Source organism: Elaeis guineensis, chromosome 11, assembly GCF_000442705.2.
Source record: "Elaeis guineensis isolate ETL-2024a chromosome 11, EG11, whole genome shotgun sequence".
Lineage (NCBI taxonomy): Eukaryota > Viridiplantae > Streptophyta > Magnoliopsida > Arecales > Arecaceae > Elaeis > Elaeis guineensis.
In genome coordinates, this window is record NC_026003.2 from 6,162,132 (window position 1) to 6,299,782 (window position 137,651).

The 137,651-nt window shown below is 37.4% G+C and overlaps 2 protein-coding genes and 1 pseudogene across 3 annotated transcripts; 2 read left to right on the forward strand and 1 right to left on the reverse strand.

Moving 5' to 3' along the window:
* The first annotated feature begins 52,823 nt into the window (after window positions 1–52,823).
* On the forward strand, window positions 52,824–63,291 carry LOC105053516 (syntaxin-22). 2 transcript variants are annotated; one of them, XM_073245576.1, is made up of 8 exons: window positions 52,824–53,260; window positions 57,139–57,142; window positions 58,594–58,687; window positions 61,432–61,571; window positions 61,919–61,993; window positions 62,492–62,649; window positions 62,730–62,830; window positions 62,913–63,291. In XM_073245576.1, the coding sequence occupies exons 1-8, from the start codon at window positions 53,077–53,079 to the stop codon at window positions 62,976–62,978; spliced, it is 822 nt and encodes a 273-aa protein (XP_073101677.1). In that variant the 5' UTR covers window positions 52,824–53,076; the 3' UTR covers window positions 62,979–63,291. The 2 variants fall into 2 exon arrangements, with proteins under 2 accessions (XP_073101677.1, XP_073101676.1); XM_073245575.1 differs by lacking the exons at window positions 52,824–53,260; window positions 57,139–57,142 and adding an exon at window positions 58,175–58,224.
* A 9,858-nt stretch (window positions 63,292–73,149) lies between these two features.
* Window positions 73,150–99,600, forward strand: LOC105053551 (fasciclin-like arabinogalactan protein 17; annotated as a pseudogene).
* An 18,592-nt stretch (window positions 99,601–118,192) lies between these two features.
* On the reverse strand, window positions 118,193–121,217 carry LOC140852463 (benzyl alcohol O-benzoyltransferase-like). The gene is made up of 2 exons (XM_073245592.1): window positions 120,660–121,217; window positions 118,193–119,342 (listed from the first exon to the last, which is right to left on the reverse strand). The coding sequence occupies exons 1-2, from the start codon at window positions 121,095–121,097 to the stop codon at window positions 118,401–118,403; spliced, it is 1,380 nt and encodes a 459-aa protein (XP_073101693.1). The 5' UTR covers window positions 121,098–121,217; the 3' UTR covers window positions 118,193–118,400.
* Between the last annotated feature and the right edge of the window lie 16,434 nt (window positions 121,218–137,651).

Consider the following 137,651-nt stretch of genomic DNA (forward strand, 5'->3'; position numbering starts at 1 on the left):
TGTTGTGATGAAGTCTTTAGAACTATATGACATTCGATAAAAGAGAATTTATCGAATAGTTCTTAAATATATTCGTGATCAAATAATACGTCATTTAAAGATGATGACGTTCATCGAATATAGGTCGTTGTGTGCCATATAGGTTGATTGTCTTTATAACCAAGGAGTATGGAGATACTGATATGGTATATAGATGAAATATAGGGGTACATCGTCACTGAATAAATGACTCACCTGCAGAGTACTCTGCTATTAAAAGCAGCTCGTGAAGTATATTGGTATAAGTATCTCTCAGATTTGAGATCACCATAGTGACTTGCAAGTAACTCACTGTGCCTTGATACTAAACTATCTGTATGTTTAATGTAGTAACAGAAGGTTACTAGGTACAATCAAGTACTTGCGAAGTCTGTGTGTAGATTAAGATGAGATTGACCCCTTCATTATATAGAAGACCCCTTCATTATATAGAAGATATTACATCATTGTATTTCAATTTAGTAGATCCGGGCCTGGATAATCTATGTGATGGATGTGAAAGGTTGAAATATAATGTGGATGATTCTTTTCAAGAGTTAAATCTTAGATCGTCCTTGAGCATTTAGGATCAAAGAGATGAATTATACAATAATCATATATATTAATTTTTGAATATTATCTTGTATATATTCGATCTATCTGGACATCGAAAATTATTTCTAGATGATAACTTTGATTAGTACAGAAAATGATTTCTGTGCTACCGACTTAGTGTTTGAACATATGGAGGCAACGTAGGAAAAATTGATCTAAATCTATGAGTTCAATTTGAAAGTACGTGACTTGATTGAATGAATAGATTAGCTTAATTAAGAATTAAGTTAAAGATCATATGGGATTAAACAAGTTGACTATGTCTAGCTAGCACTAGACATGAGGTTCAGATTTAATTCCAAGGATGATGTTAATATGATCAATAATTCAAGGAATTTATAAGAGAGTCAATTTATGCTTTAATTAATTTTAGACTAAATTTGATTTAGTTAAAAATTAATTAGGTTAAAAATTTAAGTTAGACTTGGATCAGAATCCTAATTACATTAGGATTGATAGGCTCTTTGAATCTGGTTCGAATCGAGTTCGAATCGAATCCAAAATGAGTCAAATTTGAGTTCATTTGGTTAAGAACCAAAGAGTTCCTAAAATCTGAGACTCTCTCTCATAAGGAGGCCAACCAAGAGGAGAAGGGGTGGTGATTTTTTTGCCTAAAAGCATGTGCACATGAAGGTCTCGGATGAAAGGTTATTAGGTGCTCTCCTTTCTCATGTAGGATTCCTATTTAATTAAGAATCTTTTTCACTTGGGTCTCCTAATTTAGTTAGGACATTGAATTAGATTATGGTGCCTCAATTATAAAAAGGCAGGACCTCTTTCAACCGATAATATGCAAGAAAGAAAGTTTTGTGCGATAAAATAACAAACCACCGTGCGACAAGGAAGTGTGGGTGTCTTCCCTTCTTGGTGTCATCTCTCTTAGAGTCTTCTTCTTGACATGAAAGGTCTCATCCAAAAAGATCTCAAGATACAAGGTTAGATCTCCTCCCTCCTCTTTTGCTGCCTTGTTGAAGGATTGGTGTAAAAGGAATCATCCTTCTTCCCTCAGAGCTTGGCATGCGCATGAAGTAGAGAGCCTATGCTTTTAAGCCTCGCAAGGCATCAGATTCAAGCTACCTTTGAGGATTTGATCCCTATTCTATTATGATCAAGATAATCCATAATTATTATATATACTTTTGAATAGAAAAATTTTTTAAAACACACCCTGGCATTCGATCAGATCGAATATTTTTTCTTCAATTGGCATCAGAGCAGGATTGATACATGGTATGCATAGTTAAATTTTTTAATATTTTATATGAGATATATGATTAGAGTTTTATGTAAAATATTATATCTGATTTAGACCTATTAATTAAAAATTATTTGATCTGATTTTGGCCAGATTTGAAGAACAAAATCAATAGTTGATTGAAGTTAGTTATAAATCTGTTATAACAAAATTTTCTTGATATAAATTTTTGCTAAAATAATAATCAAATTAAAATATATTATAAATATATTTTAATAAAATTTTTATAATATTATTTTGGATTAGAAGTTAGACTTAATCAAGATCTGAATTGAATCTATTTTGATAGATTTTCAGATATGATTTTAAGTAAAATTCTGTACAACATCAAATCAGGTCTAACCAGAATTTTAATTTCTATGCATTCATGTATATATTTGAATTATTTCTCTATGAGATTTCAGATTTGATTTAAGTATTTTAGATATTGTATAAAAATAGGTTTAGATCTAAAACTTATATGAAATTTATCTAAAATTAATCTGATGCATTGATCTAATTAGATTAGATACATAACATACATGATATGATCATATTTAGTGCATGCCTGAATTTTTGATTATTGCATATGTAGATGTAATTAATTATTGAAATTAGATTTTAGATCTTAGTAGCCCAGTATTTGAATTGAGATGATCACCAGGCCATTCGATCATAAGAGGAAGTAGAGATTGAGTCCTTTTCTTGCCCATTCGGTGGATTCTTTTATGACATGTAAGGGTGCTGCTGTGATCAAACCTCATGAAAAAGAACAGCAAAAAAAATTTTAAAATTATTTTGATCATAAATTTATTTATATTAGATCTAAAGTGATTTATGATTTGTTACAATTTTAATAAAATTAATTCAGATATGAAAATTATTTTAAGATCTGAATTATAAGTTACATATGATGTAGTTGGTAGATATCTAAATTATGCTATGATGCATATGATGTACATAAATAATTTAGATCAAATTTTTGCATATTTAATTATTAAATATAGATCTAAAAATTAAATTTTAGAATCTAAAAAATTATATGACATATGATGTATGCTTCACTTAAAATCCTAGTAGAATAGTTTTACAGACTGAAACACACGCTTCACATACTTAATTTGAAATTAAGAAATCAAGATTTGAGAATTGAAAGATGATTAAGATACCTCATAAATTGATGGACCATGGGTTAGCATGAATTAGATCTTCTAATTGGGATAGACCTAGGGTTAGCAATAAATATGGATCAATTAGAGAAATTGATTAAATCTAATCAAGAGTTGAGTTAGATTAGATTAGAATTTCTCTAAGATCTATCTCAATAGTTATAGCTTGATCAAGTTCATATTTTTTACCATACCAAATGGACTTGATTGTGGCTTAATGGTTTAGTCTGAGTCTTTTGATGGATCAAATCGAAATAAATGGATCAATTGGTGTCTAAGTTTGACAATATTGCTTGGCAATATGATTGATGATTTTTAATTGATAGTCTGTTTACCTAGCCATTTCGATAATGTCTAAGGCAAGCCGAGACAGACCCTCCCATCGATCTCATTTACCTGGTTAATATGATAGATTATATTTTGATTAGGTCATTAATTGATTTGAGCTAACCCATGCCATTAAGGTAAATCAATGTGACTGATTGAGATATCTCTAGACCAGGCTTGTCTTTAGTCTTCTTCAAGATTTGGTGAAGTTAGTGGAAGGATTTATGACTTACCGATTAATCTCTTCTCTTATTCTCAAATCATGAAATCAGTTTGACTAAATTAGGTGCCCTTTCAATCAGCTTGTCTTTAGTCCAATTCAATGACTTGGTGAAATCAGTTAGAGAATTTAAGCCTTGTCGGTCAATTGCTTGTCAAAATAATCTTCTAAATTATTAAATCTATAAAATGAGCTAGTTATGGGGATAACTAGATCATAGTCTCCCATTAAAGTAGATGATAATGGGTCCAATAGTCTAGATAAGCATTGCAGACCCATAGGCCTGATGTTTACTTGGATATTGAAATTATTATTTATTATATGATGGCTCAGTCGTATCTCTCTGATGGATGGTCAGGTTGACCGACCATAGTCAGGCTTAATTATTTGTTGGTTAGATGGGCTGAGTATAGTCATGTTAATGGTTGGACCTAACCAAGACTTTTAGTGGAGGCCCGAGCCTACTGAAATGAAATCTGAGGCAAAATTAATTACTAAAAATATTTAGAGAAATAATTGATTAAAAATCTATCCATAGATGCATATAGGTTGGTCGGTCATAGTCAAATATGTATACAGTCTGTGTGGATTCTAGTATCCGGTAAGGAATTAAAGTAATTCTTTGAATTGAAGGTAGAGGCTGTCAATTTGTATAAAATAGTGGAAGAATCTTTAGACTAAAGTTCAAATCTTTAAGATTAAATAATTCATATACTAATAGGTCTTTTATTTTTCTTTTAGTGATGCCTAATAGTTTATCGCTCCACTCACTATTGGACAGTGACAAGATTATGAAACCCAATTTCGATAATTGATATCGAAAATTGAGAATAGTTCTCAAGCATGAGAGGATCCTATATGTGATTATAGATCCAGCACCTGAAGTACCAGCTCCTAATGTTGATGCAATGATTAGAGACACTTATCAAAAGTGGCTCAATGACTGTATGATAGTACGTTATATAATGAAGGCTGCTATGAGTAATGAATATAGTTATAAATTCGTAGATGCTCGATCAAAGGAGATACTTCAAATGTTGAACAAGTCCTTTGGCATACTTGAGGACTTATCCTTAATAGGGCATCGGTCCTCTAAAAAAGGAAGAAAATGCAAGGTGCAAAATTATCGTGCTAATCTTAAGCAGTCTAAGGCAGAAAAGGACAGGTCTAGGAAGAGAAATCAGCAAAGCGTTGCTAGACAAGATACTTATATAATAACACTTTGTAACTTCTCTATCTGTGATACTACTACTTGGGTATTGGATATCGAAAGTCCAATTCATATCTATAATTCATCGTAAGGACTTTAGATTAGTAGAAAATTTGAGAAGAGCGAACGATTCTTGAATATTGGAGATGGAAGAGTTATTCCAGTTCTAGCTATAGAAAAAGTTTGATTTCCTTATAAATATTATTTTCATATGCTTTTTGGCCAATGATGGTTATAATTTTTTTTAAAAAAAAATTACTATGATATTATTATGAATGGTGTCATAATTATGTGTAGATAATTGAAATATAGTATTTACATATTATCACAATCTGTTAGTATAATGTATATATCGATTAAACATCCTAGATTAGATAATGTCACAGATACCTACCATTGGTATTGTAGGTTTGATCATATAAATTAGAATAGGATAAATAGGTTAACTAAAGAGAAAATTCTTAATATCAATGATTGTGAATCATTGTCGATCTATGAGTCCTATCTTCTTAAAAAGATGATCAAATCATCCTTTACTAGAAAGGACGAACGAGCCAGTGATGTTCTAGGTCTAATATATAGTGATGTATGTAGACCTATAAACATAGATGCCAGAGGAGGGTATTACTACTTTATTATATTTACTGATGATCTATCGAGATATAGATATATTTATCTTATGAAATACCAGTCTGAATCATTTGAAATATTTAAATGATTCCGTAATGAGGTAGAAAAATAAACTAGAAAGAGTATTAAATTTTTTGGTCATACTAAGAAGGTGAATATCTTTCCAATGAGTTTTTGACATATTTAGGAGAGAATGTGATTCTCTCACAATAGACCTCTCCTGGGATATCATAGCATAATAGCGTTTCAGAAAGAAGGAATCGAACCCTGTTGGATATGGTTTGATCCATGATGGGCTTTGCAAATCTGCTAATCTCTTTTTGAGATTATACACTTGAGACTACATATTATGTTCTGAACAACATTCCGAGCAAATCGATCACAAAAACTCCATATGAGATATGGACTGAAAGTAGGCCGACACTCTCTCACTTTAGGATTTGGGGTTGTCCGACTTATGTAAAATATTTACAGACTGACAAGTTTGGACCTAGATCCGATAAATATTATTTTATCGATATCCAAAAAAAACTAAAAGATATTATTTCTATCTTGCTAAAGAACAAAAGTTGCTCATCAGCAATGAGGCAGTCTTTTTAGAAAAAGAATTCTTTAATGAAGGAACTGATGCCTCTAAGATTGAACTTGATGAAGTTCAATCAGTAGAAGATCTGGTATAAATAAATAAAAATATAGAACCAGATTTGATTAGATCAAATCCAGAGTCCATTATTGAGGCACCTTTAAAGAGATCCGATAAAGTACAACATCAGTCGGATAGATACTATGATTTCTTGATCCAAGATGGTGATCCTGTTGAACTCGATAAGAACGATAAGGATCTGATCACATACATAGATGTCATATAAAGGCTCGACTCTGAGAAATGGCTTGAGGTCATGAAATCCGAGATGGAGTCCATGGAGATCAATAGTGTATAGACACTTATTGATCCACTCGAAGAGATTAAATCCATATGGTGTAAATGGATATTCAAAAGAAAAGAGGACGCAGACGAAAAGGTGGAGACCTATAAAGCCTGTTTGGTTGTCAAGAAATATCGTTAACATTATGGTATTGACTATAATGAGATATTTTTTTTCGTGACAATGCTCAAGTCCATCCGGATTATGCTTGCGATAGTGGCACCCTTTGATTATGAAATCTGATAAATGGATGTCAAAACTATTTTTCTTAATGAAAAATTAAAAAAAGAGGTGTATATAATACAACTAGAAGGGTCCACATCTATAAATGAATCAAAGGTGTGCAAGCTTCAGAGATTCATTTATGGATTGAAGCAGGTATCTCGAAGTTGAAATACATATTTTGATAAGGTTATCAAAATGTATGACTTCATTAGGAATGGAGAAGAATCCTGCATTTATAAATGGGCTAATAGTTTTATAGTCATCTTTCTTGTACTGTATGTGGATGACAAACTGTTAACAGAAAATAATGTTTCTACTTTACAAAGTGTAAAGCTTTGGTTGTCTTCATAGTTCTCTATGAAGGATTTGGGAGAAGCATCCTTCATCTTAGAGATGAAGATCGATAAAGATAGATCTAAGAGACTGCTTGAATTATCCCAATCCATGTATATCGATACTATACTGAAATTGTTCAGCATAAAAAATTTTAAGAAATGCTATATTCCGATAGGCCATAAAATTACTCTCTTTAAGAAGGATTGTCTGACAACTCTATAAGAAAGAGAGTGAATGAGTAGAATCTTATATGCTTTGACAGTGGCATCTATCATGTACGTCATGACATATACAAGACTGGATGGCACACTCACTAAGGATAGTAAGTAGGTACTAGTTTGATTCAAGTGAGAACCATTGGAAGGCTGTAAAGATAATCCTTAAGTATTTAAAAAATACTAAGGACCAATGGCTTATCTATGGAGATACTAACTTAAAACTTGTGGGATATACTGATTCTAACTTTTAGTCAGATCATGATGGCAGTAAGAATATATCGGGTTATGTGTTTATCCTAAATGGAGGAGCAATCTGCTAAAAAAGTTTCAAGCAATACATCGTAGCTGACTGAACTTGTGAGACGGAATATATCGTGACATCCGATGCTGTGAAAGAAGCTGTCTGATTGTGAATGTTCATCAGCGAGCTTGGAGTGAAACTCTCTCTGGATGCTCCTGTTCTGCTGTATTGCGATAGCATTGGAGCCATAACTTAAGTGAAAGAACAGATGTCCCATCAGTGCACTAAGTATATTCTGTGCTGCTACCACCTGGTCTGGAAGATCATTGATCGAGGTGATGTCGAGCTTCGAAAGATTGACGGAAAGGAGAACTTGAACAACCTATTTACTAAAGCTCTTGAAATAAAAAAGTTCAACGAACACAAATGGAAGATGGGTATTAGATACTGTACCAATTGGTTTTAGTTCAAATGAAAGTTGTTAGAAAATATGTCCTAAAGTCAATCATTTGGATGATTATACTCTTTGTAATTGAATATGAACTATGAATTAATAAAAATTATTTAGCATTTTTCATCACAAGATGTACATCTTTCTTATATGAACTCATATGTTGTGATGAAGTCTTTAGAACTATATGACATACGATAAAAGAAGATTTATCGAATAGTTCTTAAACATGTTTGTGACCAAATGATACGTCATTTAGGGATGATGACATTTATCGAGTATAGATCATTGTGTATCATACAGGTTGGTTGTCCTCGTAACCAAGGAGTGTGGAGACATTGGTATGACATACAGATGAGATGTAAGGATACATCATCACTGAACAAGTAACTCACCTGCGGAGCACTCTACTGTCAAGAGCAGCTCGCGAAGCATATGGACATAAGTATCCCTCAGACCTGAGATCATCATAATGACTTGCAAGCAATTCATTATACTTTTATACCGGACTATCTGTATTTCTAATGTAGTGATGGAAGGCTACTAGATACAGTCAAGTACTTACGAAGTCTGTGTGTGGATTAAGATGGGATTGACTGCTTCATTATATAGGAGATATTGTATCATTATATTTCAATTAGTAAATCTTGGGCCTGAATAATCTATGTGATGGATGTGAAAGATTGAATAATAATGTGGATGACTCTTTCAGGGTTGACAGTTAAATCCTAGATTATCCTTGAGCATTCAAGATCAAAAGAATAAATTATGTGGTAATTATATGTATTGGTTCTTGAATATTATCTTGCATATATTCTACCTATTTGAACATCGAAAATCATTACTAGATGGTAACTTCAATTAGTACAGAAAATGATTCTTGTGCTACCGACTTAGTGTTCGAACCTATGGAGCGATGCACAAAATCAGACAACATAGAAAATAATTGATCTAGGTCTATGAGTTCAATTTGAAAGTAAATGACTTGATTGAATAAATAGATTAGTTTAATTAAAAATTAAGTTAAGGATCATACGAGATTAAATAAGTTGACTATATCTAGCTAGCACTAGACATGAGGTTCAGATTTAATTTTTGGGATGATGTTAATCTGATCAATAATCCAAGAGATTTATGAGAGAGTCAAGTTATGTCCTAATTAATTTCAGATTAGATTTGATTTAATTAAAAATTAATTAGGTTAAAAATTCAAGTTAGACTTGGATCAGAATCCTAATTAGATTAGGATTGATAGGCTTTTCGAATTTGGTTTGAATCGGGTTTGAATTTGATCCAAAACGAGTCAAATTTGAGTCCATTTGGTTAAGAACCAAAGAGTCCCTAAAATCTGGGCTCGCTCTCATAAAGAGACCGACCAAGAGGAGAAGAGGCAGTGATTTTTTCCACCCAGAAGCATGCATGCATAAAGGTCTCACTTGAAAGGTTGTTGGGCGCTCTCCTTTCTCATGTAGGATTCCTATTTAATTAGGAATCCTTCTCACTTGGATCTCCTAATTTTGTTAAGACATTGAATCAGATTGTGGTACCTCAACTATAAAAAGGCAGGACCTCTTTTGACCGGTGATATGCAAGAAAGAAAGTTTTGTGCGATAAAATAACAAACCACCATGTGACAAGGAAGTGTGGGCGTCTTCCCTTCTCGGTGTCATCTCTCTTGGAGTCTTCTTCTTGGTGTGAAAGGTCTCATCCAAGAAAAGCTCAAGGCATAAGATTAGATCTCGTCCTCTTTTGCTGCCTTTTTGAAGGATTGATGTAAAAAAAATCATCCCATTTTCCTACAGAGCCTGGCGTGCGTGCAAAGTAAAGGGCATGTGCTTTCAGATCTCGCAAGGTATCGGATTGAAGCGACCTCTGGGGATTTGATCTCTATTTTGCTGTAATCAAGGTAATCTATAATTGTTATGTATGCTTTTGAATAGAAAAATTTTTTTAAAACACACCCTGGCAATCTGATCAGATCGGATACTTTTTCTTCACTAAATTCTCCAAGAGGATTATTAGGAAAGTACATGGGAGCTAAGCTCTTCTCTAAAGCACTGCCTAACGAATCTTCTATCCCACTTCCTTTCTTTAGCTACCATTAGATCCTAAACCATATTATCCTCTAAAGTCCCATAATCAATAGTGTAGGAACACTTTGCTGGTGGAATAGTACAGATCCATAGGTTATTAAACATTGATAGTTCTCTTGTCACCAACCATCCATCTACTTCTAAAAGCAAGCATCGGTGCATGTGTACATATTGTTTTTCCAATGAATGAAGATTTTCGATATTGATTATCTATGACAATCAATCTACCCTTCCCATACGTACTTAGCTTTCATTAATATATTCTAAATATCTGAGGCTTTAATAAAAAACTAAACAGTCTATCTCATTATCAATGCATCCTACCTCATAGATAATAGATAGATACCAAGAGGTTGGCATACCATATCCCATGAAAAAAGGTGCACTATAAATATGTTTAGGATAGTCCATTGGGAAGGAGAAATAACTCAATATGGAGGCCAATCACTCAAGAACGATGAAGCTTCTTCGTTAGACCTTTGTAAGCATCTAGATTGATGAGGAAGGGGAACCAACAGAGCTCCATATGCAGTCGAGCCTTGACCTTCGATGGGAAAAAATGCCAGATGCCACCTGTTCCTTATTTCACATGGTCCAAAGACCGCCACTTCAGGTGGGATACTTCAAGAGCCACCGAGAAAGAAGTAACAGCTCTAAAACAGAGATTTACCAAGGTAATCACTTAATCTGATAATGAAATAGATAGATTTAGTATCCGATGGCAAAGGACATTTGCTGGGAAGTTTTTGGGGAAGGGATTTTTTGTTGATTTTGTTCAAAAAAAAATGAAGCAGAGATGGAACTTAGAAGGAGAACTTCAAGTATCCTCTCTATCTGATGGTCTTTTAGTGTTCCACTACCCATCTATACAAGCCAAAGTCAGGATTTTGGAGTGACGACCATGTTCTCTTGCATGTGAACTTCTTGCTCTTGAGAGTTGGCAGCCAAAGTTTCAACCCAACAGAGATTCAATCAAACAAGCTAGCATTTGGTTTCACCTATCGGATCTCTCTCTTGAGCTATGGGATAAAGAGAGCATCCTAAAAATAGCCTCTACAGCTGATACCCTTCTGTTTCTAGATGATTAGATAAATGCTTCATCTCGAATAAACTTTGCAAGATTTTGTATCCTTTTAGATATCTTGAAGAATATCTACCCCAAAGTCAAGGTTAGAGTGAAGTAGTCCATCCTTTGATAGAAATTCGCCTATAAAGAGTTGTCGGATATCTATTATTCTTATGGAAAGATAGATCTCAACATGGAATCCTGTAATTGTGGAGATAATAGAAAGCTAAATGCCAAACCATTGTTTGGGCCCTGGATCTGAGCTACTAGGATGTTGATGGGGTCATCCCTTACTCAAAAGAGCAACAAGACTTAATCTCTTCTCGTTGGTGGATCTTCTTTCTCATCCTTCATGCAACCAAAGAAGATGGCAAGAAAATCAACTCTAAAGTCTCAAGCTGCAAGAGAAATGGCTCTTGCAATGGCATCACCTTCTAAATCTAGCCCATTGTCAGAACAATTAGCCGGTAGTGAGGAATTACAGATGATGAAAATTATAGAGATTTCTACTAATCAAGGCTAGTCTTCAGCTATAGGACAAGATGAGGATAAAAGGAAAAGATCTTTGCCAAAAAACCAAGAATTACGTTATCACTTTGGTTCTAACTCTCCTTCATAGGCCAATGACTAAGATATTGAGGAGCAGCCTTTGATTGACCATAATAATAAGAACAAATAATTAGTAATAGGTACTAAATAAAAAAGTCAAGTAATCAAGGTCTATAAAGAGGTTTGGTAGCCTACTTCTAATCAGCCAAAAATACAGCAAGTTGAAGACAACATGCAATGACAAATTCAGAATTCTGATAAAATTGACTTTGGTAATCCGAACCCTTCTTCTCCTTCTGCAGCCTCCTTATTTCAGCAGCAGAAGTAGAAATTGGGAGGTGCAAATGGTTCTTTGGATCAATCCACCTCTTCTCATAGAGAACAAGAGCAGATTGTTGAAGCTTCTTCTAAAGTTGAAGCTAAAGCTGGCCAATTATCTGAATGTGAAGATATGGATAAGAGGGTTGGGTACTCTCAATCGAAATTTCAATGAAGATATTAGCCTGAAATTGTAGGAGAGGTACAATGTGCCCCTTTATAAACTATATAAAATCTATTCTTTGTCAATTTTGTCCTGATATATGTTGCTTCTCGAAAACCAGGTTGTCTCTTGATGCCCTAAGTTATATCAATAAAATTTTGGATCCTTTTTGAGAGGTTTATCTGATACGGGCTAATGGCCAATCAGAAGGTATTGTTGTCTGCTTAAAGTTCGCTTATGTAGATAACAAGTTGCTTTTGATATCATCTCCCAGTCGAAGCATCCCTCCTAGATCTTGGGTGCTGTATATATAAGTACTTATAGTCTATAAAGAATGAAGCTTTGGACTCAGGTACACTCTATGTTATTTTTTAATCAACCATTGTTATTAATAGAGGATTTCAATTATATCATTAACACAAATGAAAAGAAAGGGGTCAAAGATTTTTGCATAGATAGAGATATAAAAGAATTTTGACATTTTATCCAAAGGGCTGGTCTTGTTGATTTGGGATTTCAAGGACCTCAATATACCTGATATAATAATAGGTTAGTTGTAGCCAAAGTATGAGAATGTATTGATAGAGCCCTTACCTATGATCTTTGGTTAGATCTCTTCTTAAAATCTATATTGCTCATCTTGCTCGATTTGCTTTGGACTCCCTTCTCCTATCATCAACAAATGAATTTAAAAGGGGTCCTATTCCCTTTAGGTTTGAAAAAGTTTGGTTCTATAGTGATAACATCCTGAATACTATCTCTCAAGCTTAGTCTTTCTCTGATAATCATTTCTCTCTAGTCAAGCTCTCCAAATTTTTCTACATGGTACCAGAATTGCTCTTAAAACCTAAAAATACAGAGAGAAAAATTTTTAAGTAGGGCCAATCTCTTAATGACTAAATTTACAATTTGTAAATCCTTATATCCCAATTTGGTGGCCTTACCATGCAGGATCATATGAGCCTTCTCTTAGTTATAAGAGCTTATCATAAAAATCTACTTCTCCAAGAAACTCCTTAGAGGCAAAAGGCCTAGACTTTGTGGATCAAGGAGAGAGACTTGAATGCAAAATATTTCTATAGATCTATTTTGTTAAGAAGGAGATATAACAAAATCCATTCTTTTGTCAATGATGATAGTAAAAATGCCGTAGAATATTTCTTCTTTATTCTTTCAGCATTTTCACAATAGATGGAAGGCTAATCCAATCTTAAATTTATGGATCTTATTATTTTTCTTGGGTTAATCTCATATGAGCAAAACAATCAACTTTGTAGGGAGGTGATGAAGGAAGAAATTGTGGAGACTGTTCTAAGTTTGCATCTAGATAGAACTCTGGATCTGGATGGCTTCTCGACTTTTTTCTTCTAGTGCTTTAGGCCCATAATCAAAAGAGATGTTATTCAAGCTGTCAAATATTTTTTCAAAACTCTTTATTGCTAGATGCTTGGAAACGAACATACATCACTTTAGTTCCCAAGGTTCCTCATCTTACTACTATCACGGATTATTGACCCATTAGTCTATGCAGCATTGTTTACAAAATCATTGTAAAAATACTAGTGAATTGAATGAAGCCCATTCTTCCTTGTCTTGTTGCTTTTGAGCAAGGGGTTTTGTTTTAGGGAGGCATATTTTGGATAATATTCATCTTACTTAAGAAATCATGCACTCTCTTGCTAGGGCCACTTAGTCAAAAAGCTAGATGGTGCTCAAAATTGATATGGAGAAAGTCTTTGATAAGGTGCATTGGTCTTTAATGATTTAAGTCATGAAGCAATTTGGGTTCCATGCCAACTTAATCCAACGGATCCAAGCCTATGTGACTAGTCCCAGTTTTGCTGTTCTTATTAGTGGATCTTCTCAAGGGCTGATTTTCCTCATCAAAGGTGCCATCTTTCATCTTTTTTGTTCATTCTTTACTCAGAGATTTTCTCAAGATTGCTACAATATGCTGAAACATACCCATATACTGAAAGCTTATAAGATTATTCAAAGGTGGCCCTTCGATATCTTATATTTTCTTTGCTGATGATTGTATCATGGTTTCTAGAGCTACTATCAAAGATGTTACCTCTTTGTGAGCCATTATTAATTCTTATTGCATGTTATCGGGTCAATCGGTTAACTTCTCTAAATTTCACATCATATTTTGTCTCCCAACTTTCCAAAGCATTAAAAGTCAAATTTTAAGCCTGTTTTAGATTACTCTCATGGAGGATACTTGGCATCATCTTGAAGTACCTATTGCTGATTCCACCCTCCAACCTTCTTCATTCAATCTCCTATTGGATAAGGTGCATCGAAAAGTGGATGATTGGAAATGGAGGGTGCTACCCTTTGCTGGTATAGTCACTCTCCTCCAATCCATCTTTTCATCAATATCTTTCTATTATATATCTTCAGTGCATATTCCTATATCTATTCTCAACAGTTTGCAGAGAGAGTTTAATGCTTTTCTTTGGGTCATTCTCTTGATAAGAGGGGGGTTCACATAATCTCTTGGGACATTATTTGTATGCCCAAAAATCTTGGAGGTCTTGGGCTGATTTCTCTTGGTGTTAAAAAGCAAGCCTATCTTTACAAACTAGCAGCTAAGTTGGTCCTTCATCCTAATTCTCTTTGGGCCAAAGTAGTGATAGTAAAATATCATTTCAATGGTCCTTCGATTGATTATAAAAAGTCCAGACATTGTTCTGTAATTTGGAACAAAATTAATTCTATGGGGATCGAAATTTAATATGCTTTCTAATGGCAAATTGGATCGGTTCAATCTATTCATATCATGGTAGATTCTTAGCTCTCTAATATTTCTCTGGTCGTTTGGCCTACATTTCTTAATTTGGATCATATTAAGGAGTTCCAAAATATCTCCAAGCTCGTTGACCCAGACCAGACCTAGAATGAAAATCTTTTAAGTAATCTCTTCTCGATTGAGATGATGAGCCATGTTAAAAGCATTTCTATAGTGCAAGAATCATGCTCTGATCAACTAACATGGGCCCATAGTAATTCTAATATTCCTACTTTAAAAGACTTCTTCCTTTGGATCTCTCATGTTCTGGATTCTGATGCTCACATTAACTTCTCCTGGATTTGGAAGCTACAAAACCTATTGAGGGTGAAAACTTTTTGGTGGAAATTTTTTGGGAGAATCTTCCTACCAAAAGTTATTGGTCAGAAAATATATCATTCCCTCTTCTTGGTTAAGTTGTCATCGTTGTCAATTAGAGAAAAATTGTGAGCATGTCACTATATCTTGCCCATATGCGGTGGCTTGCTAGAGACTGATGAGCAACAAAAGTGGGCTGGGATACCATCCTGATGCATTACCAGCATTGACTAAATTTTTGTCTAAAACTAAAATGGAAGGCTCTTTAAAAATGCTGATTGCTTATATTTCTTGACTCTTATAGAGGTGATAAGATCTTTCCAAATTATGTTATTCCACCTTCCCACATCATCAACAGAGCATATGCTATGTGCTTAGAAGTTATTGAATCCAATCTCCACTCATCTTCAGATACTCAACTAAGGCATTAGGGTAGTTATTTTTTAGTTTCTTCTAATCACACAAATGATACCATTTTGTCTTGGCTGCCCTCTCCCTTAGGAGTCTTGAAGGTGAACTTTGATGCTTTAGTTTTTGGTACCAAGGCAGCTATTGGTTTCATTATCAAAAACCACAATGGGGTGTTGTTAGGAGCTGAGGGCAAACTTTTGCTACCATCTTCACTGCTTGGTTTGGCCTTCGCTCTGCTATAAATGATTTTTAAGGACAAAACATTTGATTGGAGGGTGATTCCTCCATTGTTGTCAACTGGTTATTTAAATCAGATCATGGTATGAGGATTCAATCCCCTATCCTGGATGATATTAAATAGGAAAAGAAGAGTAGATTGATTTATGTTTCCTATATCTTCCGTAAAGCAAACCAAGCAGCTGATTACTTGACTAACTGTGCCCTAAATGGAGATGCCATTGATATGCATCAATTTGTCTCTAGTCCTTAATTTGCAGGTATTATACAGGCTGACAGCAGGTCAATTCCCTTTATAAGGTATAGAAGAAGATGAAGCTCATGATTTTAGTAGTTATACATCATCCTATTTCTCAAATGTTTCAGCCTGCTAGTTTGAGTGATATGGTCAACTTGAGCCTCCTTGACATTCTCTGTCTTTGTTTGGCCTTGCCCCCTTACTGCTATTGCAATATGCTTTCTCTTTCAAATTCATCTGATTCTAGTTCAATCCCTCAACGGTTGCATGCTTAGGTTATGGATCTTAATCTAAATCATTTTTTTGTTTGGTATAGACAAAGATCACCTATCAAATTTTGGACTACTTACTGCGGTTCTCCAAGATATCTTCTATTATTTGATGTTATTTCTCTTCTTACCTCTCAAAGGCATTATATTATCTTCTTGTTACAGAAGCTTTTTCAAGGTGCCAGCATTCAAATATTAGGAATTATTTAAATAGCATTTCTTATGCTAATGCTTTTGTTTCAATACATAGGGTATTGGGCTGTTGCAAGACCAAAGTATTTCAATTCTCTTCATCCCAATCTGATTACACTTGAAGAGAGGATCCCAACTGTGGTTGCTTATTTAAAGCATCATACCATTCCTTATAAAACAGGGTACTCTTATTCCCAAACCAGGCGCTGGAAGTTTTGGCTCTATCACTTACTTTACAATGCTTTGAAGGCAATGTGCTGTAGGTTGATTCTCCTTGGTATATATTTGAATCTCTTTATTTTGACGGACATAGATCTTGTTAATCTTCTCTGAAATTATCTCTAGGATTATCAAGTATCTCTGCATGGTCCTGAGGAATGGAATCCACTCGGCCAGCTCCCTCCCCTGTTAGGACTACCAGAATGGTATTTTTTTTTAAAAGGCCACATCCTACTTGTTATGCTACTCCTCACTTATTTTGGGTTATACTTGTAGAATAATTTCTAATTATTATGATTTGGTTTCTAGGCCACTATTTGTTTTCCAATGCTGTTGCTCCCAGGTTCTGTTATCTTGGGTGGTCATCTCACATTTCTGCAAGCATATCTTAGACTCTTACTCATCCACACTTTGCTTCTAGCTATCAATTCTCATTTCTATTAATCCTTATCAGTCACCAATATTTAGATGTGTCTGATAGGTCCTTAATAGTTATTGTTCTTCTGATGTATCTAACCTTTAATATTTTGGTTTGTATAGCCTCCATTTTGTTCTTAGCAAGTTGTTGCTTTTGTTATCTTTTGAACTAACTTTATATTTACTGCTAATGAAGAGCCCCCTTTTCTATCAAAAAAAAATAAATTTAAAAATAGCTCTCCTAGAAATAATTATATTTGCCATAAGATAGGCCTATATAGTATTCAACCCTAATAAAATTGGTACAACTCTTCCCATCATCAATAAGGTATTCCATTTCCACCCGCCCAATTTGTCTGGAATTCTCTGGATCAATGTGTTGAAGGGAAGGAAATAGCTTTCCTCCAGAATGTCCAAATTGTATCTAAAAATTTTCTATAATGTTCTACTTGTTTATGGATCAAATCCTTATCTGAATCACAGCGGAACCAGGGATCAAATCCCAAATTATCTGATATAAACCTTTGTAGAGGCCTGGATATGCAGACCCTCTACTTCGCATGCACGTCAGATGCCACAGGAAAGCAAGATAAACTCCAATCTAATTGACTTCACAACTCAATCAATCGAACAATGAGATGTGATGATGTGACCCCTCACACCAGCAGGTGGGATGCCCAGGAAGGATCCACGCCCAAGGAGAGGAGGCGGCAATAAAGGAAGAGATGTAGAAGATGAAGGACCTCTCTCTTCACACGCCTGTCTCTCTATCTTTTTTTCTTCTCTCAATTTTATTAGTTTGCTATTCTATTTTCTTCTCTTATCCATAGGTAGAGACCCTCTCTATTTATAGATGATTCTTATGATCCAATAAGAGGAGGACTCTTTATTCAAATCTGATTTGAATTGATCCAATACTCATGAAAAAAGAACTTCTACATGAGATATAATTGCCATCACTTATGACATCTACTTTGTACCCACTCCCACACCCACTTGGGATGCCCCAAATAAGCACCAAACTAATTTTTGGTTGTACTTCATGAGTGGGTATTTTCAGTGCAAGTAGGAATACTCATATCTTATCCAAAACAGGTCCAATTCGAATCCGATTCGAAGTCGGTTCGAAATAATTTTGAAAGGCTGTCAATCTTAAACTCTTTAGGACTTTTGTACTAAGTCTAGTTTAGATTTTGGACCTATTTAAGTATAATTAATTCAGATCTAATCTGAAATTAATTAGTACTTAAATTCAATCTTTCATATGTTCCATGGATCATAAATAGAAATTGTTCATCCCCGGAATTGAACCTGAACCTCATGTGTAGTACTAACTAAACATAGTCAACTCTTCAATCCCGTTTGACCCATAACTCAATTCTCAATCAAGTTAGCTTATATGTTCAATCAAGTCAAGTACTTCCAGATTGGACATATAAACATAGGTCAATTCTTTCCTACTTTGTCTAACTTATGTGTGTGACTCCATAGGTTCAAACATTAAGCCGGTAGCACAGGAATCAATTCTTGCACTAATTGAGATACCATTTAGCAATGGTTTCCGACGTCCAGATAGATTGAATTATTACAAAAAAATATTCTAGAACCCATACGCATGGTTATCGCATAATTTATCCTTTTGACCCTGGGTGCTCTAGAATGGTCTCAGGTTAACTATCAATCGAGATTGCTTCATCCACATTATATTTCAACCTTTCAAATCCACCTCATGGATTATCCTGGTCAAGACTTTACTAAATTAAAATACAGCGATACATCAACTCTAATAATCCAGAAGGATCAATCCCATCTTGATCCACACACAAACTTCACAAGTACTTGACTGTACCCAGTAGCCTTCCGTCACTGCATTAAAATTCAAGTAGTTTGACACCAAAGCACAGTGAGTTATTTGCAAGTCACTATGGTGATCTCAGGTCTGAAGAATATTTATATCCATATATTTTGTGAGCAGCTCTTGACAGCAGAACATTCAGTAGGTGAGTCACTTGTTCAGTGATGATGTATCCTTACATCTTACCTGTATGCCATACCAGTGTCACCACACTCCTTGGTTAAGAGGATAACCAACTCATATGGCACACAACGACCTTCACTCGATAAACGTCATTATTCTGTAATGACGTATCATTTGGTCGCGAACTTGTTTAAGAACTATACGATAAATCCTCTCTTTATCGTACACTAGCAAAGTTCTAGGGACTTCATCACAGTACAAGAGTTCAAGGAAGATGTTACTTTATGATGAAAAATATCAGAATAACTATTATTCAATAATCAATAATTCATATACAAGGATGAACTCAATCGTCACATGATTGGTTTTAGGATACAGTTTTCAATAACTCCCACTTAGACTAAAGCCAATCGGGACACTATCTTAACCCATCTTTCATTTGAAGTCATCGAACTCTTTGATCTCAAGAGCTTTAGTGAAGGGGTCGGCTAGGTTCTCCTTTCCATCGATCTTCTAAAGCTCGACATCACCTCGGTACACGATCTCTCGCACTAGGTGATAGCGGTGCAAAACATGTTCAGTGCAATGGTGCGACTTATATTCTTTCGTCTGAGCTATGGCACTGGAGCTATCATAATACAGCAAGACAGGACCATCAATGGAAGGTACAACTCCCAGCTTGATAATAAACTTTTGCAACCATACCACCTCCTTTGCAGCATCCGATGCACCAATGTATTCCGTTTCGCATATAGAATCGGCCACAATATGTTGCTTGAAAATTTTTCAGCAAACAGCTCCTCCATTCAAGGTAAATATGTAGTCCGACACGCTTTTGCTATCATCACAATCTGACTGAAAATTAAAATCAATATGTTCCACAAGTTTCAGATCAGAGTCTCCATAGATAAGTCATTGGTCTTTAGTATTTCTCAAATACTTAAGAATTACTTTTACAATCTTTCAATACTTCTCATTCGGATCTGACTGGTACCTACTCACTACCCCTAGTGAATAGGCCACATCCAGCCTCGTACATGTCATAGCGTACATGATAGATCTTACTACCGAAGCATATGGTATTCTACTCATGCACTCTCTCTCTTCAGAAGTTATCGGACAATCCTTCTTGGAAAGAGTAATCCATAGCCTATCGGAAGATAGCCTTTCTTGAAATTATCCATGTTGAACCGCTTCAACAAGGTATCAATGTACGTGGATTGAAACAATCCAAGCAACCTTCTAGATCTATCCCTATAGATCTTCATCCCTAAGATGTAGGATGCTTCTCTCAAATCTTTCATGGAGAACTGTGATGATAACCATAGCTTCACACTCTTCAAAGTCGGGATGTCATTTTCTAGTAACAATTTATCATCCACATACAGCATAAGAAAAATGACTACAGAATCGAAAGTCCATTTGTAGATGCAAAGCTCTTCTTTGTTCCTAATGAAGCTATATATTTTAATTACTTTATCAAAACGCATGTTCCAACTCTTTGATGCCTGCTTAAATCCATAAATTGATCTTTTCATCTTGCACACTTTCGACTCGTCTGTGGATGTGAACCCTTCAGATTATATCACATACACCTCTTCTTCCAGCTCTCCATTAAGAAAAGCAGTTTTGACATCCATCTGCCAAATCTCATAATTTAAGTGTACAGCGACAGCAAGCATAATTCGGATGGACTTGAGCATTGCCACAGGAGAGAATGTTTCGTCATAGTCAATACCATAACGCTGACGGTAACTCTTAGCAACTAGACGGGCTTTATAGGTCTCTACCTTTCCGTCCGCTCCTCTTTTTCTCTTGAAAATTCATTTACACCCTATGGGTTTTATCCCTTCGGGTGGATCAACTAGTGTCTAGACACTATTGATCTCATGGACTCCATCTCGGACTTTATGGCTTCAAGCTATTTTTGAGAGTCGGACCTTTGCATGGCCTCCATATAGATGATCGGATCCTCATCATTCTCATCAAGTTCAATAGGATCATCGTTCTAGACCAAAAAATCGTAGTATCTATCCGATTGATACGGTACTCTATCGGATCTCCTTAATGGTGCCTCTACTGGCTCCGGATTCGATTCACTAACTAAATTCAATTTGTATGTGTCGGTCCTTCCACCTCATGAACTTCATCAAGTTTAATTTTACAAGCATTAGCTCCTTCACCAAGGAACTTCTTTCCCAAAAAGATTGTCCGACTGCTGACAAATATCTTTTGTTCTGCAGTGAGGTAGTAGTATCTTTTAGTTTCCTTTGGGTATCCTACGAATAAGAATCTATCAGACTTTGGTCCAAGCTTATCTGTCTTTAAACATTGACATAAGGTGGACACCGCCAGTCCCTAAGATGTGAGAGCATCGGGTTACACCCAATCCATATCTCATATGGAGTTTTATCGACAGATTTGCTGGGTACCTTATTCAAAATATAGCAGACAGTCTCTAGAGCATATCTCCAAAAAGATATTGACAGACTGAAAAAGTCCATTATGGATTGGACCATGTCTAACAAGATTCGATTCTTCCTCTCGGACACACCATTATGTTGTGATGCTTCAGGAGGAGTCCATTGTGAGAGAATCTCATTCTCTTTCAGATATGTCAGAAACTCACTGGTGAGGTATTCACCTCCTTGGTCTGACCGAAGGATCTTAATGCTCTATTCAGTTTGTTTCTCTACTTCAATACGAAATCATTTGAACATTTCAAATGATTCTGACTTATGCTTCATAAGATAGACATACCCATACCTCGATAGGTTGTCTATAAACGTAATAAAGTAGTAGTATCCTTCTCTGGCACTTATGTTCATAGGCCCACATACATCAGTATGTATTAGACCTAGGACAACACTGGCTCTTTCACCTTTTTCTTTAAAAGGTCACTTAGTCATCTTATCAAGTAGACAAGATTCACAGGTAGGCAATGATTCACAATCATCTATCTCAAGGACACATTCCTTGATCAATCTGTCAATCCTATTCTTGTTCACATGATCAAGCCTACAATGCCAAAGGTATAATTCACTAACATTATCTATTTTGAGATGTTTACTAGGTGTGTACATTATACTAACAGACCGTGATATTATGTATATATCATATTTTAATTATCCATGCATAATTATAGTATCATTCATAATGATATCACAAAAATCATCCTTTATTATAAACTTGTAACCAAGTTTGACCAAAAGGCCTACAGAGATGACATTCATTATAAAGGAGGTACAATAATGACAATCATCTAACATGACTCTACTGGACTCGAAGACGAGCTGAAAAGTTTCTAAGGCCAGAACTGGAACAAGGCTTCCATCTCCAACGTTAAGGAACCGCTCGCCCTCTCAAAATTTTCTACTTACCAGCAGTCGCTGCAACAAATTGCATATATTACTAAAACTTCTAGTATCCAATACCCAGGTAGTAGTATCACAAACAGAGAAATTATAAGGTATTATCATATAAATACCTTGTGAAGCAACCACTTACCTCTTTCTCTTGTTCTTAGGCCTGTTTGGGTCAAGGGTGGCGATATAAGCAGGACAATTTCTTTTTCCAATGATCTAGCTTCTTACAGAAGAAGTACTCCGCCTGACTCTTATCAACTTTTGACAGTTTGCTCTGCTTGAGATCGGTGGCATGGGATTTTTGTACCTTTTTCTTCTTTTCTCTCCTAAAAGATCGACGTCCTGCAGATGAACCTCCCACTAAATTTACTGGCTCCTTTTGGAGCTGGTGATCCTTCTCAAAAGTCTGCAATAATTCTAGCAAACCAAGATAGTTTACTGCAGCTTCGTCATTCTATAATGGCTGAGAAAAGATAGGTAGGATTTCGATAGTAAATTGAGGATAGCATCATTATCTAATTGTTCATGCAACGAAAAGTCAAGTTTGCTAAGGCATTCAATCTGCTCAATCATGTATAATACATGATCGGTGACTGAAGCTCCCTGTCGTATACAGGCATTGAACACTACGCAGGAGGTTTTATGTCTCTCTGCATCCTCAGAGGTGCCGAAGGACTCATTCAACATTTGAATCATCTCATCAGGCTGCGCATCCTCGAACTTACGACTAAGTTCATCGTTCATAGTTGTCCTCATCACATAATGCACAGTCGTGCGATCATTGAGCCACTTCATGTAAGTGTCTCTCACAGCACGAGGAGCATTGGCTGCAGGTTCTTCAGGTGTCTGATCCGTAAGGACGTACAAAATTCTCTCGTGCTCCAACATGATCTTCAACTTTCGATACCAGCTATCGAAATTGGGTCCGATGAGTTTGTCGCTGTCCAACAGCGAATGGAGGGATAGTGTGTTGGCCATAACTGAAAGAAAAAAATATTAGCCTATTAGTATATGAATTATTATTATTTTTTTAATCCTGAAGATATGGACTTTAGTCTAAAGATCCTCCCATTATTTTTTGCGAATTGGTAGCCTCTACCTCCAACTCGAGAAATTACATTAATTTTTTAGCGAGTACTAGAATCCACATGGACTGCATTCGGATCCGAGTATGACTCGACTAATCCTAGTGCATCCATGGGTAGGTTCATAACCAATTATTTCTTCAAATAACTTCTAGCATTGGATTTTGCTCCAGACATCCATTCAGCAGGCGTGTGGCGCCTCCACTAAAAATTCTAGTTAGGTCCAACCATTAACATGACACATCAAGTACATCCAACAAACAGATGTCCAGACTCGAGTGTGGCTCGGCCAACCTGAGCATTGATCTGAAGGCATATCATGATAGTCATATGATGAATGACAATTCCAATACGTAATAGACACCAGGCGTGTGGCGCCTCCAATACCTATTTGGAATATTGGACTCATTATCACACACCTTAATGGGAGGCAATGACTTAATTATCTCATAACTTTATCACTTCATAGACATAATAATTTAGAAGATTTGATTTCATTGACCTGAGAATAAGAGAAGAAGTCGACCTGCAAGCTGCAAATCCTTCCACTGACTTCACCAAGTCATATAAAGGATTAAACACAAGCTAGTCTAAAGATACCTAAGTCAGTTACATTGATTCACCTTAATGGCATGGGTCTCCACCAATCGACTAGTGACCTAATTAAAATATAATCTACCATGTTGGTCAGGTAAGTGAGATCAGTGGGAGGGATCTGTCCTTAACTCATCGTAGACACATCTAGGTGAATAGCTTCCAATTAAAAATCACTTAATCGAATCTGCCAAACTTACCTTAGACATCAATTGGTTAATTAGTTTTGATTTGGCACACCAGAAGATTCGGGCTCAACCACGGAGCCATGATCATAGTCCATTTATTAGGGTCAAACATATAGACTTGATCAAACTTCAACTATTGAGATTGATTCAGAGAAATACTGACCTAATCTAATTCAACACTTGATTAAATTTAATCAATTTCTCTACTTAATCCATATGTGTTCTTAATCTTAGGTCTAACCCATTAAAAGGACCTGATTCATGCTAACCCTTTGCTCATCATATTATGTGGTGTCTTAATGATCTTCAATTCTCAATTCTAGATCATTCAAACTTAATTCAAAATTAAGTGCGTGAAACGTGTGTTTCGGTTTGTAGAACTATTCTACAAGGGTTTCAAGTGAAGCATACCATATGTTTCAATATATGAAAATAAATTTTATAATATGTTTAACAATTAAACATATATAGGTATGATCTAAATTTTATTCATACATCTCATATATCATGATAATTTTTAGATCAATACCAATTACATCATATGTAACATGTAATTCAGACCTAAAATAATTTTATATCTAAATTTTATCCTATTATAATGAATCATAAATTATTTTAGATCTAATCTAAATATATTTATGATCAAAATAATACATAAAAATCTGTTCACTTTTCTTCTTCATAAAATTGGATCACAACGATACCCCTACATGTCATAAGAGAACCCATCGAATAGGTAAAAGAGAGATTAATCTCTTCAATCTCTTATGACCGACAGTCTGATGATCTCATCAATTAGAGTACTAGGCTATTAAGATCTAAAATCTAATTTTATATATAATTACATCAACATGTAATTATTGACAAAACTATTTTATGTCTTGAACATATCTTTGATCTCATCAATTATATTTTTCATCTAATCCAATTAGATTTGATGTATCATATACATCATATCAAATCTAAAATTTATCTTATACTGATTATAAAATATTAATTTTAGATTTGATATCAAATAAAAAAATAATTAGATGTAAATGTGAATGCATAAGAAATTAATTTCTAATAAAATCTATTTTTGCGTAGTATTGAATTATGATAGGATTTAGATCTAAATATCCATCAAAATAGATCCAATTTAAATCTGAAATAATCTTCACTTCATAAAAAAAATAATAAAATTAAAATTTTATTAAAATAGATTTAAAATAAATTTTTAATTCATATTATTTTTTATCAAAAATTCAGCAACAGCAGAATTCTGCTATAACAGATTTATAACAACCTCGTCAACCATTGATTAGGTACCTCTAATCCAATCAAAATTAGATCAAAAATTTTATATAAATATATTTAAATGAGATTTAATGTTACATAAAAAATTTTAATTATATCTCATGTAAATAATCATAAAAAATTTATTTTATATGCATATATTTCAGGCCTGTCCTGATACCAGTTGAAAGAAAGGGAACGGTTTTCCTTCAAAATGTTCAGATTGCATCAAAAAAATTTTCTAATATTCTACTTATTTATGGATCAAATTTTTACCTGAATCATAGTGAAACCAGAGATCAAATATCAAATTATTTGATATAAACCTTCGCGGAGGCCTGGATATGCAGACCCTCTACTTCGCATGCACACCAGACGTCGTAGGAAAGTAGGATGAACTCTAATCCAATTGGCTTCACAACTTAATCAATCAAAGATAAGATGTGATGATGTGACACCTCACACTAGTAAGTAAGATGCCCAAGAAGGATCCATGCCCAAGGAGAGGAGGCGGCAACAAAGAGAGAGATGTAGAAGATGAAGGATCTTCTCTTCACATGCCTGTCTCTCTATTTTTTTTTTTCTCTCAATTTGATTAGTTTGCTATTCTATTTTCTTCTTTTATCCATAGGTAGAGATCCTCTTTATTTATAGGTGATTCTCATGGCCCAATAAGAGAAGAACTCTTTATTCAAATCTGATTTGAATTGATCCAATACTCATGAAAGAAGGACTCCTACATGAGATATAATTGCCATCACTTATGACATCCACTTTGCACCTACTCCCACACCCACTTGGGACACCCCAAATAAGTACCAAATTAATTTTTGGTCATACTTTATGAGTGAATATTTTCAGTGCAAGTAGGAATACTCATATCTCATTCAAAATAGGTTCGATTCGAATCTGATTCGAAGCCGGTTTGAAATAATTTCGAAAGACTGTCAATCCTAAACTCTTTAGGACTTTTGTACTAAGTCTAACTTAAATTTTGGACCTATTTAAGTCTAATTAATTCAGATCTAATCTAAAATTAATTAGTACTTAAATCCAATCTTTCATATGTTTCATGGATTATAAATAGAAATTGTTCATCCCCGGGATTGAATCTGAATCTCATATGTAGTGCTAGCTAGATATAGTCAACTCTTCAATCTCGTTTGACCCATAACTTAATTCTCAATCAAGTTAGCTTATATGTTCAATCAAGTCAAGTACTTTCAGATTGGACATATAAACATAGGTCAATTTCTTCTACTTTGTCTGACTTGTGCGCATGACTCCATAGGTTCAAACACTAAGTCGGTAGCATAGGAATCAATTTTGCACTAATCGAGATACCATTTAGCAATAATTCTCGATGTCAGATAGATCGAATTATCGCAAAAGAATATTCCAAAACTCATACACATAGTTATCGCATAATTCATCTTTTGACCCTGGATGCTCTAGGATGGTCTCAGGTTAACTGTTAATCGAGATTGCTTCATTACATTGTATTTCAACCTTTCAAATCTATCTCATGGATTACCCTAGTCAAGGCTTTATTAAATTAAAATATAGCGATACATCAACTCCAATAATCCGGAGAGGTCAATCCCATCTTGATCCACACACAGACTTCGCAAGTACTTGACTGTACCTAGTAGCCTTCCGTCATTGTATTAAAAATTTAGATAATTGGTATCAAAGCACAGTGAGTTGCTTGCAAGTCACTATGGTGATCTCATTTCTGAAGGATATTTATATCTATGTGTTTCGCGACCAGCTCTTGACAGCAGAATGCTCAGCAGATGAGTCACTTATTCAGTGACGATGTACCCTTATATCTCATTTGCATGCCATACCAGTATCACCACATCCTTGGTTAAGAGGACAACCAACCATATGGCACACAATGATCTTCACTCGATAAACGTCATCATCCCGTAATGACGTATCATTTGGTCGTGAATTTGTTTAAAATTATATGATAAATTCTCTCTTTATCATACACTAGCATAGTTCTAGGAACTTCATCACAGTACAAGAGTTCAAGAAGATGTCATTTGTGATGAAAAATATTAGAATAACTATTATTCAATAATCAATAATTCATATACAAGGATGAACTCAATCGTCACATGATTGATTTTAAGACACAGTTTCCAACATGTGCTACATTCCAATACTTTAGGTTGTTTTACATATTGGATTTGCTCAATAATGAAACAAGCTTCTTTAATTTAGGTTTAATTTTTTTCAAAAAATAAAATTTCTACAATAAAAGCACACCTATATTTAATATGAAAGTCACTTGATAGCATTCCAATATGACAAGATCCAGACACCTTTTTGTTTAGCGAAATCAGCATTCATAGCCCTACAATTATATCAGCTAGTATCATCAAGCCTAGATAGTCCCCCATGATAGGTTTGACAACATGCTCCAAATCTGCTTCCAAAGTGGCCGCCATCTTGGGCCACATTCGTGCACTCACGATCCACCACCCATCACTATTGGACCTTCTCATAACGATCAGAACCCATAGCCCAATCTCGTGCAAGGCCGATCAACCATCAAAAGCCCGAGGTATCCGAACCCAAGTCAGTGTCCAAGCAGAAATTGATGTTGGAACTCGCCATAACCATCAGACTCCTGAGCCCCACCTCAGCCCTATCCACCCACCTCTCAGACTTGCGAACCTCCACCCAGTCCACCACCTCCTAGAAGTAGCCCTCATCAGTGGTGACCTCCTTGATCGCCTGGACATGATGCCAATGACTTATGAGAATGATCCTTGTGTCAGTTCCTCCACATTTGCTTCCTTGGAGGCATAGGTGGCTGTTACTGCAAATTTCTATCTTGGATCGGATTGGTTGGAATTGAGTGACGATCGCAGGATTGCGATGGCAGAACGGTAACTACATGACTTGCAAAAAAAAAGTTTCTAGTCGGAGTTGACTCAAGCAGAGATCCTCCGATGTTCAAGTTAGAAATCTACAGATAGATGAAAAGAAATACGAGAAAGAATGATTGCGTACCTAGGGGTCTCCTAGTTGCCTCTATTTAGAGAGGTGAGAACGTAGGAGAGAAGAGTCGTAGAAGGCCATCCCAATCACTTTAGATGCATCACCTCAAGATTTTTGGCCTGATCTATCGGGATTTGGTGTTTATCATTGCCTTTTTCAGCTAATGGCTAGCTATTCCCAATGATCGCGTGATTTGAAATGAATTACTAAGTGCTCCTCATCAATCCTTCCAAGTATAACGATCAAAGTGGGGGTCGACAACTGATGTAGGGAGGTCAACTGAGACATAGGTCGGTGGCTGATGCAGGGAGGTCGACCGCAACTAGGGTTTGCTTGCTGATGGATTGATTGATGACCAACCCCAGGCCGACCGCATCTAAGGTTGACTCAAAAATCAATAAAATTTCTACCCATAATAGTGATGAAGTTTTACTATAAGAATTTAAGTTTTTAGAGATAAAAAATTTGGTTACAAAAATTCTTCTAATTTCGTAATTGAAAATTTTTAATGATTAAAAATATTTCATTAGTAGGTGATTACTAAAGATAAATATAAATAGTTACATTTAATGATAAAATATAAATAGTTATTAAAGATAAATATTAATGATAATTATGTTTATAGCAAAAGATTAAAAAAATGATCGTTAAAGAGCTAAAAATTGATGATTTTGATAAGGAAGTAGTGACTAAAACTAAGTTCAAATGATGATTTAATATCATCATTAAATTTATTTTTTGATGAATTTTGGTTGGCCATAACAAGGTGATACAATTAGTGATGAAATAAAAATGATCATTAAATAAGTATTTATGATTATTTATAATAAAAAATTTAAAAATTTTTATAAATAATCTATCAAAATAAAATATTTTTATTATAAATTAGAGCGTGATATTTATCTACTACTTAGCCATTATGACAATATTAACTTCGAGTATGAAGTCATAGTTTATTATACTTATTTAAAATTTTTATATTATAAAATATTTTTATTTTAAATATATTATGATATATTTTATTTTTAAAAAAATTATAAAAACCTTCTTAACTTTAGCTAAATTTCATATATACTTCTGTGCTTTAAAAAATATCAAACTGATCCTTCTAGTTATCGATATATTTCGATGTAGTCCAGTCATTTATTTTATCAATAAACAGTGTTAGATTTTTCTCTCAATGGATGAATACACCTCTTGTTCATGGGTAGATCTGAAGGAGGAAGAAGATGAGAAGGAGAAGTAGATGAAGAGAAAGAGGAGGAGAGAAAAAGGGTCACAAGTAAGGAATGGGTTAGAGGAGTAGAAGGAGGATAAGAAGGAGAAGAGGGTAGGGAGAAAGAAAAGGAGAAAAAATGGTTACCAATAAGAAGGGGCAAGATGGAAGGTGTGACCGTGGAGGAAGATAGCTTATTGGCAATTTGGAGGAGGAGGATAAGGAGGTGAAATGGATAAAAAGAAGAAATGAGGTAGATAGAGTCGCTATAGAAGAAAGAAATAAGTGAGGAGAAAGGAGAGGGAGAAAAAATTTTATCGATGAGAATGGGTGGATGTAGAGAGGGCCATCTAAAAAGATAGGATTTATTGATTGGTTTGAAGGAAAAAAAGGATGAGGAGAAAGAGAATGAGGAAGAGGAGGAGCAGAGATGGGTTGCCAGCAAAAAATGATGTAGAGGAGGATAAGGAAGAGAAGAGGATGGATAGAAAAAAATAGGAAAGCAAAAAGGGATGGAGGTGGAGGAAGCTATCGTGGAGAGGAATGGTTTATAGCGGCTTGGAGGAAGAGGATAAAGAGGAGAAGTAGATGGAGATGAAGGAGAGAAAATGGAGGAATGGATGGATAAAGGGATGGAGGAGAAAGGAGGAGGGAGAAAAAGGAGGAAAGGGAGGAGGAAAATGGATGAGAAGAAAGGGAGGAGGAGAAAGGAGAGGAGGAAGGAGGGAGAAGGAAGGGTGCTGGCGATGGAGGGGGATCAATCGGAGAAGAGGGAGGAGATGAAGATAAGGATATTTTTGTTATTTTAAAAATTTTATTAACGAAGATAGATATTGGATCTCATTGGAATATATCAGTAACTAGAAGAACCAATTTGATACTTTTTAAAGTACAGGAGGATGTAAGTGAAATTAGTCTAAAGTTGAGCGTATTCCTATAATTTTTTTTAATTTTTACTAATTAAATTTTTAAAAAATTATAGGGACATCCCTTGAACTCTGACCCATTTATACTTAAACCCCAAAAGAAAAAAATTTCAAATAGACCCCAAAACTTTAAAAAAGTTACAAAAAGATCCAACCATTTATCTTCGATCAAACACATTAATATAAAAAAAGAAATGACTAAAATACCCTCAGTCCATAGGATTTTTTGGAGGCAATATTTTTTTTTTTTCCTTCGAATCCTTCAGAGCCTTCTTAAACCCATCTCGAGCCTCCGTATGCCACCTCCCCGTTTGATCTCTATCATCACCTTCCCCTAGTAGATACCCATCTCCTCCCGCTCTCCTCATTGCCACCTCCTGTCAATCTCCACCATCGCCTTCCCCCTCATGAAAGGTCATCTCCTCCCCGCTCTCCTCACCGTCACCTCATGCCTCCACTGCCACCTCTCATCGATCTATCCATCACCTTCCTTCTAGCAGACGCCCACCTCCCCTCCACTCTCCTTGCTGCCACCTCCCACCTCCATTGCCACCTCCCATCGGTCTTCGATGTCGCCTTCTCCCTCACGGACCCCTACCTCCTTCTCGCTCTCCTCACTGCCATCACCCACCTTTGCTGCCACCTCTTTCTAGTCTCTGCCATGCCTTCCCATTCGCAAACGCCCACCTCCTCTCCACTCTCCTTGCAGCACCTCCCACCGATCTCTGCCATCATCTTCTCCCTCATGGACCCCAACTCCTTCCTGCTCTCCTTGTTGCCACCTCCCACCTCCGCTGCCACCTCCCGTTGGTATTTGCCACCCCTTCCCCCTCACGGGCATCCACCTCCTCTCCACTCTACTCGCTGGCACCTCCCGTCAGTCCCCCCATCGCTTCCCCCTACAGACACCAACCTCATTTTTGCTCTCTTCGCTGCTAACACCTGTCGATAACCACCATCGTCTTTCTCTCAATCATCACCGGCATCGGCCTTCCCCTTCTAATCTCCCTCAAGTACTTTCTTCCCATAGATCTCTGAAAAAAGAGACATCGACCTTCTTGCTTTCCTCACCACCACCTCCCATCGATCTCTACTGTTGCCTTCCTCTCCATTATCATTGATGTTGGCCTTCCCCCTCCAATCTCCCTCATGTGTTTTCTTTTCCATAGATCTCTAAAAAAGAGAAAAAAATGAAAGAAAGAAAAAAAATTTGATCAATTTATGCCGAAAAAAGGTAAATTTTAATTTTTCTTTTTCCATCATTCCTTTGTTTCTATTGATTTTTTCTATATTTTTTTCATATTTTATCTCTATTTTTTCATTCTCAAGAGTCTCAATCGACCACATGTTGAGCTCTAGTACACCGAGAAGGGTATTTATGGTATCACATAAAATTTAATCTCTCAGATGATCCTTATGTTATAATGTTGCCTAACAAGACAGACAGCTGGACCTTTTTGTAACTTTTTTAAAGTTTTGTGATCTATTTGTAACTTTTTTCTTTTAGAGTCTATGTATAAATGTATCAAAGTTCAAGAGGTGTCATTATCATTTTTTAAAAATTTTTATAATAATTTAATCATCTTCTTTTCTAAAGTCCTTTAAAAGTAGATAATTCATGACTTCTTTTATTTATACTATAATTAATAAGTAATATATTTGATATAGAATATATTTTAATTTTTGTATTATATATCTTATTTAAGTTGCATTGTTGATCTAAATCTTTGGTTAAATTGGTGTCCATACAAATTTTTAATAATTACATCTTAGACTATTTTATTTAGTATATCTTATCATTCTCTAATCTTACTCTAACTCTTACAATGATTGGCTTGATTTTAATAGCATACCAAATAAAGTCAAGGTCCACATCTTATTTTAGTGATTAACATATACATTATTCAAATATTATTATAATTAGTATTTTTATTAGTAATATCATTCTTTCATCATTAATATGTAAGATTTTAATGCTAACATAGTGATTGGCACTAAAGATAGATTTTCAATGACTGCTCTATAATATCATAAAAAAAAAAATAAAATATCATCACAAAAGACGTATCTTTGGTGATGAATTCCAAAATCATTATAAGTGTATGGATCAATATTCATTTTAATAATCATTTTATTATCTTGTCATTAAAGAAATATACATGTAGTGACTATTTTAAAATATTATCACTAAAGACATAAGTTTTAAAGATGAATTATAATAGTAATTTGATCAATATCGATATTGATATTAAAATTTTGATAATACAATATATTGTCACTAAAATATAGACTTTCAGTGACTACTTATAAGTTTTGTCATTAAACGTACATATCTGCAGTGACCATTTGGATATATCATCATTAAATATATGAATTTTAGTGATGAATTATAAAATTATCATTAGTGAGTTGATCACAATTAATTTTTGCACTAAAATTATTTTTTCATCTTAGAAAGCTTTATTAATAATGAATTTTTTATGACAAAATAAAAGATAGTCATGAAAATTATATATGTATATTGTGACAATAACTCATTTCATCATTAAAGATATTAGCCAAAATGGTTTGATGTAGCTATTTTTTATTTTCATCACTAAATATGAGACTTCATTGATTAGACTTGTATTTCATTACTAAAAGTTGATCGATAAAATTTTGAACTCTTATAGGATTTTCTAAGTAGAAGCACATAGTTATTTTTGACTCATACTTGGTAGCAAGTCTTGCCGACATCATAAATAAGTAGCCTCTTTGCAATAGAACGTAGATTTTTCGTCGCTGATAAATCTATTTTTACGATGAAACTTTTACATCGCTAATATTTAAAATTTTAAAAATTTAAAAATAAAAGATTAGTTGTGATGAAAAGGTTACATCATAAATAATCCCATATTTGGATGAAATTTCAATTATCCATCACAAAATCCTTGATGATTTACGATGAATATTTTTCATCGCTAATATACGAAAAATAAAAAATTTTAAAATTTTAAAAATTTGACTATTAGCGACGAAAAAATATATTTCCATCGCTAATACCTTTTTTACGATAAAAATATTTATCATAATATTTAAAAAAATTTAAAAATTTAAAAATAATAGATTAGTTGTGATAAAATATTACATCGTAAATAATATGTATTTATGATGAAAATAATAGATTAGATAAGCAAATTGAAACAAAGTCACCTGATATGCATCCTAGACATGTGATTCAGTTTAAATAATTTTTCATTGGAAGACTTGGATCTCAATTCTAAATCATTCTCATATAAATATCAAACAGTACTGTTCATTCAATTCTAAACAAAACCAAACTTATATTCTAAACTTTTTTTTTACGTTTATGTTGGTTGTCCATCTTATATTATAACTTCACAATCATGGTCTAAAATATAAGTGGATTCTGACATGATAAAGTGACGTATGAATCATTGAGGTACCTATGGTGAGATCTTTAAAGGCAAGGACAACACATGAATACTTGAGGTACCTATCGTGAAATCTTTAAAGGCCAGTAAGGATTACAAAGTATTTATCCTTTCAAAGCAATATATACATGTTTAGATCCGATTAAATCAAAACTAAACAACAAAATCCTATATCAATGATCCAAATCATTAGATGTAATCTACTATTTCAAAACTGCTTGTATATAAAAATATTATATGATTTGAAGATCCGAACCTATGCCTCAAATGATCAAAAATATATATCTAATTTAATTTTATTTGGACTATTCAATTTTTAACTTGTAGATATATAAGTTAAGGATTAGAAATCATATGATTTTTTGTGTGCAAGCAGCTTTGAGATATTAGATCATATTCAACGGCTTGAATCATTAATTTAGAACTTCTATTATAAATTTTGATATGATCATATCTGAGTCCAAATACTATCGATCTGATCCTAACTTGAATATATATATATATATATATATATATATATATATGTATGTATGTATGTATGTATGTATGTATGTATATATATATATATATATTATATATATATTATGTATGTATGCATATATATATATATATTATATATATATATATATATATGTATATATGTATATATATATGTATATATGTATATATAAACTTTGTATGGAAGACCTACCAACCAAGGAGTTAAATTGCATCACATGGCTCATGTTTATTTTCGTCGCAAATTTTTTGAAAAAATAATTTTTTTTTTCAATAATTATTAGCGATAAAAATATTTTTTCATCGCTAATAACATAATTAACGACGCAAAGCTTTTTGTTGCAAATAATTCTTTTTTTGGTGGAAAAACTTTTTTAGCGAGAAATATTTTTTTTGGCAGGAACTATTAACAATGAAATTTTTTTTTCATCATTAATAACATTATTAGCGATGAAATTTTTTCTTTCATTGTAAATAATATTTTTTATATAATTATTAGTGATAAAAATAAATTATTAGCAACGAAAATTTTTGTTGCTAATAGGTCACATCCCGTCAAGTCCCATCCCGAAACCCAATTTCTTCCCCTCCCCCCCCCGATTTCACGTGAAATTGGTCCCCTCACCCCCTCTCTGCTCTCCCCCTCTCCCTGCCGCTGTCGCCGTCCGGTCGTCGTCACGTTCGTCGCTGTCATCATCCATCGTCGCTATCACCGTCTGTCGGTAAGGTAAGGTTTTTTCTTTTTGGTGTTTTCTCGAGCCACCGATGGGGATAGGGGAGATGCCAGCAGGGATGGGGCTGGGCTGAGCCGACGGGGATGTGGCCGGGGTCGGCAGGGATGGGGTCGGGCTGGTGGCGCTTGCATCCACCGTCGGTAATTTTTTTTTTATTTATTTTCTCAGGCCACCGAGGGGGTGGTGGGGATGGGGCCAGGCCGATGGAAATGGGGCCAAGCCGACGGGGATGGGGCCGGGGTCTGCGGGGATGGGGTCGGGTCAGGCCGGGCCAGCGGCGTCTACATCCGTCACTGTTAAGTTTTTTTTTTTTTTGGTGTTTTCTCGAGCCACCGAGGGGCCGACGGGGATGGGGCTGGGGCTTGTGGGGATGGGGTCGGGGGTCGGGCCAGCAGGGATGAGGCCAGGGTTGGAAGCGATGGGGCCAGGTTGGGCTGGGCCGGCAGTGCCTGCATCCGTCGCTGGTAAGTTTTTTTTTGGGTGTATTCTTGGGCCATCGGGAGGCCGACGGGGATGGTGCCGGGTCGGGCTGACGGGGATGGGGCCAGGTCGGGCCAACAGGGATGAGATTGGGGCTGCCAGGGATGGGGCCGGGTTGGGCAGGTGGGGATGGGGTAGGGGCCGACGGGGATGGGGTCAGGCCGGGCCGGTGGGGATGAGGCCAGGGCCGGTGGGGATGGGCCGGGGAGGGGGCGATCAGGGGAGATGGGGTCAAAAAAATTATTTGATTAATTATATTTGTTGTATATTATTTTTTAATGTTACTGCTGAAATTATTTAATTATTTGATTGATTATTTTTTTACTAACACAATGTACATTGCTGTTACTTATTACAATTTAATTATTTTATATGCTGTTTTGTATGCTGTTGAAATTATAATTAAATATAAAAAGTATTTTTATTTTAGAGAAAACTCTATTAAAATTTTTGATAAAAAAATTTCAATACAGAGTTATTCTTTTTTGATAAATTAAAAATTTGTCTTCGAATGCATGTTCAAAGATGGTAGTTAAATTACATTGAGCCGTAGATTTTCGTTTAAGAGTCGATCTTCATCGAGATCGACTCTTGAATGTCCCGAGATCGACTCTTGAATGTCTCATATTCGAACTTTTTAAAATAATAATAATAATATTATTATTATTAGTTGATATTTTATTTCATTATATGATATTCAGTAGTTATCTATCCATTGTTCTCTGAGTATATGGTGGATAGGATGCATAGGCACCATATTCACATCGTATATTTGGAGAATCATGGAAAGATGCTACTGAAATTTTTACAAAAATGAGATAAAATATCTACTAATAACAATAATAAGATTATTACTTTTCTGAAAGGGATAGGACCACATCTGTTAGTAATGATTTGAAATGGATAGGATCATGCATTTTTACTTCATTAAATTGATGGAAGGATATCTTCAATGCTATTGTTCAGTCTGTATTTTTTAATATGTGTTATTTTGTATAAAGTGATCTGTGTCTGCATTCAGAACGAAATTTTAGCCAAAATTTGGATCACGATGCAGTCTGAAATTCGGATCAGGATCCAAAATACCACTGAACTTTTTTTTGGTTATTAATGATTTTGTGTTTGTTGTTAAATAGATATCAACAAAAATTAGATGAATGCTAGAGATATTTTTTACCTGAATATCGAAAAAAGTTTGAGATTTTATTGAGTTTGCACGGCATAAGGCTGACAGTGCTAGTCGGATAAAGTGTCCATGCAAGAGATGTGCCAATTTGATATATCATCACATAATACTTATTAGGGAGCATCTGCTACATTATGGTATGAATAAGAAATATACTTATTGGATATGGCATGGGGAGCTTGAGACACAATGACGGATCCAGAATAGTGGGATTGCTACAACAGGATATGAAGGAGAAGAAGAGATTGATTATTATGGTGTACTGATAGATATCATAGAACTAAAGTATGGGTCCAGTAATTTTGTATTCTTGTTTCAGTGTGAATGGTGGGATATTAGTAATAAAAATATCAGTATTCATATCGATTCACATTTTATCAGTGTAAATTTTGCACGAACATAATACCAAAATGAGCCATATATATTAGCAACTCAAGCAAAACAAATAATATATTTGAAGGATCTAAAGTATCAAAGTAATTGATATGTTATACAAAAAATAATATCTAGAGGCGTATATGACATACCAACCCAATTAGAGATGAATGAAAATTTGGATTTATACAAAGAGAAAGCTTTTCAACAAGAAAAACAAACATTAGCCGAGCTTTTGGTTGATGAAGAACTTGGAACGGCACCTTTAAATAGGGCTGATCTATCATTCAATGAAGTTGAAGCTGATTTTGTATTTAATCTTGATGAGTCAGAGGACAACGATCAGTTCATAAATGACGATGAGATAAAAGATAATACATACATCGATTATTGTAATTCAGAGGAGGATCTACACATCGAAAAAAATACGAATATTGATGAGTAGATCTATATTCTTCGTTCAATTTTTTCTTGCAATAATGGTATGTGATATAATTGTATTCATTAGAATATTTTTTATTTTCTATTATTATTATTATTCAACATTATATTTATTTATATATCAATTATTGCAGATATGGTACTAGGAGATAAATGATGATGTTCGCATTCACAGTCTAGCCTAGAGGTTAAGGCACCTTCACCGATCTCCGTTGCCGCACCGGCTCTATTGTTAGAGTGTCCTGCACTGGCAGGTCCCAATGAGGCAGGTCTCAGTGAGGTGGATCCGAGTGAGACAAGTCCAAGTGATATTATTATACTTTTTATATAATAAAATTTAATTTTTTTATTTAGATAGCTATCATACTAATGATTTATTTATTATTGTTTCAGGCCAGTCTTCATCTATAGTGAGGTGAGGGCGAGGTCCATCAAAGAACTTTGCTCTAGAGTATTGAAGATGCGAGTACCCGAGATAGTGTCTCCATATCGAGATACCAGCCGGCTACACTAAGCCCATTAGGAGATGGTGCGAGCCGTGGCAGACTGAGCTGGGCATCATATGCCGCAGCTATGCCCCTGTGACACTTTTTGATTGCCGTCATGTTCTATCAGCTCAAAGAGAGATTTTATACACCCACTTACAGATAAAATAAATTATATTATAAATATTTAATTTATATAGTATTTTTTTAATATTTATTATTGACAGGATGTATTCAACATCATTGATTTTAAAGAGGATCGTGTGAGGCGAGCTGTGGACACTCATTTATCATTGCATTTCAGTGATTATCGTCATCACATGCATCAGCATTGGTATTATATAATGCAGGATCATGGGGAGGAGGCAGCGCATAGCAGCTCTACGACAGCATCACTATGGATGACTGGACTGCCATATGCTGGCATTATGAGGATCCGGCATATCAAGTTACACATCCAAACTTTTTTTTTTTTAGAGTTTAATGACTGAATCATTTATTCTTAAATTAAATTTATTATCTACTAATTTGACTGGTAGCTGTATAGAGAAGATATGTCCAGAACGTCATGAATCGGATGAGACAGACCATACCGTATTATGGGGGTTCGAAGTCATTTGCTCGTCACATGGAGCATATGGTAGGTAATTTTAAATTTTTAATTAGCATATAATTCTATAGTTATTTAATTTTTCTTTAATTAATTCTTAAATTATGAGAGATACTGAGAGTGGTGAGCTTCCTGATAGGATCGATATCTACTAGCAGACCCTCCAGCGATGGTCAGGAGAGTGGACGATGGGGAGCCAGGAGCTCTTTATAAGTTTTTTTAATTATTTTTTATTCACAGTCTGATTTTTATTATAAAATTAAAATAGCTATAACTTTAATTTTTAGGATCATATGATAGACATAAGATCCCAGCCTATCTCTGAGGGTTCGATCGCATCCACAAATGATGAGATCTGTGATCAGATACTTAGTATGAGATCCTATTATGTTAGAGGTTTAGGGTATGGATCATTGCTTCCTCATCGTCACGCTCATCTAGGGCTGATATTTATTCTGCATGCGAGGCTCGACTGATGAAGGTGCAGAGGTAAGCTGTCGTGGATTGACAGCAGACTGAGCAGCGAGCTTAGGAGTTAACTGCACGCATCGACGAGTATCAGCAGCTCCAGATCTAGATGATGGAGTAAATGCACAGATGGAGCAGATGATACAGCTGATGAGATAGCAGTAGATCGGTTTGAGCTCTTTCGAGCACTTTCCTTCTCCAGCTCATTCTCCATATGCCGACACTTGATGACTTCTTCATGTACTTTTTTATTTTTATTTAAAATTTCTTATAATTTTAATTTAATATAATAAAATAATAAAATTTATTTATCTATTTATTATATAAATTTTTTATTTTTATTTTTTTAATTTATAAAAAATATTATAGATATAAATTAAAAAAATATATTTATAATTTTTTTTAAAAAATATGATTAAATTATTAGTGACAGAATTATTTTTGATAAAATATTGATCATCAAAAATATTTTAGTACAACAATTTAATTTTTTAATAAATATAAAATTATTAAAATTTTATATATAATTAATAGCATCAAAAAATTATTCATCATAAATAATTATTAGTGATAAAATTTTTTGTCAAAAATTACCTTATTTACGATAAGATTTTCATCACTAATATTATTTAATTTTATTTTTTAAATTTTTTTTATTAAGTTAATAGTGATGAAAAATTTTTGTTGTAAAAAATATTTTTTACGATAAAAATTTTTATCATTAAAAGTTTTTAAAAAATTTATTTCAAAAAATATTTTAATTAAATTAATAGTAATGAAAAAATTTTCATCACTATTAATATTTTATTTTTTAGCAACGTTATAATTCATCGTAAATACTTTTTTTATGATTAAAATTTTTTGACAAAAATATTTTAATGATGAAAATTATTCATCGTAAATATCATTTATTAGCGATGAAATATTTTTTTATCATAAAATATTATCAACGATATGATTATTTGTGATGAATAATTAGCGATGAATATTTCATCGCTAATAATTATTAACGAAGAAAATAGATTATTAGTGATGAAAATTTTTTATCGCTAATAACCTGTTTTATTGTAGTGCTGGCATTGACCACCAAGGCCATTAGCCTTTCCTCAATTTTGTCAAGGAAACCAAAGAAAAAGAAAGAAAAAAAGAGAAAAAAAAAGAAAAAAAAAAATAAAAAAAATAAGAAGAAAATAAGAAGAACAAGAAAGTTCTCTCTCCTCTCTCTTCTTCTCTTTTTCAAAAAAATCCTAGAAAGTCAGCTTAAGAGGGAATGACTGCTTAATGAAAGGTTTCAGACCTTCTAGAAGGGCTCGATGCTGAGAAGGCCCCCTAAGCAGTTGCTTGCTCCATGTTTGGACCAACGGACAATGAAGGCTACTGCATCCTTGATTGAATCAGTGCTAGGATGATGGAATTTTAACAACAAAAAAATCAAAAACTAGCCCTAGCAAAGATGGTTGGATCTCAATAGCTTCCTTATGCTAATGTTGCTCATGGTATCACAGTCAGAGTGGTGACATTTTCTAATACCTCTCATGCCAAGTTAGAACATCTACAGATATGGCCTTCTAGACACCCTATAACTAGCCAAAGGGTGGGAGAGAACCCCTCGATGATATAGCAAACACCGTCAACTGTTGTGCCCCCACTGGAAGACCATGGCGACAACATTCTCTCCAATGCTTTCACAAATATGGAAGCTAGGGGAGGTGGGCTTGACTACAAGCAATAGCTCTTTCCTTCCATTTATAAAGGATCTAGGTGGAAAGTATCTTTTTTCTTTTAGGTCGTGCACTAGGTGTCACAACCCATTGGCTCCAGAGACAGCACCTTCTAGGGGAAAGGCACCCCAAGTACCCCTTTCGACAAACTGTCATTTTGAAAAATGTAGTATTAAGAGATCACACAGTCTTTCAAAGAGGAAGATGCACTACTTGGTGGAGCAACAAATACTCTCCAGGATTGCCAGATGGCATCAGCCCCAAGTCCACAAAAGGTGAAATCGACAGCTGAAATTAGTACAGAGCACAATATCCCACACAATCAGGGGGCAAAATGCATTGGCATGAGTTTCAAACCGGCACAAGACGAGCGCTGAAGAGCCATTTGTCCTATGCTATTGAAGGAACAGAATAGAAGTTTATACAAAAGAAATGCAAGAAGTAAAAGAAACTTTTCTTTTTTTTTTTTAAAGAAATAGTACATAAAATCAAGGTACAATAGAAGCGGCCAAATCTTAGATCATCTTTTTCCTCTTCTCTCGAGCCTTCGTTGCTTCCTCGAAGGAAGCCGATTGGGGAATGAGGGGTCTAGAGCAGATTCCAGTGCTAAGAGACGGCCACATAGGATCAACTGGCAACACTCTCAGCCTCACCTAAAGAAACTTGTGACATTTTACTTTCTTCAGTTCAAGGATTCTACTCACATCAGTGACCCTAGAAGTTAGAGTAGCTTCAGTCCCTACTCTCGAGGCCTCCTCTTGATGACCGAAAGGTCAGCACTGGATTGGCGATGAGCCTCATCTCTCGAGTCCTCCTAACTCGATTGAGTCTGAGAGTTCTCTAGAAGGCGGCCACCTCTACTTCGAAGCGGTTGATCTTCCTCGTAGCCTCGATCAGCTCCATATTCATCTCAGCAACTCGACGAAGGGCGTAGGCTTTATCAAATTAGATAGTGAAAGCTTTGCCCCTCATTGCCCAAAGCTCCTCTCTGAGGTTCACATCTCACGTTAGAGGTCGGCCTCTTTATGGACAGCTCTTCAAAGGTATCATCTTCCTTATCTGCATTGACCTAAGTCCCTCATTCGCAGGAAGCAAGACGAGAAACTCCAAGCAACTAAGGATACCTCTTCTTTATCTCTGTAACTTACTACTGAGAAGTCTCCAAGGTACTCTTCAACCTCTCATTTATGGTAAATGAGCTATTGAGCTGCCTTTGGAAGTTCTCTTGGGCTTCCTTGGCCATGCTACACCCCACTCCACCAAGGCTTGATCGTGCTCAATAATCCTTTTTCGACACTTGGCATGGGATGCTCCTTCCTTGGCTATCCTTGCATGATTATGTAATGCCGCCAGCAGAGCCTCTAATGCTCAAATATCAAGCAAAGTTGGCCAATCAGTCAACAAAGGATGCATGAATAAGTACCGAACAAGAGAAAGAAGACCTACCATCAGGTGCTATGATATGAACTCAAGAGCACCTCTTCATCAGTTATACTCAAAAGATATTCTTCATCCCTAAGAGATATAATCTATTGATTATATTCCAAGATTGATTGTATTCAAAGATCACTATCTCATCCTCCCAGATCATCCATTTGGGTGTAGAAGGATGAGGAGCTTGCTTTGGAGGAGAGGGCAAGGAAGATCCGGCCAGTGGAAGCCAAGATAGTGCCTCAACCATGCGTAAGGGAAAGCCTACAACCTCTCCCACAGCCCCGGCCACAATGATGACCGCTCCTTCCTTCACCTCCTCCTTAGCTTCAGCTAGATCTATTGCAACCGCTAAATCAATCCTATAGGCTAATCTCCAACTCCTATATGAGTAGTTCGAGGCGTCCGAGCCACCCCATCTAAGACATCGATGATGGCGATGGATAAATTCTTGATTGCAACACCTTGGCTCTATGATCTTTGCCGCATCTAAGGGAGTCACCCCAAGGTCTGGTATATCTGGCCCTGGCTCGGTGAGTTGCTCTGCTATTTCGATCTGGATTTCAATGCTCACGGGTGGAACCTCTGATGCACTTGAAAGCAGCTCTAAATCAAGAAGGCTTCCCTCGATCCTCAAAAACTCAATGTGCTAGCCCCAATGGGTCGATCTTGGCTTTTACTCCAACTTGAGACACGTCTCCAACCACTCCTGGAGAAGGTCTGGCTAGAGAGATCTCACCAGAAATCTTGGGAGTGGCTGAACCCTACTTTTCCTTTCCTCGGCTCGGTCCTGTACCAGGAGTGACCTCCTAATGGTCGATCTTTCTCCTCTTCTTTTTCGGTAAGCCAACCAACAATTCCTCTACACTAAACTTTATCTTTATTCAAGTCAAGGAATTATGGCATGAGGACACACACACAAGGAGAGAAAGAGAAAAAAAAACTCAAAAAAAATTCATTCATTTCTCTTGGATTATAAAAATTCTATCACTAAGTTACAAATAGAAAAAAAAAATTATTGGGTGCATGACTTAGCATTGCCCTCCACATCTCTATCTTCTCCTGCATCGACCGAACTACTACTCAAGGAGGATGAAGCCAGTGCTAATACATGGCTGAAGCTCATCTGTAGAAAATATGCCCCTAACATCTTCTTGTACTGATTGAAGCCTATAAAGAAGGCTTCCCAACATGATACTAGCATCTCTTGATAGAAGGTATCGCTCTGCTTGAAGGCATCCATGCCCTTGGCAGCAGCATCCGTAAGGTGGTGCTTGGTGGCAGCAGTCTTCTCCATTAGCTAAGATTGGGCCTCCCTTACTTGGGCAGCCTCTTCTCTAGCTTGGCATTCAGCCCTCTCAGTTCTCACTAGCTGATCCCACAAGTGTGCAGCCTTGACTTTACTCTCCTGGAGGTGGGCAATACTTATTTTAAAGAAATTCTTGACTTCCTCTAGAGAGGCCTTGGCTTCTCCTAAAGTGGCTACTGCAGCATCAGCCTAAAACTTCTTTATAGTGAGTTGCTCCTTTGACTATAGCATAAAGGTACACAACTCCTCCACAGCTTTATCCTACTCCTCCTCAATCACCTGAAGAAGGTTACGAGACTAGCAAACTTCTCTCTCTAGACGTCGGGCATTCTAAAGCAGAGCCTACTTCTCGAGAAATCTCTAAAGATCATCATCAGGTCAGATCAAAGGTATAAACATCAAAGACAATTAAAAGCTAAAGTCTTACCTCAACGGCAATGCGGGAAAAGCTTTAGATGCAAACCTTAAAAGATTGTGCCACCAGCTTCCCTCTATCAGTTGGAAGCACTACCTCTTCCAGTAGCTTCTCATAAGCCTTGACTACTAGCTTCAAACTATCAGTAAAGGGTCAAGGAGCATTTGGAAGGGCAGGAGTGCCCCCTCCTACAACCTTGAGAGGACCACTCTCGATAGGAATTGTTTTGGCTACGATGACCTCTGTAAGTTTGGAAGAAGGGACAGTGTGCTTCTTCTTCGATCACTTCTCTCTTTGCTACTCCATAGCCTAGCCAATGTCAGCCTCCACAATGATAGCTTCGACCATGATATCCATGGGAGAAGGGGATAGGATGATTCTCCTCCTCTTCTTCTCCTTCTTCTCCTCCCTAGGAGGATCGACATTGATTTGTCCCGCCAACTCCTTGCGAGAGAATGTCAAGCCTGTATAAACATAAAAAAATTAATATGTTTTGCCTCGCTGCTTTGGGGTTAAACAAACAAATACTCATCTTTAGGAGTTAGACCTCTTGAATATAGCTTCCTGAGAAGATCTTCACATTGGAACTCGGAGTATGATGGTACCTTGAGTCACTTCAGCTCTACCATCGCCTCCTTCATCTCAAACAGCTTCAGAAGACCAGCGATGTGGACTTCACCACCAATCCCCATTCAGTCAAAAATCTCCACGGGGTTGGGAGGATGCGAAGAAGATCTGACTCTTCCACTCATGAGATGGAGGAAGGCCAGAAGGAAAGTTAGTGATATCTTTTTGAGATAAAGTATACCATCAATCTCTCTCTGAGGATGCACGTTCACCTGAAAGAATGCTTAGAACATCCTTGTGTGAAGTGGTATTCTTCAGAGTAAAAGAAAGTAAAAGAACCCAACTATCATCTGTCAAGTATTGGAGATGAGTTGGATTGGACAAAGCCGATACAACCCTAGCAGTTTGACGAAGACCTCAGAAATCAAAAGCCTTAGAACGGCTCTTAAAGCCTCCTCAAATAAGTCTACCCTATTCACTTGAGAGGAAATTACCTTGCTAGAGAGGCTGGATGCTTTGAGAACTATACTATCCGGGATCCCAAACACCCTCCAAATCCATCCAATATCATCTTCCTCTAGGATAGACTTAATGTTGTTTGGAGTTTGATAAATCTCGAGCACCTCCATGACAGAATCCCCAAAAACCTGAGCAGGAGACCCAAATCAACAGATCCCTATCCTACTGGTTTTTCTAGAGGAGAAGTGATAGAGATGAATGCAAAATAAAAAAGGACCAAGAAGAAGAAAAACAACAAAAAAGATAAATCTGTCGGAAACCCTAAGCCAAGGGAAGGAGAAGACAACACAGCTAACATAGTGCTCCTCTACCCAGCAAGATTAACTTCACCTCTAAGAGTAGAAGGCAAGGTGAGCAACGCTTGCCTCTTTTGGGCCACTTATAGAATGGCTCAATGATGGAGGCAATTCGAATGAACAGTCCGATCAACCTATGCATGTCAGCACTCCACTGGACATCGAAATACTTTTCGGATCGATATCGTCAAAACATCCAATCATCATACTGAAAAGCTGCACGCCATGATATCTTCTTGAAAAGTTGAGGCGAGTGTACGTCTCCCATAAATGCATGCATCCAATCATCTACCAAAGTTGTAGCCTCCTGAGGTACAACCACAATGATGCATGATGTCAGAACTCCCTACCTCATCTGGCATTTCAGTCAAGGTGCTGAAATTAAGCTAGTGATGATCAAAGGGTATGCCTTAGCATTATCCCATTATGAAGATCCTTGTCAATACCAACCTCGGAGAGTCAAAAGCCGAAGCCTCAGCATCCATCTTGATCGTCAACACCATGATGAATGCAAGAATTCTCTCTACTTCCTTTGCCCAAGCTAAAAAGATGCCTTGGCCTCAGAAGTAGGGGGCAATCAATACACCCAAAGATGGACTGTCCACCATGATGCTGATGATCCTACGGCAGCCCAATATGCATCCTTAGTAGGAGGTGATGGAGTGATCGCACAACTTCTGTCACCTAATCATTCACGATCATGTTGGAGATTTTCAGAGTCTTTTGTCTATAAGATGACAAGCAGCTTGCCTGCTCGCTACTCCATTCCTCCTCTACCAAGCCAGATCTATAGTCTCAACAACTCTTAAACATATGAGCCATTATTCTCCAATAGCTAAAGTATGCCTCCATGATCGCTACTCTCTAGCAGATAGCATACGTTTCCGAAGATAATAGATATCCATCTTCATCTATAAAACTCTACTCCATAAGACCCTCTAGATAAGTAAACACTTACTTTGCATTCCTTCTTTTAAAGATTGATTTCATATGAACTAGAATCTGACTCCTCAACAGAACTCTGAGCTCTCCTCACTCTACTCCTGAGATCTTCATTCTTCTCACAGCATTCTCCATCTTTCCATTCTCCACTCTCTTACATTGATCTTCCACACTTCATACTCGATACCACTTCTAAGCTCCATCTAAAGCTCAGATATCTTTTGTTTGCTTCCTTTGGAGATTGACTTAGGCATCAGAGAGTCCACCATTAAGGGACCCCCTAATGTGAAGACTTTTCTATCTTTGGTGATTTTGCAGGATCCAGCTATAGGGATCAATCAAGGACTTAGTATCAGTATCCAACTTGAAAGATCTCGACCAGTCATCCTGTGGCCATCACTCTCTCTTTACTCCAACTTAGCAGTCTAAGCCAACTCAACTCTCCAATGGCAATAAACATGATCCAAGAATAGAGCATGAGAAAGCTGCAAAGAAAGTCATATATTATCTACAAGATACAAAAGAATACATACTCACCTACAGATGGTCTATTCATCTTGAAGTTATCAGCTATTCAGATTTAGACTTTGCTAGATGCACCGATGAAGAAATCTACCACCAATACATCTTTCTAATTGTAGGAGATGCTATATCATGGATGGCATCGATAGCTTCTTCTTCACGTAAGTTTTGTTGTCCCATAAAATTTTAATATAATTCACTATTTTCTTTCATGAAATAACAATGCTCTAGGATCTTTTTTGGTAGTAGGAAGGAGACTGTACTTCTCATTAGTGTTCTGCTTTCAGATGGAATAAACCATGTGCTCAACAAGAAGATTTCAAACCAGCATGTTGTTGAAGTTGACATTTAGTATTAGTTAACTGCAACTAGAGTTCTCTTTGTACTACAAGACCTACATCCTGGAAAGAGTATTGCTAAATTTTCTGCTTCATAGATTTGTTACAACCTTGGAGAAATATTATGATTATTTGGACAAATAAGTTTTTGTGCTTTCATTCTTCTCCTTTCTCATTGACCACACAAATATTAGATAAAAAAAAAATCGAATACAATTTTCAGAAAAGCAGTTTCTTTCAGCGGGAAGAGGGGAAACAAAAATTTGGAATCTAAATTTGGATTCTACTCTTAATGCTGATTGTGCCTAAATAATTTTTTGTTTATTTTGCCCCACCCCAAGGATCTTGGACGTTATTTTACTATTGGGTGCTGAGATGCTATGTAACAAATAAAAAGATGTTTTGGCTAGCAAAATTATGCAAATGGATAGATTTTGATCCACACTATAACTTATTCTTAATGATTCAATTATTTCATTTGACACTGATTTTGTTTGTATGTTGTCTTATATTGGAATTAAGGAGGGATTATGGAGGTTCTTAAAGAAAATTTACACAACCTAGCACCAGGGTCTAGTGGCAGAATAGTCCTTGCCACAGTACAGACCACTTTAGAGTCTATTTGGTTAATTGGGCCCAAATTTTATGAGATTCGGATTTGTGAATTAGATCAATACAATCATCAAAATCAAGCTGATTAGATCTATATTTATAAATATTCAAAGTACATTTGGAGTGGATCAATCAATGAATCCTATGAAATTTTGGGTTCAACCAACCAAATAGGCCCTAATTTTTATATTTTTATATTATATTTTTTTTCTACTTTTATTTTGGTTGATTATCTGAATTTGTTCACTATTAACTTATCTTAATAGATATGTAAAATTTTAATAGCTTGATCTGCGATCGAGACACATGTTCAAAACCACTCCCAACAATGCCTAGCCTGCTTAGCCTCAATTTTATATTTTATATTTTATTTTTAAAATAAAAGAATAAAAATGGAGATAAAAATATTTGATACTATTATTTTTATTTTTTAAAGATTATTTCAATTTTTAAAAATAAGAAACTATTATTTTTAATATGTTCAAAAATAAAAAAATTCATGTATTTTTACTATCACTATAACACCACCACCATCCTCCATCACCAATCATTGCCTCCATCTTTATCAATGCTACCACCACCTCCACCATCGTATTGCTTTTACTATACAACCGCCGTCATTATCACTACCTTCATCATATTGCTAGCACCCCATCATCATCATTGCAATTATTAATATATCATCACTGTGGTTACTGCTACCTCCACTATATAATTTATACTCCTATCTACCACCACCAATGCTGTCATCTCTATTGCATCATCATCACTATTACTATTACCTCTATTGCCTTTATCACAACTATCATTATCAATACCTATGCTTGCTTGGCATCGCTTTTATATTTTATTTTTATTTTTAAAATAAAATAATAAAAATCAATATAAAAATATTTGATGCTATTATTTTGATTTTTTATTTTTTAAAAATTATTTTTATTATTTTTAAAAAATAAAAAATTATTATTTTTGATATATTCAAAAATAAGAAACTTATATTTTTGCTACTACTATCAATTAACATCACCACTACCCTTCACGATTAATCATTTCCTCCACCTTCACCACCGCCACTACCACCCCCACCATCATGGCCACTTTTATTGTATAATTGCATTCATTATTGCCCTATTTTTGTCATATTGCCAGCATTCCCACCATTGTCATTGTAACTATAGATACATCATTACTGTGATTACTACTACCTCTCCCACATAACGACACTTATGGCTTTTACCATCAATGCCACCATCTCCACTACACCACCATCACCATTACCTTCGTCTTAATTATTGCTGGTGTCTTTGCCTCTAGTCCCGCAACCACCACTATTGTCATCACCTCTTACTATACCATAGTCAACCTCCTTACCAATATAATCAATACCTACACTATCAATATACTATAGTGCGATATTATCCCACCACATGCACTTTTCTCCACCACTATTGCAATCATTGTCTCCTCCTTGGCTGTTGCTGCCACCACCACCACCATCGTGGCTATCTTTATCATATAGTTATCATCATCAATGCCTAGGCTTGTTTAGCATCATTTTTATATTTTATTTTTATTTTTTAATAGAATAATAGAAATTGAGATAAAAATATTGATGCTATTATTTTATTTTTTATTTTTAAGTTATCTTTATTATTTTTTAAAAGTAAGAAACTATGACTTTTAAGATGTTCAAAAATAAAAAAACTCATATTTTTTATCACCACTATCAATACCACCATCACCCTTTGCCACCAATCATTGCCTCCACCTTTATCACTACACCACGCAACGTCATATAGCTGTCATTATATCTAATCACCATCATCATCACTCCACCTCTATCATACTGCTAGCATCTCTATTATTATCATTACTGCTATTAATACATCATCACTGTGATTACCACTATCTCTGCATATAACCGATACTCCTGGCCACCACCATCAATGCCACTACTTCCACCGCACCACTATAACTATTACCATCACCTTCACATTATTGCTGGTATCCTTACCCCTACCGCTACTGCCACCACTATTATCACCATCTCTTATCATACCGTCATCGCCTTCACACACCAACATAAGTAATACTTCCACCACCAACATACCATAGTCCGATATTGTCCGACTACCACCTTCCACTACCATTGCAAGCATTGCCATCACCATCACCCCCACCACCATGGCTATCTTTACCATACAACTGTCATCATCATTACTGCCTCTATTATATTGCCACGCCTCCACCATCATCATATATTGTAGTTATTAATATAGTATCATTGCCATTATCGATGTCTCCACTATATAGCCAACACTTCTGTCCGCCATCATCAATGCCACCACCTCCCACACCACCATCACCATTACTACCACCTCTATCTTATCATTGATGTCCACTATTAATATTGTCAATACCTTTTCCTATATCATCGTTGTTCTCACCACCAACATGATCAACACCTCATTATTTTTGTCACTTTGCCATCATATCCGCCTCCATCACTATTTTTTTTTGTTTCTAAAATAATTAACTATACCAAATATATTTAATTAACCATACCAATCTTTTTTAAAAATCGAAAAAAATGAATGTGATGCAAAGTAGCATCTAGCTTTTTCTTTTTTTTCTTCTCTCTTTTGCTTTTTAGTTTTGGTAGCTAAGGGGTGATAATTAAATTTCTTCAGAGTTAACATACCTTAGGCATTGTTAAATTTTTAGTTGCTTGATCTCCAAGCATTTTTGCTCTAGTTTTCTACAACAAGGGATAATAAGGCTCTAATCTAACAGGGCACCCCTTTTTTTTCTTTTCTTTTTTAAAAAAAATCTTTTGCTCCTTTCCATTTCAATTTTGGCAATTGAGCAAATCTGGTGTTTAAAAAAAAAAAAAATCTTTTCCTCGTTTCCTTTTCAATTTTGGCAATTGAGAAAATTTTGGTTCTGATCCAAAAGGACATGGACTCAAATCTCAATCTCAACAATGCCTTAGCTTCTTTTCTTTTTTTTTTTTCCCTCTTTTCCTTCTTAGTTTTGGCATCAGCTTAACTTATAGCAGTACTGTTATTTTTAGCTGCTTGATCTCTAAGTTTTGTCGACAACAAGCTTCTGGTCCCAAAGGGGCATGGATTCTCTTTTTTTTCCTCCTTTTCATTATAGTTTTCACAGCTAAATGTTGATATTCTAAATCTCTTCACCGTCAGCCTACCTTGATAGATGTTTTTTAATTCCTTCACCACCAGTCACAGCACTCCCTATGACTTATTTAAGAGAGCTTGCCATAGCATAATCAATCTTTTAGGTTCTACATTGCAAAATTTTAGGTTCTATATTACAAGAACTAAAGTTTCTCAACACTATAAATTCTTGGAAAAGCAAATATTGTTGTATGTCGCTTGTAAGCAAAAGAGAATGGCCTACCACAATGACCCGTGTTGAGGTTCCTTTTTTGATAAGGGAGGCTAAAAGGAGCCATCCAGTTGTTATTAAAATAGATAGAAGAAACTACAAAATGGAAGAGAAATAGGAAAGAACATTGGAACCCAGATGAAAAGTCAGATAACTAGAAGAGAGTTGGGCATATCTTTGATTTTGTTTCCAATTCCCCTCAAAGTTGGTAGCTTTTTTTGATTAGTTGAAATTATGAATGCCAGCATAAGCAATATAAGTGTTGGAAGATTTGCTATCCCTTTTTCTTTCTTTTATTATTATTTTTTTTTTCCTTTTTGGATTTTCTTTGAACCTATTAGGGATCCAAAGAAGGTGCAGAATATGGCGCCTTCAATTTTGTTTCTGGTGGTTACCTGTTTGGATTTTCCTCAATCCTCTGGAAAAGGCAATATCTTGCCAGCCTAGCCTCAACTAAATGAACTGGACATAATTGCATAGCGACAACTGTTTATTTTTTAAAGTTATCTCTTAAACTTTTAAGTTTTAATATTTTTATAAAAAGAAGTTTATTGCTTTCAAAAAATCAAGTAAATAAAAGCCAGTAACATAAGTTTTTTTTGATAAAATGAGATGCGATCTCTATGCACTATTTCATTAATTTATGGTAAAATAGAAATATATAAGGAACAATGATGCCAAATAAATCCTAAAAATTCAGCAAGCACAATAATTCCCATATGGTGGCTCCTTCGTGCATTATAAAATAACATAAATCATTCAATTATCATTATGCAAATCAATCATTTTTCTGTAGCTATATTTTGTTGGTGTCTCACCTTAAAACCCTTGTCTGTCTCTGCTCATGGGCCATACTTCATCCATATATTATACGTATCCAGAAATTTATATTTCTCGTGTCAAAAAATCCGATAAACGCCACCCGTGCCGGCAAGGCTCCATGCAAAACGTGCGAAGCTCCAATCGACGTTGATCACGTAAGAATTAATTTGTTGGATCCTGCACCGTCCGATCAATATAAGCCTTTCACGCCAATCCTTCCAGAAGCGTCGTCGTCGGGGAGCGATTCCGACGCACGTAATTCACTTGGGCCCCACGTACTAGCTGTACGATTATAATTTGCTCTCGGGCTGTACTCTGAATGTATCTCGACAGCTGATCGGGAAAGTTACCGGGTCAGAGAACACCGTTATGGACCGTCAGATAGGTGGGCCCATCAGCGACCCCGTCAAGTGGGTTTCCTTTTCTGGGACCTCCTCTCGATATTTGCTGGCCTCTTCCTTTCCTCCGCCGATTCCTCTCCCTTTCCAGCGAGCGTGTATAAATAAAAGTTAAGAAAAATTTAAAAAATCCTTCTCTTTAATTTCGAAAGTAAATCTCGGTCCCGTCGCCCCCTAAAATTCCCTCATCGTCTCCTTCCGTCAAGGCCGCCCCTCCTCGATTTGGTTTTGTTAGGGTTAGGGTTTGTGTCGATTTTCTTCTTCTTCTTCTTCTTCTTCTTCGTCTTTGGAGGAGGATTTGAGGAAGGAGCGAGAGACGATGAGCTTCGAGGATGTGGAAGCGGGGCGGCCGCTGGCGGGGCGGAGGGATCTGGTGAACGGGAGGCAGGACCCGACGCAAGCGGTGACCGCCGGGGTCTTTCAGATCACCACCGCAGTCGCCACCTTCCAGCGCCTCGTCAACACCCTCGGCACCCCCAAGGACACCCCCGAGCTCGCGAGAAGCTGTGAGGATCATCGTCACTTTACTTAATTAGCTTTTTTTCTTTTTTTGGCTTTGTATTGTTTTTGACCTAGATTGGTTTCTAGGATTTATATGCCTCGTATTTTGATCCAGAAAACATCCTGTTTGTTTGTTGTCATCGTAATGTCTATCGTTGCCTATTTGATTTTCAGCTTTCTTGAATCAAGATTTGGGATTGATAGATTTTTTTTTTTTTTGGCTTCTGCTGGATCCTCAATGTTAGTGATCTTTTAGTGATGATGATACAACTGTAAGATATTCATCTGGAAAATTATCGATTACGATGTATTTGCACAAACGTTCTAGCTTGCATTAGTTAAAAGCTAGATTCATTTATCTCATGGGATGGGACTGTAGATTGCTTAAGGGTAACAGAACTCATAATTGGATAACCATAATATTGAGGAAAAAATGCATACACTTATCTTCCATTGTAGAGTCAAAAACGTTATTATTGTTTTTTTCTCATTTCCTTTTTTATGTTAAACTGAGAGTTTTAGTTGGTGTCTTGGCGTTTATATCAAGGAAAGGCTGTAGTGATGGGCTTGGTCTTCATTATGAATATAGACATCTCTCTTGGTGACAATATGAGAGTTTAAAAACGGACTATTTGCTAACTTTGATGGACATAGTTATGAAAGGGTGGAAAGTGATGTCATGGTTAAGGTATTGGAAGTAGTAGAGAGCACAAAATGTCCAGAGAAAGCTAGTAAACTGTTGATGAGAACTTGAGGCCTGCTGTAGATTTGAGGACTTATAGCTTAGATGGTACGCTTTGGTTTCAATTTTTTAGATTTTTGGTATACTTGGTCCCTATGAGTGTGAGCCTTGGTTCAATGGGAGGTTGCTCCATTGGACTTGGAGGTTACAGATTCAAAATGCAAAAATAGCCTCTCCACATGTGGAGGTAAAGCTGCATACATCTACCCTCTTTAGGCCTTGCAATGGTGGGATTCTCATGTGCACTGGGTCACTTTTTTGGTACAGTCAGTCCCCATGCATTTGGCTTAGCATGTAAGAAGTCTTTAAACATTTGTAATATGATAACCATAACTTTTTGCTTAGTTCCGCAATAATAACAAGAATTCTAACATAAGAGTAACAGTATATACAAGCAAAAACCTTAGCTTAAAGGAGACATGAATTGTGATGGCCAAAGGTCAAAAAGAAAACAAAGTTGGGCACCTAAAATAATAATAGAATTGAGGAAAATAAATGAAGATCAGCACCCATAACACTGTCAATTGATGTAAGCAGCTCGAGCTTGGTTTGAAGTAAGCTCAAAATAGGCTGGATTTAAATATAATTCAGTCAATTTTGGACCCACTTTGTAAGCTTGAAATTAATTTCAAGCCCAGCCGGAAATAAACTCGGCTCACTTAGGCTCTGCTTGATAAGACTCGAGATAGTTTTGATAGATTAGAACAGACATGTAAACTAGTATATAATCAATGTCATATCTAATTCAACAGCTGATCCTTCACCTTTAGTTTCGCTAAGGAATAAGGAATTGATGAAAACTAATTGAATGATGTGGATTTACTTTGTTTGAATCACAAAGCTTGATCTAAGTTTGACTCTTATTGATTTCAGCTCAATTTAACTTTATCACGCTGATATAAATTGGCTTATGTTTGGTTCAAAGTTAAGCTTTAATTAGGCTTTAATCAAATGACAAATGCACCAAGCCTGAACTTCTGGCTCAAAAAGAATTTCAACCTGAGCTTGATCGGATCTAGTTCATCAAATTGCTTGATTGCAGTCCTATCAACATAGTTTTCATGTATAGACACGAAGTGGTTGTGAGGGGACCCGAACCACAGTGAAGTCCCTGTTTTAATTTTATGAAACATCAGACTCTTTCTTTTCTAGCCAATGGATAAACCATGTAAAGTGGACATTATGTCCCAAATGTCTATAAATTTCTTGGAACTAGATAACTCATAAACCTGCATTTGAGTATGTCCTCTAATTATGTTAGGTTACATTGAGTTGGTATGATGAAATTGGAAAATTATCTCGAAGACCTAGTGAGAGATGGGACATTAGATGCTTCTTTTATATCATCACTAGTTAAAATTCTCAAGAAGCATCAGTTGCATCAATTTTTGAATCTTATGTTGTATCCATAACCATGGGTTCTTAATTCTCTTACACTAGTTTACAATTGATCTAATGTTCCAGTCCTTCAGAAAGTAGGAAAGGATCTCAACCAAGTTTCATCTCAACATACCCAAAATTCAACTTATCATATGATTTCGTCATCTGCATCATTTCTTATTAAATTAGGCTCAACCAGGAATCCACTTGCACCCACCACTTTCTAGATTGCTGTTCGTGCTAAAAGACAGTGTTTCTGGTCAGGTCTTAATATTCTGATATTGCATTATTGTTCTTTCTGTAACTTATATCATAGTTTTGTGAAAAAGTGAACGTGATGGAATGCTGTGGGATGGTTTTCTTTTCCAACCATGTTCTAACTTCATGGGAAGAAAAGTTTCCAAGTGTTTGTAGGTATTTCCACTGCACAATTATATTTGAATAAGCAATAACAATAACTAAAAAAAACAAGCTTGTCCCACCTATTAACTGTTAATGGTCTGCCAGCGTGATTCAGTTTTTAATATGATCTGCCTTTCTAGTAGTTTAAGGTATCCCTAGTCCTTTTGCAAAATTTCTATGTTATTTCAGGGTCCCAACCGTTGATCAAAATCTGTGCTCTTAAGAAGGCCTTCTAGACTCATTGCACATGAGAATGCTACCATGGATTATTATAATGAATTGTCTATGCTCCTAGGGAAGCCTTTTTAGATTCATTGCACTTGGTATATTCTATTTATAATAAATTGCTCATGGTTTGTGGAACTTATACACTTATTCTAGTTTTCTCTTTTAGTTATTTCTGAAATCGTCCTTCATAGTTTTGCTCTACTAGCAACTCAAAATTTTCATGCACCCAATTATTATCTTTTGTGCCTAGATTCTCTTTATTAACCAACCTCTAACATTATGTAGGTAGCATATAACTCTTATAGATGGATATAATGTCATCAAATTATTGGTAAGGCTGATTAATTAGAAACTCCATTTTTTTGACCTATATTATTGTTGTGTGACAATGACCATATTAAAAATGAGAATAACATGCCTCAGAAAAATAATAATATTATGAATATTTTATATCTTAAATTTAATTTTTCAAGATATAAAATATTTAATATCTCGAAAATGATATGGTGCACGTAACAGCCTTTTTTGGTACATGTGCAGATAATAGCCTTTAATAGTCATAACACATATATAACATCTGTTATATATATTTATGCTGCAATTGAGGTGTTTCAACACCATTATAGTGATTATATGGTGTCATAGTTGTCAATTCAGAACCATGTATTTAACCTGATGCAGGTATGCTTGGATCATTAGCTCTGATGCAGGCATTTGGTTTATATATGGTTCAAGTCTGGGCCATGTCAAACATAATTTTGTCTTAATTAGCTAAAATCAACTTTTGAAACCCTTCTTGGCTTGATCATGTGCTCGGACTGCTTGCATCTACCGTACAGCTATATCATGATAAATAGATTTTTGCCCTCTGGTGTTGTAACTTAGCTCAGGGCTCAACTTGATCCATTCCATATGCTTATATGTTGAATACTTGAATGATAATCTATTTCGAGTCAAGTTCTAAAAGTTTTAATAGGTGTCGAAATGACAAACTTGAATAAGAGAGGTTAAATTGATCTTTAAAATCTAAAGCTTATTCTAGGTTTGCCCTTAGTCTTGTTAAGGACATCACAGTGTGTTGTTATTTGCTGTGTTATCATTCTGAATGGACTCTTTGGAGTTGTTCAGAGTTGTTGAGTATTACTACCTGTTGCGTGGGGATTTTTGAGGAGTAGCATTTAAGCCAAGTGCCCAGCATTCCGACATTTAATGAGAAATCTCAAGTTAATCAGTATACTTTTTCAGGTGTTATATTGAGGAAACTAGATAATGTGAGTTATTTGGATCTTTTGTCTAATTGCTTTTGACATTGATAGCTTATGGAGATTCATGAGACAGCATGTATGTGTGGCAGGCTAGCTGCTTCAGTCTCGAGAATGTGATCCTTTATGAGAACCTATTGTCTGGTTATACTCTCTTTCTTTTCTACTTCCCTATCTTTGCTGTTTTCGGTCTTTAGAACTTTTTATATACCTTTATGGTTTTATTTTTTTTTTTTCTTGTTGTTTCAATTTGCCTTTAAGACAAGTATTTCTAGATATGGCCTATGTTACTTTGACCTTTTGATTTTAGCTTAGGGTACCTGCACCCAACACTTAAACATGGACATTGTTATGTACTTAGACACATTGTTAAATTCTTGGGTAGTAGAAAGGATCCGATGCTTGGACACACGCCCTTATTTGACGCACGAACTTTAGTTCATGTAACATAGGAGGTGGGTTAACATTTGAGTGATGTTGAATTGTCTGCAGTTACACTTTTGAAGGAAGTTGTGAGGAGACAATCAAGGTGAAAGCATTTCTTTTTCTTGATGCCCCTAAGTGTCACCAGTTTTTATTGATGTTTAATTGTATGTTCATTGTTTCTGAAGTTCCATCTTAATCACCCATTATGGAAAATACAGACATGGACAAATACATGAAAATTGTCTAAATCTAAATACTTTTCCAATTTAATCATTAGATTTGATTTTGAAGAATCTCGATTCTGCATAACCTTTTTCATTTCTTTTTGAAAACTAATTTGTAGGATATCAAATCCTTATATATTAAAATTTTACAACATCAATGTCTCTTCAAAGAGTCTACTAGTATTTGTTCCAATTGTTGCTAACATTCCATGGCTATGTGAAATAGTTGCATTCTGGTTATTTTTCATCCACTTTTGTATGAGAAGTATGCGGACAAAATTTATCTCCCTGTTTTTTGAGGGGTGAGCACAACTGACCTACTCTTTTTTCTGAACTGGTAATGCGTACCATGACATCCATATTATACTTCTCTGATGCCACATCTTCTGGCCTTTTTTTCTTAAAATCTTGTCTTCAGTTTTTCATGAAGCTCCTTTTCAGCTTATGTAATTTTACAAGTTTTAATGCTTCACCTTTATCATTGCTTCATTTTGCTGTGCAACATATATTGTATGAGTACTAGAAATGCTTGGACAACACCTTTTCTCCAGACCTATGCTTTCTTTTCCATAAAAATTTGCACCTTTCTAACACCTTGTTTTGTTCTGATCTAGAAAGTTTAAATGTCATCTGCTTGATGAACCTATTTTGATTAATTTATTTGCTGGCAGGCATAAGACAAGGTTACATATTGGACAACTTGTGAAAGATACATCAGCGAAACTTAAACAAGCTAGCGAGACAGATCATCGAGCTGAAGTTAGCGTGAGTGTTTATTACATATTCTTGTTGAACTGTTTGATTGATACATCTCATCTTGGGATGTATGTTTGAATTTATAACAGTTTCAAAACTCCTCATCTTTCCATTGAAGTAGGACTCAAAAAGCTTCATCAGATTGTATCTTGCACCCTCTACCTAAATTAATAGGCTCTATGTGAAAAAATTGGCTTTAACGTGACTGGCTTTAATATTGTGTTGTGGACCTATGTTTTTTAGGGCTGATTACGCCTGTCATGACTGAATGGGTTGTGCTGTAGTTTAGATGCACTTCAATTTCGCTTGAACAGGCCTGACCTAAACCTGTAGCCTTGGATTTTGGACTTGGACTAGAAATGTACCAACTTGTGTGATCTCAATGTCTCGGTTGGCCTCAAATTGTGATACATCTTTATCTTCCTGATTTATCTTCCCCCTTACCAAATCTTTAAATCAGATTGAGGAAAATGAGTTTTGAAGAGTTCGCAGATGTATGAAACTCCATTCAACAGAATTGAGAATAGTATTCAGTTTTAAGCGGCAAAATGAATGTATGATTGGGAACTTTTCGCTCTATTTCTTAGTGATCCAGGTTTCCTAATGATTTTGCTTCATATGTATTGACAGAGTTCTTTGTTTGGCCTTATGAAGTCTTTTAAAATTAGCCTATCACTATTGGGGAATAAAGTATGACCATTGAAGTTTTTCGTTTTTAAAGGTGGAGAGATTGTTTATTAACAAACTGGTTGAAAAAGGAGCAGCCTTTCATATTGATCAGAGTAAAGCATCAAACTTGTGCCATAAGCATGACCTTGCACCAAGGTATGCTGAACTGGTACCGCCGGCCGAATCGGCCAGCCGACGGTACGGATCAATACGGTTTCGTACCGTACCAAACCGACGAAGGCAAGCAGATTCGAATCGGAAGAAAAAAAGAGAGAAAGAGAGAAATAGAGAGAGAGAAAGAGGAAAAAAGAAAAAGAGAGAGGGGAAGGAGCCGGCGGGGCCGCCTGATGGCCTTCGGCTAGCCGCCGTGGTCGTCGGAGGGCGGAGTCCACGTGCGCGGCGCCGCGGGCGTGAAACGGGGGCGTCGCCCCTGTTTCGTAAATTTTTTTAAAAAATCTAGTTTTAAGTGAAGCCGACAAATAGTTTGCCGGCTTCATAATTTTTGTATTTTTTTTTAAAAAAATTCTTTAAGTCGGCAACCTAGTTGCCGACATCATAAGTTAAAACAAAAAAAAAATAAAAAATCGAAACAGACGGTCTGTTTCGAAAAGAAGAAGAGGACGGGGGCTCCGCCCGCTCGACCGCCCTCAGGCCGTCGGCATTGGCTCGCCAGCCACCGAAGCTCTCGCGATGGAGGCGCCGTCCGTCTGGTAGGTCCCTCTCTCCCCTCCGAGCGCGCTCTCTCTTTCTCGCTCTCTTGAAAGTCCTATCGGGCGATACGGGCTGGAAGCCCTCCAGCGGCCGCAGTCGGCCACCGTCAGCCTCCGACAGCTCCCACCTCTCTCCCTCTCCTCCTCTCTCTCTCTTTCCACTTTTTCTTTTTTTTTCGTACCATCCGTATACCGAATTTATTGACCGAATCGTGCCGGTTCTCCGTCGGTCCGATATGATACGGGGTGTACCGGCCGGTTCGGCACGGTATGGAAAACCTTGCCTTGCACATCTAGTGTGATTGCATACTCACTTCTTATGTTAACGGAGTCGCATGAGAAAACTCTTGTCACAAACAATCTTTACAACAATAATAGTTCTTTATGATACGGATGCAGAATAAAGGAGGGAACAGTACAGGTACAGTAGAACATTCTGAAAAAAATAATAAACGATTAAAAAACTATATTCTTTACCATTTGTATTTTGGCATAAATAATACGGAATAATGAAATATTACACCTTTTTCCTTTGAACAAGTACTTTGTGTCACACCTTATACTTGAGCAAAGCCCTAGTCTAAGCTTATTCAGTGTCAATGTACTGGTGGATTTATGTTATATTCTTCAAAAATATATCTTGTTAAGTTGTTTAGGCCGTGTTTGCGGTTGTGCATAAGGAAAATCTGAGTTAGTTGTTTTGTTTCTCTGTATTCTTCTGGATTTGACTTTATACTGTTTATATGAATAAGTCTGTAACTTTGTATGGTTGGAAACTGTGAATAAACTGGAACAGCTGCAAACGTTATTTGGCTGGATAGTTTGAAATAAATGAATAGCTGTTAATTTTTTGGCAATTCGAGATGAATTAAACTCTCTCAAGAATTGAACAGAGTTACTTGACCCCCCTGCTGGCCGAATAGATTTAGGCAGCGTAATGTGGTTATATACCCACTAAAGTTATTTCAGTTCAAGGCACATATAAATTTGCTGTTTGCCTGATTAACTCCCTTATTCAGAACTTATTCAGGGTTTATCTACAAACTATACTCAACTTCGGTCGCTAATTGTGCTAGTTGATCATTTAGTTGTTAAACCTAGTTAAGAGCTAGGTGATAGTTGTGCTTTTGATTTGTAATTCATGAGCTTGTGCTAATTAAATGATACAATGGTCACTGATTGTAATGTCCGGGTGCGAAATTTTTGAATTAGTATGACATGATTGCAGCTGCTCGTAAACTTTCAGATATATAGGGGTGAAACACATTGTATATTTGCTTCAGTCTAATAAGGCCTTTCAAACTATTGAACTACATGTCGTAGTGACTTTACCTTGAATGTTATGATTCTTAGATTCTGTGTTTCTAACTGCAGGCAAGCAAAAAGATAGCCGATGCAAAGCTTGCAAAAGATTTCCAAGCAGTTCTGAAAGAGTTTCAGAAAGCTCAAAGGCTTGCAGCTGAGAGGGAAACTGCTTATGCCCCTTTTGTTCCCCAAGTAGTTCTTCCTTCACGGTACATTAATTGGACTGATATACTCACTCAGCTTGTATAAGTGGTCTCAAAATGTTATCATTATGATTGTCAGTTATATGTGTGTTTGTGTGTGTGTGTGTGTGTGTGTGTTTGGGTTGTATCAAGCTATTTGACATAAACTTTATGTATTTTCATGAATTCTCATCAGTAACTTGTAGTTGTCATAGTAGTTTGTCTATTTTCAATGCTGAATACCTGCTTATTACATTATCATTACCTGATACACATGATCTATGAGCCTTGCTGATGATGTCATTGATGTACCCTGTATATGTGTGTGTGTGTGTGTGTGTATATAAGTATATATATTTCTTTTTTGTTTGCAGCTATACGGCTAGTGAGGTAGATGTCAGTGCTGATAAAACACCCGAACAGCGTGCACTGCTTGTGGAATCCAGGAGGTGAGCGAGTCTTTCAATTTTATATTTTGATGCATAATAAACATATAGTTGAGTGAGTTTGTGAAATTGTCATGCTTGGCACAAGACGTCCATGGTACTGATATTTAAACACTTCTAGATGCTGTGCCAGATATTATTTGGCACCGGCACCTTGCACATGCAACTTTTGAATTTCTTGCAGTTCTTTTTAAATTCAAGTTGACCTTGCATGTTACCAGCATTTTGAGAACCCAGCTGCGTGAGAGCAAAATTTTCAATTGTTGCTCTTTCTTGAATTATCAATGTTTATGAATTCAACAACCCCCCCCCCCCCCCCCTCTCTCTCTCTGTGTGTGTGTGAATTTTTGGTTATTGATCACTTACAGTTTTTAGATGGCTGCCATCTAATTCCCGGATACAAATCATCATGCATTGGCTTCTTCTCTGACATGCATATGTAACTATTCTATACAGGTTTTGGAGACATTATTGTAATTTTATTTTTTTGTGGCATTGTAGGCAAGAGGTATTGCAGTTGGACAATGAAATTGTCTTCAATGAAGCAATCATTGAGGAGAGAGAACAAGGCATACAGGAGATTCAGCAGCAGATCGGCGAGGTGAATGAAATTTTCAAAGACCTTGCTGTGTTGGTTCATGACCAAGGAGCTATGATTGGTAAGTTGCACATCCTAGCATTGCCATCTGAAAGTAACTTTACTGCTAATTGACTGATGTTTCTTCATCACCTGTGTCAGATGATATCGACTCGAACATCGAGAACTCTGTGGCAGCAACCGCACAGGCAAAGACTCAACTTTCCAAAGCATCCAAAACACAAAAGTCCAATTCATCTCTGGTATGTCTTAATCCGCCTAATATATCTAGTTTTAATATAATTTAGCACCCTTTTCTTGACCCGCTGTTGTTGATTTGATCAGACATGCTTGCTCTTAGTAATCTTTGGGGTGGTGCTACTCATTGTGATCATAGTCCTTGCAGCATGATCTTCGAAAGTGGAAGTCACATCTGATCAATGGTTCCATCAAAAATTACCTGAGATATTATGTTATGCTCTCAGGCAGTGTGGTAATCTTGGCCTAGTAGGGGTTGTGGTATATCGATATCTCGTTGATGTTAAATGGTATATATATAATGCAGTGGTTTTTGGTGATGTAAAATTGTTTCAGTTGCTTTGTCTTGTGGTTCCTTATCATGTTGTCGGTGCAAGTGTGGGGGCCTGGAACTGTCTGGACGAGGAACTAACAGCTGACTCTTGCATATTTGGTATATGTCAATAAAATCAATATTCTTTGATTATGTTCCTTTTTCTAGCTGAAAGGAAGTTTCCGGCACTCATGAAGCTTCCATTGTGTTGTTGGCACCTGAGCCAGACTCCTAACTCCATGTGTACTCGTTGTGTTTCGAAAATGGTTATTATTAGAATAATGCTGTGGTGACCCAAAATTCTTGCGGAAGTTACATGATTGTGTAGGTTTCAGGTTAGTATATTTATTGACACATTATACAGTGTTAAATCGGGTGATCGGTCCTTGAATCATTCAGCGGTTTATTTCTCATGTTACTTGAGCATGAAAGTGTCATGTTACTCGAGCATTTCTGTTCGCATCGAGGGTGATTGAACCATAACAATCATCTTGGGCCTGTCAGGTAAGTTTCCCGTCTTCGAGAACTCAAGAAGAAAGACGAGCATGACCAAGGAATATGTATGATTGGACAAACTTTAGAGCTTCTGGTAGTAAAAACCATCTGATTTTTGAGCTCTGTAGTTCTCTTTTATGGAGTTCTTAAGAACGTAATTCTGAAGACATGTTCCATTAGCATAAAATTAGTTGGTGTTTGTATAAAGGTACCACTGGATGTGGAGGAATGCGGGATAAAGGGGTGTGTAGCAAGTGAGACGTGCGGTGTGGTAAAACAGAGCTTGGTGCTCCAAGCCATTCATGTATTATTAATATTAGTTAAACTTTATCATTAAACCAGCATTATTTAGTTCACCATTGAGGAGGCACGAGGCTGCACGTATCCTGCTTCAACACACGTGCATGTGCGTACCTGAGTTGCAACGAATTGCTATGATGCCCCACTCCCACCCTGTCCAAATTCCCACCATCACCACCAGAAGCCACCATCTCAATACTCCCAACTGGGTGCAGGAACTAGGCGCCTGCAGTGGGTTATACTCGTTGAACTAGGATTCTATACCGGGAAAGTAACAAAGAGCTGAGGAGACCAAAGGCCGAAGTTCACCATGCAGATGCTAGATCTCCCACGAGAACCATCTTATTATAACATCAGTATTGCTGCTATGAATATTGATTCAAATGCTGGTACGTCTCCTGTATTATGTTTATTGATAGAATCGGTACGGCAGATCTTGCTAAAAAGAGTAGTATTCAATGTACCCTCTTCCATCATCCCAGGGAATGCTCCGGACGGTGGTCCAGCCATTCTTTTCTGAATGCTACCACCCTTTTGAGCTGGAACAAGTTCCATGAAGCAAGGGGAGACATGCATTTACTACCACAACAATGTCTCTTGGCTGTGGTTGTCGTTTCTTCGACCTATAATTGTTTGCATTTTTTTTTTTTTTTGTTTATGTGAACCTTGTTGTGACCTCACATGCACCTCAGCATCAGTCTTTTCTGGTGAAGACAAATTTGGAGCATCCTCTGACTTGTTGTTGGCAATTTGAATATAGAAATTGGTAGGTGAGATCCAGAGTGATACCATCAATCCCGTCATCCACCACGCCACAATGCTAGACACCCATGTCAGTCCGGTGAACAGAACGATAATCTGATGGGTGATCGTTGTCTGTACTCCGATGACAATATTAAATGTACACAGAATGCCTTGCTTTACCGGTGACCGAGGTAACAGTGGGGAGGCAAAAGCAGCACCCTTGCTTTCGCTGGCCCCTCATCTGGAGACTGAAGCCAGGGATGGAGGCCTTGCTTGGATGTTGCTTCCGGTTATCATTTCAATGGTGTCAGGAAAACAAAATAATTTCCCAGCCCGGTTGGATGTTGGTGGTAAAGAGCTTTAAGTGCGAGGGAGAGAAATTAGGTTATCATGCCCTCACGACGGGAACGAAAAGCTCGGGACGGGGAAAATAAGGTCTTACTAAGTAAAGGTCATGCCGGGTATTCAGCATTGCTGAGGCAAAAATTTATGGCTAAAAAAGCTTGATTTTTGTTAATTATGATCGTAAATTTATATATATTATATGAGATCCATATTTTTATAGATGTATTAAATCAGTCTCAAAATATGCGGCATCATCATATGAGATCAAAAAAATATCAATCTCAAAGCATCAAATTCCAGCAGATCAATTTATTGATTAGCAGATTCAGCTCGATATTTTATCGATCTAAATAAAGAACATCCTTGTATTCTGTCTGGATGATGTCTCGACTGACAAGAGAATATTTAGATCGAATATTTACCGATCTAAATCTCGGTGCTTTCCTTATCCGGAATGACTATTATAGCATCTCTATCTCACCCTGATCATATACCGAAAAGAACTATTATACTGACAGATTTAGTCATTCTGCGAACGTCCATCGTGATTTCTGCAACCCAGCCACAGCTGGCCATGATCTCATATCCAGCTCATATGCACAGTTGTACGCCAGCTCACTTACAGGTGATTCTCTAATCGCCTAACAAACTTCTCTGACAGCCTAACAAATTTTGAAACGGCCTCCTCACCCCTTCATAAATAGAGGATTAGGGATCCTCCATAGATAAGTTCTGCTCTCTGAAATCAAGGAAGACTTTGCTGGTAGGAAATTAGGCTAACATCTTGGCTCCTACTCAATTCTCTTCTTGTTCTACTCAATCTCTCTTGCTCTTTCACTTTTTTCTACCTCTGTTCTCAAGGCTCGAACTAACTTCAGTATTGGAGAGTCAAAAATCGAAGAATCCCCATCCGGTTTCTTGATTGATTTTGTAGATTGAAAAAATTCTCACCAGATCACAAGGATCACTTCTGCCTAGTTTCACTCGATTCGATCCGTCCTACTCCAAATTTTGAGCCTTACAGTAACAGATTGGTGCTAGAAGGAGGACTTCTGATTTTTTTAATGAAAAGATAGTCAAGGCATAAGCTCAGTATCCCTCTCCCTCTGCTCCAGAAGGAGGAGCACCCGAGGCACCACCACAGCAACCAATTGCTATAGATCCTTAATAATTCAGCTTCCTTGTTCAGCAAGTCCAAGCTCTGACAGTAACTGTTCAACAGCTTCAAAAGAAGGAGAAGCAATAGTCGAAAGAAGCTCTTCCTCCGAATGCTTTGTCTCAACACAATCCTCAACCAGCCCATCAAGATGAACACCTCATTGATGAGGTTGACAGTGAATTTGCTCCCATATTCTAAAAGTTCAAGGAGGGGGCGACCTGGAGCATAAGGTCCTAGATCTTAAAAGATATCTGATGGAGCTCTAGATAGGAGGTCGATCTCAGAATAAGGATAGTTTCAATCTTCAATCTCTTTTCTCTTATGAGATCTTTAATGAACCAATTTCAAACCGATTCAAGATGTCCGCCATTGAGTCTTTTGATGACTCTGCTGATCCAATAGATCATATTGAGGGTTATAGGGCCCTCATGGCTTTGCAAGGAGCTTTTGATGCTCTATTGTGCATCGCTTTTCCTGCAACCCTTAAGAAGGTAGTGAGGGTGTGGTTTTCTGGACTACCACAAAGGTCCATCTCTTCTTTTGAGTAGCTTGAGAGACTGTTCGTTACTTATATTGGTACTAACAGACCTCATTTGAGGCATATAGATAGTATTTTTTCTGTTTACCAACAGGAAGGAGAGGATCTTCAGAAGTATGTGGCTCATTTCAATGTGGCCATCTTAGAAATAAAAAATTTCATTGAATGAATTGTCATGTCTGCTTTGAAAAAAAAACTCTAGAGCAATCGTCTGATTTTTTTTTCTGAATAAGAACTTTCCAGATACTTACGATGAGATGCTTGATCAGGTGCGTAAGTACGCCCAGACTGAGAAGGAGGAGACTATCTTAAGGTAGGCAAGGAAGGATAAAAATAAAAAAAAATGATCGAGGGAGAATAATGAGCTATAGCAGATTGAAAATTCAAATCAATTTCGAAAAAAATTGAGATTAAGAAGTCCACCTCGGTGCTTTAATTCTTATGCCCCTCTGTCCGCTCTCCGAACTCAGATTCTAATAGAAATTGAAGGAGAAAGATGTCTCCGAAGGTCTGATCCTTTGAAGCCCCTTCAGAGAAAAGAGACAAACGGAAGTATTGTCGCTTCTATAGAGATCATGGTCATGACACCGAGGAATGCAGGCAACTGCGAGATGAGATAGAAACTTTGGTGCATCGGAGTTATCTCGGCAAATATGTCAGACCGACTAAAATCGAAGAATACGGTCCTCCAGCAAAACTTCTAATGACTACAACTGACCAACTATTGATATTATCAATATGATATCCAGCATCCTACCTGACACTGATGACCCATCTCCTAAGAAGCAGAGAATTGAAGATGTTATTTCATTTTCTGAAAATGATGTAAAAAGGATTCAAACCCCTCATAATGATGCTGTCGTCATTTCTATGATGATAGTAAAGTATGATATAAAAAGAGTTCTTGTTGATAATAGAAGCTCTACTGATGATTGTTCTATGATGCTTTCTCAAAAATGAACCTGACCGGACAGCTCAGGCGGGTTGATACTCCCCTCGTCGGGTTCTCAAAAAATCCGATGGCAGTCGAGGAAGAAATTACTCTATCAATTACATAAGATAGGAACCAAAATAGTTAACGATGCAACTCAAATTTTTGATGGTCAGAGTCCCATCTACTTATAATGCTATTCTCGATCAATTTGGTCTCAACACAATCAAGGCCATTATCTCCACTTATCAACTGCTGGTGTGTTTTTCGACTAAGAAAAGAGTTGGTGAAATACATGGTGACCTTACGGTAGCTCGACATTATTTTATGATTTCTACTAAAATAAAGCAACCAGTGAAAACTATGTCAGTTGATATACCGGATGCATTGGATGAGGTTGAAACAATCTGAAGTGAACGAGCAGAAAAACTTGATGCTATTTCTTTGGGAGATGATTCGAAAAAAATGATCCAGATCGGTGTAAACCTCAAGCCTGCCTTAAGGGATAAAATGATCAAGTTTCTGTGAGTAAATACTGACATTTTTGCTTGATCGGCCTTTGATATGCCTGGAATCTCTATTGATGTGATTATTCATAAACTAAATGTGGATCCAAATTTTAGATCAGTTTAACAAAAGAAAAAAAATTTCACCTCGAAAAGATAGAAAGCCATCAATGAGGAAGTTGACAAGCTTTTAAAAAGAAGATTTATCAGGGAAGCTCATTATCCGAAATAGATAGCCAATGTTGTTATGGTCAAAAAGGCCAATGGCAAATGGAGGATATGCATTGACTATAAAGATCTCAATAAAATTTATCCAAAAGATAGTTTTTCTTTATCGAGGATTGATCAGTCTGTAGATGCTACCTCAGATCACAAGCTCCTCGACTTTATGGATGCTTTCTCAGGCTATAATCAAATCTAAATGGCTCTGAAAGATGAAGAAAATATTGTCTTTATCATTGAAAAAGATTTGTATTATTACAAAATGATATCTTTTAATCTTAAAAATGCAGGTGCTATATTCCAACACCTCATCAATAAAATTTTCAAGCAATAAATTAGCCAAAATATGGAGGTCTATGTTGATGTTATGATAGTAAAGAGCACTGAAGAGGATCGACATATTACCGATTTGAAGGAAGTATTTAGAGAACTTAAGAGGCACCAGATGAAGCTCAATCCTAATAAATATACCTTCAAAGTTGGTTTAGATAAGTTTCTTGACTTTCTCATTAATCAAAGAGAAATAGAAGTTAATCCTGAAAATATTTGAGCATTATTAAAAATGAAATGCCCAGCCTCTATCAAAGAAATCCAACAGCTCATCGGGTGGGTGACAGCCCTCTGTCTATTTATTTTCAGATCAGCTAAAAGATTCTTCTATTTTTTAAAATATTAAAAAATATCAAAGATTTTAGCTGGATAGAAGAATGTCAGACTACTTTTGAAGATCTTAAGAAATATCTTGACTCTCTACCTCTTCTTTCTAGGCTGGTTGAAGGTGAAGAATTATATATATATATTTCTGTCTTACCTTATGCAGCCAGCTCGATTCTTATCTGAGAAGAAATGGACATTCAAAGGCCTATCTACTACACTAGCAAACTATTACGAGATATAGAGATCTGGTATAAAAAGATTGAAAAGATGTTATATGCTTTGATCATGGCAGTCCAGAGACTCAGGCCTTATTTTTAAGCTCATATTATTACAGTATTGACAAATCAGTTGCTCAGATCAATATTACAAATAGTTAATACTTCAGATCGGATCGTCAAATGGGCTATTGAACTCAATGAATTTGATATCCATTACCGACCTTGAATTGTAGTTAAAGGCCAGATACTAGCTGATTTTGTTGCAGAATGCAGTCCCAGATGATAGGTCAATCCCGACAGGTCCTAAAAGTGATGATTCATTTTGAATTCTATATATAGATGGAGTCTCAAATTCTTAAGAAAGTGGTGCTGGTTTAATTCTGACTAGTCCTGAAGGGTTTGTAACCGAGCATGTCCTAAGGTTCAATTTTTACACTTTCAATAATGGTGCTGAATATGAAATCTTAACGATGGGTCTTCAAATGGCAAAAGAGCTCGAAATCAAAAAATTAAAGATTTTTACAGACTGACAACTTGTCGTCAGTCAGGTTCGGGATCAATTTGAAGTTAAAGATTCAACGATGGCTCGTTATCTACAGAATGTCAAAAAGCTATCCAAAAATTTCGAAGAGATTGAAGTACTCCAAATTTCTAGGTTAGAAAATACCCGAGCTAACACTCTATCACACCTCACCACTTCAGATTTTTCTGAACTGAATCAGAAAATACTAATTGAACAGTTGGATAGGCCAAGTATTGAGGTGCTCTTTGTATTTTAGGTTGGTCATGAGCCGAGTTGGATTGATCTCCTCATAGATTACATATCTAAAGGAGTTCTGCCCGATAATCCAACTAAGGTCAGAAGTATTAAAAGACAAGCTCCATAATATATCCTTCAAGAAGATCACTTATATAAGAAGTCTTATTCTCTTCCTCTAATTCAATATTTGACACCATCTAAAGTTGACTACACATTTTGAGAAGTACATGAGGATATATGTGGAAACCATCTGCGGAGCAGATCACTTGCTTATAAAGTAATCCGACAATATAACTACTGATCAATATTCAAAAGGATGCAGCTGATCTTATCAATAAGTATGACCAATGCCAGAGGTACGCTAACATCCAACATCTATCTGCTGCTGAGCTTATTTCTATTACCGTCTCTTGGCCCTTTACAATTTGGAGGATGGATATATTGGACTTTTCCCAGTAGCAGCAGAATAAAAATTTTTTTTATGGTAGCTATTGATTATTTCATAAAATAGATAGAGACAGAACCTTTAGCCCAAATCACAAAGAAAAAGATGCAAGATTTTGTTTGAAAATCTATAATATGCTGATTTGGTTTACCTCAGATCATCATCACTGATAATGATCGACAGTTTGACAACCCCAAGTTCAATGAATTTTGCTCCAAGTTTCATATTGATCATCGACTCACTTCTGTTGGACATCTGCAGTTAAATGGTAAAGCTGAAGAAACTAATAAAACTATCCTTCAGGGTTTGAAAGCAAGGCTCACTGATGTAAAAAGATTATGGACTGAAGAGCTGCAAAATGTACTTTAGGCATGCTGAATCACGTATCGGATTCTGACATGAGAAATTCCTTTCAGGCTCACCTATGGGATTGAAGCTATGATTTCAGTTGAGATTGGCCTATTATCTGATAGAGTCAAAAAATTTTATGAAGCAACCAATTCTGATCGATTGAAGATCAACCTGGATCTTCTTGATGAAGTGAGAGAACAAGTCCATATTAGAATGACGACCTATAAACAGAGAATTTCTAAGTATTACAATATCTAAATGAAATCGAAGTCATTTCAGAAGGGTGACCTCATCTTAAGACGAGCTAAAGTTTCAAAGTTTACTGAGCAAGGTAAACTAACTCCTAATTGGGAAGAACCTTATCGAATCACTGATGTAATTCATCCAGGGGCTCATAGAATTGAGAGTTTAGATGGATCTATTCTTTTTCATTCTTGAAATTTGAAAAAATCTCAAAAAATATTATTAATAAAAATATTCTAATGAGCTCTTTCTTGTATGTCATGTTCTTCAATTTATCAAGATTCGATCCTTAAACTGGTAGAGCCCCGAAGGGCATATATATCGGATTTCGATCTGGTAAAGCCCCAAAGGGTATAAATATTTATTTGAATTTCAGTCCGATAAAGCTCCAAAGGATATATATATCAATCCAAATTTTAGTCCGATAAAGCCTCGAAAGATATATATATCAATTCGAATTTCGATTCTATAAATTTCTGAAGGGCATATATATCAATCCAAATTTCAATCCGATAGAGGCTGTCTGGCAAAGCTTTGAAGGGCATACATATTAATCTGAATTTTAGTCCGGTAAAGTTCTGAAGGGCATATATATCAATCTAAATTTCAATCTGATAGAGCTCCAAAGGACATACATATTAATCCAGATTTCAGTCTGATAAAATTCTGAAGGACACAAATATTAATCTAAATCTCAGTCCGATAGAGCCCCGAAAGGCATGAGTTTTAGTGAATATGAGGTTATTTCAAATTTTAGTCCAGTATAACCCCGAAGGGCTTGATCACCCATCAATCAATGAGTATTATGCCAGCCATTAGATCGAAAAGATCTTACATCGTCTCAAATTGATATGATACTATATCAATCTCTGGAGCGAGATTACCTTTGGATTCTCTTGAAAATATCAATCTCTGAATTGAATCTTAAACTTGATCCATTCAAGATCATAAAAATAAAGGTACATTTGAACCATGATTTTTAATTAATTGATGATAGGTAAATTTAAGATTATCAATTTTTGATTCTGTTGAATTATATAGATATATATGATTATTTTATCCTGACAAGTAATAAAATTTATTAGAATACACGAGCCAAATCATGATGCCTGAAAAATATTTCTTGCATTGATGTGAAAAAAAAAACAAAAGCGAAAATCCATATCGGGTTGACATGTTCCAAAAAGAAAAAAAAGAAGACCTCTATCAGGTCAATACATCTCAAAAGAAAGAAAAATCTCTACCGAATAATTACCGATGCATTGGAATTCTTCTTGATTGATTCCTTTTTAGTCTGCTCCAATCTATCAGCAACATCAGTGGTAGTGGGTTCTGCAACTGTAATGAAATACAATTTCTTATCAACCTTAAGAATCTCAGTCTCTACTGGAGGCACTGCAGACATAGGCTCCGCGATGATGGCCTCAGTTTTATTCACTTCGATCGGAGACCGACAAGACTCCTTAGCTAGCTCCTCTGTCGCTTTAGAGGATGACTCGAGATCCCCCTTTATGCCCATCTCGATGGCCACCTTGGGAGTGACCTTGGAGACATCTATCTTAGAATATAATTTTTTGACAAAATTATAGTATTAATTGAAGGCATAATCATATGCACCCTCAGAGCTCTCTGATACTTCCTCTTCAAACTCCTCGGAGATCTTGTATAATTCTAACGCTTTGGCTGCCTTATCTTGTTCCTATTTAACTTGCTTTTTCAAGGCCTTGATGGCCTTCTCATGAGCCTCATTGGCCTTCTCTGCCTCTCTAAGTCTCGGCTCCAGTTCCTTATTCTTCTCGATGATAGTATGTAGATCAAAAATCTTCTCTTGATCATTGATTTTTTGCTGAAGGTCCAATAGATTTTGATTCTTTTCCTTTAATACCTTCTGCTTCTCTTCAAGTTGATGTTTGAGTTCTGCAGTAAGTTCGTACTCCTTTTTCTTTTTCTCTTGGAGAATGATCAGATTGGCATCCATGATCTCTTTATTTTTCAACAAGTAGGCCATGTTCTCATACATGACCTTGAAATCGACGGTGACCTACAGGACAAAAGTTCAGATCAGCCATTCATCGAAGTAAAAAAAAAAAAACTCACATGCATGAGGTGCTTGAAGCAAGCCATGGTCGGCGATCACGGTCCAATCATGGCCGCTCCAGAAGTGACATCCTTGTCATGGCATTTCCCTCAATTGAGCTCGATGGGGCCGCAAAAACTACGTGCGGCTTACGTCTTGTCTCCTGGGAAGGAGACATAGGTCGGGCATTATTATTTTTGATCCTCACCAAGGTGGGTTGGCGAGGTGGAGGTTCCAATGATAAGGCCTAGGGAGAATTTTGAAGCGAAATTTGAGTGCAGGGGTAAAACGATAATTTTAAAACTTTTTCAAAATCACTATTTTATAGTAAAAATTATTAATTAATCTAATTAATTAACATGTATTTATCCTACACTAGGATCTAAATATGATATATAGTATGCATGCATTTAAATTTGAAATTCAAAACACATTACCTTTGTGCGGGTAGTTGATCACCGCAACCTGATCACCGTCGGAAGGGTCTGATTATCACAATGCAGCCACACAATATGTCTGGCCTCTATGAATCATCCACATGAAGCTCCCGGTCTGATCGGCTCCTCACGAATGCTAGTTCGTGACTGCACCTTTTTGATGGCTGATGTTGATCGAACTCCTTCGATCGATGTCTGTTGACTCTTTGAATGCTCTGAATCATCAGCAAAGATGATAGAGAGGTTGATGATGTTCTCTCTAAAGTTTGGTGGGCTCACGACACTCGTAGCTCACGTTCTCACTTCCCGAACCCTAAGCCAAAACCCTAGGGTACACAAGAAAAGCTTGCACCCACTTCTCTCTCTTTTCTCTTCTTTTCTTTTCTTTTCTCATGCAAGAAACCTCTCTCACGCCACCCTTTTTTCTCAGATATCCCGTGTGCATGCCCTCTCTTATCTCCTTTTTAAAACGATGCAAGACCGCATCTTTGCAGTATTTTTATCGCGTGAGAGGATAAAGATAAGTGGTTGCTCATTTGAATTCAAATCGAATTTGAATTCAAATACCAACCAACTCATTCCTATCCACTCTACACATGAGAAGAGAAGAGGCGTGGCTTCTCTTATGCGTGGAGAATTTACACGAGAAACTCTTTCTCGTGTAAAACAAATGGCACATGGATAAGGCTAGGTGGCACATGGATTGGTTGCTTATTCAAATTCAAACTTTCTTTTGAATTTCAATGGCCAACCAACCATCTTTATCCACCCATATGGCGCACAAATGTGGGGCGTGGGAAGGCCTTTGCATGGGAGAAAATTCACAAGAAGTTGCTCTCGTGAATTCAAATGAGCGCAGAAGAAGTGAGGTGGCGCAGGGAGTTGAGGTCAAGGTGGTTTCTAATTTTAAATCAACCTAATTGAACCAACTTAATTAAAATAAGTTAGGTCCAATTAGACTAATTTAAACCTAACACAATTAGACTTAATTAGGCTCAATAAAATTCTAATCAAATTAGGAATTGACTAAGTCCAACCCCTGATCAAATCAGGGACCAAACCACTTCGACGATTAGGTCAACACTTAACCTAATCGGGTCAAACCCAACTGAATCCAATTCAATTGGACTTGATCTAAAAATAATTACTCAATCAAATTGAGTTAATTAGCGATCAAATCACTAATTAAACCTCTCATAAATACTGAGTCCAAATCCGATGGACAATCGGGTATCAAAGTCCATCGATATGAAACCTTGATCGAAGAGTCCCAAACCAGTGGGACTCTTGACCCCAGTACCCAAAATGTGTGGGACTCATAATCAGAGAATCTTGATTCTCGATCACAGAGTTCCAGACACATAGGACTCATAGTTCATGAGTATTAGGACTCTTCATCAGCCATCAGATCTGATAGGAACCTCTAATGTGTGTGACCCCGCAGGTTCGAACCTAAGCTGGTAGCACAAGAACCAATTCCTGTACTAATCGAAGTGACCATCTAGCAATGGTATCCGACATCCGGATAGGTTGAATAGTCACAATCGCAACACTCAGAATCTACGTGAATATGGTTACTGTATAATTCATCCCTTTTGACCCCTGTGTTTAGGACGATTCAGGGTTAAACTATCAATCCTGATCAGATCATCCGAATCATGCTCAATTCAAACAATCCTGTGACTTCTCACTAGGACTACCCTGGTCAAGATTTTGCTAAATTAAAACACGACTGTACATAGCTCCTGAACTGGAGTGGTCAATCTCATCTTGACACACGCACCGACAAGTCAAGTACTTGACTACACCCAGCAGCCTTCTGTCACTAAATTAAAAATTTGGGTAGTCCAGTGCCTAAGTACAGTGAGTTGCTTGCAAGTCACCGTGGCGGTCTCAAGTCGGAGGACAGTTATACCCATATCCCATCAGAGCAAATCTTGATGGCAGAAATAGCTCCAGAGTCGGTCACGTTCAATGCAGATGTACCCTTATATCTCACCTGTATGCCATACCAGTATCTCCACACTCTTTGGTTAAGAGGACAACCAACCTATATGGCACACAATGATCTATGTTTGATAAATATTATTGTCCTTGGTAACAATGTATCATTTGGTCGCGAACAGGTTTAAGGACTAAATGATAAATCCTCCTTTGTCGAGTCTAAATAGTCCTATGGACTTCACCACAACACAGGAGTTTATTAGAAGATGAAAAAATTTGTGATGAAAAATATCAAAATAATTTTTATTAATTTATAATTCATATACTAATACAAAAATCAGTACAACCGTCAACAGACTGACGATTGGCTTTGGGACACTATTCCCAATAAATTTTGTAGTCCCTAGAAGGCTTCACTTCTCTCCGAGTTAGCCGGAGAAGGGATCGCTAAAGAAAATTGAGATGGTGCCTGAGCAGGAGGAGGTTCCACACCTTTGACTCTCTTTGGTGCAGGGGTAGTAGCAGATGGTTTTGATTGGTCCTTCCTCTTTCTATCCTCCACCCTCTCTAGATTGAACCTCATTTCTGCATTAGCCATATGTTTTAGAATAATGAAAATAGGAAAGGATAAAGTTGAAAAGTAAATACTTCGGTCTTATCTCGAAGAGAGTATAGGCTGATATCGACATCATACAATGCCTGATCATTTACCAAAGAGGATAGCTTGGGTGTTTTGGTGGTAATCAGGATTGAATGAGCCACCTCATCCTCGAAGAGAATTTTATTGTTAGAATTATGTTTCATGTCCAGACATCCCTAGGAAGTCTTAAAACCCCATGGAATAAGAGTCTGGATGAAGAAAAAATAGCCTTTCCAGCATGAATTGAAAAAGAAAGGTGAGGTCCAAACTTGTAATTTTTTTCAGATGAAAAGTACCACCAATCTTTCTCACTCAGATACCTTTTTAAAAAGATCAAAGACCTAAATAGAAAGATTCTAAGATCTATGTAAAAAAAATTACACATGATTATGAATACTATGATCATTCTAATTGCATTCGAAGTTATCTGGATGGGGTGGACCCTATAAAAATAAAAAATTTTACTGAAAAAGTGATGCAATGAAAACCACAGATCGGATCGAAGGAACTCGTCATAGAAAGCTATACAACCTTCGGAAGGTTCATAAATCCGACCTTTTGGATCCGACACTATCATCTTATACTCGTCGGGTATATCGTATTTTTCTATAAGGGTTATGAGGTTCTCTTAGGTCAAAATAGATCCTTCTATTTTTGGATCGAGATAATCCACGAGACCATGCACAGAAGATTCTACGCTGTAATCCGGACTCTCCTCACCTATGAAATCGATTTCAGGGTCCTCCTAGAGTGGATTTCTTGCTTCAATAGCCAATAAAGGTTGGGTCAACCTAATTTGTAAGTCACCTAAAGTCTCTTTTCCCTTTCTACCTCTCTTAAATATATTTCTCAGAGAGAAAATGTGAAGGAGAAATGAAAGAAATTTTAAAAAAAAATGCTACCCTATGGCTGAAAGAGAACAAATGAGAGAGGACTGATACCTAAGAGGGATAAGTAAAATCTTCCTAAGAGATGAAGAATGAACTCCTTTCCTCCCGCTCCGACAAAGCTTCTCACTGTTTTTGATGGTCGTTCAACATAGAGAAGTCTCTGAAAATAGTCTGGCAGCACCTCCTCACAACAACAATGAAATGAATAGTAACCGGGGGGGCAAAAACCTTTTATAGGCGATCTGACAGTCTAGATTAACTAACCTCCTTGCCAATTTGTGAGATCTGACGTTAATTTGATACTTGGTCGGATAATAGTTAGGCACATCTCTCCCTAGATTTAGTCATGATAGACCGATCCATGCCCAAGCTAATAAGCCAATCAAGTGTTAACAAATGACGCATTCTTATTTGATATTTTCAAATCGTCCGTCTAAGCAATGATGGTAGAAGATTTGGTGGATCATTTTTTCAAAGATCAAGTCTCTTCATTTTTAACCAAGTAATTAATTTGGATGCTCTCAAGGAACGGCTCATTTATTCCAAATGGCAGCAACACCAGTTTGAAAAATCTTGAGGTAAAAAATGGAGATAAGATCTCCTGATCAGTGAAAATTGAGCCAAAACTTCAAGTGCAGAGATAAGATCTCCTGATCGATGAAAAATCGAGTCAAAAATCAAATGTGGAGATAAGATCTCTCGATTGGTAGAAACTGGATCGAAAATTCAAATACAGAGGTAAGATCTCTTAACTGATGAAAACTGAGCCAAAAATTTAAGTACAAAAATAAGATCTCCTGATCAGTGAAACATCGAGCCAAAAGTCAAATGTGGAGATAAGATCTCTCGATTAGTGAGAACCAGTGCGAAAATTCAAATATGGAGATAAGATCTCTTGACTAGTGAAAATTGAGTCAAAAATTCAAATATGGAGATAAGATCTTCTGCTCAGTAAAAATTGAGCCAAAGATTCAAGCATGGAGATAAGATTTTCTGATTGATGAAAACTAAGCCAAAGATTCAAGTGCAGAGATAAGATCTCCTGGTCGGTGAAAAATCAAGCCAAAAATCAAGTACAGAGATAAGATCTCCTGATCGGTAAAAATTGAACCAAAAATTCAAATACGGAGATAAGATCTCCTGGTCGGTAAAAATTGGATCTTCAAGCATGGAGATAAAATTTTTTGATTGGTGAAAGACTGAGTCAAAAGACAACTATAAAGATGAGATCTCCTGATCGGTAAGAAATCAGATCAAAAATTTTAATTCAAAAATAAGATATCCTGATCGGTAAAATCCGATCTCTATGGTAAATATCTTCCAAATGGATGAAAATCCAACCTTATGAAGATACTTTTACTTCCTAGTCCGATCAGAAAATTATCACCTCAGACATAGGAAGTGGGGGGTAAAGTATTAGTGCGTTAAACCAACCTCAAGATAGTAGTATCATCATATGAGATCAAAGAGATATCAATCTCAAAGCGCTAGATTCCACCAGACCAATTTATCGATTAGCAAATTCAGCTCGATATTTTACCGACCTAAAGGAAGGACACCCTTGTATTCTGTCCGGATGACATCTCAACTGACAAGGGAATATTCAGGTTAGATATTTATCGACCTAAATTTTGATGCATCCTCTATCCGAGATGACTATTATGGTGTCTCTATCTCACCCCGATCATATACTAAAGAGAACTATTATAGTGACAGACTTAGTCGTTCTGCGAATGCCCACCATGATGTCTACAACCCAGCTACAGCTGGCCACGATCTCATATCCAGCTCATATGCATAGCTGTATACCAGCTCACTTACAGATGGCTCTTTAACCGCCTAACAAATTACTCTAACAACCTAACAAACTCTGAAACAGCCTCCTCATCCTCTCTATAAACAGAGAGTTAGAGATCCTCCATAGGTAATTCTGCTTTTGGAAATCAGGAGAGACTTTGCTGGTAGAAAATTAGGCCAACATCTTGGCTCCTACCCAATTCTTTTCTTGTTCCACTCAATCTCTCTTGCTCTTCCACTTTTTTTCACTCCTGTTCTCAATCTGACTTAAGCATTGAAAGGTCAGAGAATCCTCACTCGGTTTCTTGACTGATTTTGCAGATTGGAGGAATTCTCATCAGGTCGCAAGGATCACTTCAGCCCAGTTTCACTCGATTTGATCCGCCCTATTTCAGATTTTGAGCTTTGTAGCAACAATCTTTATATTAAACTAATTATACAAGATTTGATACGACACATTAAAAAAAAATCTACATAAATATATACAATCTTCACATGAAACATGTGACGAAACTTGATTAAGAAATTCAACATATCCTGATTGCATATCTAGTCATATCTACTAAATATGTTGTATGATTTGTGAAGAGAATCAATGAGTGATTTTTATCATAGATATCGTAGGGCTGATTATAACTATTGAATTTGGTTGCATAAGTTTTCAAAAGAATCAAGAAGAGATTTTGATCACATAAGATTGTATGATTTTTATCAAGCATGAGAATTTGCTTGCAAGATATACGATCCATTGCGGGTCGCATCATTCTTATTCAATTGGTTCTTAGATCCATTCCAATAAATTGGATGCCTATATTCTGGATCCCAACCATGATTATTTAAAAGATTGATAAACTATGATGGACCTTCTCATGGGACAATGATGCATCAGACAAAAGAAACAGAAACCTTGCAAGCTGGGTGCATGTCTGCCATCCTAAGTGCTATGGTGGATCAGGCATCACTAATTTACACATGGCCAACACAGCGTTGCTCCTGCATTGGTGGTTCATACTTTACAATGATGTTGATAGACTTTGGGTTCAACTGGTGCTCAAGATTTATTACTCAAATGTTCCTCCCACTGAGCTGCCCAAGACCCTCATAGCTAAAGCTTCTCCATCTGGAAGTCTATTCTTCGACTATCGGATCTCTTCCTACACTTTTCGTTCCCAAGCATTCAAGATGGGAAGTTAACATCCTTCTGGCATGATAAATGGCTCAAGGATCAGCCACTGTACAGCAAATTTTCGAACCTTTTTTTGTAGCAAAAAAGCAATCAGGATCTATCTCAGAATTTCTTTCAAAAGGACATTCAGGCGACCCCTGAATTCAACGGCCAAAGCAGGGTTCCACAACCTTTGCCAATAGTCGATCGGTGTTTCGTTCTCCTCTGGGAATGATCTTAAGACTTTGGATGTGGCATTCTTCTCATGTATATTCTGCTAAAAAGATGCTACTTATTTCTTATGCATGGAGGGGTTATTTCACCAGGTGCCTTTGTGTCTCTGTGACCTTCCCATTCTTGAAAATGTTAAGGTATTTAACTGGCTTTCTGTTAACAACAAACTCCTCACGGCTGACATTCTAAGCTTAAAAGGTATACCTGGACCTCCTGCTTGCCCTCTCTGCTTCCTATCACCTGAATCTCGAGACCACCTGATTCTAAACAGCATGTACTCTAAAGAATTATGGTCCTCTTTCTCGAATACTAATAGTAATTTGGTCCCTAAGAATGTTGCCGAGTATTGGTCCTGTTGGGGGGTAATACATTGGCCACTACAAACTAATGAAAGTTAAGGTCTTTGATCTTATCTAATGTGATGTATCTTGAGTACTGTTTGAATTTCATTGGAGACTGATCTGAAAGTTTGCCAACTAAATATTCCAAAGGAACGCCTATGAGAGGAAAAGGCTAAGATAATAGTAAAACTATTGGGAGGAGGTATCCCACTATAGCTGGAGCTCGTCTTCGCCAACCACTTGACGGAATCGATCCCCTCAGGAGTTCGGCATCGTCTTATCTACTTCGATCTCTACAGCAAATACATCACCAAAAGATACGAATTCTTGGCCGCCTACTTCAGAGAACGATCAAGGATTGAATGAACGATCTCCGCCTAGAGCTCAGGCTGAGAAACACCAAACGATCCCTCATGTGGATCTGTTGGGCTCTATTATCCAATCACATCACTTTGCTTATCATGTTAGAGTTTTATGTTTTCATACATGCATGATTTTACAAAACAAGTACGCAGTGGAATTTAAAAATTTTTTTAGATTAAATCTAATCTAATCTAAGCATGCATAAGATCAAATCTTAAAACTATAAATATGATCATCATATATGAGATAAGATTCAAATACAGAAATCAAATAGAGAAAAATAAATATAAAATATACCTGAACATGGATCAATCTTCAACACGAACTGATGATCATGGATGTCTTTCGAAGGTCCCTTGTAGCAGCACAAGCATCCGACCTCTACGAGTATCCACACGAGACTCTGATCTGATCAGAAATTTTTTAATCTCACTGAGGTGCAAGCTCCCTTGCAGAGATCGTATCTTGACGGTTGAAAATTTTTTTTTCTCCTAAGACACTCTTAGAGAACAAGAACATGTAGGAGGATCTTGATCTCTACGCTCGAGATCATGAGAAGAACCCTTTCTTCTCTTTTCTTCTAAAAATCCATGTACCAAATCCCTACAATAGAGATGTAGAAATTTTGTCCAACTTTTGGACAAAAGAAAAGGAGACATCCATGTCTAAATATAGACAAGAGAGGGAGAAGATGATGTTCTAACAACCAACAATTGGTTGTTGCAAGAAAGAAGAGATGAAACCATAACTAACCTCACGCCTCTACCCTCCATGCCATCCCTCCTTTCTTGAGTTTTTTCTCCACGCACAAGACCTCCTTTTGGGCGTTAAAATCTGATCTTGATCTCACTCCAAACTGTCCCATAAGGTGGGTTTTAATAGACCAAAAGATGAGTTCTAATTTGGATGGGAATCAAGAGTCCTTGTAATCTTGGACTCTCCTAATTTTGTGCCACCCAACAACCAGGTTTCACACCAGCTATTACACGTGAATAAGGGAGAAAATTTTTCTTTCTTACATGCAAAATAAAGAGGAGGAATCATGTTGAAAATCTGGTTTGGGGCGTGGGTCTTTTAGGCGCACAAATACAAGGTGGCGTGGAGTCTTTTTGGCGCATGGAATCAAGGTATTTCAAGAACATAGGACTCTTCATTTAAATGGCTGTTTTAAATCCAATTAAATTTCAATAAGTCCTAATCATATTAGGACCAAATTAGACTCAAATAAATAAGAATCCAAATCTGATTTGAAGCCCAATTAATTTAGATTAGTTATCTCCTAATTGGAGAAGGAGTCCTAGTCTTATTGGACTCTTTCTTGGTGCTTGAGTCAAACTTAATTTTTAATTCTAATCCAATTAGAATTTGGTGCACCCATGGAAATAAAAATTTCTAGTCCAATTAGGAATACATGCATCCTAGTCTAATTAAAAATTTGATCAAACCCAAATCTTAATTCAACTGGGGCTAATCATCCGATCCTTTTGGGATTATCCCATAACCTAATTGGGGTTGATCAAATCAAACCCATAATAAGTCAAATTAAATCCAATCAAATTGAACTTATGCAAGTCCCATTGCTCAATCAAATTAAGCCAATTGGCAATCCTATTGCTAATTAATCTTCCTATAACTCACTAACTCTTTAGTAAGTTACATAATGCAATATTTGCATTTAATCAATTATCAATCAAAATTGATAATCAAATCTTGTTACGATTTATAATCATAATTCAACCATCTGATCAGTCAAAAACTTTTTTTGTGTGTGACCCCATAGATTCTATTCTGTCTGGTAGTGAGATATATTGTGATCTCTATCACAATATTATTGAAATTCTTTTCAATAGATTGGAACAATACCAACTCAGTCCATCAGGGATCAATGATCATCAAGATGATCCTTATAAGTCCCATAATCTACCAGTAACATCCAGCAGTATATAGTGACAACCCAGCAGAATAAAAGATGATGAACCTCTAGGTGCAGTTAACGTATGATACAGTCCTTCTATCATAAGTTCCGACTAGATGGCAAGTCATGGATGAATCGTCAAACCTCAACATCGGTCATATGATAGATTCAATCAGCTCAAGTCCATATGTGATTCTATGAAAACTCTTTTTCATCAATCACACTGCTATGGCCATAGACTTAAGGACTCAGCCTCTTAAATTTTATAGGACTACTCCCTTCTGCTAGGATCGATAGATCCCATCTTGATGCATACCCTACTCCTACAGTGGACCAACTGTCACCAACATCCACTATAAGGGCTCCTTGAGACCCATGTTGATGTGTCAGTCAAACTCCAGCAGCCTCACTGCGAGCAGTAGTACCATCTCAGGTCAAAAGATCAATCATACAACTGCAGCATCGAGAAAGTCATTAACGAGTGAGCAGACATCCATGTGACTTCTCGTATTGGACATGCTCAGTGCTAGTTGTTCTCTAACAACCATCTGCACTCTCACTCCAATGTTTCTACACTGCAGAGTTGAGACCCATCTGTCCGAAGGAAGCAATCCGTGCATTGGTCTATACGGATCAATCACCATTTCCATGATGATCCTATGACCAGGAGCAATTTAGAAATCAACCATCAATGACACATGCCTCAAATTCTCAACTCTTTAAGAATATGTGTCATCATCTTGTTAATTCTTTGGATAATTCATAAACACATAAACATAAATGGTAATATAACTATCCAATAAGTACAAAATAATATCCTAGAGATATGAAATATGTCAGCCAAGATTGGCTTCTAAGATATATATCTAATAATCTCCTACTTGCACTAGAGCCAATCTGCTATATACCAAGCCCCATCTTCACAAGACAAGCTTTAGTCTTAGACTAGCTAAATGACTTACTAGTGAGTCAACCATATCACATGTAGAGTTTGCTCTCTGCATCTCTATATATTTCTACTCGAGATAGTCGCATGTTCTGCTGCTCTATGTGCTTGGATATCTGATGAGACCTAAGTTTCTTAGTAAGAGCTATAGTGCCATTGTCTTTACAGTATAGTGTCACGGTATCTGATGGCATGATAATCAATTCTGCAACTAACATTAGAACCAGAATGTATCCTACACATCTACAGCGTACTCAACTTCCATCGATCGATTATTTGGAATCCTTCCAAGATATCGACACAAGAACACACCTCATGATGTAGATATTCTACCTTCAATATCAGACAAAAAATCTGAATTGGTGTATCCTCCTACTCTTAGCTTTGATCCTTCTCCAAATTAAGAAATATCCTCAGTTCTTCTCAAAAGCTTAAAAATATTTTCACTGCAATCCAGCCCTCTCAGCCTGGATACAACTGATATATACTTGTGACATTCATAGTATAATCAATTCAAGTACTACATGATACATATCAATGCGCAAGAGGGTAGCGGACCCCTCTCTGAGATTTCTATGCGGAATCCTTTCAGCATCCAGTCTCTGTATTTTATCTATGAAAATATAAGCATCCAATTGCATCTATCTCTATAGATCTTTAGGATGCTCGCTTTATATCTTTTATGGAGAAATCTATATTCAACCATATTTTAATCGATATCAGTATTGGACACTCCCACTGACCCTTTTGAAACCCATAATTCTTCTTATCTGATGTTCCAACTTCAAAAGTATTACAGGCTTTGTGATCTCCTATCATCAGAAGTGAAATTCATAGGCTACTCCATACACAAATCTTCAAAAGATTACTACTCAGGAAAGCTATTTCACATCCCTTTCTTGGAGTCAATGTCTGACATCGCCTCGTTGTAGGCTTTAAAATCATCTCTATGCTCCCATCTCCCATGAGAAATGACTTTTCATATATTCTCTGTTAAGCATATCTAAGTACCTTTCGAGAGGATTGGAGATCTTACTATGTGTACGAGGTAGAGAAAGAATACATGTCTACTGGCTCATAGGTTCTTAAAGTCTCAAGACTTTCTGCTCTTCAGAAATACTCTCTTTAAGCTTAACTTTTCTCCCACTACTTTACCTTGGTTAAACAATTTTTTTAAGAAGATAGCAATGGATCACAATCACATCGTGATCCTTTCAGAAAGTAGTATCCCAAACTTTTTTAGGATGAGCTTTATAGACCTATCCTCTAACATATCCACCTACTATGCTAAACACAAGCTAGACATCTTTGAATCTCAGAATAATCAAGATTCAGTTCTCACCATACCATATTTTATACGGTATAGTAAAAACAGGTTTAGAGAGAACCCAATTCTATAGAAATAAAGCATGTCCCTAAAGAAACATAAATCAATGATGTTCATTATGGACCAGACCATATCTCATATAGTTCCTTGACTCTTCTTATCTCGTCGAGCTGAGATTTACTAAGAGGGATCCAATATGAAACTGTACCATTTTATGAGATAATCGAAAATTTTTTTTCATTGGTATTGCATCTTCGATCCGATCGAAGTACCTTTAAAAATTTTTTGATTTGCTTCTCTACTTACATCTAAATTTTTTGAACCTTTCAAAAATTTTAGATTTGTATCTCATATACGAAGTAGAGACAACTTTTTGATTAGTACATCACATGAGCTACACACATCAAATGTGTACCAAGATAAATATCTCAGTGGTTCTTTTCCTCTTGTCCCACAAGAGTAGCTTGATCATATTTTCTCAAAGAGATGATACACAAACTAGATTTGACTCAATAGTTAATGAGCCCAAGCCCATATTTCTCTAGTTTGTTAATCATTTCTTCTCCAATACGACTTAGCCTAAGGGTCCGCATATACTTTAAGCTTATCTCAATTCTGGATCTATCAGATCCAATGGCATTCACTGTTTGCTCAATTAAGTTCACAGATGCATCACCATACAAATGATAGAGACTATCTCTAAGAACTAAATTCAAATGATGATCACAAAGGATAGATACCCATGGCCACAGCAGCAACTGTTATCCTATAGCCAATTTAAAGGTTACTTCCTCAACCCTCTACCTTTCCATCGACTCTACACTAGAGTCCACAGCTCAATTAGAAAAAGAGAAAATCGTAAGGATAGCATTGAGCAATTTTGACATGCCTACTCTAGATGTGTCTTTGTTTCTTTAGGCTCTCCAGATGTTCACCTCTGAACTCTTTCAAGGTTTCTTTGTTAGCAACACTTTGATCAATTTAGATAAAGTGTCATGATGGTCTTTTATATGGTAGTTTATAATAAACTATCTACATAAACTAATCGGAGATTGCAAGATCAAATTCATAAGCAATTTTTTGTGCATGATCATGTCGAGTCTTTTAAGCTCTTTAATATCCTTAATCATTATCAAATAACGATCATAGACTGACTGTCTATCACGCATCACATGCATTGTGTAACTCTAATCACCTCACAATACTTATAGATAAATCAATATGTCATTAACAGTGTACATACGCTCATGCATAGCAACTATCCTTATTGTCATTGTCTATCCACTCATCAAGTATAGCTCATTGACTATGGATTGGACAAGTTGTTAACATCAGAATATCCTGATAGAGAATATTGATTAATCTTTTAAGATTTAAGAATAATTCTTTAGTTTGTGAGGCAGTCTATGTAATTGATTTCAATTAATTGGTTGATATCTAGGATTCAAACTAGATGGTTGGAAGCTGACACAATGTACAGCAGAGAGCAAAGATTCTAATTAGATATTTGTACTTATTTTATAATTTACTCTAGAGATTTTTAGATGCAAAAAGAGACTCTCACTATTTTATCAGATCTCTGATACTCTTTGGGTGGAGAACCAAAAACCCTGATGCGATAATTGGATTTCAAGTGGGTACTATGGTCCCACCGATACCGTGCACCTCACCTAATAGTTTTGGTAACACGAATAAATACCGATGCATGGACAACTCTTTACCTAGATGCTTCTCTAAGCATGTTGCAGTCACTTGATCTCTAAGTCATTTGAGCTCACCTAACAGTTATTTCTCATACTTCTTAGTTAAGTCAGGTCCACCGTTCACAAGCAAGTGCAAAGCCATCATTGGATCTCTCACCTAACAGTTATTAGGCCCAACTCCATCTTTACCCTGGAGCAACTCCTTGCTAATAGAGTGGTTGTATATTTTTGATGCAACTGAACCACTATGATCAGTTGAGAATAATCAATGCCGGCAACATGTCCGCACATCTACAACGATGGAAGATCTTGGACTTAATATTTGGTGGAGAGATTTAAGTTTAGGTCTCATCTAATCAGTCATCACATGACTGATGTAATTGGCATGGGCTAAATCAAACCACCAAGCAACCATATTTGAGACTCAATCTTTCAAATTAGCCAGATAAGTGGAGATTGGTAGGGATCCCCCCTTGCTTTCCTTAGACACCAATAGATTGGCTAGGTAAGCGAACGGAATCAATTAAATAACCATCTTTCAATTACTTGCCTTAGACATCAATTGGACAATTGATCTGAATAGGTTAGCTAAGGCGAATCAGACTCGAGCCACAGAGCTAAATTAGGTCTTTAGGTATAATTAATTCTACATATGGGTGTCAATCGATTTGATCAACAATAATTGTATGATCTTAAGCTTTATTGATCTCATCCTAATCAATACTTGACTTAGTTTGATCAACTACTAAATCGATTTAGACCCAATATGATCAAATCAAAAATCTTTTAACGTAATCAAATTATAGGACCTAACTTGATCTACCCATGACCAATCCCTCATGCACAAACACTAATTTCATATCTTAAATTAAAATTTTTAGATCTAAATTTTTTGCATGAAGAGTAAATTTTGATCTCGAAATAATTTTAGATCATACATACAAATATGTATCACATACATAAATAAGTTCATATTATTGAAATAAATTTCAACGCTAAACATACTTTCATATATCATACATAAGAATCAAAACAGATCTCGAAACTCTTTTTAAATTTAAATAATAAAATATATATCACATATATGCTGAAAAAAATTAGATCTAAAAATCTATTTTAATTAAAAATTTTAACATCATTCTAGGACAACCATTCAGCATAACAAGTTATGCCATGACAATCTTATGCCAGAACGACATCAAAAATTTTTAGATTTAAAATTCTTCTCTATAGATTTCAAATCTAAATCTTAATCTCATACATATGATGTGCTCTGATACTACTGTTGGAGTTTTATGATTTCATGCATGCATGATTTTACAAAATAAGTACGATGCAGTGAAATTTAAATTTTTTCAGATTAAATCTAATCTAATCTAAGCATGCATAAGATCAAATCTTAAAACTATAAACAAGATCATCATATGTGAGATAAGATTTAGATACATAAATTAAATAAAAAAAATAAATATAAAATATACCTGGATATGGATCAATCTTCAACATGAACTGATGATCATGGATATCTTCCAAAGGTCCCTTGTAGCCGCACAAGCGTCTGACCTCTACGGATATTCACACGAGACTCTGATCTGATCAGAAGCCTTTTAATCTCATCGGGTGCTAGCTCTCTTGCAGAGATTGCATCTTGATAGTTGAAAATCTTCTTTTCTCCTAAGATACTCTTAGAGAACAAGAAGATGTAGGAGGATCTTGATTTTTACGCTAGAGATCATGAGAAAAATGATTTCTTCTCTTTTCTTCCTAAAATTCATGCACCAAATCTCTACAATAGAGATGTAAAATTTTATCCAATTTTTGAATAAAAGAAAGAAGAGACATCTATGTCTAAACATGGACAAGAGGGAAAGAAGATGATATCCTAACAACCAACAATTGATTGTTACAAGAAAGAAGAGATGAAACCATAACTAACCTCATGCCTCTACCCTTCACGTCATCCCTCCTTTCTTGAGTTTTTTCTCCACGCACAAGACCTCCTTTTGGGTGTTAAAATCTGGTCTTGATCTCACTCCAAACCATCCCATAAGGTGGGTTTAAATAGACCAAAAAATGAGTTCTAATTTGGATAGGAATCAAGAGTCCTTGTAACCTTGGACTCTCCTAATTTTGTGCCGCCCAATAACCAAGTTTCACACCAGCTATTACACGTGAATAAGGGAGGAAATCCTTCTTTCTTACATGCAAAATAAAAAGGAGGAATCATGTTGAAAATCTGATTTGGGGCGTGGGTCTTTTGGGCACACAAATACAAGGTGGCGTGGAGTCCCCTTGGTGCATGGAATCAAGGTATTTCAAGAACATGGGACTCTTCATTTAAATGAATGTTTTAAACCCAATTAAATTTTAATAAGTCCTAATCATATTAGGATCAAATTAGACTCAAATAAATTGAAATCTAAATCTGATTTGGAGCCCAATTAATTTAGATTAGATATCTCCTAATTGGAGGAGGAGTCCTAGTCTTATTGGACTCTTTCTTGGTACTTGAGTCAAACTTAATTTTTAATCCTAATCCAATTAAAATTTGGTGCACTCATAAAAATAAAAATTTCTAATCCAAATGAAAATACATACATTTTAGTCTAATTAGAAATTGGATCAAACCCAAATCCTAATTCAACTGGGGCTAATCATCTGATTTTTTTGGGATTATCCCATAACCCAATTGGGGTTGATCAAATCAAACCCATAATGAGTCAAATTAAATCCAATCAAATTAGATTTAATGCAAGCTCCATTACTCAATCAAATTGAGCCAATTAGCAATTCTATTACTAATTAATCCTCCTATAACTCACTAACTCTTTAGTTAGTTACATAATGCAACATTTGCATTTAATCAATTATCAATCAAATTGATAATCAAATCTTATTACGATTCATAATCGTAATTCAACCATCTGATCAGTCAAAAGTCTCTTTTGTGTGTGACTCTATATGTTCTATTCTGTCTGGTAGTGAGATATATTGTGATCTCTATCATAATATCATTGAAACTCTTTTCAATAGATTAGAATAATTCCAACTCAACCCACCAGGGATCAATGATCATCAAGATGATCTTCATGAGTTTCACAATCCACCAGTGATACCTAGCAGTATGTAATGACAATCCAGCAGAATAAAAGATGATGAACCTCTAGGTACAGTTAATGCATGATACAGTCCTTCTATTGTGAGTTTCGATCAGATGGCAGGTCATGGATGAATCATCAAACCTCAACATCGGTCATATGATAGATTCAATCAGCTCGAGTCCATATATGATTCTATAAAAACTCTTTTCTATCAATCATACTGCTATGGCCATAGACTTAAGGACTCAGCCTCTTAAATTTCATAGGACTACTCCCTTCTGCTAGAATCGATAGATCCCATCTTGATGTATACCCCACTCTTACAGTGGACCAACTATCATCAACATCCACTACAAGAGCTCTTTGAGACCCATATTGATGTGTCAGTCAAACTTTAGTAGTCTTACTGTGAGCAGTAGTGCCATCTCAGGTCAGAAGATCAGTCATACAACTACAGCATCGAGAAAGTCATTAGCGAGTGAGCAGACATCCATGTGACTTCTTGTGTTGGTCACGCTCAGTGCTAGTTGTTCTCTAACAACCACCTGCACTCTCGCTCCAGTATCTCTACACTGCTGACTTGAGATCCATCTATCTGAAAGAAGCAATCCGTACACTGATCTATTCGGATCAATCACCATCCCTATGATGATCCTATGATTAGGAGTAATTTAGGAATCAACCATCAATGATACATACCTCAAATTCTAAACTCTTTGAGAATATGTATCATCATCTTGTTAATCTCTTGGATAATTCATGGACACATAAACATGAATAGTAATATAACTACCTAATAAATATAAAATTATATCCTAGAGATATGAAATATGTCAGCCAAGATTGGTTTCTAGGATATATATATCCAATATATCAGTCACACACCATGTCGCATCACCATCCCTTTCACAGTCAGCTACGCGTCGAGAGACTTTAGGGCCATTGTTAGAAATATTTAAACACCTCACACGATCCCGTGTGATGGGACACGATCGTGATGACCCCTTGTTCTCTCACCCTTGACTTTGTTCTCCCTTTTTGGGAAAAGGACCCTAGCCAAAATTACGGCACCGATCCCCAACTAGATCATGGGTTTCGACATCTTATCGATCCATACATTAGCCGATCTTCCCTAAGATGGTGCTCGGGCGCAAAGCATTGAGCCAAGGGAGGCCCAACTGATTATCTCTGGAGATTTTGAGCTAATCCTTACTCCTAATTAGTTTCTGAATCATTTATTATCATGACTCATTATGCCCGAGGGGAGGGGGTTCTCCCCCGAGCCCCCGTCCGACAGACGAAATTGATTCACAGGTTATTCTGAACCTATCTTACAGACCTCAGATGGTCCACTCTGAAGGATCTTCCAGCCTTCTTTCTGACCACCGACCTCTATCACAGTCAACCAATGGATAGATTAGTCTGGATGGACCGACCGATCCCCTTGGTCAATACCATCCAACAACAAGAACATTTGTAAGCTCTCGGGCTTCGGCGTATTGGACAATGACCTTCCATCTAAAATATGGATCAAGACACATCAATTATGATTTTTATCTGCATGAATCAAGTCAGGGTACACCATTCTACGCCATTATCCCACTTGCGACCCATGCGCTAGATAGACCTACATCACATGGCCTCTCCTAATTGATTGTATACCTGTAGCTCCGTGTGATAGGATAGTCGGAATGACTTTCCACCCATCCTCACTTGACTTTAGGCCCCCCCTCCCCATTAATGGAAGGGCAAAGAGGGCTCTCGAGGAATGTATGAATAGTGAGCTATTTGGACATCGGGCTCGAGATCAGCGGAAGCTCAGTTTTGACGTTATTTCTAAAGATTTTGAGCCGATCCTTACTCCTAATTGGATCCTAGGTCCTTTACTATTATAACCTATCATTCTGGAGAAGATGGCTCCTATCATACTGACCCTCCAAATAGGATCCCGTAGAAAGCCCTTCTGTATCCACACTCCTACCCATAGGTGGGTTCGAACCAATTGGCTGACCCCCCTCCTAACCGGTACTCTCCATCTAATAGTAAGGACTTCTGTTGGCCTTCAGACTTCAATATCAAAGGAGGGATCGAACATCGGAAAACAAAATAGATCCAATGATTAATTATGATCCTTGTCCAAATATGTCAAGTCAGGCATATTACCACCATTTCACTCGTCGTCCATATGCCTATTAAGCCCACATCATGTCACCTTCTTTGCTAGCTGTGCACCGGATAAAGGTTCACTTGTCGACAGACATGATTTGTACGGTCCATCACATCATCAATCTTCTTATAAGTAGAGATAAAGAGGAGACCCCTAGATATGCACGTGTGTGCCCACCATACTTATACCCTCTTGCGATTTTCTCTCCTTCTCCTCTGTTGTGCCAAATTTCTGACTTGATCGTCAAAGGGTCCTTATCAAAGCCAATTTTGATCGAAACTTATTTTGCAGGAACGTCACTCCGGTGGTCTTTAGTCTTCTCCAACCATATCCGTATACAGTTGAAATCTTCCACAACAGGTCCACTTGCAGATTTAATATCCGAAACTCAAAAACATGAAGGATTAGCAATATTGTGTTCACCTCCATATCCTAGAGCATTTGGGTTGGAAGGAATGGGCGGTTATTCGACTTTGAAGCTCTTTCTAGAAGGGCCAAAGAAGCTAAAATATTAAACCTTCTCAACAGCTAGCTTAGTGCAGCTGAAGACAATAGTTTGTAGGACTATCTTAAGGGAATATTTGCGAACATATAATCCTAACAAGATTACATATAATTTTATAATAGATAATCAGATTACACTATTTATTTCATCATTTTTACAGATAATACTATATTACATATAATACAGCATTATCCCAAAAAGAGGTAATCTGATTATCTAGAGGGAGATAGTTATGTGATTACATGTAATTTTGCAATCCCCTAATCTTGCAACAAGACAACTTCAGGACCAAAATATCTCCATCAAAATAAATTAAAATATATATTAAATAAATTATAGGTAGTCCCAATTGGTGAAAATAAAAAGGAAAACATAATGGGTGATTTCGACTGGTGATGTTACTAAAAATGGTTGAATCACAAAATTAAGTTACCTCTATAGAAAATAGACAATAATCAATAAGCAATAATAGGGATACTTTAAAAAAATTAGCTTATATTCTATATAATCTAAATTATATATCAAATACTGTAATGTAGGATTTTTTATTATTTAACAATAACATTACTATACATACCAAATACTGTAATTCATGATTTTTTGTTATTTTATCAGATAATCATATTTCCTCTGCAATCATATCACCATAACAATATTGCCTATGTCATGCACCAAACGCCTCCTAAACTTTTAAGCTCCTTGGGCTTGGGCCTTGCTTACGATGGTAGGGTAGCTGTCGTCATTTTATTGGTCTTCTTTTCCGCCTGGTCATCTTGAAGCGACCAGACAAGATGGTTGGGAGCGGAAACTTTTGCAACTTGTATGGGGCTCCATTTTTCGTTATGGTCTTTAGGTTGCATTTGGTATTGCCGATAATTTAAAATGGGCTCACTACATTACTACATTTGATATACTTTTTTGATGGCAATTCAAATTATCTTGACAATCTACATTGCTTTTTCATAAAGCAATCTAGATAGCTTGGAGATGGATGGCTATCCATATATATTATCACTTTTTTGATAATGTTGCAATAAAAATTTTGGATAAAATTATCTCTCAAAAAAATTATACAAAATCCATCGCTCAACCCTCCTCCTCACCCCCACCCACCCCTCTCCCCTGACGCCACCCATGGCTACTCTATGTGCCCGCCTGCGGCTCCTCTATCTCCTTCCGTCTATCCACGGCTCCTCCATCCTCCTGCTTGCCTGTGGCTGCTCTGCCCTCATCCTCCATCACTCCCCATGGCTCTTCCATGCTCATCCCACCACTCCTACGGCTCCTCTGCATGCGCCCACCCTCCCCCTCCTGGTGCCCACGATTCCCCACACTCTCTAGCCTGCAATCTCCTGCGGCTCCTTCATGCTCATCCCCACTACCCCCACGGCTCCTTTGCACATGCCCACCCCTCCCCCTCCCCCCATGCCCACGGTTCCCCACACCCCTCAACCTGTTGTTTCTCCATACCACCACCAAGTCAAAATTACTAGATGTATTTTAGAAATTTAATTTCATATTATCAGTAATCCAATTGTTATATCAAATATGTCAATTAAGATTCTCAGTAATTTTACTGTAATAATACTTGCATGTATCAGTAATCAACATGAATGACAATTTAGTACTGACATCTGTCTTGAAGATAATCCATATTACCTTCTAAGTTTGCCTAGCGATGCACCAAATGCAACCTTAGTTACTTTTTTATGATCGAGTCTGAAGGAAGCTCAATTACCTCAAGTATCTTGTGCCTGCACTCCAAATTTTTGAATCCCAGAGGATTTAGAGTACATCTCTATGAATCGCAATGTCGAGGGTTCAAATCCCTCACCCATCATATTCCAAAAGGGGAAGGACCTTTCTTTATCTCTAGAGGTAGAAAAATCATGATCGGATAGCGAACGCGAAGCTAGTGAACTTGAATATAATCTTTTGTCGAAATAGAATGGTCTTACTTTTTCTTTTACTTATTGTAAATGATTCGATCATTACATATAGTAATCAAGTCGGAAATCAGCATATTTATATTTTACTCCCCATAACTCTTCCTCTACTAGGCTTGGGTAGAATAGCAAGAGCAAGTACAAGTATTAGTAGCATAGCAAAAATACATTCCTCGTCGTTAATATGTTTGCTTGTGGTAATTGTGGTTTATCGGGAGATCATCAATGACTACACCAAAGATACATTGCTAGTGCATCATCTGATCTAAGAATTCTTAAGGTTTGGATAGAGCCAAATCTAAGTGTTGGCTAGATAAGCATCCTGTAGTAAGAAGAATAGTTATGAATCCTATAGATCATTCCCATGGAGGCAGTAAAAAGGAGAGCTTCAATTGGTAGAAAAAACTTATAATCCCTTGGAGTTATCCTGCACTTGGAAGAAGATGTAGAAAAAGCAAAAAATAGTGATAGTTTATTTTTTGTCACCGTAAATAGGAATATTGAAAATAAATTTTTTTTTTTAAATTTGAAATAATGTGATGAGTGAACAACAAGAATTAGAATTCTATATACACATATTGTATATAAGCTATTAATAAATTTAAGAGGCTTCAGGCCCCTCTTAGTGTCAAAAAAAAGAGACTTTGCTTGCGAGATGAGAAAATTATTGAAATCTTACAAAAATTATCTTTATATTTTTTCTTGATAAAATTAACTAGCTTTTTCGAAGGAAGGACCATTTTTAGTCATCTTAAATCAAAATATTCCTAGCATGAGAAAAAGAAAGAGTAGGACAAGAATATACATTATATATGAAGTAAAATATGGAATAAAATAGTTAAGAGGGAAGATAATGGAGAGAGAGAGTATGATTTTCTTTTTAGCCATCCATTGTTGCTCATCATAAACCCATCATCGTTCATCATAAATCCATCATCATTCATCATCCACAACCATTGTAAATGTCCACCATCACTCCCCACCATCTCTAATCTCTATAACCATCCATCATCATTAAATATCTCTGTCACCATCTACCATCATCACTCATCACTATTAATAATCTCTACCATTATCACTACCATTGATGATCTCTACCACTGACTACCACTACCCATGATCACCATTACCACCATCGATGTCGATCTCCATCACTACTTATCATTAAAATAATCTCCATTAAAAATATACCACCGTCGACTTCTTTGACATCATCGATCATCAACAACAATCTCTAAAACTATCCATCACCACCAACAGTCTTCATCATTGCCTACCATAATCGATGATCTTTACCACTACCATCATCACCTATGATCCCTAAAACCGCCCACCACCAATAATATCCATTAGTACTCATCAACATGTATATCTGCCATGTAATCCATTTAAATTAGGATTAATTATCTAAAAAATCTTATATTTTTTGGAGATTTTCAATTTTAGCATAATCTTTTAAGTTTTTCAATTAAGCATGTGTACTATCTAATTTATTGTGATATTGGTCTGCCGTCAATCAGTATTAAAGTTTGCCATTAAGATGCATATGAGGTATTGAACTTGATAAAAATATTCGAAATGTTGGACTTATGTCTTTCTTCCTCTCTGCTCCGCATTGCCAGAGAACTCAATCTCCTGTCCCACATTGCCATCATCTAGTTCCGATCAGATCAACTCCAACTCCATCCTCGTCGCCCTCCTTAATTTCCACTACACTGAGCTTGTCGAGCTCATCGAGAAGGCCCATTTCTTTCAGACCCTCAAGGATGCCATGGACCACCACAATGTCACCATCTTCTCTCTCCCACAATGAAGACCTCAGGTGCTATCTTGACCCCGAGTTTAAGTGATTCCTTCTTGAACCCAAAAATCTCAAATCCCTCTGGACTTTGATCTTATTCCACATGATCCCCTCCTGGAGGCCGATATCTGAATCCGCCTGCCACCACACCCTCGTAGTCGACCACATCCACCTCTTTGGTGGCAATGCAGCAAAGTGGGTCGACCTTACCACCATGGTCTATCCGGATGCGGTGGTTCGCCCAGACGGCCTGATCCACGATATTGAGCACCTCCTTGTATCCCGATCTATCCAAGAAGACTTCAACCGACACCGTAGCTTGGCCTCCATCTTCATCGTTCTCCCATCGGCACCCTCGAGGTGGACCCCCACACCCATTGCCCCAAGAAGCCCGATCTGCCTCCCCCCGCCGGCTCTCTGCAGTCCTCTCCATCTACGATGCCATGGCCTCTAGCCCCACCCTTGCCTATGCTTCCACCACTGGCCCTAGCTCCGACAAGCAATGGTTCCACAGCGAGAGCCAGGTCAAGGACTTCATCCAAACCCTCCTCCTCTACGACATCTACAAGGAGCTCACCAACATTTTGATAAATTTTATGTCGTTAGTGACTAAGATGGGCCACTTAGTCTTCGAGGGCAACGTCTTTAATGTCCTCGCCCCCAACGATGAGGCAATGGCCAAATTGATGCCTCATTTTCACGTATGCATTTTAACGGCCAACTTTAACATTAATTGATGGCAGACCAATATTGCAATGAATTGGATAGCATACATACTTGATTGAAAAAATTAAAAGATTATGTTAAAATTAAAAATTTTTAAAAAATATAAAATTTTTTAAATAATTAATTTTTTAAATTAAGGTTACAATATCCAAAACTTAAAAGGAACCTGATTTCTAGCTTAGCTTTAGCATATCAACAGATAAATCTTGAACTGTGAGAAAGAAGAGTAGCCTCCATACCGTAGAATCAAACAAACATGGTGGCTTTCGCTTAGTTTTGGATTCCATTGTAACAATTTCTTTCAGTTTGGACAGCAGATTAATGAGGACAGGGATTTAATTTAGCCATCATCTTGTATTCTCGGGTAACATAACTACTATGTGTGAATTTCTTTCGTTCTCTCTTTCCTTTTCTTTTTTTTCTTTTCTTTTTGGCTAAAAGGGCAGGAGAGGAGCTCCACTCTACTGTGAGAATAAATTATTTAGTTTCAGAGCTATTAAGCAGTGATTAATATTGTCAGAGTACCATTCCATACGTATGTGAAAGAGAACCGTAGCTCTCCTCATTAAATGTCAAATGAAGGCATATATTTTTGTTGTTTGACTCACTTCTATAATAACTTCATTGGAAAAAACATAGGTATAACATGCACAAACCGTAGTTTTGCTCATTTGATAGAGCTACCGCAACTGTTGCCAAAAGAATTTCTCTGGCATCAAGCGCAGGCACGTAGAAATGCATGCATGTACCCATACTATGGATTAAATGACATCATATGGTCCTCATCTCTTGTAAACCTCTGGATATCTGCATCATGCTGCCGCTCAAATCTCCCTTTTTTTGGGTTCGTTCTTTAGACGATAAAAAATTATCTAAAAATCTTTATTTTTTTAGATAAATATTTTTCAAATAATATTTTTTTAGACGAAAAAATAATTTATTTATTTTTTTATATATTAGAAAATGACTCTAAAATACATTATTCATATTTTTTTTTCTATTACTATCTCTTGAATAAATGGCTAAAATTTCAACAATATATTATATTATATAATATTATATTTTTTGTGATTAAAATTATTTTTAAAATAAAATAAAATAATTATTTTATTAGTTAATGAAAAAATAATCTGTCTATCTTTAATGTGGATAAATTTTTTTATTTTATAAATTAAAATTATTAATAAAAAATAATATATTTATTTAAAAAAATATAAAATTATAAATAAATTGATCAATTGATCAATTTTCCGACGATGCTTAACCATCAAACGACAGGTCTAAAGATATTACAACCCGTTGCCAGCGTCTTCAGATATCCTTTCGTCTCGCACTTTTATGCTCTCTGCGGCCATTTAGCCTGCGACACATGCATGTATCTTGATGCCCCACACATGCGCATGTTCTCAGTGCTCTCTCTTTAGGTATTCCTCCAACCATTAAGTAGTGACACCAGTGATGATGATGTGACTGCAAATAAAGAAAGTTGGAGATATGCGAAGATCAAGCATAGGATATGTTTCGGTCTAGGATTCGAACTGGCCGACAGGCTAATTAAAATATAGAAAACAAGCGAATTGGACCAACATCAGACTACTCAAAAGGCTTGCTCCACTGAAATTATTGTCTTTTTTTTTATTTGAGAAATTTTTGTGCCGTTTTAATTATATATGTTTTCATCCAAACTGGTATATATATCAATGTTAAAATAAAGCAGATGAATTTAAGCATTGGAATGTTGAATCAAATTAACAGCCTACTAAATAATGAAATGTCATGCAAGGTGAACTTAGTTTAGTTTATTAAAAGAGTACGCAGCTGTAAAAAGTTACTTATTTAAATAATTATATTATTTCGATGAATTTTACTATAATACTTCATTAATAATTTTTTATTACAAAAAATAATTAAGATATTATATTACAATCTTTTTTTATATTTTATTATTTTTTATTTTCTTCTATTTTTTTCTTCAACTGCATATGACCCCCAATCTTCCTCCTCCGCCAGCCTCCTGTCCGCCTCCATGCCGCCTCCTATCCTCTTTCACCTATCTCTCCATTGTCCGACCTGCTATTGCAGCCCTTACTGCTGCTTGCCGCCCCACCACCGCTCACCTTTCCACTACCGTCACTCACTTCCCCACCCCCTTTCCACTCCCGCCGCTCGGGACCGCTGCCTCTTTCCTCCTCTACCTTCGTCACCATCCCCTTCCTCCTCTATCTTCGTTGCTCAGGCCCACCGCCCCCTTCCTCCTCCTTCTCGGCCCATCTCTCTGTCGCTCACCTTTCCGCCGCTGTGCCACCTCCTTTCTCCTCCTCTAACTGCCTCCTCCTCCTCCTCCACTCTCGTCAAAAACCCAAGCTCCCACTCCGCTTCTCTTCCTCCATCCTTGGTGACGACCCTGCTGCTCCGCTTCTTTTTTTCCACCTTCGGTGCACACCCCCCTCCTCTTCCTCCCTCTCCTCTTCCTTCACCTTTGGTAACGACCCCAATGCCCCATTTCTTATCCTCCGTCCTTGATGCACACCTCCCTCCTCCTCCTCCCTCTCTTCTTCTTCTATTCTTAGTGACGACACCGCCGCCCCACCCCTCCTCCTTTGCTCTTGGTGCACAATCTCCCAATTCCTCCTTCTTGGGCCTTCCCTAATTCCACCATCCATTTCTGTCGGAAAATCACGATTTGGGAGAGGACGGGTGGTGAGAAGGCTTTTGGGCAAAAAAAATTAATATTTAATTTAATCCTGACTTTTGAGGTATTTATGATACGAGGTATATGCATCTAGTGCTTCAATTGATTATTGATGGAGAAATCTAAAATATCCATCGTTAATTCAGTAGCCAAATATAAATCAGTTACGAAAAGGCAACTATTCTTTGAAGCGCTGTAGCAAAATCCCATTTTGATTGATTAAATTTCAAAGGTGCTTCTTTCTCCGGTGAAGAAAAAGGATAAAGGATAAAAGATGCATAGCTTTTTCCTGGGGAAGGCATCAAGCCACAGATTGGCAATGTAACCTTTTGATCTTGCGTACAAGAAAGCAGTTTCTGATGGCCTTTAAAATGGTCCAAATCTAATCTGCTATTTTCTACTTGTGTGTGTGACTATTTGCTCAAAGAGACCTACCATGGTAGCATTCTTGCGAGAAGATAAGAAGCAACCTTCTCCTCCATCCACAAGAAGGGACAAGGATCTTTCATCTATTAAAGTGACCTGTCTTTTTTTCTTGTGGAAAAGTCAGGAGGAAAGGTAAAACTTTAGCCTGGCATGTGCTATTTGTTAGGATTTGACGCATCGAGATTCAGTTCACATTGAGCCCACAGCGAGGTTCACAGCGAAAAATGGAGTCCAACGAGACCAAAATCACCTGAAACGGAGCTCGGGCACTATTCCGTGGACCGGAGCGCGATCTATGGGCTCTCGATCTTGATCCAACGGTCTGGGACGTTGATTTGGCTTGTTTATGACTCTTAAACCTAATCTAACTAAGTTTTAAACCCTGTTTAACCCTTTAAAAGGGTACTGTGACGAACAAAGAAGAGAGTGGGTTGGTTTTCTCGCGCCGTACGAATCCGAGGAGAGAGAGAGAGGCGAGAGCTCTGTGAGAGAAGGAGCAGGAGGCTCCTGGACAGCGGTCGCCAGGCTCTTCAGGGGTTCAGGGGGGTCTCCAAGAGAGAGAGAGCTTTTGTGAGGAAAACTTTAGGTGAGAGAGAATTGGGTGTACAAGGGTTGAGGGTGAGGTCTCCTCTTGTAAAATTTTCTTTTTCATAGTGAAGTTTGCATGCCCCATGGAGGCGAGCCCTTTTGTGGCTGATCCACGTATTTTGATTGTTTTTCTTTTGTTTTGTTTCTTCTTTCTTCCTGCTGCATCGCGTGGTACTGAAAGGATCTTGGGAGGTGGTGTCCTGACCAGACATCCACCCAATACTATTCAGAGAGATTGATTGAGATTGTCAGAACCAAGTTACTCACCACCTTAAATATTGCCACAGATACATTGATGGTGGATATTAACACATGCTCAGCTTATTCTGAGCCCTCTAATGCAAGGTTTGCAAAGGCTCTCCTGGCCTTTATCCCATAAAAAAAACAGATGTGGATTGTTCCTCAAATCGACTAACTTAACTTTGGACTGAAATATTTAAGCCTTAATTAGCAGCCTCAGGCTAGCTTCATTTGCTCGAAGTAGTAGGAAACTGGATTAACTGAATTAAGTGGAATAGATCTGGAGCAAAAAAGCCAGAATAAATTAGAGTAAACCCACTCCACCCTTCTCAGGGAGCAAGTTTATCTGGGATAAAATCCGGTTCACTGGGTAAAAGTTTGCAGAAAATAAACCTGAGGCAAATGCTGCAAGGAGGGTCCCTTCAGAAGAATCTATGCCTTGCCACATCAATCAGCAATTCAAAAGATCGAATCCATTCGCTTCCACATATATAAATTTGTCCTTTAACCAACTTATGCCAAGGAACCAAGTGGGCTGTCTCCTGTGAGTTTATTCCGAGACCTCTTGTTGTCATGTCTTTATTTTACATAAGAAATAGCATCTTTTGGGAGATATGGTTCCATGTGGGTTCACCCACAACTGAAGCAGAAGCATCTCATTTGGCAATCATATGATTCATATCTTATCAAAAAATTATTCCCATGCAACTAGTCTTTTTTTTTTTTTTTTTTTTTGCCTGAACGAATTACTTGAGTCAGAGCAAACTGACACATGGAACATCCAACTGTGGTGTGATTGATCAACCTGCTTGAAGGTTGTTTATCACAACACATACAATTGTTTGCCGAATCCTTCGCGCAAAAGGATTCACCTTCTTACGCACGAATCCAGCAGTGGATCATCGGCTGCTGCTTTGAGATCTGTGCCGATGGATGAATGATCCGGTTCGAATCACTTTGAGATCGGTGCAGCAGGTAATCCGATGGTTGTTGCGCCTGAAGGAAGGTGGATCCTTCTTTCTGGCGCAAGATACAACCCGGTCCCCAATTGGTCAGCACCTCTCACCTAGGAGCTTGCCCCAGATCCTGGATATTGCTAAAAGTGAAAAAACTTATCAAGATGAGTGTAGGTCATCCGTATCCCTTGAGCAGTAGGACAATCTTTTGCAAAATGAGTCTCTAATTGAAGAAGTCTCCATTCCCAAGCTTAATCTAAGTTAGAGGCACTTCATTTCCCTTATAGTGGGTGATTAAACATCTCCCACAAGCACAACCTGCTAGATTTGTAGAACTAATTTGCTCTGGTGTTGACAATAATTGGCATTTGTTGAGGCTTAATTTAGAACTGCCTATATGTATTAAATTGATCAGATTGAGGTAGAAGAAATCAAACAACATACTAAAATGTGAGAATTGATAATGCATTTTTTTTGGATGTGAAAAGTAAGGCATCTACTTAATTGATTCGATTCATATATAATTAGTAACGCATCTTCTTAACTGGATTAATGCAGGTAATGAAGTATGAGGTGCAATGGCATATGTTGCTGAAGCTAATTTGATAGGAGATCCTCCAATATTTAAGTCAGACAAAATTTTAAAAAATAGTAAAAGAGATAAATAGTGTCGAATCATGTCACATGCATATTTGATATCCAGAGCTCATTTTTTTTGAAGCAGAATCATTGTCTTACTGAGGTTGGACACTTGGAGTTCTAAGCCAAGTGTAAAACTATCTATAGACTTTTCTCATCCGGATCAGTCGAGAAATGCGAGTTCAAATGCAACCAATCCCTACTGCACCATGTGTTAGCCCACAATTGGTTGGCCAGATTTGGGCCCTATCATATAGTTTCACCATTACTAATAGCCTTATTTCCCCTTGTTTCCTTGGGTGCAAGCTTTTAATTGGGAACAAATTAAACCTGAACCATTATAATATTCAGAGATAGAAGGTCAGTGAGTTAGATCTCTAATTTAAATAGTACAAAGTTTAAGATGACTTCCAACAACCTGTCAGTAATATCCATAAAAGCAACAAAGTTAGACTTCACATAGCTAAACATAGAGAGGGAATAGTTGACAAGAGAGCCCACCAAATGCTTCCCCTTGAAGACCAATACATCCCTGTTAAAGAGAGAACACTGGGCAAGTATGGAAGGAAATCAACTCCGTTCTTGTTTGGACTGGAATGAATACAGGGAGTTTCTTTTTGACTCAAATGCCTAATCTGCTAAAGGATCGGATCCTTTTTATATCAATCTTTCAACAAATAGCTATCCCCACTTTTTAGAGACTTAGTCCTCATCCTCTAAGACAAGATTGTTGGAAAAATGTGACTAACCTACGGTCTCTTGAGATAACACATCAATTGGGAAGCTAATAGTGCCGTACACTGAATAACAATATATATAGATAATCATATGGGGTCTACGGTGAGGGTTGCTTCTTCAGATATTCCTTCTGATTTGTTGAATATTTTATTTTCAAATTCTCATAATTATATTTGTAATAAATTGGTATAGTAAATCCGACTTTTTACCCAAGAAAAAATACCTCCCCTTAATCTCCTCCAAGCATAGTCTTGTGCTCTTAGTCTATCCAACACACCTAACACAGTGACATGGAAATGGAATCCAAGAGGGATGTTCCAAATAAAAGAGTGCTGCATGTCCTTTAGTAATGGAGGAATATGGTCAAACTTTGTCAAAACAAACCAAAAAATATCCCTACCAAAAAAAGTTAAAGTATTTAATTGGCTACTCTTTCGTAACAAAATTCTAATAGCAGAAAATTTTAAAAAAAAAAAATCAAAGATGCAAAGCTGTCCGTTATGCTATACTGATAATGAAACTATAGACTATTTATTCTTATTTTATAAGTATTCTATAGCTATTTAGAAAGAGATCACTCAAAAACTTCATACTCCCCTCCTCCATGCAACATCAAAATAGTGTGAAAATATTGGCGAAGGAAGCTCCCACTAAATATTTAGGATAAATTACAAAAACCTTCAAAAATAGATCGAAATTATAAGTACACCCAGTAGTTTCAAAATTTATGATTACACCTTTAACGTTTTGGTCAATCCTACAGTCTAACCCACACCATTAGACAGTCCATTAATATTAACGAGGACCTTATTGCCGCATCATTAATATATTGAAATGACCAAAATAATCTGGAATAAATGATTAACAAAAAAAAGAAATGAGAAGCTTCCTTCTATTAAATCGGATATCCCCTCTCCAAGCCCCTCTTGCTCTAGACCCTCAGCCACCGCCCTAACCCTGCCATCGCTATGCCTTCCACTGTGCTCCTCTTCTCTCCCTCTTCCTGCCACCCTTTCCTCTTCAGCTTGAACACCACCATGCCACATCCCTGCTTCCATGAGATCCTCATCGTCGGCTACGCCATTGCCGGCAAGGCAAGCCCTTGCCATCCTTTGGCCAAGGATGGAGAGGTTGAGGAGGGCCAGTCCACCATAGCCCCTGCCAAATCCTCCAAGCACGCCGTCGTGACTACCAACGGCACCATCTCTTTCTAGAACCCCCACTTGTCCTCTGGATTCGAGACCAAGGGGAGGGAGGTGGAGGACTCCGCCACCAAGGTCAAGATGAAGGCCATGGTGAGGAAGGCGTTGTGGTAGTTTGTCAAGAACAACTCAACCATCTGCAACAACATTACTAATTCCTGAGCCCTCCTCTACTTTTTGTCCTCCTCGAGAAGGGCTCTAGTGACATGCGTTACCACTCTGCCATGGCCCTCTTTGGAGATCGCTCGAGTTGCCGAGCATAACCTTGACCTCGCTGCTCCACCTTCAAGCCCATCTCATCGGGCACCAAGGCAGCCGTTGACCAGCTCCTTTGGATCGCCGACAAGGGCATCTTGGTCAAGCTTCTGATTCCCAGCATCATGGCTATTGGGCACCTGTCGAGGATCTTTCGGATGATAGAGACGAGGATTATCAGGCTGTTGGTGCGGCTGTTGGACGATAAGGAAGCCATCGTGTTGAGGGAGGTGGTGATTGCCCAGACTAAGTTCGCGTGCAAAGAGAATTTCCTTCACTATAAGCTATGATGGAGCCAGAAAAACTGGAGCTGCTGTTTCCGACATCGTACGCCTTCACCTAACCATCCTTGTAGTTAGTGACGATGAGGCGGCGGTCCCCAACGATGGGCTGGCCTCTGTCTGTCCATCCCGCATCCCTTCGCTCATTTCCTCCCATGTGTCCCAATCCATGTCGTAGACTCCTGCCCTCGGTGATGCGTAGAAGGGCCACCGCCACCCCTCTATCACACACATTTGCCGCTCCACCACCGTCGCATCGTACCGTGCCATCCCGTAGCGCATCCCCATCGCTGGCAACCACCGGTCTGCTGTCGGGTCGTAGCAATCCACTGTCGAGATCCCCGCCATCACCGCCCTCGACTGTGAAGATCTGGCCACCAATCGCCCCACTGCGAAGAAGGACCATGGGGTTGGCATTGATGCCACGACGGATCATAAATTTGTGGTGGCACAGTAGGTAACAAAGGTCCAGAGCAGAGACTCATGGTGTCAATGAGGGTGTAGGAGGAAGAGAAGCCCGAAAAAGGCCATGATGCCATGATCATCGAGATCGAAGACTCATAGTTTAACCTCCAAAATCTCAAATTGCCAAAGGGCCATGGGTAGTTTGGTCATTTCATAAGTTCGAAATTTTTTCAGTAATGCCATTATTTCTTAGAGGTGTAAGTGTAGGTTTTTCAAAATATTGGATGAAAATATAATAAACGTAAACCTCAGGAGGATTTTTGTAATTTATTCAAATATTTATAAGCATGCTTGGGACAGTTTATTGACAATTATATGCTGAGTAATTTGGATGGAGAGAAATAACAGGATTTTTTTGTTTGAAATACTTTCTCACAGCATAATTTACAACCGCTCAATCTTTTTCCTGAGCAATTGCACCCCGTGCGATAAAGAAAAAGTAAAGCAAGATTTAGAAGAGATAATTGCACAACTTAAAATAAAGAGCTAAGATAGCTATTAAAGTTATTGTGATGGAAGAAGAACATCGACAGAATTATTCTTAGAAAACTGCTGGAAAAACAATCATGGTTGTCATTAGCGATAAAACCCAATTAGGCCTTTCCATCCTGTAAATATCTTTTGTAATATATTGTACATTATCTAATAAAATTAGGATGGTTGATCTCCTATCATTAGGAGAGCAAACCTCCCCTTTCCCATCAAAAAAAAAAAAAAAAAAAAAAATCTCCTCCAAGCATAGCATGAGAGGGGAAGAATAAACAATACGGGATATGAGGATCAGCTGTTTGGAGCAGAACACCAAAAGTGGTAAAGGCTCATTAGGCATCTTTTTGATAGGTGGCAAGGACAAAAAAGGGATTCATAAAGCTGGGTGTAAATTGAACAAAGGAGAGCTCCCATCAGTTGTGTTCGAAAATTATTTGACATCAGCTTTTATACACCTTCACCATTTCAATTTTGTCATCTGTAACTTATTAAATATCACCACAGAGAGGTCCTAACAAGAATACTTAATAAGGATTTAAAAAGGTGGGCCTTTATAATTACGACAATATAATTAGAATAGAGCTTACTGGTTATGATTGCACCAAGTCAAATTTTTTTCTTCACAATAAACGTGATGTGCATGGAGCAACCTTGAGGGTTTTCAGGGACTTGTGAAGGCCACATACATAATGCGGGGAATTTATTATGCAGCAAATTGGAAGTACTTACCAGCCTGTGCCTTTGCGTAAGGCTGTGATCTTTCTTAGTTGCACTTCGGTCCTATCAAATAAAATTTGGAAAAGAAAAGAGGAAAGAGAAGGACATCCACAATGTCTTCTTCGCTTTAGGTGGCTTTCCACCTCCCTCACTATCAAAAACAATGTCTTCTTTGCAAACTACAATCAAGTGAATGCGACAAGTGATGACATTGGAACTTTATGAGCACATGAGGATGGGATTGTAGAGGGGGAAAAAAAAAAAAAAAAATAGAACATAGTTGACAACCGATCCTGCTCTATCGTCAGACCAACTGATGCTTATCGATTCAGCAATCCAAGATGTAATGTATTATCCTCATGGATTAGATGCTAAAATATCGATTACGGACGGCATTTATCTATCATTTAGCCTTCTTACATTGACCATAATAGGATATACCTTGACCTCAAACATTTTAAGGAAATACCTATCATAATAGCCGGTCATGCTATTGAGATTCAAGTTTATTAGGGAGAATGAGAAAGAAAAAGAAAAAATCAACTTGGCCAACTTAACTCTCTTTAAAAAAAAAAAAAAAAGAAAAATTTGCAAGTATAGTTCTAAATTCAATTTTCTTTCATTTACTGAATAATGAAGCTATCCTTTCAAAATTTAGACAGTTTTCCTTTTCCAACTGGAAGATACTTTTAACTTTTCTAAAATAGTCACGACTGGTAGAAATAATCATTTAAAAAAAAAAAAATCCTCCCGAAGCTAGGCATTGGCTTCTATATTGACTTTATTTACAGTCACTTCATCAATTTCTTCCCAGATTCTGATTTTTGCTCAATTAAATTTTTTCTCAAAAAGAAAATTTTTTACTTTGATGAGCCTATTTGGAGACTAAAATATTGTTGTAGGTCCCGATCACTATGTATATTGATCTCTTTAAGGGACAATACAGCATCATATATATCTAAAAGTCATCTAAATTCAATAACAAAAACATCTTAATTAGATGTCATATGGGAAGCTATAGTCTCAACGAAAATTTACTATGCTATTCGATTTCCAATGTGATAGATTTTTTTTTCTTTCGGACCTTATGCAGATCTAGTCACCAAAGTAGTCCATAGTAGGTTTGATGGTCCTCCTAAATCAGATATGTTGATGAATAACATTAATAGTTTCAATCAATTCCTCACAAAAAAAAAAAACATATCTCTTTATAGTTGTATCGGAGATCGAGATATAATCCCTTCTGCAAGACCAAAGAAAGTTTTAGCAAACATTCGAAGGCTGTCTAGTTATATATCCCATTCTCATAAGTTTATTTTAAGAGTCAGATTTTGCATTTTATGTCAACTCCTTGAAGAAGGAGTTAATAATTCAAAATCACTGATGGATTATCCAACTCAGGATCCAAACTGTTGAACATGATTTATATGATAAAAAATATTTAGAAACTAAAATTTACGTACGTTGTTGGTCTTTAATCTAATCACTAAAAGTGCCAAGATAAACTATTTTAAGAGTATATATTGTGCTTTACTATGATCTAATTATCAAAACCTAATGAATTTAAATTGACTGATATGTTAAAATGCAGATCATAATTTGTAAAGTGGATTTTTAATCATATATTCTATTATATATTTTACTATATTAGTGCAACTGATGCTGTTCATTTTCATACCGACTTGATATATAGATTAGAAATAGCTAAAACATCTAAATTTTCATTTATAAAAATCTTTTATAGTTTAGACCATGTTTAACAATTTGGATCTCCAATTTGACCAACCTGCAATTGATTTTAAAATTATTAATTTGTTCTCAAGGAGTGAAGATAAAATGGGTAGCCTATGCTCATTGCTAGACATTGCAAGAATATATCATGACTGAATGATGGTTATTGTGCAATGATGCTTTTCAACTAGGTCAGCCAGCTCTTGTTGATTGTTAAGAACCAATGGGAGAGAAAAGTGGCCACCAAAAACATACTTATGTGCAGGGGTCTTGCCGTCAAAGATACTTCATCTGTCAATCATGTTATCCATCCAAATAATCCAAAAGGGACCGGTCAGCTTCTGAATCACCAAGTGGAAACCCTAGAATTCATAGCAGAACTCTTTGAAGATCCATTTATCACTTCTTGGAAACTATTTGAGAATTTTAAAAGATTGGAGGTGAAATGAGACAACAATATTACCATTTACTGCCCTTTGTTCAGTCAATTGTGACCATTACTTTGATATAAAAAAGAATGCTTAGTTTGAAATATTCTGACCAAGTTTGTAGACAAAGTATTAATATACCCAAAAAAACATCAGTCATGAGAACTAATCAAACACCACTTTCGGTGGGTTAATTTTTTAAGTCATTTCACCACAAATTGGCTTGACCAGGTAGTATATTATATTACCAGTGTCTCTGCCAGCCATGTTACTTTGGGGAACAGCTCAGAGTTGCATCCTCTATTTGAGAATTGAGGAGGTTCCAAATTTAAAGCTCGATAGGTGTTCTATTAAGTGCTGGACTTTGATAATTCTCCAGTCACGTCTTCGAAAAAAGTGCTTGCTTTTTAAACCTTCATTGATGATATTGAGAAATATATGCTACAACTAAATGAGGAAACATCAAACATTTGAGGTGACACCAATAATTCCGGCACAAATAATTGAATAGAAGAAAAAAAAAATATCAAGTGGCTATCTTCTTCTTTTTTTTTAATAAAAATAGATATATATTATATTATCTTTGAGTAAATACAATCACGAGAATCCATGTATAAAATATCCAAAAAATGAGTGACAGCCATGTAAATAGAAGTTCATAAAATAGTTTCAGTATGATTGGCAATGCATACCACCATCCAATCTATTATATTATTTATCTTTCTATAGATATATATCATCTCAAAAAAATGAAAAGTTTATAGCAAACATTTCATCTCTAGCCAATTGGTTTGTAGCAACAAACCCTTCCATTAATTAGGGTAGCATGTCATGCTCAAAGTAGGTAAGTTTAAAATATGTTCACGAATATCGTAGAAATTGATCACCTGCATGGGCCCACCTATTATTCTCTATGATTTTAATTTTATTTTCTACACTGCAAACATAGCAAAATAAGAAGTAATATCACTTGTTTCACCTAAAATAGTAATAACTAATTTCATAATTTTATGAACAAATAACTTGCATCATTAGAGCTGCATCCATGATCATTAAATTAGATCCCAGTGTGGCAGCTTAGCTCAAAGAGATGAGGTGGATAGTGAAAGTTACCAAACATAGAAATAAATAAGATCCAATAAGTAAATTATATTTTGATGATAATAATAATATAGGACATTATCTCTTTTCTAATGAGAATATCCATGGAGATCTCTCACCCACTCCATCACCTTATGCCTTTCAACCAAATTAAAAAAATATCTCTAAAATTTATATTTATTACACTTGCATCTAATTATTTGTAAGACCTTCATTTGTTTCCGAGAATTATTTATCTAATATGAAAAAACCAAAATTACCACCATACAAATTCATAGTTGTGAAATTCATTTTAGGTAAGATCATTTTAGTTATTTTTTATTTTCTTTAATGTAGTATTCGAATCCTCATTAAGATTGATAGGTTGACTAACATTCTATTAAATTATATATTAAATATTAGATAAAAATAGATTAAGTATAAGTTTTTCAAGTTATAAGATATAAATGTGTTTTACCTCTAACTATAGAAGTTTTTTTTTTTTTTTTCAGGGATTTCTCCCCTTTGGTTTTTGTTTGTCTTTTTGAACCTTTACGAGCATAGCACAGGTTTTAACCCCTCACCCGCCCCCACCGTTGCCTGCTTCTTGTTTTCTTTAATGGCCGCTCGGGGCTACACGAACGAAGTCGGCACGCCACGTGTCTCGATCTCGCGCGTCCAATCCTTCTATGTATACCATTCTCCGTGGGCGCCCCTTCCCGTGTGGCGTTTGCAAGAACCCGAGAGCGAGAGAGGATGGATAGGGTTTCTGATCTTATTCTTCTAGCGTTTCCCCGGCCGCAAGCTTCCTCTCTGCCCCTCTCTCTCTCTCTTTTCTTCTTCTTCTTCGTCTTATCTGTTCGTCGATAGAATGATTCCTAGGGTCTTGCTGTTATGGTCGCTGCCGTCTCTGATTCGCTTGGTGCAGGTCGGGACCGGGCTCGATTTTTGCCCGCCGGCGAGCTGGATCCCGCCTTGCATCAACTGAATCCGAGCCGGAACGCGACGCTCGGCTCCTTAGGTGCACCCCCGCACCGGATCATGTGATTTCTCTGCTTAAAGGTTAGATCTTTGTGTTTTGTCCGTCTCCCCTAGGATCCACCTCCCCCATTTCGATCTGATTTTTATCCGTCTGATTTCTTTAATTATCTGTTAAAGTTGGTGTCTTTATGCTTAAATATTTGATTTTATGGAATTGATGGATTGGATGAACTGTACTGTATTTCTTGGTATGTCGATTATTGCAAACAGTTAACTTTTTAGGTGCTGGATATGGGATTAAGTTGTGCGGCTAAATTGTTTGAAATAGCTTGCCGGATGGTGGATCATGAAACCCACCTTGTATGCTTCAGATCTTTGTTTTTCTCCTCGTGAGATTTACTCGGCTTGGGGCTCATTGAATTGGTTCCTCTACTCCTTGGCTTCCGATTCATAATTTTTCCTGAGTGGTCCGCGAAAGTTGGTGTCTTTTATCTGTTGATCTGGGGTTTTTATTAAATTGATGGTCTTGTGAACTGGTTTTTGCTTGTTAATCCCAAAAATTTGAACTTTGGGAATCAGGTGGATACGGATTTCATGTTTTTAAACTAATTGATTATAGAACCGATTGAAACAACTTCATATATTCATCAGTTCAAAGGTCAGGTGTTTGTTTTCTCTTGGGATGGTTTTCCTCTGCGTCACTCGTGGTTCCTTTCTTGATTTGTTATGTGAGTTTTACCTTGTTGATCTGTGCAAGATGGTAATGTTTATTGCTTGGATTTTGGTTTTTTATTGAATTGATCAGTTGAGGACTGGTTTTGGTTTTTTTTCGCATAACGAGTTGGCTCTTCCAATACTTGAATAGCTAAGGCTACTTGAATAGCTAATTATGTTATTCCATCAATTAGATGGCCGAGAGCTAGGATTTAACTAAGGAACCAACGCAGGCATTTATATTATTGTTAATACGGACATCTGTTCTAGTTATCTGTGTTAATCTATTTCAGGTCAAATAGCATGTGCCTTCCATTAATTATTTTTAATGTCCTTTTATGGTTAATTAGTTTGATGTGTAAGAGTTCTCATAGAAGACTCTACCAAAATATATATATATAGAGAGAGAGAGGTCTTATAGAAGAGATGGGGCTTACTGATTTGGGTAACTTTCAAGATGGCAAGCTGTCTTCAGTTGGCTCCCTTTTTGCTTGATCTTCTTTATACATATTTGATCTTATTTGCTTCCTTCAAATAACAAATGCATAATCTGAAGAAAATAGAATTTACAAAGATCTCCTCCCTTGAAGGCTCTGGAAATGATTGCAGAAGCAAAGAAAAGTTTTGCTGAATGCCTCGAATAATGGGAGAGTAAGAAGCATTAGACTGGAGAGCTGAGCTTCCAGCATGCATTGTGGGTAGCTTTCTCTGTTGCTTTTTGTTGTTATATCAAAACAAATTTGGATGCGAATGCTGTTGGTGCATCCTTAAGTCTGCTTGTTCCTCCAGAGACTGAAATGTTATAAAGAGTGTTGAACTTAAACGATCTTCCCCCTCAATCTTAGGCCACAAAGGATACAGATTGGAATCTTAAATAATATCATACAATTCTTTTCATCTGCCAAACCTCATAATGTATGCTTTAGCCTGATATTGCTTTTTAGTCAAGTTGCATGAAGCAAGCAGCATTTCTTTAATTGTTCTTTGAATGCAAGTTGCAGGGCACGATGAGATGATATTATAATTGCAATGTTTATGATCAAGTTATACTGCAAGCTCTGAAGAAAATGTTTCAAGAAATGCATGATTGTAGCTAGCAGAGCAAAAATGGCTAGGTTTTCTTCCTCTTCTCTTCAAATTCTATTATCATGAATGCTTACACCTTCCTTATTTGTTAGATTCCATGGATGAATAGCATTTTCCTTTTTGCTGTACTCTAGACCTGAGCTACTTGCTTTTTTTGCCCTACCACTTTGGCATTGGCTGGTCAGTTGCTATGGTTATCTAAGCCTCATCATGGGTCTCATGTCAAAGTAATAGGATCCAAAAATATTCTCCCCACTTTGCCTATGCCCTTTTTCTTCAGTGTGGCCCCATGCCTAAAAGTTATAGGATCGTGAATGCTGGCTCTGATGCCTTCATCCATAGTCCTGTTCCCCTGTATACTAATTCCAGAAATTAGTAAAAGCATTCACCATCCTTTCTTAAATCTCACAGGTAAGAAGCAAATAAAATTACATGTTTAAATCTGGGGTAGGGTTGTATCTTTTGTGCGAAAGAAGGATTCACCTCACTTTGCAGGAAAGGGTTGGAGTGCTTTTTAGATCTGTGTGAGGTGCGATCCAGTGGTTGACATCGCAAAAGAAGATCAATCATTCTTTCATGCAAAAAAAGATACAACCCAAACCCTTGAAGTCTCACAGCCAAGAAACAAATAACATTACATGTTTCATGCAAAAGATACAACCCAAACCCTTGAAGTCTCACAGCTAAGAAACAAATAACATTACATGTTTGTCATTCTATGAACCACCAGGCTCTCTCCTCCTGCAGGGTCCCATGGCATCTCCTTGTGGAGCTCTTATGAGTCCACTATCTTCAACTCTGGAAATTCCCCTTTCCTTCCTTATTATGCCACAAGCCTCTGTTGCATGTGGACTGTTCTTTTAAATTAGCCAGCCCATAGTCTGTTCATTATATTTTTACTGTTTCATACTGTAATTTGCCCTCATGTATAAACCTGTTGCCCCTTGTATTAGTTTTTGGGGATACAGATACCTATTCCTTTAGTAGCAGTATATGATAATCTGCAAGGCATATTCTCTCTCTCTCTCTCTCTCTCTCTCTTTTTGTTGGGTGCTGTTTCTTTATATTAAATTCAATGGCTATGGAATTTTGCACTAACATGTCTAGTGATTTGGGAGATGTTGAAATGCATATTATTTTACTTGAAATTCAATGTTCTTTCATGCTTTTATGACAAATACAAATTTCGGATTCCAATAGATCAGAAGCTTATAATGCAGTCGCATGCTATGCTGCATGCAAGGTAAAACAGCCTAAGAGTTCAAAGGTTGCCACCTTATCATGATATAGGCATTTCTAAATGCAAGTTTTATCTGGCTTGTTGGTAATAATTCTATATTTGAAAACTTTGAAATCACCACAAATAAGGAATTCATCAGATCGTGTTTGATCAAATAATGAAACATTGTGAATGGATTATTTGGTTTTGGAAGGAGGTATAATCAAAAATACAAGGTTGGTTAGAGTGTATGGTCGATATGTTATCTTGATAAATACTTACAGACTTTACATCGAATATAGTAATTAAATTTCTAGCTCAAGTGGCCACCTAAGATATCATCGTGCTTAACATCTTTGGATGGATTTGTTTAGTACTTTTATTATCTTGAAATTGCAATACTTAGGGTCTGCTCCGAACTTATCTTAAAGTATGATAGTTTACAAATCTGATGGCTCGTATCTCTCCATGGGGCGTTTTCTTGAAACAGGGATGGGTATGTTTAGTGGATCGCACATGGTAGATGTACGGATATGTCTTTGTAACTGAGTGCAGGTTAAACTTAATTGTTAGTCCTGAGGGCTTGGCAATGGCTTCATGTCCATACCAATTGTCGATTAACAACAGGATATAAACATAAGCTGCTGATATACTTGAAATACCGAATCTCAGAAAATTTCGTTTGCGTTCAAATGCAGTTAAGAATTTTTCTCTTACATGACTTTTATTTTTTTAAAAGAAGAAGAAGAAGAAGAAGAAACAGTAGAACACATGTTAAAAATGCCCGGGTTATGTTTTGATGTTAAAAGTGCTCCTGGTTTTCCTCATGTAACAAAGTTGAGATGCTTCAAAAATAGGTTTATTCATTTGACTGAAATGGCTTAGTTTTTTTGCTTTAATGCTTTGCTCAAACACTAGATATGCTCCCTACCGTCCAAGGTACACAGTTTGATCAGTGTGAAGCAAAAGGTAAGCAGTATTCAATTAACGTCTCATCGATCTTATCGATATTTTTCATTAATCTACGAAATAAAGTTAAACTTGCTTAACTAGTTTTGGCATATGTTTTATCAGATAAATAAGATGCTTCCTTTTATTTCATTATGGATGGCTAAGAACACCTATCAAGCCTTTTGCTAAATGTCCCATGACACTAGCTTTTCCCAAAAGAAAAGAGGCGCATATATCGGCGCTTTGATTCTGCACAATATTGCAGAGTCAGGGAGCACATTGCAACCAGTATACAAATTCTAGAGCCTAAAAAAAAAAAAAAAAAAAAAGACACAACGCACCCATCCCCCCTACCAAGCATCTGTGGCAATGGAGGCTATAGCAAGACAACAAATTCTAGGTAGATTCTTTAGGTGTCGTTTTTTTTTATAAATAAATATTATAAAAAAATTGATCAAATTTTTTATTGATCAATTTATCTATTTTTTTGAATAAATTATTTTATTATAAATAATATTTATTTATAAAATAAAAAAAATTATTCATTCTGATTAAATTATTTTTTCATCAATCAGTAAAGTAGATATTTCATTCGGTATCTAAAATATTTATTTTTATTTTTGATGTCTTCATCGTTTAATGTTTAATAATTTAATCAATTCTGAAAAGTATAAAAGATATCATGAGAAATATGGATAAATTTTATTTAAAAAAAATAATAATATAAAAAAATATAGATAATAAATTGTGTAGTTATTTTTTATATATAAAAAAATATAGATAAATTATTTTTTTATTTAAATATTATTTGAAAAATATTTATTTTTTAAATAATTTTTTTATCAGTAAAAAAATGGGTCTTCATGGACAAAGTAATATGGGCAGCATCAATGGTTACAACACTAAAGATCCTTCAACACTAAAGATCCTTCGATGGATAAAATGTGTGATCACAGGAATAGGGAGAAAAGGTTAACCTTAAAGTTAAACCCTGACAATCAGCTAATGCTCCTCCTAGATTGGCGCGTGCAAGTCTTCAAAAGCATTCCGTTAGTTAACTTATGGGTTAACCCCTCGCATGCATCTTAGCATATACCAGCAAAGCTGACTGAACAAAAATAAACATTTTAACGGATGGTTCAGAAAAATAATATTTACTTTAATTTCCTAAGAATTAGATGAAAAAGAATAATCTAACGAGAATATTGTTTTCATAAACAGGATTCTTTTGCAATCTGAGGAGAACCTATTATGCTGATTGGTAAGTCTTTGTGAAGTGTCAAGACTTGTACCATCAGCTAAATTGTAAGTCCTACTCAAGGCGCATTACTATCCTGAAGCTCAACAAGGCAAGAGAAAACTATGCATACCATACATTTATTTAACCCATCATAATGCAGTACTTGGGATGAATAAATCTGCAAGCTTTTTAACATTAAGTGCCCTACTCAAGGATTATCCAGGACTGGCACATCTAGAATATCAGTCAGACATGGAAGTCTCTATTCACATATTTTGTGCACATTTTACCGATCAATGGGCTTTGTTACAACTATGATGAGAAATTTGTTCTGAGTCACTGTTGCAGAACAGAGCAATTATTTTTAATAAAGGATGATCAGATGTATATATGAGGAACTGGAAGAACATCAAGAGAATAGAATGTCTCAAGTACCTTCATCACCAAATATTCTATACATGCCACTGTTGGTGGGCTATCCTCTAGAACAAAGCTGATGATGGGGTTGATCAGCCAATCAAAAATTTGATTCTGGGAGCATCCACAATTTAATTGATCTTGTCTTAGCAAAGACGATGCAACTTAGATTGAGATACTGGTGGCTACAGGAGAAAATACAATGATAATGGGTAAATACCCCAATTCCTCCTGTCCTTTCTTATACATCTAGGTTCCAGTATTCTGGTTTGTTTTGTTAAAATGGTTGTTTATTTTTTTCCCATGATGTATAGGAACTTTAGTTTATTTGAGAATTTTTAATTTTTGATCTGAACTATGAATTCAAGCAGCTGGTGCATTTTTCTTGTTATGCTGATTCTTCTAGTCATGCTTTAAGCTGCCTCTGTATTGATCATAAGATAAGATGTTGGACCATCTGGCTTAAGACAAGTAATGCTTTCCCTTTGTCATTTCTTTGTGATCCCAGAAAGTAACAAGTGGTAGTTGAAACTAGTAGACAGTTTTAGTTCTAATTGGATTCCTTTCCATGTGTCTTAAAAGCCCTTGAATTTTCTTCACATTAAGAGGATTGAAACTTCACCCTGAATGCCAAAATTATGTGGTTGGATGGTACAATGATTGTAAAGACTGTTATAATCAGATAAATTCCTTGGTTATGGGGACCAAAATAACATCTACCATGAGGGGATATGCACGTAGAACAACTGCTTACAGAAAAGAAGTATTTGCCAAGCAATTTTTTCACATAGATCTCAGGCTTGCTTTCTACACCCCTATCGTTAAGGGTTCCCATCTTACCATCATAGCCTCGAGCCATCCCTGTACGTTTCTGTTTTATTATTCTCTCTCTTTGCATTTTGTTCTGCATGCCTTTGTATGTGCTTCTTATAGGAAATCAGGAACTAGTTTAAAGCGAAGCATCCAAAGCTGAAGCACAAACCCACAACTTTGATACCTTGTTAGTCACACAGATCAGGCTCTCCCCATTTCGTCGTTGGAGTAGTAGTTGTTGTGGGCCTCCACCCCGGCCTTGATTGCTCTGATCCTTGGTTATAGTTCAGTTGAGATGAGCAAGCGCCGAATACGGCCGATCTAATGAAATCCAAGAAGTATGGTTTCAGTTCAATAGGTCGTCTCAATTTGACTAGTGCGACCGTGCATATTTTCCATAAACGGCCAATGCCCCGACGTATGTGACTCTTATTCGTCCTCTGCAAATAAATGGAAAGGGGATCCCTGATAAGTTTTCAAGAGCCATAAGAAGCTCCACCGGTTCTCTCTCTTTCTCACTGTTCTTCAATTTTCTACTAATTTGAGTATCAGAGGATCTCCATTAGAATACCCTGCAGGTTCAGTTTCAGTAATTAGAACAAATCTCCTTCAGTACCTCATATCCAATCGAGGATCCTTCCACAGCGTCTTGGTCCGAGGATTCTTTCACCTCGTTTCCTTCCTGAAAGATCAAGTCCAACCTGATCGACATGGAATTTGACAGCAGCAACCATAGTAGTTGCCGAGAAATCCTCCACTATATGAGATTCTATAAGAAATCGAGCACCATAAATTCACATTGCTAGTTACAACATTGGCATGAACCATGGAGAAGTCCATGACTGGAACTAAATTAAGAAAAACGATGCATGTATCCAAGATAGACAAGCAAACAAGAACATGGATGGGTGCAATCCAGCAACCGGCAGGAGGATGCTGCTGCTACTCTTGGTCCCATGCAAACCAATGTGTTTCTCAGAGTGCAGACATAATGTGGCGTGAGGTGGTTCTTTCCATGTTCTCCTCTGCGGCAGGCTCCTTCATCAGCCCCTCGATCTCGGCCACAAACCTCTCCATGGCCGGAGCAGGCAGGCAAATGGGAACCACGATCCCATCCTCCCCCTTGGCGTTCTTGAAAGGGATGTAGAAGCTGGCCACCCCTGGGATGGCCCCCACCCCTCCCTTGGCTGGCCCACCGTACACCGCCTTCCCCCACCCGAAGTCCACGTCTCCGAACCCGGCCTTGGTCACGTCCGACACCAAATACGACCGCACCACCGTGAAGTGCGGACGCCCTCTCAGCACCATCAGGTCCGCCGTCGACTTCACGTACTCCTCGTTCACCTCGCCTTTCGCCTTCTTCACCCGCTCCAGCGCGTACCCCAGCGGATTCCCGCATAGTTTCCCCGCCGCGGACACCGCCACGGGAAGCGCGAACGCGTTCCCGTAGTAGCCCTTCGGGATCTGGCTCGCGTGCTTGCCGCGGGCGTTCACGATGCAGATCATGCGGACCTCCTCTTCGGGATCGGGGGAGAGAGCCACGGTGCGGCACTTCCAGAGGCACGCCGTGAGGACCTCGAAGGTGGAGCTCCTGCGGAGATGAGGGGGGACGCGTTCCCGGAGGGCAGCTATCTCGGCGGGGCCGAAGAAGAACGATCTGTGAGCCATGTCGTCCAACGGGATGATCGTGCCCTTGGTGTCCGGGACCTCGTCGTACTCGCGGTGGGCAAAGGTGGGCTGCGGTGGGAAACGTGCATCCAGGATCTCACGTTTCCAGACGGGGGAAACGGTGGGGGCAGGCCGGCCGCGGGCGAACTCGGCCACCGTGTTCATGAACTGGACCAGACCCTGCGCATCGGACATGGTGTGGTTGAGCCGGATGGCAAAGATGAACCCACCGCACTGCAACCGAGTCACCTGCAAAAAAAAAAATAATTAATTGCAACCTTGTTAGGGATCCGATAGTCCTGATCATGTCAGAAGATATCTTTAATCATGTGTGATGGAGTTAAGAAATTTATTACGGCCTAAGATATTCTAACTCTTTTATTTACTTAAAAAAATAAATATGGAATCTATTATTTATTTTACTATATCTTTCATCCATTTTTTGTATCAAAAATATAGTAATATGGCATGACATTTATTTTTTTATATTGGGTTATCTCCAATTAAACGGGTCCTAAGATATTTTATAACCCAAAGACCTTAGAGCAAGGGTAAGAATAATTTGCTTTCTGCACCAAAAAATTGTGATATGATAAGAGAATATATAATTTATTGGTGCTACGTACGATGTGCAGCGACGATGAAAGCTGCCACCTGCCAAACTCACGATCATTCATGTGTGGTTGTAGATTCTGTGCCTCACGCGAAACGTTTTCCATGCTTATGCAAAGTAGCTTGGCTTTTGGCAGAGAGTTATTCCATTCAGATCTGTGCGCCCATCAATAGGGAAATTACATCCTGAACTGTGCACCATGTGATGGTTGCGACCCCTATGTGTATCATGCACTCCTATCGGATTGCCATCTTGTTCTTCCTATTTTGGTTTATTCATACCACTGCTGTGATGCATGTAGTGTAAAATATATTTTTTTTAAAAAAATTAAATTTTTTATCATATATTAAATATATTACCAAAAAATAAAGATATATCTCCGATGACATCATATCAACCGACAATTATCAATCAAGATGGATATTATGTACCATATATTTTATCAGTTGTACATCATATTTTGTTGGTAACTATCCATCTCTACAATCCGATGATATGATGACCATCTAAAAATCACACAGATCCTATACTATACATCACACTATGCGATGCACGACGCGTTCCGTCCACCGCACGATAGACAGCCGCACACAACAGACGTGTATCCATATGTGATTATCCATTGCATGATGAACGATACCTTGTGCACTGCATCATGCGGTGCACAGCAGAGAATCCGAACGTATTTAAAAATATATAACTCCTGCAGTATGCATCCTAACAGGAAATTCCAAAGGTTTTCTTGGAACAATTTAGCCAAATCAAGCAACAGAATTTTCCTTGCAACTCTTCTAGACTTTTAATCTATATTTTCACTTTAGTTTAAATTATTGGTAATCTACAACTCTTTTGCTATTACTGTTAAGAATATATATAGCAGAGCTAATCACCTGTAGCCTTTTTCTGTCACCAAAAAAAATAAATAAATGAGGAATCATTTGTAGAATAATTACCTGAATCAACAAGAGGGGGGAGTTAAGCACCTCTCCGGAGCCCTCAACGTTGTAGAGGAGCTCCTCGAGGCACGGGAACGGCGGCTGCAGAGCATCGCCAAACTGCTCGAGACGGACGTCGGCATCCGCCTCGATGAATAGCACCCCCTCGCCGGTGCACTCCACCACGAGCTTCCGGCGGGCCCCCTCCCTGAGCCGGCCGGCGAAGGGGTAGTAGTGGACGAGGGTCTTGGCGAGGGCCTCGCGGATGACCCTCGCAGGGTCTCGCCCTGCCATGGAGGGATCGTTGCGGTAGAATTGGATCACTGGGATTTGGAAGCGGAGGCCTTCTTGGTCGTCGATGTCGGAGAGCCGCTTGAACTCGTATGGGGTCGGCTCCGCCGGAGCAACGAGCACGGGCTCGTGCCGGCGAACCTTGAAGGTTAGCGACGACGCCATTACTACCGGAGTCCAAGAAGGAGGGAGGGAATTACAGTAGAAAGGGAAGGAAGGAGGCGGAGAGGACTTGAGCTCTGCGTGGGTGGCGAGCTCAGAGATGGAGGAGCTTCAATTTATAGATGGGGGACCGAGTGGAAGGTGGTTGGGTGTAATGGTTTACTAATTCGTTGTTGGATGCTCATTGTAAATGTTTGGTCAAGGTCTCTGGTGTTCACATCATTGTAAAAATAAAATAATTACGATAACTTGAGTTTGTATTTTTCTTCGATAATGTATCTAATCTATTTTGCTCAAAACAAGAATAGTATTCTAACAATTGAGGGAGGCAAACCCAATCTTAACCTTGTGGGAGGCACTAATGTACATGTAGGGAAGCAGCCCTTCGTTGGGGCCTTAAAAATAGAATCAATTGATTTGTCATGACTATACATGGGATTCAGATTATATTTTTTGCATAAAAGAATGATTGATTTTATTTTACAATATCGGCTATTGGATTGCATTTCGTATTGAATCTTGAAGTACTATGAATACTCTTTTATTCGTCCATTTGTATAGGGCTTGAAGTAATCATAATGCAATCCAAGTTGATTCATGCATGGTAAGGTGAATCTTTTTTTTTTTCACACAAAAGAAACGACCCTTGTCGCCATACATAATGCAAGTCGAACATAATGTAGATATAAGATGGATCAAATGACTCTATTGATTCTGTGGTGCCTCATTTCTGCTGGATATATGTTGGATTGTTTGGCCATGTTGGTCTCTCTTCCCACATTTATTTTGAAGTTAACAAAAGTGAACTACAATGTCATGCCAGTGACTTCTTCCCAGCTTTTCAAAAAATAAGAAGAACACCTTGAAGATTCCAAGCAAAAAAAATATGCGAGGTGTAGGACACTTGGGAGGCACATGTGAAAAAGAAATAGATCATTCAAATGGCCAGTGTGGATGCCATTTCAGCAAGCTGGCCCAATCCATAATTGGACCATCGACCAGGACCAGTCTCAGCCACAATAAATGTCGAAAGAGCTTCCTATTCGCTCGCCAAACAAGGTCGTCCACGAGATTAAGAGTGGCCGGAGAAAACTGAGCCACTCATCTTTTATTCTCAAATTCTAGTACATTGGATCATAACCTAGCAGACATTTTAATTAATTTTGCTGCATGGTAACCCTAGATGATACCTAATTTAAAAGGTTTTAGGTTAGGAGTGAAAGTGGTATGGATCTAGATCTATTTTTGTATCCGAATCAATTTAGATATAGATATAAATTTGAAGATTAAACTAATATCCGTATCCGTATCCATATTCGTCAGAGAAAAATGAACATGGATATAGATAGACAACTATCCAATCCGTATCCGAATATCCAAATTTATATATAATCCTATATAATTTTATATAATATTTATTAAATTTTAATAAAAATATATAATCATGTAAATATATTATTAACTTGATTTATCATTTATTTAATAATATCTTTGATTCTGTAATTATGTAAGTTATACTTCTTGTTGTATCCATATTTTTAGTATCTGAATTGTATCCATATCTGTTTAAAATAAATATGCATACGAATTTTTGTATCCGAATAATATCCATATCCGTATTTGTATTCGTCAGACAAAATAAATATGAATATGGATATGCTGGTATCTGATCTGTATCTAGTTCGGTTTCGGTCCTAATTTAGGTTGCAAAACACTATTCTTCTTGTGCCACGTGACAAGCCAACTCTGGAGAGAATTTAGGTAACAGATTAGGACTCCTTGGCATTTTTCATCCAGCAAACAGCTCTAAAAGGACATGTCAAATATAATTTGGATCTGGTCTAATACATACAAAAATGATTAGGGCTCTAGTTACACAAAAAATTCTTCAAACCTACACCGGTGCTAAATCTCCATGTATTCCACCCATTCTTTTAATAAGTCACACTGATCCACTGTACCACCCATAAGAGAATTTTGTTGTATGACTGCCTGGATGCCCCCTGCCATCATTCATTTCATGTAACCTCTCTAACTTGCTCCAATTGCCAAATTAGAACACTATATGGCTACTCACATGAACATCGTGCCTGAGGAAGATGATCGTCTGCTGATTGGTATGCCAATATGGGTAATAGATTATCGTCCCATGATCCGATCAATCATAAAGACCTTCTATCGCAATATTACATGTGCAAAATTAAACGGATATAGATTTTAAGTATTGAAATTATTATAAAATTAGTATAGCTAGTAAGTAGAAACCCTATAGTCAAGCATCCAATTAACCCGCACTTCAACATAAAACCATGTGGGTTACATTTAAATGGTTCAAATTGAGGCTCCAACTTCTTCTCTTTTTTTTTCTTTCTTCCTTCTTTTTCTCTTTTTTTTCCTTTCTTCTTTTTTTCTTTTTTTTTCTTTTTCTTTTCATTTTTTTCTCTCCCTTCTTCTTCCTTCGATTAGAGAGAACAGGGGATTATGGATCCCGTCTTCTTCTTCCCCCGTAGGATTTTTGTCTAGAGTAGATGATTGGAGTTGTGGCCCACGGTGGTGCAGCCATGGCAACATCCAACCACATGTAACATATTTTTATTTTTATTTTTATTTTTTTAAATTGAGTGTGAACTTAAGTAGCATACATGGTCTTGCATGGGATGTAACCTATATTTTGGTTTTCATAGTTTAAAACAGGTGCAGAGACAAGGATGTTTCTAGCCAATTTCAGGCAAGATGCGCATGGTGCCATGACTTGGAGGAATAGCAGGTGAGCAGTCAAGAATGTGATTGTAAACACCTTCGTGAATTAAATGGTACCAAGAACCATGCTTCCTTCTGGTTGGCTGAACTTGAATCAGTTGTGACCCATGTGGTATGGTAATACGTGGTCCCCGCTTTAGAATTCAAGTTTGCTTCTTTCCAATGAATCTAACATTCAGAGCAAAACGTGTTCCACACAACCTTGGATTTTTTGAATTAAGACCACCACGCCATATGTTTGTGTTCCATGAAATTTCCAGCAGAGAACCCCAACCACCTCTCATTGGAAAATTATGGTGCTTTCTTTTTTCCATGTCTCTCGTCACAACCGTCTGATTGGATCTCAATCCAACCTATATTTGTATCACAACCGTCAAATTATATTTTTCTATTTCTTTATATTTTTTTCAAAAATATAATCAAAAATACAAGGTTGGTTAGAGCGTATGGTCCATATGTTATCTTGATAAATACTTACAGACTTTACATCGAATATAGTAATTAAATTTCTAGCTCAAGTGGCCACCTAAGATATCATCGTGCTTAACATCTTTGGATGGATTTGTTTAGTACTTTTATTATCTTGAAATTGCAATACTTAGGGTCTGCTCCGAACTTATCTTAAAGTATGATAGTTTACAAATCTGATGGCTCGTATCTCTCCATGGGGCGTTTTCTTGAAACAGGGATGGGTATGTTTAGTGGATCGCACATGGTAGATGTACGGATATGTCTTTGTAACTGAGTGCAGGTTAAACTTAATTGTTAGTCCTGAGGGCTTGGCAATGGCTTCATGTCCATACCAATTGTCGATTAACAACAGGATATAAACATAAGCTGCTGATATACTTGAAATACCGAATCTCAGAAAATTTCGTTTGCGTTCAAATGCAGTTAAAAATTTTTCTCTTACATGACTTTTATTTTTTTAAAAGAAGAAGAAGAAACAGTAGAACACATGTTAAAAATGCCCGGGTTATGTTTTGATGTTAAAAGTGCTCCTGGTTTTCCTCATGTAACAAAGTTGAGATGCTTCAAAAATAGGCTTATTCATTTGACTGAAATGGCTTAGTTTTTTTGCTTTAATGCTTTGCTCAAACACTAGATATGCTCCCTACCGTCCAAGGTACACAGTTTGATTAGTGTGAAGCAAAAGGTAAGCAGTATTCAATTAACGTCTCATCGATCTTGTCGATATTTTTCATTAATCTACGAAATAAAGTTAAACTTGCTTAACTAGTTTTGGCATATGTTTTATCAGATAAATAAGATGCTTCCTTTTATTTCATTATGGATGTCTAAGTACACCTATCAAGCCTTTTGCTAAAATGTCCCATGACACTAGCTTTTCCCAAAAGAAAAGAGGCGCATATATCGGCGCTTTGATTCTGCACAATATTGCAGAGTCAGGGAGCACATTGCAACCGGTATACAAATTCTAGAGCCTAAAAAAAAAAAAAAAGACACAACGCACCCACCCCCCCTCCCAAGCATCTGTGGCAATGGAGGCTATAGCAAGATAACAAATTCTAGTTAGATTCTTTAGGAGTCTTTTTTTTTTTTTTTTTTAATAAATAAATATTATAAAAAAATTGATCAAATTTTTTATTGATCAATTTATTTATTTTTTGAATAAATTATTTTATTATAAATAATATTTATTTATAAAATTAAAAAAAATTATGTATTCTGATTAAATTATTTTTTATCAATCAGTAAAGTAGATATTTTATGCTGTATCTAAAATATTCATTCTTATTTTCAATATCTTCATCATTCAATGCCTAATAACTCAGTCAATTCTAAAATGTATAAAAGATATCATGAGAGATATGGATAAATTTTATGTTGGGTGGATGTCTGGCCAGGACACCAACTCCCAAGATCTTTTCAGTACCACGCGATGTAGCAGGAAGAAAGAAGAAACAAAACAAAAAGAAAATAATCAAAATACGTGGATCAGCCACAAAAGGGCTCGCCTCCACGGGACATGCAAACTTCACTATGAAAAAAAAATTTTACAAGAGGAGACCTCACCCTCAACCCTTGTTCACCCAATTCTCTCTCATCTGAAGTTCCCCTCACAAAAGCTCTCTTTCTCTCTTGGAGACCCCCTGAACCCTTGAAGAGTCTGGCGATCGCTGTCCAGGAGCCCTGCTCCTTCTCTCACAGCAACGCTTCCGCCTCTCTCTCTTCTCGGGTTCGTACGGCGCTGTACGGCGAGAAACCCGAACCACTTACCTCTCTGTTTCATGCACAGGGCTTTTATAGACCTTAATCACGACTTAGATCATGATTAGGACTCCTTAATCAACCCAAATCACGTCCCAGACCGTCCGATCAAGATCGGGAGCCACCCATGCCGTCGGATCGCGCTCCGATCCACAGAATAGTACCGTGGACCGCGAGAAACGCGTGGGAAATGCCCACGCGGTCCACAGGCCCCGCCGTGGACCGCCCGGTCCATGGTGGACCGGGGCAAAGGGTGGCGGGCCTGGGTCGCGCGTCCCGCGTGGGCCTGGGTCGCGCGTCCCGCGCGCCGCTGCCGCCCACCGTCGGTCGCCAACGGTCCTCCGCCGCCTCGATTCTCATGCCGACTTCAAAAGCTCGTATCCCCTCCATTCGAGCTCCGTTTCAGGTGATCTTGGTCTCGTTGGACTCCATTTTTCACCGCGAACCTCGTTGTGGGCTCAATGTGGATTGAATCTCAAGGCGTCAGATCCTAACAATCTCCACCTCGACTCGATATTCGGCCTCCTCCAAACTCCGAGAGCTTCTGGATCTCCTCGCCCCCATGCCTTGGGGCAATCGTCTGCTGATCATGGATGGGCAAACATGGGAGTCGAGCCAGGCTGCTCGATCTCATCTCCGTCGTACGCTGTGCTCCTCCTGACCAGAGACCTGCTCGGGGCATCGTCCTGCGGCAATAGGAATCTCACCTTGCGACGTCGCCTCTTGTCCTCCCGAGTCTCCTGTCTCGTGCCCGATCCACCTCTTGGAGCTCCACCTCGCTCTGGGCTCCATCTAGCTCCCGAAGCTCCACCTTGCACTGGGCTCCCTGCCAGGTAATAATGTCCTCTGCTCCTCTTCTTTCCCTCCAGTACAATCCTATCGCCGTGTAGCACCCTCAGGATTCCTTCACCAGCTACCATCCTGTAGCCTCTCGAATCCAGTCTGCTAAGTGAGATAAGATTCAATCTGAAATCGGGTATGTATCGGACCTCCCCCAATCTCCTCACTGCACCGTCATGTGTCCTCCAGCTGACCGTCCCAATGCCTCTGATCGCACAGCTCGATCCATCCGGCAGATATACAGTGCCCTCACTGTTCTCCAGGGAGTCAAACTGCTCCTCTCTGCAACACACATGATAGGGGCATGCAGAATCTAATATCCACTGCTGGGAAGAAGTAGATACCTCGTCAGATATCTCCAGGACATCTCCATCTGAATCGCTGCCGGCCGTCGCTACAGCAGCCACCGTCCGATTTTTCAGTTGAGGGCAATCTCTGGCTAGATGCCCCAACTCCTCACACTGGTAACACCTGGTTTTGCTCAAGTCCCTCCTGGACTTAAACCGCTCTCGTTGCAATCTCCTGTCGCTCCGTCTACCGCCTCCTGCTCCTCCAGAAGCCACCAAAGCTGAGCTACCGCCACCTGAGCTCGAAGCTGGGTTCTCCCTCCTGAGAACCTCATTCTGGAGTATCGCCGTGGTGACCTCATCCATCTTGATAGTGCTCTTCCCCACTAGAAGAGCAGACACCAAGAATTCGTACGAAGGGGGAAGCGACGCCAGCAAAACCAGCGCCCTGATCTTCACCTCAACATTCTCACTAATGCTGAGGAGGTCGGTGAGGATCTTCTGAAAGTGGCTCAAATGCTCCTGCACGCTCTGTCCCTCAGTCATCCGCAGTTGGTAAAACTGCCTCCAAAGGAAAAGAGTGCTGGTGAGAGACTTCGCCATGTACAACTACTCGAGCTTCGACCACAGCGCCGTCGGAGAAGTCTCGCTCAGCACATGGATCACCACCTCATCCGTCAGGTACATGCGGATGGTACTCACCACCTGCATCTGTAGCCGTTTCCAATCCTGTATCTCCATGGTGGTTGGCTTCTCATCGCACAAGAGAGCATCAATCAACCCCTGTTGGATGAGCACGTCCTTCATCCTTGCCTGCCACAAGAAGAAATTGCTCTTACCATCGAACTTGTTGATCTCCATCTTGATTGTTCCTATTTTCTCCATCTTCAGTCTTGCTCACCACCACTGCAATCTGCGTTCTTGTACCGCCTTGCTCTGATACCACTTGTTGGGTGGATGTCTGACCAGGACACCAACTCCCAAGATCTTTTCAGTACCACGCGATGCAGCAGGAAGAAAGAAGAAACAAAATAAAAAGAAAACAATCAAAATACGTGGATCAGCCACAAAAGGGCTCGCCTCCACGGGGCATGCAAACTTCACTATGAAAAAGAAATTTTACAAGAGGAGACCTCACCCTCAATCCTTGTTCACCCAATTCTCTCTCATCTGAAGTTCCCCTCACAAAAGCTCTCTTTCTCTCTTGGAGACCCCCTGAACCCCTGAAGAGTCTGGCGACCGCTGTCCAGGAGCCTTGCTCCTTCTCTCACAGCAATGCTTCTACCTCTCTCTCTTCTCGGGTTCGTACGGCACTGTACGACGAGAAACCCGAACCACTTACCTCTCTGTTTCATGCACAGGGCTTTTATAGACCTTAATCACGACTTAGATCTGTTGGGAAATGTGTCCCAAAAAGCCAATCGTCAAGCTGTTGACGGTTGAGCAACCAAGTATTGTAATTGATTTGTTAATAAATAAAATATATTTGGCATTTTCATCGTAAGCTTTCATCTTCTAATGAACTCCGTTGTTATGATGAAGTCCTTAGGACTATTTAAGTTCGATAAAGAGAGGATTTATCGATTAGTCCTTAAAACTGTTCACGACCAAATGATAAGCTGTTAATAAGGACGACAGCTTCTATCGAGCATAGGTCGCTGTAGGCCATATGGGTTGGTTGTCCTCTTAACCAAGGAGTGTGGAGACACTGGTATGGCATACAGGTGAGATGTAAGGGTACATCATCATTGAACGTGACCAACTCCAGAGTATTCTACTATCGAGAATATCTCTGATGGGATATAGGTATAAGTGTCCCTTAGACCTGAGATCGCCTCAGTGACTTGCAAGCAACTCACTGTGCTTTGGTACTGGACTAACTGAATTTCTAATTTAGGGACGGAAGGCTTATGGGCACAGTCAAGTACTTGCGAAGTCAGAGTGTGATCGAGATGGGATTGACCACTCCAAGAGTTGGAGAAGAATGAGTCGCTGTATTTCAATTTAGCAAAACCTTGGCCAGGGTAATCCATCAGATGGATTTGATATTTTGAAATACAATGTGGACAACCTGATCAGAGTTGACAGTTGAGCTCAGGGGTGTCCTATGATCATTTTGGTCAATGGGATGAATTATATGAAAACTATATCCGCATGGGTTCTAAGGATGTTGTTCTACACATTCGACCTATCCGGTCATCGGGTACCATTGCTAGATGGTCACTTCGATTGGTATAGGAATTTGTTCCTATGCTACCGGCTTAGGTTCGGACCTATGAGGTCACATACATTAGAGTTCATGATCCAATCAGATGGTTGATCAACAATTAAGAATCGTTCTAGGGTTAAATGATCAATACGATTGACATTTAACCCAGTGCAAGTGTTGCAGGAGGATCGATTAGCAATTCGATTGCTAATTGGCTTAATTTGATTAAGCCAATAGGCTGAAATTAAGTCTAATTAAATATGATTTAATTAGATTTATTTTGAGCTTGATTGGATCAAGTCCAATTGGTTTATTGGATAAGCCAAGTGCAAGAAAAAACTAGTCCTAGTTCAACTAGGACTTGGGTCAATCTAATTTTTAATTTGATTAAAAAATTAAATCAGATTTAAATCTAATTTAATCTGATTAAATTAGGTTCTTAATTGGGTTAAGACCTATTTTAATTGGGTTGATCTAATTTTGATTTGATTTGGTTTGGGAAACCAAATTAAAACAAGTCATAAGACAGAATCCTAGTAAGACTAGGATTCCACCTTGCGCCACATAAGCCTTCTCCACGCCCTCTCTCTTATTCAACGTCAATCTTCACTTATTTTGTACGACAAAAGCCCTATCTCAGATCTCTCCCACGTTCACAAAAGGTCTCCTCTCTTCTTTCTTACATGGAAGGTGGTTTGGATCAAATCTAAAAGGAATAAGTTTGGATTTCGAATTCTATGAGATAGAGTTTTAGAAATCCAAAACTCTTTCAATTTTGCACCGAATTTATCCAATTTTTTTTTAAAATTTTCATGGTTTTTAGGGTATACATTGTGCACCCTTTTCTGTTGATCCATACACGAAAATATGAAGGAAGTGCTCAAGAGTTGGGCGTCCCTTAACTTGCCATGTTTGGATAAGCCTTGACTAGGTGTTTGACCTAGAAAGGACTCTATCATATCTCTCTGTATAAGATGATTTTCTTTATGAAATTTTAGGAAAATTAGATATTTGAGAGACCTTTGTGTCATCCAAAAATCAGAGAGAAATACCTTTGGGTCGTGGAGATATAAAAGACGCAAGTTTGGGTGTCTAGAGAGAAAAACGTGAAGAAGAAGAGGGTCTTCTTCTTGGGTTTTTGTTTTCACATCTTTCCTCCCTCCATCTTGAGTTTCCTGAGAGCGTCTCAGATCTGAAACTCCTCCTTCTACTTTCCATCTTTGGAAGAGTCCAAATAAGAAGAAGGAGGCACCTGATCAACCATCAAAGAAGGATCAGCGCAGTACTAGCATACTGTGCTGATTTCCTGAAGCAGGACTTCTGATCAAGATTCATGGGCTCGTGTGGACGACTCCTAAGGTCGGACGCATGTGCGGCTTGCAACATCATCCTCAAGCCCAGATCAGCAAGGTTAGAACATCTAACTTGCAAGGTAATAGATCTGATCTATTGTTTAATACATACATTAGATGTAGTATAGAAACATGTTGATATGATCAACATGTAGTTCATGCTATATTTATATATTTTAATTTTTGATTTAATACCATATAATAATCATGTAATAGGATCTTAGATCTAGGGATTTTCTGATCTTACAAAATAAATTTTGATTTATTTTAGTCTTCCGCTGTATGATCTTGAAAAAGTTTCAAGATCTAACCCTCTTTTTCAAGATCTAACCCTGAAACCCTATATCTGGTTCCTTCAATTGGTATCAGAGCCAGGTTCTTTATTACATGATTATTTATACATGCTTAGATTATTTTTTAGATTAGATCTAATTTATAATTTGATTATTAAATCTGAAATTAAAATTTTAGATCAATCACAAACTGCAAGGTTGTCCTGCTGTAAGGTTTACCCCTTACAGTGCAAAGGTTGTCCTAGTTTGTGTAGATCTATCTTTAATCATAAATTTATTAGATATGATCTAGATTAAATTTATGATTTATTAGATTTAAAAGATGTTTAAATCTGAAATAAAATCTCTTTGTTAATAATTTTTGTGCAAAGAAATTGTTTAAAGTTGAAATTGTTTCAATTACATGAACCTGTTTAGATTAGATCTAAAGTAGTTTCATGTTTATTTCACTTGCATCTTGATTATGAATCAAACATGCAATATGGTTGGTAGAATCATATTGTAAAATTGTTTTACAAATATAAAAATTATTTTTTGAAAAGCCGAACCCAACCCTCAGCCCAAAACTTAATTAAGAATTAAGAAGTTGTTTGATTAGGTTCTAGGATTGTGAATTGAAGAACCTAAGACACAAATCATAACACATTGGGTTAATGGGTTAGTGGGAATTAGGTCCATTAATTGGGTTAGACCTATGGTTAGATTAAAGATGGACTTAATTAGAGAATTGACTAAATCTAATCAATTGTTGTCTTAGATTAGGTCAAGGATTCTCTAGATCAATTACAATAGTTGTAGTTGGTCAAGTCCATGTCTTTAACGAGAACCAAATGGACTTGATTCTTGGCTAAGCGGTCTAGCACGAACTGTTAGGTTGATCTAATCGAAACTAATTAAACCAGTTGGTGTCTAAGGTAAACCAGACCGGTGGTTTTTAATTGGGAGCCCGCTTACCTGGCCATTTCTGATGGTGTCTAAGGCAACTTTGGCAGACCCTCCCACTGATCGAACTTACCTGGCCTCTTGGTGAAATTATATTTTGATCGGATCACTTGACTATTCGAGCTGACCCATGTCAGCTAGGTAAATCAGTGTGACTGATTTAGGTGCTCCTAGACCAGCCCTGGTCTCCCTTAAGCTGACTTGGTGAAGCCAGTGGGAGGATCATGATAAGCTGGTTCATCTAACCTCATCCTCTAAATTATTTAAATCTTCTAAAATTATTAGGTCCTTAAAATGATAAAGTTATGGAGATAACTGAGTCATAGCCTCCCATTAAGGTGTTTGATAATGAGTCCATTAACTCAATAATCATTGCAGACCCAAAGGCCTGGTGCTTGTTGACTAATGGAATTATCACTCATCATATGATGACTTGGAAGTGTCTCTCTAATGGTGGTTAGGTGAGCCAACCAAAGTTGGGCTTAATCATTCGTTGGTTAGATACACCAAGTATGATCATGTTAATGGTTGGACCTAACTGGATCCTTACAGTGGAGGCCAAAGCCTACTAATTAGATTTCTGGGGCAAAATTAAAATTACTAGAAATTGTTTAGAGAAACAATTGGTTATGAACCTACCCTTAGATGTACATGGGTTGACCAACCAAAGTTGGGCTTGTGTGCAGTCTAAGTGGATTCTAGTACCCGCTAAGAATTAGGGTAATTCCTCGAGTTGGAGGTAGAGGCTACCAATTCGAATAAAATAGTGGGAGAAACCTTTTGATTAAAGTCCAAATCTTTAGGTTTAATGAATCAATTACTAATTAGGTTATGGTTCTCCTTTGTGCAAATATGGCCACTTCCCTATCGCTCCGATCATTGTTGGACAATGATAAGTTGGTGGGATCCAACTTCGGTAGCTGGTACCAAAGTTGAAGATAGTCCTGGAGCATGAACGGATCCTATATGTGATAATAGATCCTGCACCTGAGGAGCCAGCTGTCAATGCACGTGGAACAATCAGAGACACTTATCAGAAGTGGCTCAGTGATCGAACACGGTGCACTGTATCATGCTGGCTATCATGAGCGACGAGTTCAGTCGCAGATTCGAGACGACTCAGCCAAAGGACAAGCTTCAAGTGTTGGAGGATGCCTTTGGCACACCCGATGATGTGGAGAGGCACAAGACTAGTTGTGCCATCTTCAATGCCAAAATGCGGGATGGTGCTCTGTCACTGATCATGTATTGTACATGATCGAGCTGATGGAATGATTGAGCAAGCTCGACTTTTCCTTGCATGAGCAGCTTGGGAAAGATGCAATACTGAACTCGCTGCCCAAGTCTTATCTCCCATTCCTCACTCATTATAGAATGACAAAGCCTGAAGAGAACTACCACGGGTTACTGGGGTTGCTTCAGAACTTTGAGAAGGATCACCAACTTCACAAGGAGTCGGTGAATTAGTGGGAGGTTCGTCTTCTGGTTCTTGACTTTTAAGAAAGGGAAGAAGAACAAGAAGAAGAAAGTAAAGAAGGTGCAAGTTCAGGCTAGGACATCAGTGCAGAGCCAGACCAAAAAGGTCAAGCCTGATAAGAGTCTATTCTACTGGCAAGCACCCTAGATTAGATAGTGTGTCAGATATCTACTTATGGCACTGTAGGCTAGGTCATATAAACAAGAACAGAATAAACAGGTTGACTCAAGAGAGAATCCTCGAAGTTAGTGATTGTGAATCACTTCCAACCTGTGAGTCATGTCTTCTTGATAAAATGACCAAGTCACCTTTTACTGGAAAAGGTGAGAGAGCTACTGAGCTCTTGGCCTAGTACATACTGATGTATGGGGCCCATGAGCACCAGTGCTAGAGGTGGATATTTCTACTTCATAACTTTCACGGATGACCTATCCCATATGGATATGTCTATCTGATGAAACATAAGTCGGATTCATTTGAAATGTTCAAACGATTCTGAAGTGAAGTAGAAAAATAAACTGAAAGAGTATTAAAACTCTTCGATCTGATCGAGGAGGAGAATACCTTTCTAGTGAGTTTCTCACATATCTAGGAGAGAATGGGATTCTCTCCCAATGGACTCCTCCAGGAACACCACAGCATAATGGTGTGTTTGAAAGGAGGAATCGGACTTGTTAGACATGGTCCGATCCATGATGGTTTTGCTAGCTTGCGATATCCTTCTGGGGATATGCACTCGAATCGGCCTGTTATCTGTTAAATAGGTTTCAAGTAAGTCTGTAATTAAGACTCCATATGAGATATGGACAGGGCGTAAGCCAGCACTTTCACACCTTAGGGTCTGGGGGTGCCCGGCCTATGTCAAACGATTAGTCACAGACAAACTTGGACCTAGGTTTGACAAATGCTCATTCATAGGGTACCCCAAAGAGACAAAAGGATATTTTTTCTACCATGCTGATGAACAAAAGGTGTTCGTCAGCCTTAAGGCAATCTTTTTAGAAAAGGAGTTTCTTGGTGAAGGAACCGTTGCCTCTAAGGTTGAACTTGATAAAGTTCAACAGGTAGAAGGACCGACACCAATAGCTGAACCTGAGTCGGATATGATTAGATCACATCCAGAGCCCAATATACCTGCACCATTAAGGCGATCCAGTAGAGTACCGTGTCAGCCGGACAGATACTACGGTTTCTTGGTCCGGGACGGTGATCCCATCGAACTTGATGAGAATAATGAGGATCCGATCACCTATATGGATGCTATGCAGAGACCTGATTTGAGAAATGGCTTGAAGCCATGAAATCCGAAATGGAGTCCATGAAGGTCAACGATGTATGGACATTGGTTGACCCACCTGAAGGGTTAAACCCATTGGGTGTAAATGGATCTTCAAAAGGAAGAGGGGAGCAGACGGAAAGGTGGAGACCTATAAAGCCCGTCTGGTTGCCAAGGGGTATCGTCAACGTTATGGTATTGACTATGATGAGATGTTTTCTCCTGTGACAATGCTCAAATCTATTCGGATAATGCTTGCAATAGCTGCCCATTGGATTATGAGATCTGGCAGATGGATGTAAAACAGCTTTCCTGAATGGAGAGCTGACTGAAGAGGTGTATATGATACAACCTGAAGGGTTTACATCCACAGATGAGTCCAAGGTGTGCAAGCTTCAGAGATCCATTTATGGACTGAAGCAAGCTTCTCGGAGTTGGAACATGTATTTTGATAAGGTGATCAAAACGTATGGCTTCATTAAGAATGGAGAAGAGCCCTGCATCTATAAATGGGCAAATGGTCAAGTTGTGGTATTCCTTGTCTTGTACGTGGATGACATTCTCTTAATCGGGAATGACATCCCCGTACTACAGGGAATAAAAGTTTGGTTGTCATCACAGTTCTCCATGAAGGACTTGGGTGAAGCATCCTACATCCTAGGGATGAAGATCTATAGGGATAGATCTAAAAGGATGCTTGGGTTATCCCAGTCTATGTACATAGACACTGTGCTGAAGAGGTTCAGCATGGAGAATTCCAAGAAGGGCTATCTACCGATAGGTCATAAAATTTCTCTCTCTAAGAAGGATTGTCTGACAACTCCTGAAGAGAGAGAGCGTATGAGTAGAGTCCCATATGCTTCAGCCGTGGGATCTATCATGTACGCCATGACATGTACAAGACCAGATGTGGCATACTCACTAGGAGTAGTGAGTAGATACCAATCTGATCCTAGAGAAAATCACTGAAAAGTGGTTAAAGCCATCCTTAAGTATTTGAGAAATACTAAGGACCAATGGTTGGTTTATGGCGAGTCAGATCTGAAACTTGTGGGGTTCACAGACTCCAGCTTCCAATCTGACCATGATGACAGCAGGAGCGTGTCGGGTTATATCTTTACTCTGAATGGTGGAGCCATCTGCTGGAAGAGTTCCAAGCAGCATACTGTGGCAGACTCTATTTGTGAAGCGGAGTATATCGCAGCATCAGATGCCGCGAAGGAAGCTGTGGCTGAGGAAATTCATCAACGAGCTCGGAGTAGCACCCTCCCTCGATGGTCCAGTCCTACTCTACTGCGACAGCACTGGTGCCATAGCTCCGGTGAAGGAACCCAAAGCACATTAGCGGACGAAGCACATCTTGCACCGCTTTCACCTGATCCGAGAGATCGTGGATCGAGGTGACGTCGACCTTCAGAAGATCGACGGAAAGGAGAACCTAGCCGACCCCTTCACTAAAGCCCTGGCAATAAAGGAGTTCGACAACCACAAGTTGAAGATGGGTATTAGATACTGTGCCGAGTGGCTTTAGGACAAGTGGGAGTTGTTGGGAAATGTATCCCAAAAAGCCAATCATCAAGTTGTTGACGGTTGAGCAACCAAGTATTGTAATTGATTTGTTAATAAATAAAATATATTTGGTATTTTCATCATAAGCTTTCATCTTCTAATGAACTCCGTTGTTATGATGAAGTCCTTAGGACTATTTAAGTTCGATAAAGAGAGGATTTATCGATTAGTCCTTAAAGCTGTTCACGACCAAATGATAAGCTATTAATAAGGACGACAGCTTCTATCGAGCATAGGTCGCTGTAGGCCATATGGGTTGGTTGTCCTCTTAACCAAGGAGTGTGGAGACACTGGTATGGCATACAGGTGAGATGTAAGGGTACATCATCATTGAACGTGACCAACTCCAGAGTATTCTACTATCGAGAATATCTCTGATGGGATATAGGTATAAGTGTCTCTTAGACCTGAGATCGCCTCAGTGACTTGCAAGCAACTCACTGTGCTTTGGTACTGGACTAACTGAATTTCTAATTCAGAGACAGAAGGCTTCTGGGCACAGTCAAGTACTTGCGAAGTCAGAGTGTGATCGAGATGGGATTGACCACTCCAAGAGTTGGAGAAGAATGAGTCGCTGTATTTCAATTTAGCAAAACCTTGGCCAGGGTAATCCATCAGATGGATTTGATATTTTGAAATACAATGTGGACAACCTGATCAGAGTTGATAGTTGAGCTCTGGGGTGTCCTATGATCATTTTGGTCAAGGGGATGAATTATATGAAAACTATATCCGCATGGGTTCTAAGGATGTTGTTCTACACATTCGACCTATCCGGTCATCGGGTACCATTGCTAGATGGTCACTTCGATTGGTATAGGAATTTGTTCCTATGCTACCGGCTTAGGTTCGGACCTATGAGGTACACACATTAGAGTTCATGATCCGATCAGATGGTTGATCAACGATTAAGAATCGTTCTAGGGTTAAATGATCAATACGATTGACATTTAACCCAGTGCAAGTGTTGCAGGAGGATCGATTAGCAATTCGATTGCTAATTGGCTTAATTTGATTAAACCAATGGGCTGAAATTAAGTCTAATTAAATATGATTTAATTAGATTTATTTTGGGCTTGATTGGATCAAGTCCAATTGGTTTATTGGATAAGCCAAGTGCAAGAAAAAACTAGTCCTAGTTCAACTAGGACTTGGGTCAATCTAATTTCTAATTTGATTAAAAAATTAAATCAGATTTAAATCTAATTTAATCTGATTAAATTAGGTTTTTAATTGGGTTAAGACCTATTTTAATTGGGTTGATCTAATTTTGATTTGATTTGATTTGAAAAATCAAATTAAAACAAGTCATAAGACAGA

Bases quoted from the DNA above. Each gene is read 5' to 3' on its own strand.
- LOC105053516 (XM_073245576.1), top strand. From the start codon at position 53,077: ATGAGCTTCGAGGATGTGGAAGCGGGGCGGCCGCTGGCGGGGCGGAGG. The intron at 61,994-62,491 runs GTGAGCGAGTCT...GTGGCATTGTAG, and splicing joins CTGCTTGTGGAATCCAGGAG to GCAAGAGGTATTGCAGTTGG. The intron at 62,650-62,729 runs GTAAGTTGCACA...CACCTGTGTCAG, and splicing joins TGACCAAGGAGCTATGATTG to ATGATATCGACTCGAACATC.
- LOC140852463 (XM_073245592.1), bottom strand. From the start codon at position 121,097: ATGGCGTCGTCGCTAACCTTCAAGGTTCGCCGGCACGAGCCCGTGCTC. The intron at 119,343-120,659 runs GTAATTATTCTA...TTTTTTTTGCAG, and splicing joins CCCCCCTCTTGTTGATTCAG to GTGACTCGGTTGCAGTGCGG.